Below are 127,470 nucleotides of genomic sequence, written 5' to 3'. Positions count from 1 at the left end.
TGCAACAAACAACCGATTTGTCGGCTGCAAAGTAGGCCGATCCAGCCGACGAAAACCGACTAAATCTGGGGAAAAGTCGGTAGGATGTTTTATGGGGTAACAACTCATGCAACTGACAGCGGTCTATCTGCACACTGTGCCCGGGACATGGTGGCTATTTTTAGGCTAAGGGAGTTAGATAGGGATTTCTATAGCCTGCTTTCGTGATCATTTTCCAAGGCTCTCATAGAATCTGATGTGAAAATTTTCTTCGCAGTACAAATAGCACATTCAACCATTCACCGCCGGAATGCACCACGTGGCGGCCAAATTTCAAAAAATATCGAAGTAGGTTTTTTTTGAGGTATGTTTTACTTACCTCAGAGCAACTAAAGCTACGTTTAGACAAGGCAAGTGAATTGAGCAAGTCGCTCGAATCGAACGCGAACTGAACGTGTAAACACCTTAATTCAATTCACTTGAACGAAAAGAAAGTTGAACATGTTCAACTTTTGGCAAGTCAATTGAATTCAACTGAGTTGCTGAATTCACTTGCCCTGTCAAAACGTACACACCCGTTTCAAATCACTCAGACCCTGAGTGAAATTGTATTGCCGTCTCTTTTTTCCCACGGAAAAGTTACTCAACTTTCGTAAAAAGTGGAACTACTCAAAATTTGAGTAGTTCCACTTTTTACGAAAATTGAGTAACTTTTCCGTGGGAAAAAAAGAGACGGCAATACAATTTCACTCAGTCTCTGAGTGATTTGAAACGGGTGAAACGGGCATGTAGCATAAAATAAAAGCGCTGCGCGAGTGATTAAAATGCTCGCGACCGATAATGATGCTCTAAATTTAAAGTTTATATTTCTGATGGGGTTTTCATTCGCCAATTTCATTCAGTGTATTTTTCAAATTCACCACTCGGTAAACGCACGCAAGCTTTTCTAAAAGCTTTGGCTTTTTCCTTTCTTTTTTGTGTAGTGTTGAAGACGCGACGCAACAAAGCGGTTGTAATTTCATTTTATTGGCATGTGTGATTAGGGATTTCATTTGTTATTAATAAAATAAGAGAATTGGCAAACTGCAGATTTTAAGTGTGTAGAAAAAACTGGTCGCTCACAGATTTCCTACTAAGCGCACAATAATACCCGTGAAACTTCCGGTCAAATAAATAGTCCATCATAAAAATGTCGCATCCTCCATATGATTCGAATCAACCGATTCTGGGACCATCTCCCGGAAACTTGGCTATCATGAGTCAGCAACAGTACCTTTCGGCTCAACAGCCCCGGACCGACGTGGAATATTTCTACGCTTACGTCGCCGAATCCGAGCTGTCAAACGTAGGCCACTGGATTTTATTGGAGCCGGACAAAACATTGAGCCTTAAAAATCTGCGTGAATTTTATTCGACCTGCTTCGGCATCAAGCACAAGGTAGTAAATGGGAGCAATGATCCGGAGGTGCGCTACATCCGGTACCACAATGGTTACTTCCGCTTTCCCCCGGGATTAGATCTCAACAATACGCGCTTCGTTGCCTTTTATTATAATGACGTGGGAGATATTAAAGCATTCATGGAAATGGCCGAAGCAAACGATACTGAGAGGTCCAAAAGAACGTTGCCCGTTGCCTCAGCAAATGCCTGTCAGCTTCCGCCGGATTGCAATAACAACGATATAACACTAATGGGAAGAACATCCGTCTTTGATATGGATAGTATTTTACGGAGCGGGGCACAAAGTACTCCCGTTAAAGGGAGTAGCAGCAGACAAATTCCAACAATGGAAAATGTCTCATCTACATCGGATGTCATCCTGAATGAACCCCCGATAGAGGTTATTACTATTCAGGATTCCCAGGACACTTTCCGACACACGCTACCACCGCCTCCTTCCGGGCCACCGAAATCTTTAATGCCTGTGAATGAACATCCCGTGCAACCTCCAGCATCGACAGCTACTGGCATTAGGGCTAAGTTAGGTCCGAGTGTTTCATCCACATCTGACGAAAAGCAAATAAAAAATGAGCGACCCAAACATGAAAGAATAACAATCAATGATTCCAGTGGTTTCCAGCGGGGTCGCAGTTCCGTCATGGTAAAAGTAAATGTTGCAGCAAAATCCAAGAATATGTTTGATCGTTACCAGCAGTCCCGTCCGCCACCGGAAAATGTGAACGCAAAAACTCCACTGAAGGTTACCTTAAAAAATCGCGGTCGTCAAATTCAACCTAAAAAATTTATGAAAATTGAAGATGCTAGAGGTCGTACCACCGCCCTTCTAACTAAGAAAAAGTGGTCCGAAAATCCTAAAAACAATAATTACAAACGCCGTTCAGATCCGGATGAGGCAGTAGACGATCGACTCCAGAAACGCCGCCGTTATGACAACCAGTACAACAACTATCAGCAACCAGAAACAAAGCATAACCCATCTTACGGTCTAGATAATCGTGGCCTCCATGTACTGCTTGTAGGATTCCACGATCAAGCCCCAGTCGTGCACGAAACGACCAACTACTTTTCAGAATTTGGAACCGTCACCAACTTCCAGCTGTACACACACGCAAACCGCTGGAGCGTGTCAGAATATTATGCGTACATGGAAATCCGTGCGAACGACGCGGTGTCGCTATTTTCCGATCGGCACATCTACAATGGGGCTATTATCTATGCCATCCGCGTTGACGGCGCACGGCTTCCTCCGCGGCTAACTTGCCGAACGTGCGGATACTACGGACTTAATTTGGCCTATCTGGCGTATCACGTCGAGGGCCAATATCATCAGCAGAACTTGCGAAAACGATTGGAAGCCCAGGCCGCTGACCACGGCCAGCATGTGTTTCTCGATAGCTACTACAGAATCACGCAGGATGAGCTCTACGTGCAGCATCCAAGTAAGTTTCTACTGTATTATTGTGAAAAGTTGATTTTCTCTTATCTATTTCTGTCTTTCTGTAGTCACTTCTTATGACACAAGGATTGAACACGTGTGCGGAATGCTTCGTTATTCAAATGTATCCTGACATTTTACTTCATTTATTAGTTACCTACAACTAGAAATGGACCCCACACCGTTTCCCTAATTATTATTATTTATTCAGACTAAGGCCTGAGTGGCCTCTGCAGTGCATAAAAATCTCCATTCAGCTCGGTCAATAGCTATAGACGTCGCCAACCATACCAACCAAGCAGTCTATCACCTGATCGATCCACCTTACTCGCAATGTACCTCGTCTTTTTGGACTAGTTAGATCGCTATAGAACCTTTTTCATCGGGTTATTGTCAAACATCCTTGCTACGTGCCCGGCTTACCACAGTATTCTCCTGTCATAAGACGAGTTTATACAATCCCATTGAATTCCACCACTTAATTGTATCTTGACAGATACGTATTTCGACCTCAAAGGTAAGGCCGTCTTCAGTGTCGTACTTGACTCGACTCGAGTCGAGTCAAGTACGAGACACTGAAGACGGCCTTACCTTTGAGGTCGAAATACGTATCTGTCAAGATACAATTAAGTGGTGGAATTCAATGGGATTGTATAAACTCGTCTTATGACAGGTGAAAACATTCCACTAAAAAGCTCAAAATAATTTTCTTATCACAGTATTCTGTTTTTCGCGGTATGAACTGCTGATGCAAATCGTGATTCATTCGCCTTCTCCATGTACCGCCTTCCATCTGCACACCTTCATAGATAGTATGCAGCACTTTCCTTTTAAGGTGAAGGTGGGTTGAGTACCAAAACAAAGCTTTGAAAGTATTGGTACAATAAAAACTGTCATATACTGTAGTAGTATTGGTGTCGTATTTATAAAAAAAAAAAAATAGTAGGGTGGTTCAAAAAACGTCCCAGCTCCACCACGCTCACTCGATTCTGTTCCATGCTCCGAGTGTCCTCAAAAAAGCGATTTGAACAAAAACTGGTTGAGCGCAAGCCGGTTCAAGTTTGTATGACAACTAGTATGGGAATTAGACTGGCTACGGCGCCTCCCCTCCAAACGCTGGCGAAAAGAGAACCCACATAGCTGAAAGCAACATTCCAGAGACTTCACTGAACGAAAACCGCACCGCAGGAATGATCCATTGATTACGTAACGCAAATATAGCATTTTATACCCCACTCACCCTTATGTCACACTTTTTGTATGAAGCATCTGCCCCTGGTGCGATAGATATCACAGACAAATTCTGGGTATTTTGTTGAATTGCACGTTTCACTGATGCCTTCTGAGAAGCCTAATTATCATGCGAAAGATTCGCAACCTCGATTAAAATCGACTCCCAACTATTGGAACGACCATTCAATATGGATTGTCTATGGAGTTGATGCTCTTGAATATTTCATCCAGTCATATGATCTCCCCCCTCGCTAGCACCCAATGACAGAGTGCCAGAATCAGAATAATGTTGAATTCAACCTAGCCATATCAACTGTCATCCAAACCTGAAACGACTTGTGCACGGTAAGCCTCTATTCAAACCAGCCCAAACCATTGGATGACACCTAAATTATAAATCATAATCGACTGAGGGTGGCGGAGCAAAATTATTTTTTGAACCACCCTACTTATTAGTTTGCTGCTGCCGGTGCCGGTGCATCGCGGTGTTTACATTCGCTCCGTGATCAGTTTTAATTCGTTTTTTCGGGCAAAAATAGCAGTTTATCAGAGGCGTCGCGTCCGCATGTGCAACCTGTGCACTGCACAGGTAGCAATGTTGTCCCGAACAGTGAAACTCTCGAAAGATTGCTTGTCATTCGTATCCAAATATATATTTGGATTATGTGCAGTTGTCATATGTTTTGTACAAATTTGACGATTAGGTATAAATAAATAATCGTAAAATATGCTCGATTTTTTTATAGGCGGCATGTGATCCATGTGATATGCATATGAGGCAACCGAAATGCTGCGATGGGGGCGCGTTATATTTTACTCTACGATACCGAAACGACGCACTGCCACATGTTGTCCATCACGTGCACTTTCAGTCGAGAACGGTTTGCCATGCATCATACACGCATTACTTTGCATGTGTAGGTCATCCGCTCTAACCGCAATCAGCGATGTATAGGTAGTCAAAGCGTTCGTCGCTGGCAGTGCACGGTTTGGTTCCGATGTACAAAAGCATATCGGTTTGGTGCCTACAGCGCATGCGCGATTGGATGAAGAGCGCGCAATCGGAACAAAATAGAAAGAGAAAAGAGGCGGTGATTAAACAAAAAAATCTGCTCTCGCAAAGCGTTTCATGGCGAAAGTTCGGCATTGAATAAGCACATCGGAGCAAAAGCATCTTCAATATTTCATACACCCAATATTTGTTTTAACCGTTTGGTATTCTTTTATTCCTCGGTTAACCTGAACTTTCACAGCTTTTTAAACACCACCTGAATTTTCTTTGATTTTTTGTGAATTTTTTCGTGGGGTTAACTCATAGTTTCATTGACGCTAAAGGACTTAATCGAACTCAACCGTGTAAAAAAAGAACTGGGTGTACTGATTGGGATTTTAGCTTATGAAGAATTTTTCGTCAAATCCAATATCCAAAATATTTAGGAGCTGATATTCGTATACAATGTGAACAACTTAGAAGGTTTATCCATGGTAGCATAGCATAGCATAGCATAGCATATGTGATTGTACAAATCGTGGGTGGCTATACAATGCTCAATTGAGCAATCTACTGTATATTGTCGCAAATTGGTACTTGGGATTAGTACCTTTAACTTGGAAGGTTTATCCATGGTTCACACAAATTAATGAAAAATTGCATGAGCAGATTTGTACGCTGATGGAGGGTGGTACACATCTGAAACTGTTCGACATCTAACCACGTGGTTCGAGAACAGCCCTTCCGGAAGAAAATTATTTATCAAAGGAATAAACTAAAAATGGAATAATTAATAATTGAGGAATGGTTAGATTATAAACTTTATTGTACAGACGCCATTTTTCTGTTATGTATGTAATACCCGTCTAATCATTCTAAACATATTTTAATTTTCTGGTTAACATATAACAATAAAGACTCGTCTCATTTTACGAAATAACTTGAATTAAAACTAAAAGATACCGTTCCATTGAATAGATAGATAGATGTCTTATCTGTCTATTGAAAAGTATTATGATTCTCATGATGGTATTTTTTTAATTTTTAGTTTGGTTTAGTTTGAATTTAAGGCGTTCGATAAATGGGATGTAGCTTAGAAGCAGATAGGCGGAACGGGAAACACGCTTGAAGATGAATCGTTTATATTGGGTGTGTCATTTCAGGTCCTTTTTATATGCGTTTTTCTCGAAATATTTAAATTTAATCAAACGGTGCACAGGTTGAAGAATTGATCACGCGACGCCTCTGCAGTTTATATTAAGTTTTCGGTTTAAACAAGTGACAGATTTCGAAAAGTGATGTTTAATTTTCATTCCATCAACATTTCTGGCTGCTCATGTGCGGAGAAGTGAGTAAAAACTTGATTTTTCCCGTGCCCTTTGAGGAGAAGTGAAGTGCAGTGATAAACCCACAAAATCGCGAACGGCTATTAAATTGGCACGAAACTGCTGATTTATAATAATATTTGAGCCGAAATACATAGGACTCTTTGGATAAACATGTTCATTATCACGGGAAGTGAATAAATATGCTGTGAACAGGTTAGTAATTTCAATATTAGACTTTTGTTCGATGATGTTCAATGCATTCGAATGTTGGTGGGAGAGGAGTGCGGGAGGTGTGGGGTTGACCCGTGGAAGGTCCGGTGCCATATTGACTGCCATCGTGGTACTCTTCCAACTATGTCCTTAAAAACTTCAAGTGCGCGTTGGTCCTCCACGAGCATTGTCCAGGTCTTGTCATTAGAGGACTACCGCGGTCTTATGTGCGTTTTTGAGATATCTAATTTGGTACGAACTCTCTATGATCGCGCCTTGCGGAGTCAAAAAACAGGAGTTTGATGAAATGCAAATAATAATATAACCATGATCAAATCGCGTGTCAGATATGGGCAGTGCTATCGGCAGGTGCCTTGCTACAATAGATGGTAGTTATTCAGGCCTCTAGATGGTAGTATCATCATCATCATCATTATGTGATTCAGCCTTTCGTGGAAGACCCTGCAAGAGGTACCCGAAATGGCATCTCACGACCCAGTTGGTCCTCGATCAGTGATCATTCGTCCTGCACTAAAGTATGTGACTGAAGTGAAACCACTTGTCTACAAAGTCGGAGGCGAACCTAGGTTGGTGACTCCTTCCTATGCCACTTCTACATCAGCTACGAGGCATACCATTTCATATTAACCGATTGCTTTGATTGCTAATAAATTGACTACCAATTGTGGTCGCATTAGGCCTACTTCGATCGTCCCAAATCTATTGAATATCTGCTTTATATTAGTAAACGGCGTGGACTGTTTCACTGTGATTTTTCCTACCAGATCATTCATGTCGCCGAATACGATTTTGACATCCCGCATTCTGATTCCGTCTTATGTCTGCTTCAACTGTGCACAGTACGATTATTTCTCGTCGTCGGGTTGCTCTGCATGTGGGCAGTGAATGTTGATGATCAGCTTACACAACTCTACGTTGATTGGCTGCCACCCAATTACGCGTTGGCGCATCCTTCCAAAAACTATATAGTCGATTCCCAGCTCGTTCGTGGTGTCTTAGCGTTGGTGTAAGGTAGCTTTTCTCCACACTTCATATTATTATTTTTTTATTATGGATCCTGTACACCTCCGGTGGTGCAAAGGGCCGACTTGAAAGATCTCCATCCTGAGCGATGCCCGGCTATCGCTTTAACCTGTTGCCAGGTTAGATTTCGGTCGACTTCTTTTATTTCTTTATTGAGGCTTCTCCGCCATGAGCCTCTGGGTCTGCCTCTGCTGCGATGTCCCGCTGGGTTCCAGTCTAATGCTTGCTTACAGATTTCGTTTCCGCCCCTACGTAGAGTGTGGCCGACCCAGCCCCACTTCCGATCCCGAATTTCTGTTGTTATCGGCCTCTGGTGACAACGACGATGGAGCTCGTTGTTTGAGATCCAGTTGTGAGGCCACCAGGCCCGAATTATATACCGCAGGCATCTGTTAATGAACACCTGCAGCCGTTGAGTGTTCTCCACTGATACACATCATGTTTCGCTAGCGTATAACAGCACAGATTTCACGTTAGAGTTGAAAATTCGTATTTTGGTGCGTTCACTTATCTGCCTGTTTTTCCAGATATTTCTTAAACTCGCAAAGGCAGCCCTTGCTTTCTTGATCCGTGCGCCTATGTCGATCTTGGTACCGCCGTCTGACGCCATTTGGCTACCAAGATATTGGAAGCTTTCAACATTCTCCACTGGTTGCCCGGTTACTGTGAAACTGGAAGGAGTCACCGTGTTTACATCCAACGATTTGGTTTTGTTGACGTTGATGACTAAACCTGCCGAGGAGGAGCGATCGGCAAGGTCGTTGAGCTTACTCTGCATATCAGAGCGCCGTTGCGCGAGTAGTGCAACGTCATCCGCCAATTCGAAGTCGTTTAGGTGCTCCATGGTTATAGGCCGCCATAACAGCCCGCGGTTTGGTTCACGGTCAATCGCATCTACCAGAATCTCATCGATTACGATGAGGAACAGTAACGGTGATAGAATACATCCTTGCCTCACACCAGCTACAACCCGGATAGGGTCGGACAGGACCCCATTGTGCAGCACTCTACACGAAAAGGCCTCGTACTGTGCTTCGATGAGGCCGATGATTTTCTCAGGAACCCCCTTGCGTCTCAGGGCGCCCCACATATTCTCGTGATTGAGACGGTCGAAAGCTTTTTCGTAGTCAATGAATACCAAGTAAAGGAACTCTTGGAATTCGTTGACCTGCTCCAAAATGATGCGGAGCGTGACAATATGGTCCACACAGGATCTTCCGGCACGGAAACCGGCTTGCTGCCGCCGGAGAGTCGCATCGATCTTCTCCTGAACCCGGGCTAGGATAATTTTGCACAGAACTTTGAGAACGGTACACAGCAACATAATGCCTCGCCAGTAATCGCATACAGTCAGGTCACCCTTTTTGGGCACCTTCACTAAGATACCTTGCATCCAGTCGACCGGGAAAGTTGCGGTGTCCCAGATATTACGAAATAAACGATGCAGTAGTTGAGCGGATGTCATGGGGTCAGCTTTGAGCATCTCGGCTGATATGCGGTCGACCCCTGGGGCTTTATTCGATTTCATGCTTTGGATGGCTGTTTGAATCTCTAGCAGTGATGGAGCTTCGGTATTGACGCGTGTTATACGTCGGATCCTAAGCAGGTCATGCCGAGGTGGTGATGGCCTGGCTGGCACTTGAAAAAGTTGTTCGAAGTGCTCGAACCAGCGTTTCAGCTGGTCAGTTGGGTCGGTCAATAACTGATCATTCGCGTCTTTCACAGGCATCGTTGCATTCATCTTCGCCCTGCTTAAGCGTCGTGAGATATCGTAGAGGAGGCGAATGTCCCCGGTTGCGGCGGCTCTCTCTCCTTCGTCGGCCAGAGAGTCTGCCCACGCTCGCTTGTCCCGTCGACATGAGCGTTTTACTTCCTTCTCAAGAGCCGTGTATCGTTGACGGGCTAAGACTTTGGCTCCTCTGGTTTTCGATCGCTCTATCGCGGCTTTGGCTTCTCTTCGCTCCTCTATCTTCCTCCAGGTCTCATCGGTGATCCATTGTTTTCTCTGGGTGCGTAGTTCGCCCAGATTGTTCTCGCTGGTGGCGATGAAGGCATTCTTGATGGCGGTCCATTGGTCTTCCACGCTGCCACCTTCCGGAATATCTGCAGCACGCGTATCCAGTTCTTCAACGAAGGACCGTTTCACCGTGGCATCTTCCAGTCGGCGTGTGTTGAATCGTCGTCCAACTCTTTCCTCCTGCCGACGAATCCGCGCAATGCGCAGGCGTATTTCGCCGATGAGGAGGTGATGATCAGACGCGATATCGGCACTACGTTTATTCCGTACATCAAGAAGGCTCCGTTTCCATTTTCGGCTGATGCAGATGTGGTCCATTTGATTTTCTGTAAAGCCGTCACGGAAGACCCACGTGACCTTGTGAACCGGTCGATGAGGGAAGAGCGATCCCCCGATCACCATGTCGTTATTACCACAAAATTCTGCGAACAGCTCTCCGTTTTCGCTCATTTCTCCGAGACCATGGCGTCCCATAATGCGCTCATGGTTCGAGTTGTCGGATCCGATCTTCGCATTGAAGTCGCCCAAACAGATCTTGATATCACCCTTCGGAATTCTATCTACGACGGCATTGAGTTGACTGTAGAAGTTCTCTTTGTCTTGCAGATCGGCAGCATCGGTTGGCACATAACATTGGATTATAGTAAGGTTTCGGACCCGTGTTCTAAATCTGGCAACGATTATCCTTTCACTTATAGGTTCCCACTTCATAAGCGCAGAGTGTGCCTGAGCGCTTAGTAGGAAGCCAACTCCGCGATGCCGGGGAGCGTGTTCACCTCGTAAACCAGAGTATAGCAGAACTTGTCCCGACAGCGTTCTGTGTTCTCCAAAGTTTGGCCAACGGACTTCACTCAGTCCCAGGATCTCAAGCTTCATGCGGCGTGCCTCATTGGCAAGTTGTGCCAATTCAACCTGCTGGGCTAGGGTTAAAACGTTCCATGTTCCTATTCGTGTCCGTTGTTTCGCGCTAAGAGTCGTCGCCGTAAAATCAGTCCGTATTCTTTCATTATCGGATTCTCGAACAAATTGATGTTTCGGGAACAGTAGGTTGTTGGCCCAAGGTTCCCTATCCACCGGGATGGGGCTGCCATCTTAGGTATAGCTTCCGGGAAATAGCATTTCATACTCAGCCGCTGGATGCCAGAACAGACGCTGTTGGAGCCGCACCTCCTTGGTGGACAGACGCTCGATCAGTCGGGTCAAATTTGTTTAAAGTCCCACCCAACACCAGGACTAGGCTAGTGCGCTTTGAGCGGCACACGGTCGCTTTGATAGGGCCTGCTTGGGGACACATGCAGCTTTTTATAGAAGTTCAACAGAGCCCACTGTCGAACCCCACCACATCCTAGGCAGACCCCACAGTACGCACCCTCTCACTCTAGCTGATGTCAGAAGGACAACAGTGCCCAGGCTGCACTACCAGCTAAGTACGCAACCCTTAGCTGGCGGTCAATTGTCATCGGAAGACCCGTGGAAGCGTGAGTATTGGAACTTGTGAGGACCAGAGCTATGTTAGGCGCCCCTTCCCGGATGTCAACTCACCATTTCGCAGCCCAACTTCATATGCTGTTCAGCAAATGTTTTAAAGCGCCACGACGTCGAAGTTGAGGGGATGCAATGCACCGTACATAATATCCTGTCGCAACCAATCGTGTCCCTTTATTCTTTGCATAGGTCGTTGGCGATTCTAGCAATTCGTGGCCAAGTAAAGATTATTTAAATTGTAAATGTATGTAAATGAATGAACGATGAGAATTTTACGAGTTTTATGTATGTTTGTTCGTGGGGCCCGCATTGTCAAACCCCACGTTATCCTATAGTCCACATAGTCCTTACTGAATTGCACTTCTTTTTTTATTGTACCTATATTCCTTTCCTTTTAAATAACTTAATTAAAAACTGAGATATCTTTGAATTCCTATAGAACTAACTGCCTATTTTTTATTTTCCATTTACAGCCGATCATGTACAGGAGATTGTTAGAAATGAATACTGGAAAAGAAGCTATCAACCAGCAACCTATTCCGAAACTGGCGGCTCCGGTAAGCGTTATTACACTACTGCCGAAAGAGAACGTTTTTACTGAGCTGTTCATTCAGTCTCATCAACATCAATCTGTTATTTTTAAATGTATCTGAGTTGAGCTCTACATTCACGTATTCGAAAATGCGTAAATAGAAGATAAGGATTATTAATTCAATTCGATCGATATGGATCGTTCTGATTTGGAAGAAACGTGCCAACATATAGGCATATGTTTTTACTTCTAAAAAGATTACATAATGATCTAGAAGATAAAACTGAAAATTTCAGTACTCGAAGATGAAAACTACTCGATTTGTATAATAGTTTCGGAACAGCATAATCGAAACATGGAAGTTAATCGATTATTCATTTGGTACAACTCAACTCATACTGGGAAAACAAAATCGAACTATACGGAGTTTGTATCTTCAGAATGTAATTCCTTGATGGAAATTTTAGACGTTTTGAAAACAGTTGAAAATCGAGCGGATCGATACATTCATTTTTCAAATGCTCGGAAGTTCTAAGTTTTATTAATCGAATAGTAAACCGTAAGATTGTTATATTTGAACGCTATCTGTGAATTGCTGAGAATAAAAGCGTTAGTTAAGTTGAAACAATAAATGATAGTGTTACGTCTTTTTGATAAATGTCCGAATCCTGAATGCATATATTAAAGTCCAACAACAACATATTCCAAAATTTCTCTGACATAACGAATAGGCTTGACTACCTATATAATTAATGCAGCGTACATCTGGGGTTTGAGTAAAATGCCTTCAGCGTGTGTTTATAGATTCACAGCTCAGCGTGTCAATCGGCGAGCAGCCTCTTCCAGTCTGACATCCGCGGCATGCTCATGTATTCGCAAAGCAGCAACCGAAGCATTTTCTTAGGGGCGGAGTCAATGTTGATCCAACGTGTTCGAGCGTGTGTACGCTGCATACTTCTTCCACGTGATCGGTGGGCTTATTCTACGAGTCGAGTGACGTGAGGTGAGTCGATTTTAGCAATTCTCACGTGAGGTGAACATGTTATTCGAATGGAGCTATACGACTCTTCTCACGTCATTCGAGCAATCTCACGTCACTCCACTCGTAGAATAAGCCCACGGAATTGAACAAAATGGTGGATGAGGCAAAAATTAAGTTCTCCAAGCTGTACCCCTAATAAAAGCGGTTTTCGAAAAGGACGATCAACAACGTCCCAGATGTTAACTCAACGAACAATCCTGGGTAAATACCGGGAACACAATTGTTAGTGTTAGTAGTTTACTCACTTAGTAAGTAGACTCACTTAAAACGGAACGAGCTGTGACATGTAATGCCAGAACATGGCAAAGTTCCTCAGGCTGATTTGTGCGACGCTGGATGAGAGAAAGAGAGAGAGAGAGAGAGAGAGAGAGAGAGAGAGAGAGAGAGAGAGAGAGAGAGAGAGAGAAACTAAGTCAAACGAGGTACGAATCAGGAGTTTATCTTAGAGGTCTTCCTTCTAAACGAATATGCGCGCTGCGTCCGCTCTACCAGAGAGAGAGAGGGAGAGAGAGAGAGATATTCTTCTTATTAGCATTACATTCCCACACTGGGACAGAGCCTCCTCGCAGCTTAGTGTTCATTAAGTTATTAACTGCGAGATTTCTAAGCCAGGTTACCATTTTTGCATTCGTGTTCGGGCCAGGGTTGTAAATTTTCGGCAGCACTGGATGAAGGTGATGTTTTTTTATATCATGTTTTTATTTTCTTCCTGCTTTGAAATCAACCTCACATTCCCGGAGAGGCAGAAAAGTAAACAACAGAACTTACATCACCCACTGCGCCGCGAAGATGAAATTTACCACAGCAAAATATACACATTCACCAAGCAAATTGAAAAAAATTACCACGCGTTTAAATGGGCCACTCACAGTCATACGGTAAGACGCGAACTGAGCAGCCTGTCAGAGCGACTTGTGAGTGGCTGAATGCGAAATTGAACAATCGGTGTTGGAAATGATTTTTCGGCTGCACCCAGTCGCACTCACCACGGCGGCGATGAAGGCGACTGTAGATTATACTGAGATCAATGTTTTTCACTGCATTGACTGTGAAATATTTCTACCCTGGTTCGGGCCCTCTCATCTTATAATCACGTTTCGAAATTAAAGAAGGTGTGCACGCTTCAGTACTTCAACATATTTTCTTTTATTTTAATATAAAAGGCAAAAACCATCACAGATAACAGAAATAGCTTACTTTAGAAATGTGTTCAAAAATCCACCGAGTCCAACAAAGCTAGTTCAGCGTCCACGTCCACCGGTCCTCCGAGAGTAGCCACGTGACTCAATTCCGGTAACTTCACGTTTCGCTTCCAAGGCTTACCCGAGCTGTGTGCTGAAGACATGGCAGTTTGTTGAGATTCGTAGGCACTATCATCGCGCTGTTTCCTCTCCTTTGGAGTTTCTTCCGAAATATTAGGCCTAGGCGGAGCATCTTCATTAATGCTACGATCAAATGCAAAGCCCCGGATTTTATTCAAGGTTTGTTCAGAGAGCGATGGTTTTTGCTTAGGGGGAGGGACGAAAGCCATTGACGGTGGTTCCTCCCGTAGAGCGAGAGCTTCCGTATCGAATGACGTATCGAAGCTGAGATCGGATGATTGACTGATGAGCATGGGATTAAACATCGTCTTTTGGGGAGGATTTATTCCTTTTAGGTTTGGTCGCTTGAGACGATATCGTGATTCAGAGTCCGTCGAGATTGTAGACTCAGTTTGAGCAGATTTTCTGAATTCAGTTTTAGAATCAGTTGAGGTTGTGGCTTTATTTTGAGACGATTCTTCGATTTTCTTCCGAGGTCTTTTAAATCGGAATCGTGATTCTTCGTCCGCGTTTGAATCTGCGACAATTGGTCTTACCAACAATGCATGTCCTTCACTGAATCCAGGAGAAGAGGATGGTGTTCGGAGAACCTCCGAATTCTGAAATACACTCATACTCGAATTTGTTGTTTTTGCACATGCATGACTATTTTCATCATCTTCTTCCAATAGGCAACTCACGTCCAGCATTGTGTTGAAGGACTCTTCGCGAGATATTTTTGATCTTCCACTAGCCGGCGGAAAATTTGTATTGAATTGGCTACTTCGAGAAGCAGGTTCTTGTGAGCTGCAATTTCCAGATTTCGCCGGTTGAGTGGCCCCACTCAATTCGGACATAAAATTCTGGCGTAAGTTACTGAAGATTCGATCCAATTGGTCATTGTCCAAATTTTCTTTTAGATTTGGGTCTGGTGCAAGGATGGATTTTTTGGTTTTTGGTTGCTTTGACGGTGCTGGTATTTTGTTGTCTGCTGATTTATCTGAGCACTCCTTACCAATTTTTTTAATATTCCTTTTTCGATTCTGCGTGAATGAGTATTTCGAGTAAAGTTCTCTATCTTCTATCGGTTGCCGTTCCTTTTCTACAGCTTCAGGTGTCTCGACTATTTCCTCTCTTCCATTTCCACAGTCTTTTTGGTTTTTGTCCAATGCACTGAGCACATTTTCATCGAATTTAACGATCCTCTGAGTTGACAAAGACTGCCATTTATTTTGGTTAGTAGCTGTTTCCTTCCTCTTTTTGGCCAACTCTTCCTGATATTGAGCTACACGACCTGCGTTGACCTGCTCCAATTTTATATCCTTTATCATGTCGGACAGCAATAGTGGTTCTAGGACTTCTGAAATATCCCGTAGAGTTGGTCCAATAGGAAGCTGCTTACGTATCAAATCAGCCGGTGGTACAATCTTCCCGAAACCCCAGCTTGATTCCATTAAACGGATAATGGTAATTGCGTCTACGGCAGTGACCTCATCTCGAAACACTAGACGGGCGTGTGCCTGTGACAACCGCACCAAGCTATCTAACAATCGTACCGTAGTACGCGACGGGTCACGGGACGGATCCGAACGGCACAATTTGTAATATGCTCCTGTAAAGTAGACAAAAAATGGTTTAAATAAAAATTCCTTGAATCCATAATTACTTTTTTTCTGGGTCTCATTTTTTTCATAAAAAAATCAAAAGGACGTTCAGAAATAACTTACCAAGAATAGTATTAGCATCGTCGGTTATCCGGGGATGAATATCTTTAATGGCTAAAAAATGTGTTTGCAATCGTTCCAAATTCCAATGTCCATCAGGAGTAGTTTCCTCGAACTTATCCCTCGTTCCATCCAAAACCGAAAGCGCCAAAATGTGATTTGCCACCCTCTCATCCCAGTGCTCGTTACGTTCGTCTGTTAAAATCAGCACCAAATCAAAACGACTCAACAGTGGCCCTCCAATGCCAAGATTAGCACTATTGTTGGCCTCCATTTCAACCATAGAGAACAAATTTTTCGGATTGGTTGCTGCCAGTACGACGCACCTTGTACTCAGCTTACATACCAATCCAGCCTTCGCCATACTGATGGTCTGCTGTTCCATCGCCTCATGGATCGAAGCCTTATCCGACTCACGCATCAAATTAAACTCATCAATGCAACAGATTCCTCCATCTGCCAAAACCAAGGCTCCTGCCTCCAAATGCCATTCGCCTTCTTCCTTCACCGCTGCTGCCGTTAAACCGGCAGCCGAGCATCCCATACCAGTGGTAAACACTGCACGTACTGAAACCTCGGACGCAAACTTCAATAATCTTGATTTGGCCAACCCTGGATCGCCAACCAACAGCAAATGAGAATGTCCACGCACACTTGCTCCGTTGCCCAGAAACCTTTCTGTACAACTCGCAAGTGATAGAGCAACAGCCAGCTTCACCGGATACATTCCGTGGATTTCTGGGCAGAACGATTGCACAAGCATGTCCCTTGCAGCCAGCTCTCCTATCTCCTTAATAGTATTCTGCCATTCTCCCCGAATAAACACCAGATGCTCCGGTAAATCCTTTCCCAGATTCATCTTGTTCTCGTCTTTAGAAACACTGTTGGCGTTCATTGTTACTGTTACTTCCGTACGCTTACCCTGAACCAAGGGACTCCAACGTCGCTCTATAACTCCCACGACAGTCACGCAATCCCCGGGCTGGCAATTATCGACCAAGTCGTTCTCCAATGTCACCATCAGCGAAGCCGGGACATTTCTTTCGCTCATAATCTCCTGGATTCGAATTTCCTGATAATCGCGACAATGGTCGGGCTGTGGTTGTGCACTTTTTTGATGTGGCACTCCCTTGCATCCCGTTTCGCTCGCTAGCGGACATGCTCGAGGTGGGTCAAATACGTAACTTTTTTCGTACTTAGCCTCCAGAACGAAATCTTTCTTACATCGGCTGCAAATGTACTCTCTTTTGAACTCCAGAAATCGTGCCTGTGTCATTCGTATGACGCTGCCCTTTACTTGCAAGAACTGCCCTACGTTATCGTTATTGGGAAATGCCACCTTTCTGACAGCTTCTGCTACCGTTTGTGGCATATTAACGAATCGGACATGGCAGTTCTGCTTGATCTGGAATCCTGGCTCGAGAAACATGTTTCCTTCCACGAGGGACTTTTGGGCGTTCAATAGACACGAATCCCATTTAATCAATTCAGAGCGATAATTCCTCAGTAGGGCATTATACAAAGCAGTTTGTTTTCGTTGTAGATGGGTGAGACTAAAAACAAAATTAATATAATCATCTTTACAATATATCATGTAGCTTTTTTTTTTTTCTTTGAGTTTGTCTGTCGACTGGCTAAGACCAAACGTATAGGTCCATCTCGCCCATCACGTAGCTTTCCAAATTACAACTTACTTGACATTTATCGAAACGTTGACCAAATCGTCTGGATTATTCAACAGATTGGTGATTTCTTCATCATAATACTGTTTCAAATATTCCTCCATATTGCGTTGATTAAATTGAATAAGGAATAAAGTTTGTAACTGCAGGATTGCGTTAGCTCAATCAATTTTAAACAAAAATAATTTTGCGGCGAGCAGCTGGTCGGACTGTGACCTGACAGTTCACTTTGTTGATTTTTTTGATTTTCTCCGTTTTCTCGCAGTTTTGTTGGTTTTGTTTTGTTTCGCGCATCGCGTCATGGGATTTGATCCGATCGTCGAATGAAAAAAATGCAGTAAAGGATCCAAACACCAAATTCTTCACTGCAAATCTCGAAGACTTTTTCAAATGGACTTAAGTGAAGGCTCCGTCAGACGTTGCAAGCAAATCACTCACTGCAAATCACACGAAACAGTTTTTTTACTTTAAGCAAAGGTCAGATTTACTCTCATGCAAATATAAACAAAAACGAAAAACTTGTTTTTCGGCCACAAAATCTAATTTCATTCCTATTTTTGCAGTGCCACTCTGCCACCTAAAATGTTATCACTTTTGCGAGCGAAAATTTGCTAGTGCTGCACTAGCAAGCGCAATTTAGTTTCTGCGAGTTGAAATTTTTTAGCGCTTAGCAGTCACACATTGCAAGCGAGCGTTTGCTTACAAGTTGTCATTTGTTTGCACTTTCTGCGAGCAAAATGCTCGTTGCGAGTGATTTGCTTGCAACGTCTGACGGCACCTTAACTTTTTGCTATATTTTGAAAAATCAACTCCAAAGTTCTATTCGCTTCATTTTAAATCCTATTTAAAAACCATGCAGTTTTATTTCAAGTGGATACATATAAACGACGTCTTGGACAATCCTCTTTCTTCACTATTATAACGATTTGCATTATGTTCAACAATTAATTAGATCAGTACATTCAAAGTTAATTGCCTATATGCCGGGTATTAAGCCACCCGGAGTGGAAATTAATTACTATGTCTGAAACTTGATTATGCATATGTACAACATGTGATACATTTAGTTCGGAAAAGGTATTGGAGGGTGACCGCCCCTTCGGTGGGGTTTGATCCCACGACCCCAGTTTGCATGACAGGTGCTTTCCCTACTAAGCTACGAAGGACCTCCGTCGTCCACCAATTACTTAGATATTGTGAAAAATATAAACCGTCTAAGACGAATTAAGTACTGTCCATTTAATTCCACCAGTTAATTTTCGTTATCTTTGCAGATACGTATTTCGACCACAACTGTGTGGTCGTCTTCAGTGTCTTGTACTTGACTCGACTTTCGAGTCGAGTCAAGTACAAGACACTGAAGACGACCACACAGTTGTGGTCTCATGTGGTATATAAAAAAGCTTGAATTCACTTAATAAGCACCTTATTTTATGCCACATTGGTCAGAATGCTCGGAGCGGTGGGTGCAGTTGACCTCCAGAAATGTCAAATCAGAGACTAACCCGCAGGCAAGCTGGCGGCCATTACCGCTCGCGGAAAACTGGATAGTTTTTTTTATGATTAAAACATAGTAATCTATGACTTTATGAAAATTTCTCTGTATATAAATATTTTCAATTGACGTATTCCTTTATTTGTTATCAATTCTATTCCTAATAATTAAATTAAATTTAATTTCTTTTTAGGTTTATATTAAACATATTCATGAGCTTCTCCTTCGTCAATTGGATATTCACCGACTATATCTAAGCTGCGCCATTTCATATTATAAGAAAATATTATATTATAAGAAATTTGAAACGTTGTTGTGGCCTCGGGAGTTATTGTGTAGTCCGAGAAGAGAACCGGCCTAAGTCTGAAGCTGCTGGTCTGACCAACGGCAGCTTCTGGGATGGGCGCTCTTTTATCCCGGGACCAAAGGCGTGTGAATGTGGGGAGTTTACGAATGGTGAAAATCCTATTAAAGACAAATTTACTGGAACTTTACCATTATTATTTATTTTAAGACCGCAAGTGATAGGGTACAGTAGGATGGCCGGGTCCAATAAAGGTACCTCGATGGAGCGCGTAGAAAGGTACCTGGTGGTATGCTACACACCAGGATGTCGATTAGTTCGACGGTAATAGCCTATTCAGATTACGCCATTAATGACATAATAATTGGCGTTTCAGGGTAAATACGCTTTATGATGTCATTATTTACGCAATATTCCATACAATTTGCGCTGTCAATAGATACTCGCTAAAAAGAGTCATAAAGAATTTATTACCAACAATTAATACGAGAGAGCGTTCGTTCTAACTGGGATGCAGGGAGAAATTCAACAAAACAAAACTGACAAGCGTCACGCTCTATTTGCCAGAGAGAAAATTCTCTCTGTTTTCATTTCGTTTCGTATTGCGAGAAAAGAGAAAAATTCTAATTTTGCGGAGCAAAGAAGAAGAAGCAGACTGAGCGTCGGAAACTTCAAAATGGCATGCACTGTACGAAAAGTGTTGATATTTCTTGATATCAAGAAGATTCGAGAAATCTAAAATGTTTCAAAATCATATAAATATATGACAAAATGCCTTTAAAGTACCATTAAACTTGTTTAAAAAATATAGCGGCATGTAACACTCGTTTAACGTAGCATATTCTCGTTGATTTTAATAATCAACATTCACACCGAAAAAATAAACTAAACATTTTTACCGTGCAACAAGTGATTTGACGTTTGCGGAACAGCTTTCCGACAGTCAACCGTCGGACCCCGGTTCGAATTTTTCAATCTTCTCGCAATAGTTGACAGTCATGCTCTTTCTGTCGCAGCAGGGTCGAATGCATGTTAGATGGAAATCTTCTGAGCGCTGAAGAATAACTCGGATTGTGATTGTTTTGTGGAAAGCATTTTATATGATGAAAAATAATGATGATGATGATGATGATGATGATAATTATTTATTCTCCACTTATTCAACATGAATTGTTTAAAAAACAGGCTCTCTAGAATTAACATGAAGTATTTAACTTAAACCTAGATTTAATAGAACAAATCGAATAAATTTTCAAAGTTCAAGGGCCAATGCGGAAGACAATTTAAAACGTAGGAATGGTTGTAAAACGAATATATTTGATGAATAAACATGATTTCATAAATTGTTTCAATTTTGCTCCTTGAATGGCTTAATATACTTTGAATTTCAACATTTTTCATGTGGGACAACTGTACGATTTGAATAGGATGTATATATAAAGTAGAATAACCTTAAATAAAACATGGATTGGTAATGCATTAATTCATCCAAAATCCAGTTTAAATTATATCACATTCACACGATTCGATTTTGTTAGAAGCTGTATCATTGATTGTCGAGTAGAACGCAATGGTTCAGTTTCCATTTTTGAAAAAAAAATAAATTGCTGAGTTGCTCTTCATACATGGAGATACTGGTGGAAATACATTTTAGTTCGATAATATTTCTTGAAAATTAGTCCAATCGACCTTTTTTTATTTATTTGTGAGAATTCCCAAAAGTATCTGAATTTTGCTATCAAATCTCCGTTCGATCATAGTACAGAATCAAAATACTTTTTAAACTTAAAAATAAATTGAGGAATAGTCTGATTCCCCGAAGAACGGCACACCCAACTAATGAATGTAGCTTCGCTCATTATCCTTAATGAGAGCTTCATTTTTTTTAAATTTCTTTATTATAGTGATTTTTCAAAAATGAGAGCTTCAAATATTCTTCGAAAATCCCTTTTCATATTTTTTTTCGTATACGAAACTATAGAAACTTTGTTCAGAAAAAAATGTTCGATTGTCGCCACACAAATGCTTGATTTCGCAAATTAAATTTTAAAACTCTCCTTGAATTCAACCTTGTATTAGCGTGCAAATGAGGAAACATGGAAACGTCAAGATATATTATCTTGCTGCAGTCTGAACACCTCATAATAATTGGATACCCTCTCACTTAACAAAGTCATAAATAGCCCAATCTGAATAGGCTATTGAGGGCGAGGCGAGGGCGAGATAAAGGGTTTCTGTCTGACCGATTTTTCAATTTTCTTTCAACTACTTTTTCACCCATTAATGGGTATAAAAATAAACATTTCTCGCCTAACTTTTCAAAAGGTCCTAAGTAACATTTTTTTCATGAATTAATTTGAGTACTGCAATCAAAAGCTTTCATGTTGTTCTGTTGATTGCGCTATTCAAATTAATTCATGAAAAAAATGTTACTTAGGACCTTTTGAAAAGTTAAGCGAGATTTTTCCTTGATTATTCACTATGAGGTTCCCTCCAATGGGTATTTTTTACCCATTGCGTGATTCGAAAATTCCCCCATTTTATGACAGACAGAAATGTTATTTAAAAATGGGTGTTTTTTCCCCCATCAATGGGTTTTCGCAAACAACCGTGATGAGTAAACGATTTTTACCGGGTAACAAACTGTGCGATATTGAACTTATTCGACCTCCAATGCGGAATCCGCAGTTTTTTTTTGTTTTCGTTCTTTTTTTTATGTCAAATTCTTGTTATGATTTCAACATTTTAAGCAATTTCTACAGTATTGTTTTAAAAAAGGTCAATTTTTATTTTAAATTTATTTCCTTTGGATTAAGGATGGATCGTGAGACTTGCGTAAAAAATACGCAACGAGAATATCCTGAATTCGTTTGCACAGAACGTATCAAATTTCGTAAGTTGCGATCACAAAACATCGTTCATCGGCTGCGTAATCGGGAGATGGGCATCAGAGTGAAGACCCCTCAGCACTCGGTTCGGGAATTCTATCAGAACATCTATCCCAATTTGACTGTTGTCAATGTTGATAAGCCACCGTGCTATTTGAGGAAATTCAGCCCCGATGGGCGGTATTTAATCGCGTTCTCGTCGGATCAGGCTTCGCTAGAAATTTACCAATACCAGGGTTGTGCGGCTGCTGCGAATCTTTTCCGAGACTGGGAAACACCGGAGGTGATCCTCAACGATGGAACCGGAGGCCGAAGCTACGAGATTCGGAGTCAAATATTTGACAAGCTGTTCAAGGTGAGATTTTGCGAGGCTGGTAAAGACAGACCAATGACCAATGTTGCTTATTTTAGCTAAGGCACACAGTTAACATGGAAAGCCATCAAAATCAACTGAACCGCGAATGCAGCCTGTTTACCAACGATGGGAAATACGTGATTATTGGAGCTGCATCATTCATCCCGGAAGATAATCATCCTCGGTTTTACGAATTGTACACAAACAATGAAGCTATAAAGCCCACTGCCAGCTGTCCGTTGGAAGATTACACACTCTACATTATAGATTTGCACAATGGACGTATTTCCGACTCGAAGGACTTTAATGTCGACAAAATAATACTGTCACATAATCAGGGCGTTTACCTTTACAACGACACGCTAGCCATTCTGTCGATTCAACACCAAACGGTTCATATCTTTTCGATAGCTGAAGGCACATTCATACTTGAACGAACGATAGGTAGGTTTTGTTGCCCAGATGAAGGAATGCTGTACAGTATGGGAACGTCCGGAGGTAGAACAACGGGGAACAATTCAAACTTGCGAGCGTTTCGTGAGCCAACGATCAATAGTCTTAAGCATCGTATGTTGGTTTTTCTATTCAGACAAGCGCATATTCAGCAGTCGATTGGTGAGGATAGATTTGCGCTGAGGAAATTCTATCGTCGCTTCGATGAGTATCGAAACCTCCGAATGTGGAAAATGCAATTACTGGATGATGATCATCTGTTGATCAAATATTCTAGCGAGGACGTAGTTACGCTGAAAATCCAAGAACCAAATATTCACAACAGCCTGTTTGTGATTTACAACATCTGGAAGAATACGATAATAGGAATTTACGGCAATCAATCCCCGGAGCTTCTGTATCTGTATGAGAACTTCTGTGACAGTTTCAGGAATGCCAACCTGGCACATCAAACGCAATTTACCTGCTCGCTAGCGAACAACATCTACAGCAATCTGCTTCATCAGCGTTTTAAGCAAACGATAATCGGGGCCCGTGGCGGAGGAGTTCAAGAGGCCACCAAACGGATCCTGGCCGCCCTACCAATCAGTGCACAAAGCTACAGCAGCTCTCCATACCTGGACCTAAGTTTGTTCAGCTACGACGACAAATGGGTTTCGGCAATGGAGCGACCGAAAGCGTGCGCCGAGTTTCCCATCCGATTCTTCGCCCGAGACTCTGGCTTGCTCAAGTTCCGAATCTACGCTGGGGTGCAAAATCAACTGCCGAGCTCTGGATCGAGACGGCTGGTGGCGTTCACGTTCCACCCCACGGAACCGTTTGCAATCAGCGTCCAGCGGATCAATACGGAATACATTGCCAACTTCCACATACGACATCCGGGGGCACGGATGATAAGGTGATGAGAGGAAAGCAAAATTTTATCGGTAGAGAGTTATTTGTTGACTGATAGTATTTAGTATTAAAGATGATGATAAGAGTTTTTTATACCTAGCAATAATGAGTGACAAGAGTATAAAATCAAACTTTGGATAACTATTTTTTGAATTGTGGCTTGAGAAGTCCATTTGATTTAGAACTATTCGTTTTGTAAGATGTCTGCACTGTTTTTTTTTTCTATCTAAGGTACGAGATAGGTCTGTGTCCACGGTGTCCACTCCAAACAAAGTTTCTTATTGGAAGTTGGCCCTTTTCGAAAATACTTTAGGGGCGATCCAAATATGACGTCCACTACATTTTGAGATTTCTAGACCCCCCCCCTTCCCCCTCTGTCACGCTTTTTTGTATACCTAATATATGTAGTGTCACAAAATCTTAGACCCCTCCCTCCCCTAAAACATGTGACATCATTGTTGAATGACCCCTTACGCCATAACTATACGGTGGAGCGAACTAGAATTTCATTTTATGTGTACCCTACTTCTCTTTGCATCTAGAAAGTACAATATCCCACTAAATTCCTATTTAAAGGTTGTTTGAATTGTGTAAAATAATTGTGGAATTTGCTTCCATTTAGGTTTGTGGTTAGTTCTGGTATTGGATGTTTGAAGCTACTTAGATGGCCTCATATGCCCAATCTATAAGAAAGGGCATAGACTGGAGTGTGGTAATTACATAGGGATAAAGAGGGAGTACAACTTGCACAATCATCAACTGTTTGTTGATTTCAAAGCTGCTGCTACGAATAGGGCCCTCTACGGATTATGTAACTATGTAGTTAGGTCCCGCAACATGCACTCTGATTCTACTAGTGGCCCTTTCCGGACATGAACCGTGGACGTTAGAAGAGGGGTGCTGCGTACAATAATCGGAGGTAAACTAGAAAATGGTGTTTGGCGCATTTACATTTTATCCGGTAAAATTTCGTGCACTGAGCAGTCGAGCACACTGAGACAGTTTCACAAATAATATAAGACGAAATTAAGTTTTTTTTTATTCTTCACCCGCAGACTGTTTGTTTGCTGCTGCGTGAGTCTCGTGCCATCCATCCACACTTTCTTGTGCGCAGTGCAAATAGAACAGAATCGAGTTGAATTAGGCTGTGGCACACAGCCTTGAAAGAGTGCTAGCCACAGATTCTGATTTATTAGTTCTAATCTGTAAAATGAGTAAGGAATAACGAAATGTATATTTGCCACCAAAACCGGCTATACGTTGAGAAATTATTCTACGAAAACATTGATTGTGGGGGGAGAAAATAGTAAAAGTATGTGCTGTCGTCTGTTTGGTCGTGGCTGCTGCTGTGGCTGCTGTAGTTTTGTTTTTTTTTACTGCATGGTAGGATGAATGGTACGGTAAAATTAAATGTCAACCATTATCCACCCTGCCAACAGAAGCTTGCATAATCTTTTCTTTTTTCTGGTTGATTTGATTAATTCGACAAACCGCAGTAATTATTTGATCAAATAAATCTGGCAACGATGAAATGATGATTCTTTTCTTGTAGGGTAAACTGCCCAATAGTGGACACCCAACCAATAGTGGACCCTCCAGCCATTTTTGCATTATTACAGCACAATGTAAACATTTTGCTATGAAATTCCATCGGGAGAACCTACCTTACAGTCCTATGATTTGATTACATGCATTGGAAATGCTATGGAAAGTAAAATTAGATGATTTTTTACAATTCTATAAAAAATAAACACAAGAGTGTCCATTATAGGAATATTTTGGGGGGTCCATAATAGGGAAGAAGAACGTCCCGAAACGAAACGTGAAAATCAAATGAAGTGTCGACTATAGGGAAGCAATTTCCTATTATGGTCCCCCAGGGGGTCTACTATAGGGCGAATTCAGTCAGACTTTAAAATGTTAATTTCAACGAATAACGTCGAGTATTTGAGTGTTTTATGTATGTATCGTGAAGAGGAGATGCAGAGCTTGATATAAGATTTAAATTTATATTTTGAAAATTTCCACTCCTTATGCCAGGAAGAGCAAAATTGCGCTACTAGGGGGTCCACTATTGGGCATTTTACCCTATATGCATAAAGTTGTTTGCGTGTCGACTAGCATATTTGATGTATTGTTTTGATATTTCTAAGTTGCTTTGCCGAGATTTTGAACGCACTGTTTCACCTAATGCGGTAGTGAATTTGGGTGTTCCGAATTTTGCAACATGCACAATACGGCCGTCAAATTTGTCTCTCACTTCAAATTTTTTAAAGCAGTTTTCGTTGGTTTTTCGACATGAAGTGAAGAAATTGGTGTTCAACATCAAAGACAAAAGTGAAAGTTAGGTAGTGAATTATGTTTAGTTGTGATAAAATCAAGAAAACGGCGAGAAAAGAACAAGTGAAAAACTGAGTGCATGTGTATGTGTGTGTCTCGATCGTTCGGAGTTGGTGTGTGTATAATTAGCATACGAAAATTTGTCTAGGAAAAAAGCAGTTTTAAGCGCTTTTTAGTCAGTTAATTGATAATTAATTAGCTAGGTGAGTGAAAAATTCATATGAAAATACCATGAATATACGTTGACAGAGGTAAGTTGGTGAATAGCAGTGAAATATTGAATTTTGGCTAAAATTGCATTAGTATTAGTGCGAATGAGAACAAAATCATCTTCTTCATCAAATTGATTACGGTTTATAGAGCCTTAAATCCATTGATGGATTTTTTTATTGGCAACCAGGGCAGCAAGAAGGCTGGTCTCGGTTTTCAGCGGACTGTATACAATTTCTCTCGGACTCGCAGAAAATTAAAACGCGTCCTTTCGCTTTAACGTCGTGACTAACAATCACCTTTTATTAAAAATAATTTTACACACAGGAGGTGCGCAGCAAAAAAAAGAAGTTTAAAATTACCAAGGTAGTTTAACAATATACAGGTTGTATAACATCCTCCCCACGTTGAAATTCCAGATTTCAATTATCCATCCTCTCTTCCTGATCCAGTGGCAGGAGTGATATCTCCGTTAAACCCCGCTCACATTCGCCCCTGGCGGTTCTCAGAGTTACAACCCTGATGGCATTGTCGTCTCCTGGATGCGTCTTGATTATTCTACCGAGTTGCCACTGCATCGGCGGAACATTGGGATCGTTGATGAGTACCAAGGCTCCTTCTTTAATTTTTGTTTTCTTAAACCACTTCTGACGATTCTGCATCTCCGTACTCGACCAACCACCGTTTCCAAAAATGTTGCTGGATGACTTGCACCAATTGCCACCGTGACAGTGTTGAAAGCTTCATGTTGGTGTACGACGGCTCAGGAATCGACTGCATTTGGCGTCCAACTAGGAAATGTGCAGGAGTAATGGCAGTCAAATCGGTTGAGTCATCCGAACAGGGAGTCAGCGGTCTTTAGTTAAGACTCAATCGGAACCAGTACAGTACTCATTGCTTCAAACGTCAGCTTCTGATTGCCAATAACGCTCTTCAGGTGGTGTTTAACCGACCCAAATTCCACCAAAATGTGGACTTCTCGGTGGAATGAAACTCCACGTAATAGACCGGCCTCCGCAAAATTCTGTCAGCTGCTTGATATGATGTTCGGTAGCAAACAATTTGTACAACTGCTCCAAATCAGCCTCAGCTCCAACAAAGTTGGTAGCATTGTCGGAGTAGATTTTGCTAACAGGTCCTCGTCGTCCAGTAAAACGCCTCAAAGTAGCAAGGAAGGCGTCGGTGGTAAGGCTTGATATTACAAGTTCTAGATGAATGGCACGTGTACAAATAGACAGATGTAGCCCTTCGTTATCATCGGCTTGCGTGCCTGATTGAGTGATTAATCAAAAAAGCGTAATCGACACCAGTGTGGAAAAAAACAACGGATGGCTGCACTCGATAGGACGGGATATCTCAAAAGATATTTTAGTTATTGTAGGGTACCGTCAATACGATACACCACTCGGCTTTTATAATGTTTCCAAAAGCGCATTTGCACAAGATTCAACGCGGCATTTTTCATTCGAAAGGAACAACCGCACCCTAGGAAACGCCGCAATGTTATCTCCCCATAAGAATCGAGTATACGGGCAGCAAAAAGTGCGGTGCGTCGTTTCCTCTGGGGAGCGCCGCGTGTACTTTTGGGCAAATGCGTTAATACAAGATAAAGATTGTCGCTGTCGTCGCTGTCCGGAACATCTTTTGCTGGCGAGGATAGGGTGCTAAATGTCAACGAAGGAAAAATACATACGATTTGACAGTTTTGACAGGTACCCAACATGTTTCGGATAGCGGAACAAAGGAAACCGAAGCGACAATCTTCATCTTGTAACTAAAATATCTTTTGATATCACCCATCAATTGTGTCGTTTGCATCGGATTTGCCCTGTAGCACGGAATACACTGTTTAAGTGTTTAATCACCTTTCGAATAGTGTTCTTAGCCTGCAGTGGCCAAACCGTTGACGCACGATTGCCAGCAAGGCCCTCTGTCCTACACGTAGGTTGTTTAGATGTTCATGACGAATCAGTAGTTCGGTTACAGGATATCCATAACATTGTTTCGCTGGTAATAGACGAATCCAAGTAAAAATAAGAAGAAGACACACGACGGTGTTAACATTGACAGATCCTACAGCACAGCATAGGAAGATCATTTTAAAATGCTTATAATAAATTATAGACAAATTGTAATTAAAATCTGATTTATGCACGGTACGGAAAAAGTTCTGAATTACGTATCTGAAAGCTTATCTCAATTTTTTGAATATTTTCCATAAATGTATCTATCATACAGTTCGGAATTTTTTCCGTATCATACATCAATCAGATTTTAATTACATTTTATCTAGAATTTATAATAAGCATTTTAAAATGATCTTCCTATGCTGTGCTGTAGGATCTGTCAAAGTTAACACCGTCGTGTGTCTTCTTCTTATTTTTACTTGGATTCGTCTATAGCGTTTGGTGGCGACTATCATACGGAATGAACGCCTTCTTCACCAAGGATGTTATCAATCATTTAGTAATCTGCCTTCGATCATTTAGCAGTTTGTCAATAAGTCATTCCAGAGGCTAAATTTCAAAATGTGTTGTATGGTGGACTTCTAGTGCAAAGGTTTATCTACAACTCTGCATAACAGTTCGTTGTTTGAATTCCACTAATAGTATATCGCTAGTAGCAGTAACTTAGACTAAATGATTGCATATTTCGTTATCATTTAGTATAAGTATAGCAACTAGCACGTAACTCCATTAGTAGTGGAATTCGAACATCGACCTTTTAAGCAGAGTTGTAGAAAAACCTTCGCACTAAAAGTCCACCATACAATATGTTTTGAAATTAGGCCTCTGTGATGAGTTATTTTCAAACTACTAAATGATCGAACGCAGATTACTAAATGATCGATAACATCCTTGTTCTTCACACGACCACTAACTCGGAGAATTCCGTCGACTGAATCAACAAACGGTTGTAAACTTCGTAGACGATGCGTACCACCATTCTTCAATGCGTGCAGCTTGGGCTGAAGAACTCCGTTTTGTACAAGACACACTATTAACTTCAAGTTCTTTGGCTGTTGGTGAAGCCTTCTGCAACATATCCCGACCGCAAAGTATATAGTTGGCGAATCGAACTACTAAACTCATACATCGTTGCAATCGAGTGAAGGAACCAATTCGATCAAATACCGCCAACCTTATTATGGCGGTACAACAAGGCTCATGCATGTTCGCATTTCAGGTAGCTGGTCATCTTGTAAATAAGGCGGCTGCACCACGTTCACGTCATTCTGATTCAACGCAGCCGGCCCATTCCACCAAATGTGTCGGTACATAAGGTTCTGTGGCATCTCGCCCCTCGATATTACGTCGGCAGGGTTGTCGTTGTAAGTCTCTGGATCTCGATGACTCTATTCGAGACGTACAATTGCAGATCACCAGCAGATTTTCTAATCCAGCAGAGAACGATTTGCGAATCGCTCCATAGCGTAACTCGTTCGAAGCTGATGTTGACTGACTCGATTAACTTCACCACTTCTCGTGAAAGAAGAAGCTCAGCTCGCGGCGTCGTTATATGCTTCGTGGTTCCGGACTTCTTTGGTAGAATCCTGGACTTACTGCAAATAAGTTTCATCGTAACGGCGCCATTTGGATGAACAAGACGTGTGTATAAACATGTCCCGTAAGCTTGATCTGACGCATCTGCAAAACCGTGGAGTTCCACGAGATTCAGTACCACACTAAGTATCCATCTAGGTACTTTCAGATTGTTCAATGTTGACAGTTGGTTGCGGAAAGCACGCCACCTTTTCGCAATGGCATCATCCCAACCTAAGTTCAGAAGACTGACCTCCCTAATAATCAGTTTCGCAGTTGTCACCACTTGTCCACCTAGACCCAGCGGGTCGAAAAACTTCGCAATTTCACTTAGCACTTTCTTGTGGGTTATTGGACGGCTTTGTTCCTCAGGTGGTTGAATGCAGAACGAGAACCAATCTTCTGTAGTGTTCCATATTACACCAAGAGTTTTCACGACCACCTTATCAGCAGCAACTACTACGTCGAAAGAAGTATCCCAGAGGGTCTTTGGGATTTCCTCGAGAATGGCGGTCTCGTTCGCATACCACTTGTGTGCATCGAAACCACCACTGCGCAGCAATTCCAGCATTTGATGACATAATGACTGTGCTTCTTCAATAGTGCGCGCCCCACAGAGGGCGTCGTCAATGTAGAATGATTTTTTTCAAAACAGGAGCAGCTAAGCTCCATGCTGTCATCAGCCAGTTGCCATAGGTTACCATAAGTAGTTCGAAAATCTCCAATCGCTGTGAACAATCATCCCTCCATAGAATGCGCTGAAATGGAGTATCTTCTGCATCCACCATCACTTGCCGAAACATCTTCGGTATCTCAGCAATAAACACGAATTGGTAGCACCCAGGTAGCACCGAAAGTTCAGTAGGAATGACATCAAATTGTTTTGGACAATTGAACCTACCTTCAGTGTATCATTGATAGAGACTCCGGTTGACGTTTTTTGCGGAGCCGTCAAAGACAACGCGCAATTGTCGTACTGCTGGACCGAAGAACCTTGCCTTTCATTCGGGCTTACTTCGATTTCCTTCATTATATTATTATATACCTATATGCCTGAGTTGCTCGTATTCGTGGATGATGCATAATCGGCCTTCAACTCGGGTTTCAGATTTAATCGTCTTTCGAGCTAGAAATCGTCGGGTTGTCATCTGGAGCGATTCACCTAGTTCTTCCTTTTGTTCATTGAATGGGAGTCGGACTAGGAACTTTCCATCAGACATGCGTCGGTAGGTGCTTTGGAAGTGTTGAATGCACTCATCGGTCGTTAGTGTGGTATTTCGATGTAGTTCTCCATCACCCTCGATTCCCCAGAAACGCTTCAGTAGATCGGTTAAATCATCACGATGGACAGTGTTATATAATGTTCGAGCAATCACAGGTGTACTTTCGGAAATGACACCTCCGATCACCTAGCTCCGCCTAGCCTAGCTCCGTGTTTCTAAGCGAAGGAAGGTTTTTAGTAAGCGTGATCGAGATCCCAGAAGATTTCTGCTCCTAGCAGCATGTCAATCCGACCACGCTGGAAAAAGTTGGGATCGGCGAGCTCAAGGTGTGTTGGGATGTTCCAGTTAATTGATCTTTCTGGCATATCATTCGTGATCCTGGGAGCAATTGGCAGTTCAAGCTCGGTCGAGAAATTGTTGACGCGAGACTTGATCTTAGTACGCACTACGTTACGGATTCGTGGAATGCCTCCATTCAGACCGTTCACTTAATAATTGGAACGGTGCCTTTCGAGTGCTAGTTGTGCGGCCAATCGCTCGGCTATGAAATGATTCTGGGAGCATGAGTCGATGAGCGTTCTGCACGGGTGGAGAATGCTATCATAGCCGTAAACCCAATACTACAGCGGTCGAGAGAATGGTTTGCCTGTTCGGATGATTCGATGACACACAAAGAGCGACGTTTTGACCCACCTTATACGTTGATTCACAGGAGCGATGTTGTTTGTAGTCATTTCAGTTCGAGAACCGCTGCTTACTGCTGGCAGCTACGTTGCTGGTGAAGGATTTGCGACCTCTTCTGTCTTGACCTCTTCCGGATGCAATAACGTATGGTGTTTCCTGCTGCACCTACTACACGTCAGTAGTACGATGCAGTAGCAGTCAGTAGTACGATGCCCCTTGCCAAGGCAGTTGAAACAAGAGCCAGACTTACGAAGCACACTGTATTTATCACTAATAACTTTCTTCTAAAATTCTTCGCACTTATAGAGATCGTGGTCATTACACACTGCTGTTATTTTGCTGCCACTAGAACCTTCGATTTGTTTACCGGCCTGGTTCGGGTTTTCCATTTTAACATTACTGTTTGTTTCCACTTTTTCCATAATTCTGCACCGCTGCTTCAAGAACTCGATGGTGTCCACATATGACGGCTCCCCTGGATCCTGTTTTGTTTCTCACGCTTCACGTGTATCTCGATCCATATTTGATGCTAGTTGGTTGATGAGCATTTGTTCCCCCAAACCATCCACCGCGAGTTCTAGGTTTTCCAGGGCCTGGACATGTGATGTACTAGTGAATTTGAACCACTGTGATCATTGTACAAACTCACGCATACATAGCGTGTTCATTATTGCCAATGAGCTTCTATCCAAAAGCTAAAATAAATGTAGTTCGTCTACTCTGAAACCTAGCTTGAATCAGTTCATTCGCCTACTAAAGAAATCCAGTTTTCAAGATGCAACATGTGTGAGATGTGCACGTAAGTTTATGCACCTAATCAAACATTGCTTGCTATGTTTGAACTTGCACATATCAATCTGAACCAGGCATTGAAAGCGTGAGTGAAGCGGACGAGCATTGAACTAATTCAATCATAGCATCCTATGCCAGTGAGTGAACAGCCTTGCTCAGATGGATACCAAACAACGATTATGAGCAATCGTTGCTGCGTAAACAACGAGCAACAGAGTTCGCCAAGCCATACTTGGTATGGTATCCAGGGAAGCTACGACTGGAGCATCTGTGTTACGCTTGCTCTACTAGAATAAAACCAAAACACATCAGATGTTCTGCTTTATTCACTCTGTTTTCAAGTTACTGGGATGGAGGAGAGAAAGTATCAAAGCCTCACATGCAGTGTACCAGAGTTCCATTCTCATAGCGGACTTAATTTTCCAAATGTCTGAAAAGATTTTTCTAGCAGCGTGTGGAAATAACACTCATTGTTAGGTTACCAAGTGATTTGCCTCGCTCAGTTGTCTCCCATTGGTGAACGATGAAGATCTTTAAACATTGAATCAACGAACGCCAATTTTCAACGATCTAGAGAGCATCAGCGATTAGGCCCCAGTAGAGCATCAAGTTGCCATGAACTTAGCCGATTTTTACTCATGAACTGATTTTTTTCAATGCCTGATCTGAACACGAGCCTGAACTCCGATACACCCAGGCGCAATGTACAATGTTCAAACATCGAGTTCAAACTTGGGTTCATACATGTACGGTTGCACACGAGAATGCACTATGCTTGGCAAATAAACGGGTTACTAGGGAAAATATTGTAATTCTTTACGTTTCCTAGCCTTGTTATTATACCTATCTCGAATAAGAAGAATTTAACCAAACTTCAATTAAGGTCTGATTGAAAATCTTAAACATGCTGTGCACATTTTTTGCACATTGCATAACGAAGCGTTTACAGAGGTGCCGCCTTGATTCAGGCCTTTCATTCACGACGTCGTAGGTACGAATCTGGTCTGAACGGAGCTTTTTGTTCCATTTTGGAGGTTCCGAAAGCAATTCTTCTTAGAATTTCGGGATTCTGCAACCACCAAAAAACTGATTAGTTCATATTTCTAAAATTTTGGGACAAGATTTTTCTGACACGTTTATAAGGGGATAATTTATTCTACTTACTTCGCGGTGGTACTTGATAAACATACCGAGAATCTGAAGCGAAGCTCTGGATTGCATAGAGATTTCTTTATTCCAGGGAGAGAGGGGTTTCGTCCTTTTTGAAGAGCCTTATGATCAACGGGGCTTCAATTCCAGTTTCGTATTTTTTTAGAATGTAACAATTGAAGATTTTATCTTTTATGAGAGCCATGTGGTTTATAGGACTTTTATGTTTAAGGATATGTGGGCTCATTTATGACCTGGAGTTCCATCGTTTGTGAATTTTCTTTGTATTGTATAATGTCATCGGCGTATTATTTATACAAATCAATGTAAAATACATTATGAACAGACCCCTACTATCTTTTTAAATTTCTATCAATTTGAATTTTTGGTTAACAACCAATTTGTAAACTCCAACACTAAAAGTGTGTCTTTGAACTTTTTCGAATTAGCATCTATATTTTATTCACGACATGTAAATCCCATCGTATCTAACAAAACAAAGTGCATGCTTGCATATGTAATTTACCTCGTTTAGAACCTAAACGCAAGGATACTTTAAATAATCATTACATTTGAGGCTGCCGGGTGTCTAACCGGGCAAATACACATAATATTCAGTTGTTATGAACATTAAGAATAATATCTGAAGATTTTATGCAAAATGTTGAATAAAACAATTGTTGTGATTTTGAGATATCGGACCAAGCGCATACTGTGGGTACCCGAGCAAAGTCTGAAAACATAATGAGAGCATATAGAAAACACATTTTGATTTCGACATCAAATTGAAATCATAATTTGTTTTCAAATATGAATCATCATGATTGATTACTTATCTTGATCTCATTTTGCTGTAGTTTTCTAAATTGAATTGAATGATCTGACATCAAACTGTGTACCACCATCGGGGGTGACTGGGTCTGAGGTGTGAGAATGGGTCATCGCTCTCACCTGCAGTCTGGAGGTCGTAGAGCAAAATCGTTCAAAAAGGTCTCTTATATTTTGGTCTTCTTGCCCTCAGATACAATCAATCTATTCTACGAGCATTCTAAGTAGTTGAAACAGTGACCCATTCTCACCCCCATTTGACCTATTGTCACTCCCGACGACGGTACTTTATTTGTTATCGGAACCAATATCAAATTTAGTTTTCGATTTGCTCTCATTGATAGCAGGAATAGTTTTCGATTTGATGTCACAGTAAGACTTTTCTGCTATAAATTTTGTTATTTTAACCGTTAAAACGACCAAAAATATATCAAATTAAGTAATCATATTCGACGAGATCACAGCATCAAAACAAGTTATCGTTTTGCTCTAAAGCTTTGCTCGGGTAGGCGGTTAAGTATCTTATTCAGCTTTTCCATCACCCGACAAGGGCTGAAAAGTGCCATTTATAAAACTGAAACTATTCATGTGCCATTTCTAAAAAAAATCCAAAGACAAGAATTCAAACACTAGGGTCCTGAGCAGGGCCGGATTTAGCCGGAAGGGGGCCCCGGGGCCGACAGTATGTGGTGGCCCCGGGGCCGACAGTATGTGGGGGCCCCATAATGTACAAAATAGGTTGGTTTTGGTACATAAGATTTGTGGGGGCCTGGGGCCACGGACCCCCGCCCCCCCCCCTGAATCAGGCCCTGGTCCTGAGTGAAGGCCAAACGAGTTACACTCCAAATAATCTAAACGTTGTTTCCACCTGAATTTTCAGGTACATTTTACGTGCACACGTAACTGCAAATGCTTCAGAAAATTCAGGTGAAACTTACGTGTCCGGTGAATTCGATCCAAAACTCCGGTAGAACTTACCTGATTTTCACGTAGAATGAAAATTCTATCGACAAATCAGGTAGAGGTTACGTGAATTTCAGGTGGAAAAAATCTACGTACTTTTTCAGGTGGAAACAACGTGCAGATTTTTTTGGGTGTACCACTAGGCCATCACCGCTACTCAAGAAGAGAAACCACTTTACCAATATGAACAGATGAACAGCATGCTGTGTGTAAACTGATGTTTAAACTTCCATGTTCAAACCCGTGTGTTTGAACTTGGGCGCACACTCGTGTTCAAACTGGGTGCGATTTTGGCTCGGTTTATGATGAACTCGGTTTGGATCTAGTATGCATGTTTGAGTGCGAACTTGCACACGGGAAAACTGCACTTGTTTAAGGTCACTCTTTACAGAAGCCAAGTTTCAAGGTGCTCGCGTTTTCGGGGGCACACCACTCGATACGGAGGCGGCGGACAACTGTCATTTTTGTTGATTCAGCTTTGCTGCGTCGCAGCATGCGTGAAAAAATAAAAATGACAGTAGTGCGTTGTTTCCGTATCGAGTGGTGTGCCCCCGAAAACGCGAGCACTTTGAAACTTGGATTCTGTCAGGAGTGACCTTAAACGCGGTTCATGTTTTCGTGAAGACTGAAGAAACCCCTTTTTATCTTCTCTTGAATTCCCTTGGGTTGAGTCCTTCCTCTACTTCTTCCTAAGATAAGATTCGACACATTTAACAGACATTCTTGACACAAGCGTCAACCAACTTCCGTAGTTCAATCGAACTATCTTTGGAGATTTTCGGAAGGGAAAAGATTGCTTCGATGTGTTTATCGATGATTAGACGCTTGTCTTCGAATCGGTCGGTTAGAATCGTCCACACAGCTTTGTAATCTCCGTTATTAATTATATCCTGGTCAATCATTCCCGCTGCCTTACCGATAAGGGCGTTTCGGAGATGGTAGAGTTTGATAGCGGGTGATTCCGTGACATATCGTGCCATTACGTTTTGAAACATGGACTTGAATGAATACCATGCTTCGTATAGGTTCCATCGAAGGTAGGAAGCAGAACGCTTAGCGGGGCAATGAACTTCACAGGAGCGATAGGCGCAATCAAATTTCCAATCGAAGGTGCAGACGGGGCGGTAACTGCTGTTTCGGCAGCAATTCGTCCAACAGGGTGTTTTTATTACAAAGTACAGTTTCAAAATCCCTACCTATCGTTCCCTTGGGAGGCCATGTTTGCCTAAAAAACACTCATATGGACATTCAGATATTGTAACTTAGATTAGATTATCGTAATAACTTAGTATTTTAAGTTATCTGAAACATGCAAGTGATTTCAACGCCGTTAAAGAGATGATAACTTTCCTACTTTGTGACCAAAAAATCTCGGATTTTTTTTCAATCAAACAACAAACGCCAGTAACGAGTCGATTTTACAGGTCGAGAACTACAAATGCAAGACATGAGCATTGGGAATACAAATTTACTGTCGACCAGTGTAATTATTGAGCATTCTTTGACCGCAGTAAATCATCTTCACTTATATGGCTTCCAGCTTTTTGATGTTTTGCCGCAAAGATCTGTTCAATATTATCGAAAGGACTGTGATAAATATAAAAACAACAAACACGTTTGCCTTAACTTATAAATAATTCCATTTGATTTTTACTATTTTTATCATCTAGGTGTCTACGCGTAGCCGTTTTTTTAATCCTAGCTGGCTACTACAAAAAGATTTTGCTGCTTCAGATTTAAAACGAACAAAACTATCTTGTGGGGTAAAATAGAGATGAAGTAGGTAATATTACCATGTGTATGTTTTCTCGAAAATAAGCATTCTTATGTGTGTCCGTCGTTCCTATCCATATTTTCCAGTACTCTAACAGTAACCCGCGTGGATCGAGAATCCTTCTAGCACTGCACTTATTCGCCCTGGCTATAAGGCTAGATAGACTAAGGTCGCCTTTTCTCTCGTCCTGGTACATTGAAATGCCCAACCCAAATTCAGCTGTCAGTTAATAAAGTTACTGGATCATTTGGATCACCCAAACAAGCATCCATGAGCGTTCGTGGAAAGCCGGATAGATGTTCATTTGCGCGACTTAAACTCATTATTTCTCAAAATTTATGCCACAACGTCGACACAATATACAGTCACTCTCAAAATTGAGCGTACACAAGGATTAGATGAATATATTCTAAAATTCCAAAGGAAATTTAATTGTTGGCTCGGTTGTTTTTAATGCATTTCAATATTCATCCCTTCCTTTAATGTATGCGTACATAAAATGGTTGAAATTTTTACTCTAAAGTTCATTTATTTGAAAATAGTTTCAAAATACGCCTATTAGATGTGACAAAATTGAGCGTACAGTGATTTTTTTTCTATAAAATTTCTTATTATAAACATGATTAATGTATTTTAATATTGTTTTTTCATGATTATATTTATAATAATAAACATCCGCTATTTAAACATTCAATGTTTTGAAATTAAACCATGTTTTGGTCAAAATGACGAACAAGTGAGAGGTAAAAACATTGCTATTTAACAATTCAATACTGCTGGGCAAAATAGATGCTTTAATTTGTATGTTTCAACGGCATCGTATCTTATATATGATAGAAAATCGAAATCGAGCAAGACATACGTTTACTTTGGGAAAATTCAGTCGGTAAATGATAAAAACAGATGTAAACATACAGAGAAAACGATAAATGTTAGGAATGACATATTTCAAATTTAGTATGTCTTTAACTTAAATTTGTTTTAAAGCTCGATTATTGTCTCAGGTCTATCATTAAGAGTAGTATTATTGAATCCAATCATTCACAGTCGAATTCTAAAAGTACAAGGTGCATGTTAAGGTACCGAACATAAAATCAGCTTTTCAACCCCATAGAGCACTTCTGATTGAATATTGAAAATATAGCTTAAAATCGTAATTTCATAAATAATTTTGGATTAAACTCCACGATCTGTTACCATAAGGGATACAATGGGATGATTTCCATGTGGCGAGTAAAAATAAGCTTTCTTAAGAGTTCGGCAGCTTATTTAATGATATCTTGGTGAATTTAAATGATTCGACCAAATTTGTCCCTACTATTACTGAGTCTTCAAATATAAAATGACATCTTATAATGTATCCGTGTGCTGCTCTTCTATTATTATTATTAATAATGAGTGTCCTGAGCTTATAAGCTACCTATACATCGACTTTTAAATAAAGTTATACTTAATTTGAAATATGCCATTCTCAACATTTGTCGTTTTCTCTGTATGTTTACATCTGTTTTCATCATTTACCGACTGATTTTTCCTAAATTTATCATATGTCTCGCTCGATTTCGATTATCTATCATATATAAGACACGATGCCGGTGAAATCCATATCTTAAAGCATCTATTTTGCCCAGCAGCATTGAATTGTTAAATAGCATTGTTTATACATCTTAATTGTTCGCCATTTTGACCAAAATATGGTTTAATTCAAAAACATTGAATGTTTAAGTAGCGGATATTTATTATTATAAATATAATCATGAAAAAATAACATTAAATGACATTAATCGCTTTTATAATAAGAAATTTTATAGAAAAACATTCGCTGTACGCTCAATTTTGTCACATATAATAGGCGTCTTTTGAGATTATTTTCAAATAAATGAACTTTAGAGAAAAAATTTCAACCATTTTAGGTGCGCATACATTGAAGGAAGGGATGAATATTGAAATGCATTAAAAACAACCGAGGCAACAATTAAATTTCCTTTGGAATTTTCGAATATATTCATCTAATCCTTGCTGTACGCTCAATTTTGAGAGTGACTGTAAGATCGAATCAAACAAACCAAAAGGTCAAAACACGGACGTAACAGCTAAAACATTTTCTTGAAAAATCTATCGCCCAGTTACTTTGTAATCATCGGTCAACCAGAAGTATTAAATATGCATCTACTGTTTCATTAGAAAGAATTCTGCAGAATTCTGTCGATAGAAGGCGCGAAAATAAAAATGTCAACCAGTATGTACACCTTTGGAATTCATCTTCATATGCCACCATTTGTTTAATTCGAATAGTGCGTCAGAACGTTTTCGAATTTAATTACCTTTACCTATCGGACGAAATAAAGCGTCATGCACTGCATATTATGAGTTGTGCAGAAGAACATTTTAATTTATGCATATATAATAGTTATACATTAAAAAGGGAGGAAATTTATTGAAAATTTGCTCCAATCGGATTTATTCTATCTGCATGAAATATGTTTAAGATTGAAATTCCCTCACTACAATAGACCAAATCAATGGTAACAAATAAATAAATTATTCAAACCAATTCAAAGCAATGCAAAAACAGCGGAATTCAAAAACGTAAACTGAAGAAAATAGAAGAACTTACTTGTGCTACTTTTGACCTTTCTGACGAGCTTTATAATTAGGAAATTATTGTAGCGCACAAGATATTTCTCTGAAGTTCTAATCGTCATGAATGCAAAATTTTCACTCAAATCAACTTTTGTTTAACGGATCATTCTGAACGGATCATTTGAAAACAAATTCATGGTTGCATATTCCTTGTTCTGGCCTAAGCTGTGTCACGTGATAACTCGTGAGCGATAGATTTTTCCGGATTAGTTTTCTTACATCGAGCCTGGTCTGGTTCTCACATGTCCACGAGTGTGTAGTACGTTCGCCCAGGCTTCGTAGCTGGTGCTTATAATTACGTTTGCCTATTGGTAAATCCTATCTATAAATGTACTACTCTTTCGTACGTCATACTTTCCACAGTGCAAAGTAATCCTAATTTTTTTTATTTTTTTGTTTCTTTCGCTTAATTGATAACACGAATGTCGCTCGACCGCATTGTAATAGGTTCAGGGTGGTAAAATTCTTTTAAAATATATTTTCAGTAGATTTTTTACACAATTGTTAGTCCTAATTTCCCAAAAACTCATCGCGACTATGCCTTGCGGAAACACCCATATAAAACATTTCGCATACCTCGTTCCGAACTTCTCTCATCATGATATTATTTTCCATATATTAAACTAAAAAATTACGGTATGATACAACTTGTACGTTCTGAGAGTTATTTCAATTATGTAGGTTTGTGAGTTTGTGTGCAACTGATTGTTCCATTCTCTCGCCTCGGTTAGAAGCTTCCGATCGCATCCCAACTGATATAACATTTATCAACAGATAAAATTCCAATATTTGATAAATTAAAACTTCAACAAAAAAATCTTCGATTCAATCTGAAAACATTGCTTACTGCACAATTGCCAATTGTTAGTTTAGCTTAATTTGTTCTACTCCTAGGCGACAGCCCCAGAATATGCTCTTTATCCAGGTGTTTTGCCCCGGATGCGACGACCTAGCTTTTTGCGCTGGAACCGAACAACCAGGAAGGGGATTACATAATTCAGGCTACTGCGACTGGGCTTGGGAAAAGAAGTACTGGTGTGATTTGCATGGCTTGCTCACCTGTTATTCAGGAAATCGTACAGCTGCTCTTCTCGCCTGTGTTGCCGTTGTCGCGCTCGATCTGCTGTAACAGCAGATGGAAGATATCCGCTACAGACTGAAAGATACAAACATACGATAGAATTAGCTGTAACACGATCAAGTAGTAGATCAAGAAAAAAAAACAAATTTTGATAAGAAAATTATGTTGAGCTTTTAGTGGAATGTCGTCACTTGTCATAAGAAGAGTTCGGACTATCCCATTTAATTCCACCACTTGATTGTAACTTTAACAGATACGTACCACGGAGTTGGATAATGAGGAAGGTATTCGTTGGGTCAGGATTTGCCTGTAGCTGGCAATGTAACCGTGGTAGATCTTACTCCGTAATACACCATGTAAAGGTGTCAACTCCGCTAGCAATGATGGTTCGCTGTAGTTGCATGTCCGAAAGATTGTGAAACTATTGAGAACTTGAGCTACAGGTCCTAAGCCCTGGTAAAGGAGGAAGGTTGCGATGGCTGTTATTCATGGCCATCGTGTAAAGCAAAAATGGATAAACCCCAATGCCAAGGTCTCATGCGACCCGTGCCGAGGGCTGAATGGTTGAGGGGGTTCTAAACATGCTCAACCGCGAACGGAGCCTGGGGTGCACCAGGGCGAACACCCCAGTAAGCAGCCCTTACTGCACTACGGCGGGGCACCGGTGCAGCGGACATTTATTTCCCTAGCTACTCGTGGGACCAAAAATGAGTACAAATTCTACAAACAACCCTCAAGGTGACGACTGCCTCTCTCAGTCGTGTGAGAGCGAAGTGGAGAATACTCTGAGTCAGCTTGGCCTTACCGAAGACCAGCTACTCAGTAGTTCGCAGGAGAAGATGGAAATATCCTGCCCTCAACGCCTATCTCCCGGAGCAGCACATGTTTCGACAAAGCTGATCCAGATCTACAACCCCCCTCATCGACCGACTCCAACCTGTTGGACATGGAAGATAACGAAGATGATGGTATAAGGATCATCATCAACCCCCAAAAATCTTTAGCAAGTAGCAAAGGATCCGAAGATAGCAAGGGTTCTACGGAAGCCAAGGGTGCTCCGAGAAAGAAAATCCCCACACTCACACGCTCGCAGAGGAAGCAGCTTAGAACTCTCCGGGAGAAGGGAAAAGACCGGAATGAGGCCTTGTCCATAATTCTGAATAAGGAGAGCGAGCCCACTTCCTCAAAACGCTCGAGAAACGACCTAGACAAATCCGCCACAGAGGACCCCAAACAAAAAAGGGTGAAGCACCATCTGGATCCGAGAGAGCGCGCAACAGTCCTCAAACCGCGCGCCTCAGAAAACGTGTCTGGACAACAAAACCCACCCATGAGGAAAACAGCTGGTATCAGCTACAGTGATATATGGCCAAAAGCGTGAAGGTCGGGATAATACCCAAAGACTTTCCCACCGTCCAACTCACTACAGCCCAGCTAGACCTTCTACAAGAAGCACTCCTGCTCAGAGTAGTTCAACAGCGAAACGAGCCAATAAAACCCAAATTCAACAACCTCATCTACAAGTCCGGTTACATGGTTCTAATCTGTAAGGATCAAGAGACTGCTGAGTGGTTAAAGAGAATATCCCCATCCATGAAACCCTGGGAAGGTGCAGAGCTGATGGCAATGGACGAAGTGGCGATTCCACGTCCAGAGATGGTCCGAGCATTCTTCCCACAAAGCTCCAGCTATGATGACGACCGAATAAAGGCTCTCATAGAAAGCCAAAATGACATCACAACAACTAATTGGCGTATTGTGAAACGATCCATTCTGAAAGATATTCATGTTGAATGGATCTTCACAGTAGAGGGTGCGTCGATGGAAAAGTTGAAGAAGTCCAAATACACCCTCAACTACCGATTTGGTGAAATCCAACTAAGGAAGATTACAGGTCAACCGACTGCCGCTACCGCCAATCCGACTGGAAGGCCGACCCAAGAGCAATCTGAGGAGGCCTCCTGTTCAAGCGAGGTTCGGCTAACTGGAAGGCCGACCCAAGAGAAATCTGAGGAAGCCTCCGGTTCGGGCGAGGTTAGTAAATCTCACCCCAAAAGCACCATAAAGGCTAGTCTGTCCGCCTCTAAAGGAAAAGCTCGAAGCTTACATGCGACCCCTGCTCTAGTGGTACCAAACCAAAGGTATCTAAACAGGGCAAAGGGGTGCAAAAGCGACAGTTTGACCACAGAGGCGAAACTGGCGGGCCAGGTTGCTACAGGAAGAGAGAAACCCAGACTGTAATACCAAATGACATCCTGATGATCCGCAACATCCAAAGCCGGACAGTCGTCGTCCGGAAAAAGCGGGAACCCCGGAAATGGCGACTAAAGTTCTGCAAGTGAACCTCCACCATGCTGAGAGCGCCACGGGTGTGCTCTGTCGGAGGTTCACCAAAGAGAATTTAACCGTGGCCCTCATTCAAGAGCCATGGGTCAATAAATCCAGAATACAAGGTATTCCACAACACTCATGTAAGTTGGTATATGATGACAGCCAGCTTTCTCCTAGAGCGGCTATTTTATTACATAACAACTGTAAATACTTTCCAATCTCAGAATTCATAAAAAGAGACATCGTAGCGGTCAGGATGGAGGTACCTTCCGCCAGAGGGAGTAGAGAGATCTTGGTGGTCTCGGCATACTTCCCAGGTGACGTGGACGAAATCCTCCTCCAGAAATAGCTGCGCTCGTAGCCTACAGCCACCGACACAACATCCCCTTCGTCATAGGGTGCGACGCAAATGCACATCACACCGTATGGGGAAGTACCAATATAAACACCAGAGGTGAGTACCTGTTACAGTTTCTCTCTTCCAAGAACATTGACATTTGTAATGTTGGTGACAAGCCCACGTTTGAAAACTCCATTCGTCAGGAAGTTTTGGACTTGACTCTATGTAGTCGGTCTATCTCTGATAAAATAAAAACTGGCATGTTTCTGAAGAAATATCAATGTCAGACCATAAACACATCATCTTCGAATGGGAAGGGGTCTAACGATGGAAAAAACGTTTAAAGATCCTAAGAAAACTGATTGGGAATCCTACTCAGCTATCCTACGATCCGAAGAGTACATCATAGAAAGTCACATCAAGTCCATAACACAATTGGAAGATGCGTCCAAATCCATTAAAAACAAAATCCTTAACGCCTACCAAGAGAGCTGTCCAACTAAATCAACTAGTTCGAGTAGAGACGTTCCATGGTGGAATAAAACTCTTGAGAAGCTTAGGAAAACTGCGCGTAGGGAGTTCAATCGTGCTAAGCGAACCGGCGATTGGAGCCTATACAGAAAGGCCCTGACGAACTACAACAAAGAAATAAGGTCAGCCAAACGGAAATCGTGGATTCTAATGTGTGAAAGCATAGAGAATACACCCGTAGTGGCCAGACTCCAAAAACTCTTTCAAAAGACCACTCCAATGGTGTGGGTAGCCTCCGAAAGATGGATGGTTCGCTCACTGTAGAGCCTAGCGATACACTGAGCGAATTGTTAAAGATCCACTTCCCTGATTCAATCCCTGAGTCGAGCATCGGCGACCAAGGCACTGGAATTGCTGTCTCAGATCCACAAGAGATCCAATCATGGGTTTCTGGGTCTAAAAAGACGCAATAAAGGTTGCAAAGGAAGCTTTCACTCGGGCCAGGGTTGAGAGGGCTGTGAGATCTTTCGAGCCATTTAAGTCTCCTGGCATGGATGGAATATTTCCAGCGTTGATCCAAAAAGAGGAGAAAACACTGGTTCCACCCTTGGTTGAGATTTTTAAGGCGAGTCTGATTTTGGGGCACATACCTAACGATTGGCGTCAAATCCGGGCTGTCTTCATTCCGAAGGCAGGCAAGAGAGATAAAGCCAACCCCAAAGCATTCAGGCCGATAAGTTTATCCTCTGTAATGCTCAAAATTATGGAAAAGGTACTATGCGAGTACATAAATCACAAATTTATGAAAGCAATGCCTTTGTCAAAAACCAATTCGCTTATCAAAGTGGAAAATCTACGATCTCGGCACTACATACGGTAGTTCAAAAATCGAAAAACACTTAATGCAAAAGAAATTGCTCTTGTAGCATTTCTTGATATTGAGGGCGCATTCGATAACGCTTCTTATTCGTCTATAGGGTCAGCAATGTTGAGGAGAAAATTCGACCCATGCATTGTTACCTGGGTACATGCTATGCTAGCTAATCGGAAAATCTCCTCTGAGCTTAGCGGTTCATACATCACTGTTAAAGCAACAAGGGGTGTCCGCAAGGCGGAGTGCTTTCTCCTTTGTTGTGGTCACTGGTGGTGGATGAGCTTCTAGACAGCTTAGAGAGAAGAGGCTTCGAAGTGGTTGGATATGCTGATGACGTTGTCATTATTGTACGAGGCAAATTCGAAAGTGTTATCGTGGAAAGAATGCAATCTGCCCTAAATCACACTTTTCCTGGTGTCAAAAGTATCAACTAGGCATAAATCCTACAAAAACTTCCATTATCCCTTTCACCAAACGGAGAAAGGTACAACTGAAACCCTTTTCTTGAATCAAACACAATTAGTTTATTCAAGTGAAGTAAAATATCTAGGTGTCATACTCGACGCAAAGCTTAATTGGAACTCTCATCTCCAATCAGTTGTGCAGAAAGGTCTCAATACACTTTGGGTTTGTTCAAAAACCCTTGGTAAAAGATGGGGCCTAAAACCAAGTATGATCATGTGGATATATAAAACCATTGTCCGTCCCAGGACAACTTACGCTTCCCTTGTCTGGTGGCCTAAAACTAATGAGGCTGCTGCAAGGGCTAAGCTCAACAAAATCCAACGCACCGCTTGCATAGCCATCACTGGTGCAGTTCGTAGTACACCCACTTTGGCCCTAGACGCAATGCTTCACCTGCCCCGGTTAGATCAATTCATAAAGCTGGAAGCGGAAAAAAGTGCTCTAAGGTTAAAGAGAACAAAACACTGCTGTCGGGAGACCTTACGGGTCACCTCAGCATATTAAATGAATTTGCCATAAATCCCGCAATAGGAATTTGTAGTGACTGGATGGAAACGGTAGTCAATTATGACTTACCTTACGATGTGTTCATTCCTTCCCGCCAGGAGTGGGAAGGAGGTGGACCCAGCGTTCCAACAGGCTCTATAAATTTCTTCACAGATGGTTCGAAAATGAATAATCTGACAGGATCCGGAATCTATGGCCCTACAACAAAAATTTCTGTCCACTTAGGACAGTGGCCCTGATATTTCAGGCGGAAATATATGCAATATTAGAATGCGTGTTATTATGCCTGAGGAGAAAGTATAGATTTGCAAAATATGTATTTTCTCTGACAGCCAAGCCACTTAAGTCGCTTAATAACTACACTTGTAACTCAAAGCTAGTGTGGGAATGCATTCTGGCTTTGAAAAACTTATCCATACGCAATCGAGTCTACCTATATTGGATCCCAGGACATACGGGTCTAGAGGGAAACGAGATTGCTGATGAGCTAGCCAGGAATGGATCTAATGAAAGGTTCAGTGGCCATGAGCCCTTCTGCGGGATCTCAGACTGCCTTTGAAAAATGGAACTGAATAAAGATATTGTCAGTCAAATCACATCAATCTGGAATTCACTTTCCCATACGAGCCAATCCAAAAGGCTCGTAACGATTAACCCCAAGAAAACTCAACAACTATTAGGTCTCAACAAAGGGATCTCAACATCTACACCGGTCTAATAACTGGACACTGCCCTGCAGATACCATCTACAAAAGATCGGAGCAATCCAAACCTCAAATTGCCGCTTCTGTGACGAGGAGAGAGAAACATCAGAACACATCCTCTGCTATTGCAGTGCACTCACCCAACGTAGGTTAAAGTTCTCAGCAAGCCCTTTTTAGGGCCTGCTGACATATGGATCTTATCCCCCAAGGACGTGGTTGGCTTCATAAAGCTAGTCTCGCCAGAATGGGGGAGTCACATACTGTAACTCAGGATCTCTATTCATCAATAATAGATGGTCTAGAGTTCAGTCGATACCAAGGTATCTCAGTGACAAACATGTTACTGAGATAACTTGCGTATTTCACAGTAAAAGGGTATATCACAATAGTCCTAAAATCTGGACGCAGTGATCTTCACCCGACAAACGAGGATAAAAAAAAAATGTAAAGGTGTCTACCCAGCGTTACGGGTTTACGACAGGATTAGACGCCTTTCACGAATTTCAAGAGTCTCGGAAGCCACCTTTCAAAAGACTCGAAAGCCTCCATTCAAGAGGCTCGGAAGCCTCCTTTCAAGAGGCTCGGAAGCCTCCTTTCAAGAGGCTCGGAAGCCTCCTTTCAAGAGGCTCGGAAGCCTCCTTTCAAGAGGCTCGGAAGCCTCCTTTCAAGAGGCTCAGCCTCCTTTCAAGAGGCCTCGAGAGCCTCCTTTCAAGAGGCCCGGAAGCCTCCTTTCAAGAGGCCTGGAAGCCTCCTTTCAAGAGGCCTGGAAGCCTTCTTTCAAGAGGCTCGGCCTCCTTTCAAGAGGCTCAGCCTCCTTTCAAGAGGCTCGGAAGCCTCCTTTCAAGAGGCCTGGAAGTCTCCTTCAAGAGGCTCAAGCCTCCTTCCAAGAGGCTCAAGCCTCCTTCCAAGAGGCTCGGAAGCCTCCTTCCAAGAGGCCTCGAAGCCTCCTTCCAAGAGGCTCGGAAGCCTCCTTCCAAGAGGCTCGGAAGCCTCCTTCCAAGAGGCTCGGAAGCCTCCTTCCAAGAGGCTCGGAAGCCTCCTTCCAAGAGGCTCGGAAGCCTCCTTCCAAGAGGCTCGGAAGCCTCCTTTCAAGAGGCTCGGAAGCCTCCTTTCAAAAGGCTCGGAAGCCTTCTTTTAAAAGGATTGGAAGCCTACTTAAAAAGCTCGAAGGCTTGAAAAGTCGTCAAAGTCTTGTAGGAAGCTTGATGTATAAACTTTATTTGAATTGAAAAGTTTCACGGAATAACGAAAATTTTATACAACTTTTTGGAGAGTCTAATATCCCGTTTTAGATTCGATTTTCATATATTTTATGAATTACGCTTATTTTCATTTACAGCAAAAAAAATCAATTAATCAAAAAAAGGTTGAGAACCGCTGATCTATAACTTCCACTTTGGTGCCTGGATTATTCCTGCCTCGCTAGATTCCACTGTGTAATAGTGAGACATTGAAAGAATAGTATCTTTCATTTAGATTGGCAACGGTTTTACGTGGTTTTACAGTTGTGTAGCTCTTCAATGTGAACCTTTTTGCCTTTCTCGTACAGCAAAGTTGTACCGAAAGGCTATAGGATTACTCCAAAAATGAACTTTTGATAGAAGATCCGGAGACCCATAGTGTTATATCACGTAATATGTTATACATGGGCAGACCAATCGAGGTAGCTATAGAGAATAATAAAATAAAATTAAGTTCACTTTATACTGCACGTGGGAAAATAAATTAGGATTTCCATAAGTCACAATTTATGAATGAGCATTAATTTGGTTTCATTACAGACTTATGCGGTTTATTAAAATGGTTTGTGAATTCCATAACCGTAATTTATGATTGACATAAAAGTTGATATTGAGGAAAAATATTGAGTTTACGATGGATGGAGATGATGGAGAAGTGAGCATTCGTTGATTTCTGCTCGGACCTTTTGAATAATGCTAACCAGGGTTCGAATCCAAAGGAGAATGAGAAAATTTCTCACTTATCATGTCTGTAAACCCTCTCGATAGGTAGTGTTCGGACGGTCGGATTTTAAACGAAACCGTTTTTGGGAATCAACCTTTAAAAGGATGATTCCCAAAAACGGTTTCGTTTAAAATCCGACCGTCCAAACAAAACCAAAAATTTTATATCGGATTACTTCGGAATGGCTTCCTCTTCTTCTAAAAATGAGCAATGTTTGTTCTGCTCAATGTCAGAGTCGATGTCGGAGGATGTGGATTGGGTTCAATGTGGGAAATGTAGGCGATGGGTTCATTTCTCCTGCGCTGGCGTAGACTAGGAGGTTGTGAAAGCCGATTGGCGCTGTCAAGTGTGTGTTTCCGCTAGTGCGCAGCAGCTGAAGGTTCCGGACACGAGAAGCAAGACGCGAGGTGACAAGAAGACCGGCCAAAAAGGCGATGGAGGGTCCGATCAGGGAGTTGGTTCCGATGCAGATCCGACTGAGAAGCTGTTGGAAGAGGAACAACTCGCCAAGGAGAAGGCCTTTGCAAAGCAGACGGAGGAGCGGAAGAAGCTACTCGCCAGGCAGAAAGCGTGGGAGCAGGAACAACTGAGGCAAGAACGAGAAATGCGGGAACTGGAGCTCCAAGTACAACGCGAGATAGAAGAGCAGCAGTTGCAGCAAGAACAGGAAATGTTGGACGCTCAACTGGCTGCGGAGAAGGATTTTTTGGAGAAGCGAGACGCGATCCGGAAGAAATTCGACAACAGCGTCAAGAGGGTGAATGCGTCCAAGGACGAAGACGGCGCTGTCGGTGGGAGGTCGAAAAGTGAACCGGACCAGGCGTTAGAGGAGTGGCTGCAACAGTCAAGGAAGACAAGCACGCAGCATTCGATCTTGGATGTCAGGGGAGCTTTTCCGAAAGGTGGAGTTCCGCTGGGAGCAGGAGTGGTTATCAAGGCGAACAAAACGAAGTTGATGAAACCGGTAAAGGAAGTGCCTGAAATCGTCGAGAACGAGCCAGAGTTCAGCGAAGACGAAAGCAGCGAGTCGTTGGATTATCCAGCGGAAAGCCGTCACAGTGAGAGCCGATGTGGCAGCATGCAGAGCAGTCATGATTCCGACGGGCCGGGGCGTGATATTGGCCATATCTCGAAACAGCAGCTAGCCGCTCGGAAAGCGGTGTCCTTCCGAAGTTTCGTGGAGAGCCGGAAGTCTTGCCGCTGTTTATCAGTAGCTTCGAGCACACGACGGCGGCGTGCGGGTTCACAAACTTGGAGAACTTGAAGCGTCTGCAGGACTGTCTACAGGGAGACGCACTCGAGGCAGTCAGGAGTCGGCTAGTGCTGCCGGATTCGGTTCCGGATGTTATTTGCGATCTGAAGAATCTTTTCAGAAGGCCGAAAAAGTTGCTGAAGACGCTGCTGACAAAAGTGAGGAATGCTCCTGGTGGTGCGAGGTTGTCAAGGAAACCATCATCCTCAGTTACATCGCGAGGAAAGATCTGTGCAATTGCAGAAAGCGATATCTGACTGCACAGTGATTTTCCGTATGATGCCGGTAACGCTACACGTCGGCAAGCGTCAATATGACACCGTCGCGTTCCTGAACGAAGGATCATCTGCGACTTTGGTCGATGATGTGGTTGGTAGCCAAACGATTGAAAGCTGAAGGTTCACTGGAGCCGTTGATAGTAACGTGGACCGGGAACATCAACCGGTTCGAAAACGAGTCCCGCTGCGTAGAGATGATGGTGTCAGCAAAGGGCTCGAAGGAGAAGTTTCCGCTGTTCAACACTCGGACAGTATCGGAGTTGCAGTTACCCAAACAGAATGTTCGATGCGCAGAGGTAGTGAAGCGGTACACACATCTTGTGGACGTGACAGTGAAAGATTTTCCATCCGGGGTGCCGACCATCCTCATCGGTTTGGATAACCTGCACCTGTTTGCGCCGCTGGAGTCACGTGTTGGTAGACCGAACGAACCGATCGCCGTGCGATCGAAGATGGGTTGGACAATATATGGGTCCGAAAAACGGAGAGCCAGCGTTCATACATACCTGAATCTTCATTCTATCGCGACGGTGAGCAATCAGGAGCTCCATGATTTGATGCGGGAGCAGTATGTGCTGGAAGAAACAGCGGTTGCATCGTTCGCTGTGCCAGAACCGTTGGAAGAGAAGCGTGCTAGGGAGATCCTGGAGGCGACAACACAGCGAGTGGGCCATCGGTTCGAAACTGGACTGTTGTGGCGCAGCGATGTCCGGAATTTCCCCGATAGCTACTCAATCGCTATGCGGAGAATGCATGCACTCGATCGGAAATTAGAAAGGAGTCCAGCGCTGAACGAGAATTTGTGTCGGCAGATCGAGGAGTACCAGCAGAAAGGATACGCGCACAAAGTAACCGACGCAGAGTTGATGGAGACAGCTCAATCTGCTGTGTGGTACCAGCCCCTCAACGTCGTGGTGAACCCACGAAAGCCAGGCAAAGTGCGCCTGGTATGGGATGCAGCAGCATCAGTGAATGGCATTTCCCTGAATTCCGAGCTGCTCAAAGGTTCGGATATGTTAGTTCCCCTTCCGCGAGTGATCTGCCATTTCCGAGAACGCCCGATCGCCTTTGGAGGCGACATCCAGGAAATGTATCACCAAATCCGCAACAGGACAAGCAGGCGCAGCGATTCCTGTTTAGGTCAGGTAGCGAAGAGGCTCCACGGATATTTGTGATGGACGTGGCGACTTTCGGATCCACGTGTTCGCCCAGTTTAGCGCAGTACGTGAAGAACGTCAATGCGAAGCAATTTGCGGAGAGGTACCCGGAAGCAGCAGATGCAATAGTCAAACGTCATTACGTGGACGATTACTACGACAGTGTGGACACCGTGGAAGAAGCGATCCAGAGAGCCAACGAAGTTAGATACGTTCATTCGTGTGGCGGTTTTCAAATTAGGAACTGGGTGTCTAACTCCAATGCGTTCCTGCAGGCGGTTGGCGAGCAAAGCGGTGAGTCGGCAGTACACTTTAGCGAAGATAAGGCTGCAGAGTATGAACGTGTGCTGGGCGTAGTATGGGATACGATAGAAGACGTCTTCTGTTTTGAGACCGCTTCGAAGTTCGAGTGTTCCAAAGTCCTCCGAGGGGAAGAACGTCCCACCAAGCGGATGGTACTCAGCATAGTCATGTTTGATCCGGCCGGATTCCTAGCTCCGGTTACCATCCTGGGTAAAATGCTGGTGCAAGATCTGTGGAGAACAGGATGCCAGTGGGATGATGCGGCAGATGACCTACCATACAAAAAGTGGACGCGGTGGACGAGCATGTTGGCGAATGTCCAGGCATTTAAGTTGTCGCGCAGCTACTTCGGCACTGCGAGGTCCGATGAAATCCGGGACGTACAGCTGCATATTTTTGCGGACGCGGGTGAGACGGGGTATGGATGTGTGGCATATTTTCGTGCCATGGTGCGTGGAGAGGTGAAGTGCACGCTAGTGATGAGCCGGGCCGGGCTCCCTTGAAACAAGTGTCTATTCCGCGTCTGGAGCTTCTGGCGGCGGTACTGAGTGCACGGATGTCACATACGGTGCGCGAAAACCACAGCATATTCATTAGCAAAGTGGTATTTTGGATAGATCCAGAGGTGGTACTATCGTGGATTAGATCCGACCAGCGCCGCTATAAACAGTTCGTTGGTTTCCGCATCGGAGAGATCCTAAGCTTGACGAGACTAGCAGACTGGCGGTGGGTTCCGACAAGGCTAAACATTGCAGACCTGCTGACGAAGTGGGGAAAGGATCCAGATCTACATTCGAGTGGTCCGTGGGCACGAGGCCCACAGTTTCTGTACGACCGGGAGGAAAATTGGCCGATGAAGAGTTTGCCGCCGGCTAATACGACTGAGGAGCTTCGGATTCATCTGTTGCTACACGACGTTAAGGTACCGCGGTTCTTGTAGACGCGAACCGCTTCTCGAAGTAGACGATCCTGGTCCGAACGATAGCGTGCGTGTTTCGATTTGTGACGAACTGTAGACGGAAAAAAGGGAAACTGCCAATAGAAACGCTGCGAGCAACGAAAGGTCAGCTGAAGTCACATATTTCGTATGCGGTTGCGTCGGTTCGACTACCACTACAGCAGAAGGAGTACGAGCAAGCAGAGCGATGCTTGCTGAAGGTAGCGCAGTCGGAGAGTTTTATCGATGAGCTGAAGGTGTTGTCGAGGAACAAAGATCGTCCGGCGAGCCAGTGGATGGCACTCGAGAAGTCTAGTCCGCTATACAAGTTGACCCCGCTGGTAGATGAGTATGGCTTGATTAGAATGGAGGGCCGCGTGGAGTAGGCGGAGTTTCTACCGTTCGACTTGCGGTTCCCAGTAATTCTTCCGAACGACCACATAATTACGAAGCTGATAGTCCAGCATTACCATGAGAGGAGTGGCCATGGATACCACCAGGCGGCTAAAAACGAGTTGCGGCAGCTGTACTACATTCCGCATGTAGATGCAGTGGTGAGAAAAGTGTCGGCGGCCTGCGTCTGGTGTAAAGTACATCGCTGTCGTCCCCATGTTCCACGGATGGCTTTACTACCAGTGCAGCGCATTACGCCGAATCTTCGACCATTTAGCTACGTGGGCGTCGATTATCTGGGGCCGTTTGACGTGACTGTAGGGCGTCGAACAGAGAAACGTTGGATAGCGCTGTTCACCTGCATGGTGATACGAGCGGTACACTGTTTGATGGCGATTCACCGGTTTATCGGTCGCCGGGGCTGGCCGATTGAATTCTTCTCCGACAATGGGACGAATCTGCGAGGAGCAAGCAAGGAAGTAGTAGAGGTTGTACAGGGCATCAGAGATGACTGTGCAGACCAGCTGACGAATGCAACGACGAGGAGGACGTTCAATCCTCCCGCTGCGTCTCATATGGGGGGCGTCTGGGAGCGGTTGGTGCGTTCCGTGAAGGAGGCGTTAACAGCGTTGAACGATGGAAGGCGACTGACAGACGAGATTTTGAAGACGGTAATCGTTGAGGCTGAGGACATCGTCAATTCTCATCCCCTCACCTACGTGTCGCAACAGAACAACGAGGCATAAGCACTAACCCCAAACCACTTCTTGAGGGGTGGGTCACCGAATCAGCTAAGCGGTACACCGCCGCCATACAATCCGGCAGTGGCTCTCCGGGACGCCTTCCAGCGGTCCCAGCAAATAGCCAGAGTGATGTGGGATAGATGGATCAAGGAGTACGTGCCTTTGCTGAACCGGAGGTCCAAGTGGTTCGGCGAATCGAGACCGTTGCAAGCAGGAGATTTGGTGTATATCAGTATAGAAGATACAATCCTGGTGGGTGCCCCGTGGAATTCGACAACATTTTTTCCCTATACTTAGCTGGGCCTAGTGTATTCTAGTGTAGTTGAATGTATTTAGTTACTGTCATTAAAAGAATTTATGTCGCTTCGTGGTCGAATTTAGGTTTTTTGTTGTTGTTGTTTTTACTGGGTAGTCAGCCTGATTTGACTTTTGATAATTTTCCAGTCTTTGACGGGGTGGAACGGGTAACTATTTTGGGTTGGTCCGATAAGGAAAGCCCCCGCCTGAATGACTTTATTTCCAGGCCGGAAATCGGAAAAATTTATCTAAGAGATCTCTTGGGATCAGTTGTGTCCGCTCGGAAACGAGGAGTACGACGGACGTATTCGGGTTAGCCTATCAGCTTCCTTTCTATGAAAAGTGACCCCTTACCTAAGAAGATCTCAAGCAGGACAACCAAAACTCATTGTGTGGTCTCCTTTCAGGAGTGGCGCATAAGCCGCCCAATTCTCAACCGGAAACGGGACTGGGCGACCCGTTATATAGTTAAACGCATTGAGCCAATTATTCCAATTAGGCAAGATGAAAAAAAAATTCTATTATTGAGAATAAGATGTTACAATCATTGACAAAAAAAAGGCATATGAAAAATAGTCCCAAAACATACAATAATTATTGTATTCGGTTAGGGCCGTACACATATTACGCACTTAGTGGGAGGGAGTCTATCGTTTTCTTACGCACCATATAAATGAAAAATCAGTTGTATAAAAGAAATCTTACATGGGGGGAGGGTGATCGGAAAACCAAGAAAAAATGCTTACGTAATAAGTTGTACGACCCCTCTATAGGTTTCCACGGATTGACTTTCCACAATTCGTCGTACAATCGAAGCAGCACTTACCTCGTTTTGTTTAGCAGAGGTTTCCAGAAACTGTGCTTTCCAGCATTCCGCTAGCTTTCTACCTTCTTCGGTTGAGACGGCTCGCTCCTGGTGCAAATCGGTTTTATTTCCAACCAGTACCACCGGGACGCTGCAAATATGCGAGAGAAAGACGGTTATATTTTTAAGAATTGATCAACGTTCAAATAATCATACTAGGCCTTTCCCATAACGTCTAGCAGCTTTTCGTAAATAATCTGAATAACCTCGAACGACTTCTGGCTGGTGATTGAGTAAACCAGCACGTACCCATGGAAATCCATGCTGTACTGGGCGGGGAATATGCTGTACTCATCTTGACCGGCGGTATCAACCAGTTTCACTTCGTAGTCGGTCGAATTAACGCGCGTGATTTTGGTGAACGCTGTTGAGAGAGAATATGCCAGATTTAATTTTAATTCATTCACATATTACTTTTAGTCATTTTTACTGCTACTTACTGTTTTCAATGGTTGGATCATACGAGTCAACAAATTGTCCCTCGACGAACTGAATACTGAGTGAAGATTTTCCTACCGGGGAGAAAATATAGTTTAATATATAATATTGTTCAGTAAATAAAAATATCCTTCGACCAACTTGTGGAAAAGTAATATGGAGAAAAATAAAAGATTTAATAACTGGCAAAACACTGAAAAGTGTATTGGATAGTATGCGAATTATTAGTAAAAGCGTTGAACTACGTAATCTAAAAAACAGGACATTATTGTTAATCGGTTCTCTGTCGTTAAAGGTTTTTTCAATAATTACATATTTTGAATAGAATATAACGTGTTTGTTTAGCTCATCTGAAATAAAGCTTATTTATAAGTCTTATTGTCGTTGCTTCCAACACATGCAGCTTAAATAATTTGAAATTTGGAACCACCCTATGGAATGCAGTGCGACTGCGAACGACAGTAACTGATTTCTGTTCAGGTGCCCAATATTTGAACGCTGTTTATTATTGCTATCACTTAGCGCCTTCATTTCTCGCTCAATTGAATGTGTAACAGTTACAATACCTACGTAGGTATATCTTTACTTTTCAAAAATGTAGTTCGACAGATTGTGGAGGGTTCATGTAATTGTGCTTTATTACCAATGCAACCCAAACAAATAAATTCGCTTTGCCAAATGTTTTTTTTCACTTCAGAATTATTGTCTTATCAATTGCACTGTTAGTCAATTAATACCACCACATAATCAGAGGGTTCGCGCTGATAACGAGCAAATTCCGCGCTGTCCTTGGTCAACACGCGAAAATTAACCGAGCGGAGATGCCTACCTACCTCACCTCAAGTGGGCGGCCCACAAGACCCATCTTCACAAGAGCAACGCAATAAAAACTTGTCATGCAATTTTCCCCTCGTAATCGTTCGAAGGTAAAACCAAAACGCACATGAGAGCAGGTCCAAGAAGTTCTTAAGCTGATGCTGATTCGGATGATCGTTCTTTCTTACCTACAGATCGGTAGCCCATCATGGCAATGTTTCGCTCTTTGGCAGGCATCTTCCCACGAATATTTTTGGAACAAGCAAACCTTTCGAACTATTGTATTGAATGCGATACTTTTATCTAATTTCTTTCTTCTACCTTTTTGGATAAATAGCAACTATTAACGATTCACACGTGAAAAAGATAAATCGGAATGCAAACTTCGCACAAAGTTTTTGTGATTTTTTGATGGACAGTTCGATCCCGATGATGGATGATTCGTTGCTGACCCATCAATTGACATTGAAACAGTCAGTTTGAAGCCCAGGTGGTAAATAATAGTGCTGTCCAATGAGAGATCGAAGTACAGTATCCCCCCGCTTATCCGGACCTCGCTATATAGTCCGACGACTCGTATATTGCGCTTTTTGCACTTTATAAGAGTATTGCGAGATTTTTTTTCTCACAGTCATCTTTTTCTCACACTCAATACACTCAAAAAAGTTTGATTTTTCGTGTATAATATTTGTGTGTGAGTGCTCAATCTGAAAACAAATAGACGTCAAATCATGGCGGGAATCGATTTAGTGTACACGCTTACATGTGACTAACAAGTAATGGGTTATAATTGGGTAAATTTCAGTAACAAAAATCGATCAACCCGAAATGAGAGTGAGTGTGAGAAAAAGAAGCGGGCAAATCACAATCTACACACAACTCTTCAAATAGGTGAAATCGGCAATATATACATACATATCATACATATCATACATACTATCTATGTGGGTCATCGTATCCATGTGTGAATTTGTATGCAATTTGGTATGTGCCGACACATGATATACATATTTCAAAATACATGGATTTTTGCCATAAAGTACACTCAGCGAACTGGACTATCGAAATTCATAACTGGCGCCTTATGAATCTTCGGCCAATTATTCCACCATCAGTGCTTCTTATACGCAGTTACCCGAGGGGCGATTTACTGCTATGGATTGCTGAATCGATAATACGCGAAAAAAAATAATGCATAAAAATACAAATATTGCATGAAATTGCAAATAATTAAAAAAAATGCATTATTGCACGGAAAATTCGAAAATAAGTTTCAATGCAAAAAATACACTGAAGTACACAAAAATTCGAAAACAAGGCAAAAAAAGAAGAAAGCAAAAAAAAATAAATATTCGGAGAAAAAATACGACATTTCGTATTTTATTTCAAAAACTACTTGGTATTCTAGAAAATGAAGCAAATTATATGCCGCGATGATAAGGAATCGAATTCGTCTGCCAATGTCATTCATCTAGCAAAAAAATGAAGCTGATTTAACAATTTTATTTCATTTTCCATAAAATCGAACTGCAGATGATCTGCTAATAGGAAATGTTATTACCGTTCAGAAGCTAAAATTCGAAAAGTTTTAAGGATTTTCTGTGCTCTAAATCAAGAGGAACGCAAACGACTAGTTTTTCCAAATTGAAAAATCCCGATAAAGATTACATATCCTGCAAAAAGACTAAATACGGGTTGTACGGGTTTTGTCGTGTTTTTTGCGGGATGTGAAGTCAGTTCCACGATTTTTTTACTTGGATAATCTTGTGCCGTTCTTCATGTTCTAAATGTTGTCCACTTACAGTCATAACAGCTAGCCGAGGAAAGTGACTGACACTATCGGCTTTAACTTCGTCCTGTTAACTGACGCAATACCCGAATCCGTAGCCAGCCGGCCATTGGCACCATTATAGGACGACTGCCAATGATCGTGATTGATTTCCAGCCCAACTTGCGCATCGGCTTTGCCTTGATTCATACATTCTGTACTTTGCACTTACCATAGCACTGACCGAGCTGCCACGGATTCGGGAAAGACGTTACCGACAATAATGGGCTGTGGGGTATTCGCATGATTGCTCAGCAAATAGTGAAGTTGCTCGAATTAACGCGTACTGCGCATTGTAAACATCCCATGTATTCTTTTAATTCTATAAGAAATTCACAAATTCATCCCATCTTGGAACTGGAATCAAAACCGAATAATTGTCTTGGGACGCTTTTTAGGCATGAAATCAAACGTGAACATTGAAACGTCAAAAAATAATTCGAAATATACGATCATTCGATTTCAATACCTTTATTCGAAAAAAAAATGCTTTTGAACATTAAAATACACGGAGAAATACAATAATTTATAAAAATACATTATTGCACACAATGCGTTTAAATACACAAAAAATACATCAATACGTGATCAAATACGTTGGCCTGAATCGAAAATACATAAGTGAATCGCCCCTCGCAGTTACCTTCCTGAGTATTCAAGCGTCGATGGGCGTGTGGTCTACATACCGGCCTCCCGACCCCGACGCCCATGGTTCGAATCCAGTCTGCCGCACTTCACTTTTTTAAAATGAAAATCATCATTCATAAGGCAACATATTGAAATTCATACCGATTCCTTGTGGCAAATTTTCATAAGGCGTTTGATTGAAAATCATACGTCCATTTTCCTCAGTGTATGTGTCGATTTTCCTGAGTGTAGTCCGGATCTCACTAATTAGGTTCTGCAGCATGACGTCACGAATGAATTCGGTTCTCGTCGAATGAACTTTTTTGACAGTTCAGTAGTACTTTCCACTGACTCCGACAAGGATCGAGTTCGTGATTGGTTGGCTGCCCCCGAGTCCAACGCGAAGTACTACTAATCAGTCATCAGTTTGAGGTTAGATACAGGCGCTGCAGAACCTAATTCGGAATTTTCCGGATTAAAAAGTATCGAAACCCATTTAAACACATTATGCTGTCAGTTTTCAAATTTGTGCTGTGATTTTGTTTTGGTTCGTTTGTATGGATTTGACAGTCGGATTAACGAGAGAAACCCCGATAGTCCGGCCACACATTTGTCGGATCAGCGGGGGTATACTGTAGCTCGAAGTTTCTCCCTGTACTGCTCATGCCCATTTGTTGATAAAAAAGAACGAGCAGGACGGGAAAAACTTCGAGCTACTCATTGGACAGCACTAATTTATAATTTTAAACACAATTTATAATTTTGAACACGCACATGTCGGTGGCACGACGGCATGTTTTGACGTAGGACTACGTCTTTCTTTTCTATATTGGGGCAGTGTTGGGAAATGTACGTTAAAACACTCTGATTATGTGAATATTCACATTTTATCTGTTTATTTGCTGCTCACTGAGGAAAATGGACGTATGATTTTCAATCAAACGCCTTATGAAAATTTGCCACAAGGAATCGGTATGAATTTCAATATGTTGCCTTATGAATGATGATTTTCATTTAAAAAAAAAGTGAAGTGCGGCAGACTGGATTCGAACCATGGGCGTCGGGATCGGGAGGCCGGTATGTGGACCATACGCCCATCGACGCTTGAATACTCAGGAAGGTAACTGCGTATAAGAAGCACTGCTGGTGGAATAATCGGCCGAAGATTCATAAGGCGCCAGTTATGAATTTCGATAGTCCAGTTTGCTGAGTGTACGTTAGAGTCGTGCCGGCGTGCGGTCAGCATTAGCATGAGATTTTTTGTTTCGGCTCGTGCGCATCGCAAACAGCACAGAATCGAGTTGAATTACCTGTGGCGCAAAGCCTACACTGAAAAAAACTCTGTAGTGACCACAACTACTCAGTTGCGTTCAAATCTACCATGAGCGTGTATGACAACATAATGGTAAAATAAACTATAAGTGTTTTCATAACACCTGATTCATAGTAGTGTGAACTGCACACGTGATGTGAGATCCATAGTAAGACTAACCATCAATTGCAGTAGACACAGTCAGTTCTGCCAAACAGCCAGCCAAAGAAAAATTGCAAACCCAAAAAACATTTTTTCGTTTGAATTAGATGGTACGATTACTCGCGATTACTCTCAATAAGGGATTTGAAACAAATCAACTAATTCATCATTTATCGATTCAAATTTGGTAAGTTTCCACCTATTATTCATTGACCAACATAGATTAATTTCTAGTTTAAATTCCATACATAGGTAATACTTATCGACGAATTCAGCAACACCGAATTAAACTTGGAATTAAATCAAGGTTATCGAGTGCATAATATTATGTGTAAGAACGAAATCCTTCATTTGGGTGATGAAACGACGATGAGAGAAACAATGTTGGTAAGTTTCTTCAACCAGCAATTCCATTTCAAGCTCCAACAATAATGATTATCAATTCAATTGATTCCAGAAAAAAAGTATACGCAGAATATCAACCGAAAATATTATCATAGAAGTGCACTCCACCGTGTCAATGGAAAAGATGCTCAGTCCAGTTTCAGCCGAAGTTCCTGCTTATTGTCCACTGGCGTTCAAATAATCCATCTCCCAGTTCCTGAATTCACACGAGACGGCACAAGATTAGTTTTATACCAACAAATTTCCTCCTAGATGTGGGAATTTGAGTGATACAACATGTATACTGTATAAATATATAATGAAGTGTTATCAAAATTATGTTTTCTTTCTTTCGCATAATTGAAATCGGAAATTATCAAACATTATTAAACAAACGCATAGTATTTTCTCACCATATTATAGTAAAATGAACCCTCATTCCGTGGTGAATTCCACTTTGTGTATGTGCTATGGTTTATAGTACACATGACGTAAGCATAGTAAAACCTACTGTATTCTAAACCAGTAAACAACATAGTAAAATCCACTGCTTATCTGGCCGATTCAAATACATTTCGTGTTCTACCGAAATCAATTGGTAGAATGTTTTCAGCATTACCCTTGATATATAGTAGGCATTACCACACTGTGCCACCAAAGTACTCTTTAATGGGTAAAAAAGTACCCATTATGAAGTTAAATAGTTCAACTCATTAAAAGAGTAAACGTCGTTTACTCATTAATGAGTAAGCCGTTCGTACGTCAGATTGACGAGTGATTTTTACCCACTATTGAACAACAGCTTTCCTGGAAAATGTGTAGAATTTACCCCTTATTGTTTTTAGGAACAGCTACAAGAATTAAATACGAGTTAAATATTCCATCAGTCGAATAGTAAAAGCAATTATTTTTGGGGAATATAATCGTAATGTTTATTAAAAGTATAAACGGCATTATAATATACATGAACTATAACATGTGTACACACATGTATTGTTTTTGCACTGATGGATTGGGATCTCACTCATCTTTCCCAACTGTATATGATCACTAAGGCGGTTCCAAAAATTATACCAAACAGGCTTCTGTTTCATCACCGGATCCAACGGTTTACGGGTGTGCGGTATAGATACGGACTTTATTATTCATCGCGGAACCAATCCTGTGTGACCCCAACATTTGGAATCCGGAGGCGGAATCCCATCCTGTCCGGTGATGATTTGTTTTTGTTCCCCGGTGACCATCGCCGTTAGCTGCAATACCAAATGATTTAATTCCCTTAAATAACGTAAAAAACTGAATTGAGCAAAAATAAAACTTACATTTAATCCACACGAAATCTCGTACAGCTCGCTCAGCTTCTCCGCTTTTCCTCTCGATTGTTTTTCACAAAAATACTCAAGTAGATTTTCACCCATTAATGGGTAAAATCTTTTTATTCCCAAATGAGGTAAAAGTACACATTATCAAAAATTTCAAAGTACTCATTATTTTGACAGCTCCATATCTCATGAAAAAATGGGTCTTTTCAACTCTTTAATGGGTATTGCCGAGTTTACAGTGCATGTCGCTTTTCTCAGTGTACCGATTTTTCTTCAATCATGCTACGATGTTTATCAAAATAAAATCTGGCAACCCTGGTTCAGTCGGTGCACGTCCTCATACGGTGACACATGCCGTCAAATGACAGCAACTCTTTTACTTCACGGCCCTTCACGGCGATTTTGTCTTTGTTTGTGATCGCGCACAAGACCTGTGTGCCAAACTGCCAAGGTGCGGGTGTATTCATTCCTCCAAAGTCTCTGCCTAAAAGTAAAATACAGTGTTCATCCGCTTGCGTGTGCTGCGTGAGGTCGATTTTCCACGAGTGATATTTTCTTCTAAAGGCAAAATTTCTTGAACTATTAAAAATGTTTGCCCGTACTCTGAAATCTGTGGCCACTCAGGGAGCTAAGAACTTCTCTACATCTAGCCAGGTAAATATTAAGCGAATAACTAATGGGAGGATTGCTTGTAATTTTTTTCCGCATTTACGTAACCTCTCGATGACAAGATTAAAGATTTCGTTTTTTTTCCGTAGAACAATGTCAAAGTGGCCGTGTGCGGTGCTTCCGGTGGTATTGGCCAGCCGTTGTCGTTGCTGCTAAAGCAGAGCTCACTAGTGACGGAACTGTCCCTTTACGACATTGTCCACACGCCCGGAGTGGCTGCCGATTTGTCTCACATTGAAACCCACTCGAAGGTCACGGGCTACAATGGCGCGGAAAATCTGGAGAAGGCTCTGGCTAACGCCGACATCGTTATCATTCCGGCCGGAGTTCCCCGCAAGCCCGGCATGACACGTGATGACCTGTTCAACACCAATGCGTCGATCGTGCGCGATTTGGCTGCCGGATGTGCCAAGGCATGCCCCAAGGCTCTGATCGGTATTATTTCCAACCCGGTCAACTCGACGGTGCCGATTGCCTGCGAGACCCTCGCTAAGGTAAGTGCGTTTGCGGGAAATGATTTGGTGTTGGGATGTTATTGTAGAGCACTTCATCTCTACAATTGTATTGACCGGAATTGAATTGATTTATTGTTCTATTTATAACCAAGGCAATCGTCTGTATTGTATGAAAAAAGAGATGGATGCTGCTTTCGTGGGACGGAAGCTGGTTATATAAAATTTATTTCGTTATTGAAAATGAAATATTCGTAAGATGTTGATTAAGTTGAAAATCGACTTATCTTATAATTTCACGATCACTTCATTGAAGGTTTTATATGTAAAATTATTTGTTTTATTGAGATGTTTTAGATACACCAATGCTTATGTACATAACATAATAATCTACTCACACTAATAATTCGATGAAATTTAAAGTCATTATACGCATTATACACAAATTTTTTTTCGCTGGAAACCAGCAATTTTTTGCTGATTTTTTTTGTGCTGTTCAACCAGCAATAAAATCAGCAAAATATTTTGCTGTATTTACAGCAATCAAGACAGCAATGCGTTTTGACAGAACTATTGCTGGTTTTCAGCAATTTTATCACGGCTAAAATTTTACTGGTTTTTCAGCAAAAACTTAAGTTTGTGTTTGCCATTAGTACTCATTGAAAATATGGTAAAAACGTGAGCCGCGCCCAGTCATGAATAAATATGTAGGCTGCAAACTGCTGTTGTCATCTCCAAACCACAAATTATCAATTTATTCCTCGGTTCCGCTTTTGCCTTGGCTTTCATCGTCTGTCGCAACATGGCGAATGGAATGAACGAATAAAAATATAAGTGTTTGACATATACATTGCTGGATGTTCAGCAATGTCGAAGAATTGCTGGATTTTCAGCTAACAAAACCAACTTAGCTGAAGTTTCAGTAACAGGAAATTTACTGAAGCAATTCCAGCAATTCAGTTTGCTGGACGACGATAAATAAATTTGGTGTGGTGTACTATCTATCAGTGGCGTAGCCAGAAAAGCCAAGGGGGAAGGGGGGATTTTTTTTTATAAATTTCGGTCGATGAAATAATTTTAGATAATATTTCTGAAATAATACATTTTAAACTGTCTAAGACAAGTTTAGTACTTTCCATTTATTTTCCACCACGTTTGGAATTAAATGAAAAGTACTAAACTCGTCTTAGACAGTTTAAGACATTCCACTAAAAGAGCTTAAATAATTTCTACAAAATATTTTGTTTTTGTCAAATTTTGCGTCGCGCATCGTTCAAATATAGTGAGCTAGCATCTTTACTGAAGGCAATGGATAGTACTCAAATTTTCACGAATATGTATTTAGGAAAAACTTGTCCCAACCCATACAATGCAAGGCAATTTTGTTTTGTTTACGTTTGAATTTTATAAATGAATCATTTAATGAAATGTCGTTTTTTTAATTTAATACAATTATTTATTTGAGAAACTGCAGTTGCCATTTTTTTTTTTCTCTGTAAACTGTTTTAAACAAAATGGCATAAATTCTGTTGATTTCATCGTTACAATCCAACATTTCTCGCTTAACTTTTCAAAAGGACCTAAGTAACATTTTTTTCATGATTTAATTTGAATAGCGCAATCAACAGAATAACATGAAAGCTATTGATTGCAGTATTCAAATTAAATCATGAAAAAAATGTTACTTAGGTCCTTTTGAAAAGTTAAGCGAGATTTAACAGTACTTGGAACATTAAATTAAAGTTAGGGCCATGCGTACAGTGATCTTTTAATTAAAAGTAAATTACTTCATAACGGTTACTAAGCATAACATCATCGAAAAAACAAACACGTTTGTCGTACACACCAAGCATATTAACAAATTTTGCTCCCTGAATGTTGGGGTTGTTATCAGGGCCGAATTTAGCCGAAAGGGGGCCCCGGGGCCGACGGTATGTGGGGGCCCCAAAATGTACAAAAAAGGTTGGTTTTGGTTCATAAGATTTGTGGGGGTCCGGTGCCTCGGCCCCCCAGGCCCTCCCATAAATCCAGCCCTGGTTGTCATGATTATTATTCGCAACTCCGGCACCTGATACGCCTGTATGCTTATCAATTTGCATTAGAAACGCTAGAGAAATGAAGATGCATATATGTTTGGCCTTTAAATTGTGAATTGCATGCACCTACCAATGTTTTCGAGGTGTGATTAGAAGGCCACTTGAATTCTGAATAAGGAAGAATTGTGTAGGGGAACTGTTCCGTTTACCACCTCACTAAACATATATTCATCTCATCGCAAAACAAAGAGATACAGCACCAATCTCGTCGCTTCTTTTTGCTACCACGCGTGCTCACTGGTGAAAATAAAATTACAAAAATAAGATACAAAATTTAATGATGGGATGGAAATAGGAGCTATCGAACCGTTTCCCTTCTTCTTCTTCTTATTGGCATTACACATTGACCGGAAGATTAGATAAGTATTTCCCCCCAACTTCAATTTTCCCGGTTGCGTATATGACTAGATAAATTTGTCTTCCATCAGTACTCCCGTATTCGCAATTGTCCAATATTATATTCCAGCAAAATTATTTTCGGTTATTTTCGCACGAATCTTCCTGGTCCCATAACCTGATGAGCTGAACCGTAGAACTAAAACCGATGGTTTATTAGTTGGAAAGTTTATTTATTTTAACGTCTTCTCATGACAACGGTATGAACTAAAATATTAATGAAAAAAAAAACAACGATGGTTGCCATGGGCCATCGCCCATGACTTCCAAATCGCATTGCTAGGAGCAATTATAAGATGATTGGTTGTTCCGATTTTATCATTAGAGACATTTCAAGACAAAATTTTCAAAACGACTTATCTGCTTTTGTAAACAAAGATTCTAACGACGATTTGACGAATCTGATAGCTCTCCCACGCAAACCAATACCATCAATAGGTAGGTGAAGGCTTCCGCTACTTGTTCATGGTTTGCGTGGGAGAGCTATCAGATTCGTCAAATCTTCGTTTGAATCTTTGTTTACAAAAGCTGATAAGTCGTTTTGAAAATTTTGTCTTGATTTTAAAATATGGACAAATGAAATATCATGGATTTGATGGGCCTGAATGTATACTTTCAGAATGCGATTGAAATTTTTGCTAATATTTGCTACTATAGCAATAACTTTTTCATGAAAAAAAAAACGCTTATAAACAATTTTTGAAAATATTTTGAATTGATGAAAGTGGAAGCCAAAAACTATTTTTTTCGCCATCCTATCTAAATTTAGCAATTATATCATAAAACATTACCTATATAAGATAAAATGAACGTTTATTAAGCAAAAATGGAAAAATATATTAGCTCTTTTAGTGGAATGTATTCAAACGTCTGAGACGAATTAAGTACTCTCCATTTAATTCCACCAGTTAATTTTCGTTATCTTTGCAGATACGTATTTCGACCACAAGTGTGTGTTCGTCTTCAGTGTCTCGTACTTGACTCGACTTGCTTAGAATTCTAAGCAAAAATGCTTAGAATTAAATTCTCTACAACTTTGTAGAATAATATGAACTCCTAACTCAAAATGTTAAAAAAATACTTTTCTAAAAAAATACAAAATACACTTACACCAAAAATAGATCTCTTCATGTAGAGTATTTTTTCTGAAGACGTCAAAACTCTAATACTGATGGTGTTCGAGTTATCGATTTATGTCGTGAAATTTGACGATTCCGACCATTGTGCCGCAGTGAGAAACATTATCAACATGATAATCTCACTGGTTAAACCCTTATTGAAGCAACTGATATCAAAATGGCCTGTTCTTGATTCAATATTATCCCTCGATGGCTAACTTAACCAACGAGGTCGGGGATAAGATCGTAGTTCTGCAGTGGAACTGTAGGAGTATTTTTAAAAACCTCGATTCGTTTAAGTTTTTAGTTCACAGCTCATGCTGCAATGCATTTGCTCTGAGTGAAACATGGCTTCTCCAGGCAAAGTTCTCTCTTGCCACGATTTCAACATTATTCGCCTAGATCGAGCAGACGGATATGGAGAAGTGCTCTTCCCTTGATGGCAGGCACTGAGGTACTCGCATGTCATGTCACCATACGAGGGAAAAGCCTCTGTCGCCGAATGTCGCCGAATGCTTCTGTGCGACGCAGAGATCTTACTGCTCTGCTATGCCTGAGCCACGGTTGGTTCTAGGAGACTTTAACTCAGACGGTACGGCCTGGGGGGAACTTACCGATGACAACCGTTCTTCGTCGACACGTGTAACACCTTCAGGACTCGAAAGTAGAATTGTCCTCTCAATCTGTTCGATTTCACTAACATTAGATTGTACGTGGAAAGTAATTCAAGATCCCCATGGTAGTGATCACTTGTCTATCGAAATCTCAATCACCTATGGATCGTGTCAGTCTCGCCCGACATTGCGTACGACCTCACGAAACACATTGACTGGGGATGCGATGTGCTTTACTACTGAAGCACATCGCTGGGGAAGATACACTGAGGCGAACATCGTCGGCGAGCATTCGGTCGACATTTTTCCTCCGATGGAAGAATAAGGTAGATGTACATACTATATTTCGCCACCTTCGTAAAACAAATAGATTTTTTAATGATTTAGTGCAGCGGTTCTCAACCTTTTTAGTGGTACCTCTTCGAACTTTTTCATTTATTGAGGTACCCCCTATATTTTTTTTTGTAAATAAAAATAAGCGTAACTCTCAAGATATATGCAAAACGGACCTGAAAACTAATGGGATATAACGGGATATATGGTTCTCCAAAAAGTAGTCTGAAAGGCTCGTTATTTCGTGAAACTTTTCAATTCAAATAACGTTTATACATCTGTAGTGTTAGCCCGAGAGTGTGTAGAATAAATTGACAGCATATAATATAAATTCAAGTCATATGAATAATTCGGTAAAAAAAAACAAGCTGGTTTGAAAAAGTGACATACAGTGTATATTACACCTCTTCATGTTTTCAAAAAGTATCAAACATTCAATCGGTCAGCCAGGCATCACAATTCTTATGCTAAAATAAGTCTTCTGTCAAATTTTCAGCTAATTCGGATAAAATTTCGAGGTGGCTCAAGTCGATTTAGTGTTTTTGGGCTATTTTCTATTTTGGAAAAAATCTAACAAGAGATATAAACGTCGAAAACTATCGCAACAACCTCTATACGAAAGCTTTTGGTGTGCTCTACAAGTCTTGTGAACATTGCGATTCGTTTCGTTCACGTTTTGTCCATGTTAAAGTGATTTTCAAGCTTTTAAGTGCATAAAAATACTGTTTCACCCAAAAGTTGTTGTTCTACAAAATTCTTGAGTTTATGGCAAATGATTGTTAATTTATTATATTATTATCCCTCTGTTTTTCCTGTAAATTTGAGTAATATTATTGCCCATGTGCGATTTACCGTTAAATTCTTAAAAATCAGAAGCTGAACCTTTGTCATAAATTTGCACGTTAGGATTTCTTCAAGCAAGTTGTTCGAACAAAATATAAATTAAATCATATGATATTTGATGCTAACAACAAACGACTTCCAAATTTTGTTAATTTCATCATATGTCTGCATGCTTTTAACATTGAGTGCATCTTAGTAACAAGTGAAATCGAAGCTGCTTTGCTTGAACAACTTGTTTGAAGAATTCTCAGCGTGCAAATTTATGACAAATGTTCAGCTTCTGATTTTTAGAAATTTAACGGTAAATCGCACATGGGCAATAATATTACTCAAATTTCCAGGGAAAACAGAGGAATAATAATATAATAAATTAACAATCATTTGTCATAAACTCAAGAATTTTGTAGAACAACGACTTTTTGGTGAAACAGTATTTTTATGCACTTAAAAGCTTGAAAATCACTTTAACATGGACCAAACGTGAACGGAACGAATCGCAATGTTCACAAGACTTGTAGAGCACACCAAAAGCTTTCGTATAGAGGTTGTTGCGATAGTTTTCGACGTTTATATCTCCTGTTAGATTTTTTTTCAAAATTGAAAATAGCCCAAAAACACTAAATCGACTTGAGCCACCTCGAAATTTTATCCGAATTAGCTAAAAATTTGACAGGAGACTTATTTTAGCATAAGAATTGGGATGCTGGGCTGACCGGTTGAATTTTTGATACTTTTTGAAAACATGAAGAGGTCTACTGTATATGCGTAACACCCTAAAAAGCTCGATATTCATGGCTATACACTTTAAAGGAAGCAAATGGTTGCACGTAACGCTTACGATTCTATGGTTTGAAATTTGATAATGAAATACGGCAACAATGTATAAACTTCGGGCATAAGCGTACCCATCCATCACTACCGGAACATGTATCATATACCTTTAGATATGAATATTGCGAAAAATTCGAACGAGGGTCCGACGGTCGACCGTCGGAAAGCTGTTCCGCAAATGTCAAATCACTTGTTGCACGGAAAATAATGTTGGTTGATTTTTTCGGTGTGAATGTTGATTATTGAAATCAAAGAAAATATATAACTTTAAACGAGTGTTACTTGCCGCTATATATTTGAAATAAGTTTTATGGTACTTTCAAGGCGTTTTCGAAACATTTTAGACTTCGAATATTCTTGATACATCAAGAATATCAACACTTTTCGCACAGTGCATGTCATTTGAAGTTTCCGACACTCAGTCTTCTTCTTCTTCTTTGCTCCGCAAAATTTGAAGTTTTCTCTGTTCTCGCAATAAATGCACTAAGCAACTTCGAGTATTTTTGGCGAATGTGTCAGGACACATCGTAGCGGCATCCGGGATCACCAACTGGTATCAGAACCTACAGGAGTAGGTTCGATCAACGGAGCAGCGGTTCCCGGTGACATGGCCAGTGAGTAAGCGGGTGGCACCGCCCTCTGCTGGTCAAATATGTCACCGGAGGAAGCAGAGGTTCCCGATGGCTTCGATGGCGAGCGAGCGGATAGCACCGCATTTTGCAAGTAGCGTGCTACATCGCTCACTGCTAATCGTAGCTTCAATGGTTCGGTCGCGACAACATCAAGCTTCCTACAATACTTTGAAGACTTTTGGAGCTTTTCGAGCCTTTAAAAAAAGGCTGAGGACGCTCCTCAGCCCCTTGAAAGGAGAGTTTCAAGACACTCGAAAGAATAACTTCGAAACTCTTGAAAGAACGCTTCCGAACCGTTTGAAAGTAGGCTTTCGAGCCTTCTTAAAAGAGGCTTCCGAACTTCATAAAATGAGGCTTCTGAGTTTCTTGGAACAAGGCTTTTAAGACTCTTTAAAGAAGGTCTTCGAGCCTTTTGAAAAGAACTCTCCAAGCATCTTGAAAGCAGACTTTCGAGCCTCATGAAAGAAGACTTTCGTGCCACTTAAAAGGTGGCGTCTGAGCATTTTTAAAAGAGGCTTCCAAGTCTCTTGCAGGGAGACTCCCAAGCCTCTTGAAAGTAGGCTTCCGAGCTTTTTGAAAGGAGGCTTACGAGCCTCTTGAAGATAGGTTTACGAGCCTCTTGAAAGAAGGCTTCCGAGCCTCTTGAAAGAAGGTTTCCGAGCCTCTTGAAAGGAGCTCTCCGAGCCTTGAAAGCTAATTTCCGAGCGTTTTGAAAGAAGACTTCCGAGCCTCTTAAAAGATGGCTTCCGAGCTTTTTGAAAAGAGGCTTGCGAGCCTCTTTAAAGGAAAATTCTAAGCATTTTGAAGCGAGACTTCCGAGCCCATTGCAAGTAGGCTTGCGAACCTTTTGAAACTAGGTTTACGAAAGGAGGTTCGGAACCTCTTGAAAGGCGTTATTTAATCCTCTTGAAAGAAAAATTCTAAGCCTCTTAAAATAAGGCTTCTGAACATGTTTAAAGGAGGCACCCAAGTCTATTGAAGGCAAGCTTTCAAGCCTCTTGAATAGAGCCTCTTGAAAGTAGGCTTCCTTGGTTTCAAGCCTCTTAAAAGGAGGCTTCCGAGCCGTTTGAAAGGACATCTCCAAGCCTCTTGAAAGAAGAATTCTGAGCCTCTTGAAAAGTGGCTTCTGAGCATCTTGAAAGGAGACTTCAGAGCATCTTGTAAGGAGGCTTTCGAACCTCTTGAATGTAGGCATCAGAGCCTTGATTGTAGGCATTCAAGCAAGGAGGCTTCCGAGCCCTTTGAAAATAGGCTTCCTAGCCTTTCGAAAAGAGGCTTCCGAGCCTCTTGAAAGGAAGATCCCAACCCTTTTGAAAGGAGCGTGAAAGGAGGCTCCCAAGCCTCTTGAGAAAAGGCTTCCAACTCTCTTAAAAGAAGTCTTCCAAACCTCTTGCAGCGAAGCTACTGAGCTTTCAAGAAAAAAAAGCCTTCATGTCTCACAAATGGAGGCTTTTGTCTTTAGATTCATGATTTTAGTTCAGAAGCATATTCTTAACATATTATTAAACATTTTGTCTCGATCAGGTAGATTGCATTGAAGATTTTTTAAATTTGTTTATTCGACGTTTTGTGCCTTTGATATTTTGTCCCACAGCTCTTTATACACTGTGCCGCTTGGGAAAAGCAGGATTCGAAAGTTTTTGATTCACTGAACGCCATGCATGTTATGTACAATACAAAGTCTTAGAATGAAAAATTATCAGAACATTATGAAAAAGTTTTTATTGAAATTTTTACACATCCGCCATTATGCATTTTGGTCCGAGGTACCCCCTAGCGCCAGTGAAGGTACCCCCAGGGGTACATGTACCCCAGGTTGAGAACCGCTGATTTAGTGCAATATTTTACCTCTTTATATTTAACAATCATACAGACTCAGTAAGCATCCATACGATTACTAAAAATGCTCTTATTATAAATCATTGATTTCTGATGAAAAATGCAACTGAAAATAGTAGTCTCGATGCCAAGCCATTTTTTGTCCGATTGAAGAACAGGGCAAAATAAACAAATGCCGGAAAACTGATCAAACCCTCAAACTTAGGACCAATAAACGTACACAATCTTAAGCACTATTAACAAAATTCAATTACTAATGTTTTTATATAAAATATTTTATGTTTTTATCTTAAGGTGATTATAGAATGAAGCCCGTGGTGAATTTAAAATTCACCACACCGTTATTTACATACATTTCCAAAAGCCCAAATCTGGCGTAATAGTTTTCGTACAGTGCCAAAACTCAAATTATGGTTGTTTAGCATAACTAAGCAAACGATCTACCATTATTTCAGCCCCATACGCGTTATGGTTCTTTCATCTCGAGCTCTTGAAAAAAATATTATAAAAGCACGTGGTTTACAAAATGGCCGATTTCTGGCTTTATTGTATAATCACTTTAAATTAGTTAAATAGAAGATGGCGAAATATAGCCCAGTAAATTTGACGATTTCAGGTGGTTATACAACAAAGCCACAAATCGGCCATCTTGGAAACCACGTGCTTTTTCTAGTGATTTTTCAAATGCACGAATTGAAAGAATCACAACGCCCATGGGGATGAAACATCCGTAGATGCTTACTTATGCTAAACAATCGACTTTAATTTCAGCATTGTACGAAAATTATTACGCTAGATTTGAACTTTCGATAATAGGAAACCGTGTAATGAATTTAAAATTCATCACATGGCTTGATTGTATAATCAACTTCAATTATCGCCACTGGCGAAATTCCTTTGATTGTTTTGAGAACTAAGCATGTATTAATTTTTGCCACCGCTGCAATAATGCGTCATACATGCTAAGCTAAGCTAAGTTAAGCCAAAAAATGTGAGCGCGCAACTAGCGTTGCCTAAGCTCCGGGCGTTAATGGATTCAATATCCGTTTGAAACATTCATTTCAACGGAGCAACAACGGGGTGGCGAAAATTTAAAACGTTTGACGATTATTAAATCCAAATGCCTTTAACTTAAACGGATTTTTCTATAAAATAGTAATAATTTATCCTTATAAATAAATCAGCAATACCGGGAAAAGTCCGACGCGTTTAAGGACTATCGAAAACGTGGTACGCGAGATAATTACGATCGATATCTCTTTCTTGGACGTAAGTTTAAGAGTCTCGCGAATGCTAAGTAACGCGGTTATTGGCGCCATTTCGTTGATGGTATTTCGCGCGAAACGTCGATGACAACACTTTGGGCCGTCGGGAGAAGAATGCGTAACGCGTCATCGATTAACCAAGATAGGGAAAGTTCTCCACAATGGATCTTCGTTTTCGCCAAAAAAAAGTGTGTCCGGATTCCGTCCCAATTCAATGGTTCGCTCGCGAAACAACCTCCGGTCGACACGAGATGGACGCCCCCTTTTCGATGGTTGATTTCTCACTTGCTCTCCTTTCATGTAATAATACCGCTCCAGGAATGGATAGAATTAAATTCAACCTACTTAAAAACATCCCAGACGTCGCGAAGAGGCGCATGTTGAATTTATTTAATCCATTCGTGGACAGCAACATTGTTCCGGATGAATGGAGACAAGTGAGGATGATCGCTATCAAAAAACCCGATAACCCTGCTTCGGATCATAACTCAAACGGCTCGACAGATGGGTTGAATCAAACGGCTTTCTGTCAGATACTCAATTTGGATTCCGCAGAAGCAAGGGAACGAACGACTGTCTTGCATTGCTTACTACAGAAATCAAACTGGCCTGTTCTTAAAAAGAGCAAATGGGTTCAGTTTTATTGGAACTTAAGGGGGCTTTTGACTCAGTTTGCGATGACGTCCTGTCAGACAAACTCCACTCCACTTGGGCTTTCACCAATACTAAATAACTATTTGTACAACTTGTTGTCTGACAAACATATGAGCTTTTCTCATGGAAACTCAACAACTTCAAGAATTAGTTACATGGGTCTCCCCCAGGGCTCATGTTTAAGTCCCCTTCTTTACATTTTTTATGTAAGATGCATCGATGGATGTTTTGTGGAAAATTGCTCGTTAAGACAGCTTGTGGATGACGTTGTTGTCTCCTTTATAGGACCAGGGGCGGGCGATCTGCGAGGACTATTGCAAAATACTCTGGATAATTTGTCTACCAGGGCTTTGAAGCTGGGTATCGAATTCTCGCGAAGCTCGAACGCATTCAATATCGTCAGGCTGTATGAACTCGACTCGTACAATGAGTTTGGAGGTACTTGCGGGAGTACTTCCTTTATCAGATCGCTTCGCGGAATTGTCTTTCAGGTTCCTCATTTGGTGTGAGGTTTTAAATCCATTGATAATTGAGAATTTCGAGAAGCTAATCGAACGAAACTTCCAATCAAAATTGATGACACTGTACTACTGGTACATGAGCCTGGAGATTGGCCCTTCTTCGCATGTTCCCAATCGTGGTAATAGTTTTTTATCTGACCATGAGAGAAGAGATCCGTGGAATTCCAGATCCTCTCCGAATGGAGTGTATACCACTAATTTTCACAAGTAAATACAGCCACGTGAGTTGCCAAATATAAATAAAATAAATTAATCCACTGGATTAAGGTCCGATTTATATGCATCCCTCCGGGCCCAGGAGAAACCAGATAATGAGGACATCAGAGATGTGTTGGGAAATCTTGATCTAGACTACATGGCCCTTGTTCATATTTTTTTGAAGCGCATCAGCGTCATTGCGAGGCGGCTCTGTCCCAGTGTGGGGATGTAATGCCAATAAGAAGAATCGGCTCCGTTATGCCTACTGGCACTTGAGCCTTCAAATTAAATCTAATTGAAAAAAATAATACATATAATAGAAATTATGGTGAATAGTATATCTATGAGATATTTTTTAATTTGTCATGCAAAAAATAAGGAATAAGTTCTAAAACTTTGAAAATTCTAGTATTTTAATATTGAATAGAAACATTCAAACTTGTTTATAATAAATTAAAAATTTTGATTTCATTTAAATGGATAGAAAGTTAAAAAAAAATAAAACAACATTCTAGAATTTTAAAATGTAAAACTGATTAAATTACGGTTAATTAGGATAATATACTGCCGTGAATCGCATATCTGTCCCATCTTTGCTGGGTTTCATATGGGACAAATATGCGATTCACGGCAGTATAGGTAGTTTAATGGAACATTTTTTTTAAATCAACCAACATGGTTTTAATATTGGTCTTTTGGTCGATTTCGAGAAATGTTTAATCGCCACTGAATATTTGAAGAAAATGTAACCAAAATTTCAGTTTCTAATTCAGAAATTTAGCACCGCTGTAGTATCTGAATCTGATTAGCAGTTTGAAATGTGACACATTAGCATCGAAGAGGTTACGCTCGTCTTGAAGTGTTGACAAATTAGCAAACAATTGTAACGTGATTCAGCAACTTTATGAAAAATCAAAATACTCGAAATTAATAATCAATAGAAATATTTTAAACTTTATTGATTTAGTAATTCAGTCTAGTTCTAGTAATTATAAAGTTCCCACATTTATCTCATTACAGGCTGGTGTGCTCGACGTGAAGCGCGTGTTTGGTGTGTCCACTTTGGACATTGTTCGCGCCAATACATTCATCGGTGAAGCGTCCGGAGTCGATCCGCAGAAGGTCAACATTCCGGTCATTGGAGGTCACTCCGGAGTAACAATCATTCCGGTTCTGTCGCAGGCCACTCCCTCGGTTAGCTTCCCCCAGGACAAGATTTCCGCGCTGACCGAACGTATCCAGGAGGCCGGTACTGAAGTTGTGAAGGCTAAGGCCGGAGCCGGCTCGGCCACTCTGTCGATGGCCTATGCCGGAGCCCGCTTCGCTCTGGCCTTGGCCCGTGCCATCAAGGGCGAACAGAACGTAGTGGAATGCGCTTATGTCCGCTCGGACGTAACTGAAGCCAAATACTTCTCCACTCCGCTGTTGCTGGGCAAGAACGGACTCGAGAAGAACCTGGGACTACCCAAGCTCAATGCTTTCGAACAGGACCTGCTCAAGAAGGCCTTACCAGAGCTGAAGAAAAACATTCAGAAGGGTGAAGACTTCGTCAACAAGAAGTAAAGCAATTCAAAGTCAATCGAAAAGGTGGCACTCTAAACAATCGATAAATATTTATTAAGTACAACAACTACAGTGCATTTGGCGAGCTACCTTAAAAATCTATCATTTCTTGATAAATTTACTACCGATTATAAGTATAAGTCCTTCTCTAGAGGAGACAAAAATTCATTACTCAATAATCGATATTGTCCTATCTAATAGAAAAAAAGATCACTTCCAAAGAAAAGCAAATCGTAGTCAAACCGAAAACAAAATCTAGAATGAAATTCACAAATAAAGTAGGACGATTGTATGATGGAAAATTAACGAACTATTGGATTTTTATTCAGTTGAAAGAAGAAAGTAATACCATTGTGCAAACACCAAACTGTAACTTTATTCAAGTCGTTTTACCGAGGACATAGAATATGTTTCCCCCCATCAATGCAGAGGCACGTTCCCGTGATGAAACTGGCCGTATCTGCTGCTAGAAAGGCGATAGCTGCGGCTACTTCCGATGCCTTTCCCACCCGTCCCAGGGGATGGAACTGTTCACTGTGTTTTATGTATGCAGCATACTCAGCGGGAGTCATCCCTAGCGGGCCTTGGAAATTCGTTACGATAACGGCTAGAATTGTCATAATAATTAGTGTCTTTAATATAATTTATTTTGATTAACGCAATAGTACCAGGATTGACGGAATTAACTCGGACTTGTTTCGAAGCCAGTTCGAGCGCCACACACCGGGTAAACTGATCCAGAGCAGCTTTCGAAACACAATAGGATATAGAGTTAGCAAACGCTCTCGTCCCAGCGACACTGGAAACGTTGACAATGTTTCCTCTGCTTTTGATCAGATGCGGAACCGCTAACTTTGTCAGGTGATAAACGCTTCTTAAGTTAGTTTGCATGATGTCGTCAAACTGTTCGAGACTGGTGGTTTCTATGGTTCCATTTTGTCCCTTGCCTGCGTTGTTCACCAACACGTCCAATTTGCCAAACTTCTGGATCGTTTCATCAATCACACGCTTATTGTCCTCAGTTTTCGTCACGTCAGCCGCAATGAGGTGAGGTTTTTTCTTTCCGAGAGCCACACATTCGGAACCTATTCTGTTCAGATTGTCAACGTTTCTTCCGGTTAGGACAACCGTGGCTCCCAACTGGGTTAGGTGTGTTGCCGTAGCAGCACCGATTCCACTACTAGCTCCTGTTATGAGAATGATTTTGTCGGAGAGATCCATCACTAGTAACTAAACGTAGTACCCATTTATGGCATGCATTTTATTCTGCAATATCTAATCAAGAAGCGCCGAGTTGTATTTGTTTAACTCAAAAGATTCGTCGTTATCAATATTTATTTACAAAACACACAGATAGTCGAGCACATTGTTTTCTTATTGTTTTTAGTTGCAAATAGTGTATGCTATAGTAGCACGAAGAGGTGTCTTCTTAATGAAACTACCGTGATTATCAGTTTTGATGATTGTTCAAAAGCAGAGTAAACGATGACTTTCCTTTTGGTATATTATTGAAGCAATAGGGAAAGGAACATTACAAAAGTCAATAGACATCGAGTGGTAAAATATATTGGGCTGATTAATTGTTTAAAAAAATTCTTAATTTATTTTTTTCTCTATTTTTCTTTATTCCATCTCATTATTTTTTGTCATTCTTCCTTGTTCTATCTTTTTTTCTTACGTTTTATCTGCCACAAACGATAATGAGTATCCACCTTTGTACGGGAAATTATTTGCTAAGAAGCTGTAAAATTTGCTTTAATGTTATTTTCATGATTCGCACATTAAAAACGGTACAATTGTTTAACATATTCAGTAACTAAAACACAACATCAAGTTGACCAAAATAAAATAAATAAAATCAATGATCAAAATTTTGCAACATGCAATTATCACTAGACTGTAGTCATTGATCACGGCCACGCTGCAATCACCATTCACATTCCGGCGTTGTACTCGGCCACTTTGCCCAGGATCAACTCGATGTCCCGCTTGCAATCAATGCCGATGTCATGCAGGTCCTTCTCAGATAGCGTGAGGAACACCTCGAAGTTGATTTCCTCATCGTTGAAGATGCCAACGTACTTGGCCAGGTTGAGATCACGCAGAATGTTGGTCACCGAGATGCGATGCTCTAACTCACGTTTGGCCAGAGGTGTTCCAATCATGTACGGTACCCTGCGCTTCTCCGGAACGGGCAGACTTTTGTTGAATATACTGTAAGAAAAAAAAAACATAGTTTATGATGAAGGAAATTAAAAACATCCGCATGGTTGGACACGGAAGGAAAAGAAAAAGACACGAAACAAACATTGAAAACCAACAAGATGGTCGGTACTATCTTTGTTGAAATGCCTTCACCTTCCACTTGATCATTTGAGCAAATAACACAAACCTTTTCACCGGACGTCGACTCTGTTCATCCTTTCGCCATTTGTTCTGCGCATTTTTTTCCTCGGGAGTATTGGCATTCGACGCTAATCGAAATGTAGTGCCCACCTCAATCAGCGCGATCGGCGATATATCCGGCGATCTGAAGTTCACGATGGGGGAAAAGCTACGTTTTCGGGAGTTTGTTCCTTTGGGCTGCTTGTATGCCTCGAATGACATGTCCCCTGCCGATTCTTGGAGGAAGACATGTATCTGAGGTGAAGGAGCGCATGGCGAAACCGATGTGGAAGCTGTAAATGGTTTAGATAGATAAATTAACGTATTTCTAATTAGGGAGACACCAAACTTACCACGAGGCTGAGACATTCTATTAAAATTCATACACTTGCGAAGGTTTTCGGGGCTATTAAATTTTCTGTGCCAGCACTTTACACATCTAGTTCATTGATATACGATATAAGCTGAGATCGCTGAGATACAGATATGTGAATATGGAACAATAGAGCGAGGATAGCCAACTGAACAGTTGCAATCATTATATGGATTTTATACAACTGTGAACAAGGGGAAAATGGTATTGAACAAACCGAGCTGCGTTGCAAATTTGCATTTGAGCTGTTGAATATCATTTAAAACGTACGTATTCCTCCAGTTTCCCCGAACGTTCAGGGTCCCCAGTTCCGATTCCACCGCGTGCAGCCGTGGCCTTCCACGAAGTCGCCGGCCCCTATCTGGTTCTCTGTTGAATATTATTGTTCTTATTTTTTTTGTTAAAATTCAGTTTTATTTAGTCATTATATGTGCAGTTACTTACAATTGTAGTTCAGCGTTTTCAAATCAATTTAAATCTAATTGGAACATTAAACATCACACTCGTTAACAAAGCCGATGTACTTCACAAACAAGCGGAGAATTTCCACTCGCGCAGCTCTTCCAATTCCTGGCAAAACAGGTCTCGTGAGGTCCTCGAACGACAGTCGCCTCCAACCATTCGTGAAGCCGGTTAGCCTCTGCTGTTGGACCGTCCAGGCCGGGCCAACACGAGTACAGCTACAGAACTTGTGCTGGAGCGTTTCAGGTACCTGTATGTCACAGTGTTGACAGTTCTCGTACGCCACCCGTTGCATCACGTGCAGAAGCTTCCGATGTTCGATTTTCCCATTCACCAGCAGGTAAAGTTGGGATCGCTGCGATGAGGAAAGCTCCTTCATCCCAATATTTCGCCACGCGCGGCCAGTCAAGCGCTGGACTGTTTCGTTCCACCTTTGGCAGTTCGGTTTGCTGAACGAAGTGCCGGTGGATCAGATCAGCGGAGGGGTTTTGTTGGATAAATTTGATAGGATTGATTTTAGGTCAGGATTGTCTATTGAAATTGCGGGGCGAGTAATTGCGTGGAAAATAATGGATTTATAGTAGGGAATGGATTCGATCTCTTGCAGATGTCGATTGGTAGCCAGGCTGCGACTTTTCAGCGCCAACACGTGCAAATTCAAGCCGCCGTTTTCTTTCTTCCGAACTAGCTGCATGATCGGAACGCGCGCAAGCATTCCTCTCCACAGAAACGTCCCCATCGTAGCTGTGATTTTCGCCGTGTGAACACCAAGCGGAGGCAGCACAGATGAAAGGTACCACAGCTTCGACGTACCGAATGTATTTAGCATTATCACCCGCTGGTGCAGATTCAGCCTGCGCAAGGACTGCAGCCACATTTGCTGTGAGAACTTGCTCGCCAGCGCATCCCAGTTGAGTGTGGTCATCAGCCTTATCGAGTTGGCGAAGGTAACACCCAGAATCTTGACTACGTTGGCTGTTCGTAGCCACTGGGTACCAATTTCATTACCCTCGAAAAAGCCAACATTCACTGCAACCGTTTTTCGCAAATTCAACTTTGCGCCGGCGGCAAGCCCAAAGCGACGAAATATTTCATTCATCGCTTCTATTTGCCACGATGACGTCACAACCACGCTGATGTCGTCGGCGTAGGCAACGAGCAGATCATCCCCACATACTTGCTCAAGCCTACACACCAGTGGGTGATGATAAAGCACGAACAGGTGCATGGACAGGGGGTCGCCTTGCCGCATCGACCGTGTGATCTCGGATGTGGACCGACTGGCTATATGCGAGAGAAGAGAGATGAGTTCCTCGTTGAACCCGAGCGACCGCATGGTTTCAAAGAGGAACGAGTGCCGCACCCGATCGAAGGCGTTCTCCAGATCGAAGCTGATGAGCTTACCGGCGCGACGGTGGTGACGGAGATTGGCGATCCGATCTTTCAGAGCGAGAGTGGCCTGGAAGATATTTCGCTCTACGTTTGAACGTTTCTGTCCGTTGCTTAGAACGCGGTGGGCCTCCATAATGCGTTCCCTCCTGTTTTCTTTAGGATGCGCGAGAGCAATTTATAATCGCTGTTGAGCAGCGATATGGGCCGGTACGCTGGGGCTGTGTTTTCACCGTTTTCACTCCCCTTCTTCTTAACTAAGGCTGATGATATACTGGGAGCGAAGAGAAGCGAAGCGAAGAGGTTGGTGATAAGCAAAGCGAAGTGAAGCGGCGATCAAAGCGAGCTATGACATACTGAAAGCGTTTTTCGGAGTGTTGATCTCGCATCAAATACAAGTGTAAAAAGATGGATTTCCTCAGATGTAGAATATTTTGCTTCTCCAAGCATATTTAGCACAAAGAGAAGAGTGTTGGGGAGATTTATAGAATGTCGCAATTGAAAACCGATTTTATGATGTGAGCGATAGATTATCACCACATACAAACAGACGTAAAGCGTAGCTATGGTAAAACTTTTTGGGCCATGTTTTATTCCTATTTTACGTTTGCTCCTATGGAAGATCCATTAATTACGTAACGGGAAATTTTCAACACGACCCCCCCCCCTACGTTACACTTTTTGTATGAAACATCTGAAAATTTTGTTTGAAAATTGAAAATCATCACACTTCGCCGACAACACCTCTCCCCCTTCAAGCGTTACGTAATTTATGGATGTTCTTCTTACAACATTTCTCTCCACTGAAGTTGATTTCTCGGGAGATACGCACATCATGAAAACAACTTACTCAAAAATCGTTTTGTCTCGGCAACCTTTTTGAAAAACGGCGTAAACAAACGCAAATCCCAAAAATCCGCAGAAAAAAGGGAAACCATTTCCCACCAATGGCCGGCAAAAAATTGGGACAACAATTTCCTTATCTATCGGATTGTTCCCGAAGTTTTAATATGCGGACATAAGCAAAAATTGCGCAAACCCGATTTTCGTTGAAGTTGAAGGGCTTTTCAAAATACACGGTACGTATCTCCCGCGTAAAAACCGACTCCAGTGTAAAATCAAATATCAAAGCGATTGAACACAACTATTTCATTCGGTTCAAACGCGCATCACAGATGCGTGAAAAATCTATCATTTGAAACTAATCCTAAATACGAGAACGATATTAAAATAACAAGTTCAACATCCATTTGTCTGTGGTAACAGCAAAATACGTGTTTTTTGTTTCAAAGTGTTTCTTAATATATGGACTGCACCAGAATATTCCCAATATTAATGAGTACCGCTACTATGAAATACATCATATACATGTAGCTAAAATCATACATATTTTAATGTTTTCAACCTTAACCAAATTAACAAAATAAACAATGTTGCTTTCGTCTCCCGCAATACTATTCACCCACAGCCATTTTACACAACTGCGAACGAGGGTAAACTCAAATCAACAAACATACAGAAGTGATCCTTTGCGATCTCGCGCGGCAAAGCACTCTACGAACTGCTTCGCCTCTTTGGCTACCGCTTCTCGCCTCTTCTCATCGCTTCCACTATGACAGGTACCCGCACGGAAGGATGTCTAAAAGCGAACAGGAATCTACCTCGTTAGGACACAAACCACCGTAGTCAAGTTTCAAAATAAGTTTGGGTTCGAACCAAGTGTATTTTGCCCTCGGGTTTTTGCGAGTGTGTTTGTTTACCTCTACACCTTCATCACTGCTAATCAGTTGAATCGGTTTAGACCACTTTCTTCCGCGCTTTTTGTTGTCGCCATCTTTTTTTCACAGGTTACAGTCGCCGGGAAGTGGTTGAATTGCTGCTCACCAACGGTGCATCGATCCAGGCCAGAGACGATGGAGGACTCCACCCGCTGCATAATGCGTGTTCGTTCGGTCATGCCGATGTCGTTCGCTTGTTCCTGGAAGCCGGCGCCAATCCAAATACCCGGGACAACTGGAACTATACCGAGGCCGCCAGCAAGGGTAAGAAATCTGATTAAAGTGATCGTTGGAATCTGGTCAAACTTCCCGAAAGAATCTGCTCAGATTCATCGAAGAAATCAGCCCAATATTTCCAAAGGAGCTTGCCAAGATTTCCCAATTGAAACCGCCCAAAATTTCTGTAGGAATCAACATTCCCGAAGGAAGCCGCTCAGGATTCTTGAGGAAACCACCCAAAATTTTTAAAAGATTCCGTCTACGTAAGATTCCTGAAGTAATCCGCTCATAATTCTCGAAGGAATTCAACTAAAATTCTCTATTTAGTTAATAATGTTTTCTCTAGAATTCACCAAAGAAATCTTCTCGTGATTTTCGAATGAAACACCCAAAATTCCTAAAAGAATCTGCCTACGATTCTTGAAGGAACCCGCCCAGGATTCACAAAGTAATCCGCTCATACTTCTTGAGGAATTTCCTTATTCAATCCATACAGAACTCTTTGAGAAATCACTCAGAATTTCACGGAGGAATCTGCTTTATTTTTTCAAATGAATGTGCCAATGATTTCCGAATGAATCGCCCAGAATTCCCAAAGGAAACCGCTTAGCATTATTCCAGGAATCTGAATTTTCGGAAAGCCAATCTTCGATGGACTCTGCCCATAATTCTCGAAAGAATCTGCCTGAATTTCCCGAAGGAATTCGATCATATTTCTCGAATGAATATATCCAAAATCACCAAAGGAATCGACATAGAGTTCCCGAATGAAACCGCCCACAATTTCCGCATGAAACCGCTTTAAAGAATCCGCTCTGCATTTCCTCAGACAGGTTTTCAGACTAAAATTCGCTATTATTGATTTCCAGATGGAATCCCGTATGGATTAAAAAAAATCCCAACGGGTTTTAAGAAATATTTTGCACTGGATTCCGAAAGGTGCCTTGATCGAATTCCAGGAGGAATTCCAATTAGATTCCGGAAGGAATCAGAACTAGAGGAATGTTTCCGGGATACTTGTTATCTACGATTTCATTTGAACATTTATTGGGATTCCTTCGGAGAATTAGTTCAGGAATTTCTAGAAGTCTTCCCAGAATTCCGAAAATTGTTTCATCCATTCTAATAAATCCATATATTGCTAAAACTATTACAGGATACCTTCCTTTCTTCCGAACTCCATTAAAATGAATCGTTTTTTTGTCCTTTTCTTCTCAGCAGAGCCGGGAATAAGGAACCGTTTTATAGGAGGATTTCGTCGAGATATTCGTCCGTCACTGTCCACAACAGGGGGTTCCAGTGCTCGTCGAATTAAACAAACTTCGGCTGTCAATGAAGCAGATGGTAAATTCCATTATTTTATTATTGAAATGTATAATAGAAATGTACAAATATTATATAGAAATTAAAATTAAACTAAAATAAATATGTTTGAAAAAAAGTTTGTTATCAAATCGAAAATTAAAAAAATTATAAAAAGAATACTAAGAAGAAGAATCGAGGTACCCATTGCTCAACCATATCTAGTAAAAATCTAGTAGAGCTGTAGTACCCATGTCTAGGAGATATCTCTGCGTCATCTAAGAGAACCGATATGTCAAATCCTTTCCGGTTCAAACGGTTTACTCGTCTAAAATTTGAGGTAGACACCGGTTGAAACGGTTGTTGCATTTGAGGCGGATTTGAGGTCTGACAGGTTCTAGACATCGTAGAAAAAAGTCTAGGAGACTCATTTTTTTGTCTCAGAGATATCACGGGAGACTTCTAGAAGATCTTTCCGAGCGGGTATAAGCGATTTCCATATATCGCTCATTGACATTCCAGTTCGAGACAGCAACACGTACGGACGTGTTTTTTTTTTGCTCGCGCATTTTTTCGAAGTGTTTTTTTTTCTCGTTCTTTCGCTGTTTACGTTTTCGCTTGTCGCGTTGGCGTTATTTTCTCCCGGACCCGTCATGGGAGACTCGGTGGCCGATTCGGTCGCTGGAAAAGTGCCTAAGCGCACTGCTCTTGGAGGCGCGGGTAACCCCTCCAAGCAGCTTTTGCAAAGCAACGTGTTCTCGCCGTTGCCGCTTGATGACGCCGGCAATCCGCCGAAAAAGAGGAAGAAGCAGCAATCGCAGCTGCCGCAGGTGCAACCGGAGCGGAAGGAGAAGTGCCCGCCCGTGTTTGTGAAGGGCGATCCGCCGGATTTACGCCCAAAAATTCGCCAGCTGATCGCTAAGGGGCTGAATTGTACTTTTCGGCTCTGCAGCGAGGGCGTGAAAGTGATGCCGGCCAACAGGGACCATCATCAATCCGTCGTGGAGTTCCTCGAGGTCCACAAGTATGAGTACTACACTCATGACCACCCCGGTACGAAGCCGCTCAAGGCTTTGCTGCGAGGACTTCACGACATGAAGGAGGAAGAGCTCCAAGCAGAGCTTGAAAGTTGCGGACTGAAGCCAGTAGCCGTCCACAAGATCGCTCGTCACGACAAGGCGAGGAAATATCGCGACCAGCTTTACCTGATCCATCTGGAGCACGGCTCCACTACCTGGAAGGACCTGAAGCTGGTTGGCGTTATAAATTACACCGTCGTTGACTGGGAGCGATATCGGCCAGTGCACCGCGATGTCACGCAATGCACCAATTGCTTCAATTTCGGACACAGCACCAGAAAATCCCGCATGAAGCTGCGTTGCAACAAGTAAGGCGAACCCCATCCGACTGACGAGTGCAACAAGATGGAGGTGGCCAATCCCAACTGCACCAAATATGGCGACAAATATCGGGCCACCACAAAGGGCTGCCCAAAGCGAGCCGAGTTCCTGGAAATCCGGAAGAAGGCTTCCACCAGGACCATTCCGAAGAAGAACCGTGTTCCTGTAATCAACGAGGTGAACTTTCCAGCTATCCCGGCTCCCCGTCGTGAGATTCCAATACTCCCACCGCTACAGCCGCACAAGCGACTGGCAGCGGCAGCTGCATCGGTCCAAGCTCCAGCATCGTCGGCACCATCCACCAGCGAATGGCCCCCGCTTCCTCCTCCTGGGTTCCGTCGGCAGTCGGAGAACGAAGCCGTCCCACCGGAAGAATCTGCCCCGCTGTACACTCCGGAGCAACTGATGCCGATCTTCGCGCAGCTCGCCACTCGACTGCGCGGCTGCAAAACCCGATTCGACCAGGTCTTCACACTTGGCATGTTCATCATTGCAAATGGCTGCTAGGGTGGGCCTGGTCAACTGGAACGCTTGCTCGCTAAAGAGCAAATCAATCGAGCTGAAGGATTTCCTTGAGGAGAAGGAAATAGACGTGGCATTCATCACCGAAACGCACCTAAAACCGGAGGTGAACGTCAACATCCCGGACTTCCGCATCGTGCGACTCGATCGGCCGACCAGGGGAGGTGGTGTGGCCATCGCTCTTCGCTACAACATCAACTGTCGTCTGCTTCCAAGCTTCCAGCTCAGTGTCATCGAGGCCATCGGTGTCGAAATCACCACTTCGGTCGGCACAATCGCGCTCATCGCGGCGTACTGTCCAACGCAAGCCAAAGCCGGCGATGGATCATCGGCTGCCCTTCGGAGGGACATCGTCAAGCTGACGCGGAGGCAAGGCCAGTATATCATTGCCGGCGACTTGAATGCCAAACATCAAGCCTGGGGCAACAGTCGCGGCAATCGAAACGGCACCATCTGGAGCAACGACATGGAGGAAGGCCACTACACGATCCTGAGCCCGGATTCCCCACTCGGCTGAGTCGGTCCGGTGCCCACGCAACGCTCGACCTCTACGTAACAAACCTGAGTGACCACGTCTCGCAGCCGGTTGTATACCAGGAGCTCAGTTCGGATCACTATCCGGTGGTGGCGGAACTGGGCTCCTCGGTCAATCGGCACCAGCAGTTACGGCGGAACTACCACCGAGTGAACTGGCAGCGTTTCCAGCAGTGCGTCGATAACACCGTCGACTACGAGGTGCGTCCGGAGACGCCGGAAAGTATCGACCGCCAGCTGTGCGCTATCGAGGAGGCGATCACGGCGGCCCGAGAGCAACACGTACCGACGGCTCGGCAGGTAAGCAACTCCTTAAACATCGATACACTCACCAAAGATTTGATTCGATTGCGGAATGTCACTCGCAGGCAGTTTCAGCGTACTGGACTGCCTGAGCTTAAGGCACGCTGCAATCGAATCACAAAATTATCCAGACCAGAATGGTGGACCTCAAAATAACGATTTCTCGAATAAGATCCGCACTCTCCCAGATTATGCTAAGCCGTTCTGGAAAATGACCAAAATTCTAAAATCCAAGCCTCGGCCCATTCCACCTTTGATCCCACTAGACAATAATGGCTCTAAGGATCGCTTGATAACTCCTGCAGAGAAGGTCGCTGAAATAGGTCGTCACTTCGTCAGCTCACACAATCTTGGGCAGAACATCGTCAGTCCACACGAAGCAGCCGTCAACGAGCATGCTAACAACATCCATTTGATTCCCAACGACTTCTCGGAGGAGTTGGAGATCTCAGCTGACGAATTGACGGCCTATATCAAATCGTCGAAGAACATGAAGGCCCCAGGCTTCGACAGCATCCTGAATCTCGAGCTCAAACACATGAGTGCTCCGTTCTTTGAGCACCTCTCGCTGATCTTTAATCAGTGTCTCCGGCTTAGCTACTTCCCATCGTCCTGGAAGTCAGCGAAAGTCATCCCCATCCGGAAGCCTGGGAAGGATCCTTCCTCCCCAAAAGTTATCGACCCATCAGCCTTCTCTCAGGGTTATCCAAGCTATTCGAAAAAGCTCTTTATCATCGGTTACTTGAGTCTGCCGAAAATCTCAACATCTTGCTCGAGGAACAGTTTGGTTTCCGACGAGGTCGGTCAACTGTACATCAACTGACTTGAGTTACCAACGTCCTCAGACGGAACAAGTTTGTCTCAAAAACATCCGCCATGGCCTTACTCGATGTCGAGAAGGCATTTGACAATGTATGGCATGATGGCCTGGTGTACAAACTACAACGCTACAATCTTCCCAGCTACCTGGTGAAAATCATCAACAATTACCTGTCGGCAAGGACATTCCGGGTCTCAATCAGCGGAGCGAGTTCCAATGCGCACAACATCGTCGCAGGCGTTCCCCAGGGCAGTATCCTCGGGCCCCTGCTTTTCAATCTGTTCACCTCCGACATGCCAGAACCTCCAGAAGGCGGCATTCTGTTTCTGTTCGCAGATGACACATCCATCGTCTACAACGGTAGAGTGATCAGAGCGCTAGTGGCAAAACTCCAACGAGGCCTGGATGCCCTGACAGAGTACCTCACCAGCTGGAAGATCTGTATCAACGCGGCGAAGACCCAGGTCATAATTTTCCCCACTCCAAATCCCCTAAACTTGTTCCGCCTGGGGACTGTAAACTCATCCTCAATTGCACGACTGTGGAATGGGCCAATGAGGCCGACTACCTTGGCTTGACCCTCGACAGCAAGCTTATTTTCAGGTAACAGGTTGACGGTGACAGAGGTGACAAAGTGTAACGTCTTGTTGAAACTACTGTACCCTTGGATCAACCGCCGGTCGTCATTGTCCCTGAAAAATAAGCTTGCTGTCTACAAGCAAATCATCCTCCCTGTGATCGAATATGGCATGCCGGTCTGGGAGAGCTGCGCTAAAACCCACCACCTCAAACTTCAACGGGTCCAAAACAAATTCCTGAGGATGATCCTCAACACCCTCCCAGGACAAGAACATCCGAGGTCCACCGTCTGGCCGGAATAAAACCTTACATGAACGCTTTGGTGAGTGTAAAGAAAAGTTTAGGGTCCGTTGCTTGCATTCGGATCAGGCTCCAATTAGGGCGCTAGTTCCAATCTAGGTTATCAAATTTCTTATTGTAAATATTAGTGTACATAGTAGTTAGGTTATCAAATTTAAAAAAACACACCAGCGCCTCCTAAAGGCCGTCATGATATATCATATTAACACTTAAATAACAATGTAAACATAAAAATTTAAAATTGAAGTTGGAGGGCCAAGCCGGCCGAGCACTGTACATGTAAAAAAATAATTGTAGAACAGAAAATGAAACAATAAAGAAGAATTTTACTACTACTACTCGCTCATTGAGGTAGCTTTCACGCGGACGCTTCGCTTCCCTCTCAACTCTTCTAATCGCTTCTCTTCTCTCCCAGTATGTCATCAGCCTAACACGATGACGCCCTCCACGAAGGCATGGGTGAGATTTCCGTTGAGTGCTTCATTCATACACGCTAAAAATGAACTACTCAAAATTGAGTCGAATCCGACTCATTTTCATTAAAAACGGGACAACTCAAAATTTGAGTAAAAGATACTACTTCAATAAAATGATGATTGCACTTAAACTAGGAGTCTGTTTGTCCTAAAATGCACTTAGATAGAGAGATAAACTTGATTCGCATCTGTCGTATTAAAAATTGATGGAAGGCCAAGCTTAACTTTCGCGAAATCATCATTTTATTGAAGTAGTATCTTTTACTCATATTTTGAGTTGTCCCGTTTTTAATGAAAATGAGTCGGATTCGACTCAATTTTGAGTAGTTCATTTTTAGCGTGTAAGCGTGTTCAACTCACGGTGGATGACATCGAACATGCGGAGAAAAAAATCTCGTGGGATCCCGTCTTCACCGGGGGATCGTTTGGATGCGCTGGCCCTGATAGCAGACAGAATTTCTGCTGTTTGCATCTCCTCCATGCACGCTTCGTTCAGTGGGTCGTTCGGTGGGATAACACGTTCGCAAGCAAAATCGTAGAGTAGTGACTCGAGAAACAATCAAACAGATTTGCCTCGATTTCTTGAGGCTCGACGATGATTTCGTCTTCTCCCGTCTGTAACTGCGTTATCGTTGTTTTCTTGCGTCGTCTTTCCCCCAGCTGGAAGATCGGCATTGGTTCACCGGCCACGTGCATCTCGTTAATGCGCATAAACATGTGGGAGAAATTACGCTGCAGTGCCAACATTTCCCCTTTCAGCCAGTTGATGGTGGTGATCATTTGTGGCTGCTGATAATAGCCGTCGTACGCTAGCCGTAGTTTGATTTTTGGCTTAGCGTACGACAGCCACCATTGCATACACTACGCGTAGTTTCTGTGCTGACGAGTCCAATATTGCCACTTATACTGGAACTCGGCAACGTTTTCTTCGGTTAGAAGATGCGCTCGAAGGGCCCAGAAGCCGCGCCCGGGCTCGTATCCCAGTGGGGAAGACAGAGTCTGAGTGTTAGCGCTTTGTGATCTGTAAAACAACAGACGTGCGTAGGCCGACTGCAGTTTGTCGCGAAGACCACGGCTCACATAGATTCGATCGAGTCGAGATCGTGCATTTCGACAGACATAGGTAAAACCGGCATCACGTGGACACAACTTCTCAATTTCTCCCACACATCATGTAGCTGCAGCTGCTGTACCGCTGTTTTGAAGGACGGACTGGTGTTCGGGCTGGACGAATCGCACGCACGCAACACACAATTGAAATCGCCAGCTACGATGACGTTCTCGGTGTGGTGGCGGAGATAATAGGCAAGCGTGCCATTGAAGAACGCCTCTCGTGCAGTGCCGGAGGGAGCGTAGACGTTGCAGATCGTTCTGTCGTGCACTCGCAGCGCGATTAGTCGGCTGTCCAGGCTCTTCTCCACGTGAGTGACATGGATGTGCTCCTTCACCGCAACAGCTGTGCCTCTCCTCGTGTGGTCCACATTCGCGAAAACGACAAAGCTAGGCAAAGAAAGCTGTTCGTTCTCGACGGCGTTCAGTTTTGTTGGGTTCGTGATCGTGCCGATGTTGATGGATGCGAGGTTGTAAGACGTGAGAGCCATTTATGGAAGAAAGTCCACATCCTGCTCGTCGTCACCATCGTTGCATCGCTGTTTCTTGCCGGGCGGGCGTCCTCGACTTCAGCTGCTTCTCGTCGATGTGGACGAATCGTCCGTATCGTTGCCGGCGGTTCGGTCTTTCGATCGCAAAGCGTTTGCTGGCTTTTTGGATATGGCAACCAGCGGTCTGTGGTTGTGTGCGCAACGACGACGATGTGCTGCGCGCGATTTGTGTTTGCAACGGATTGTTCGTGCAATGGGCGCAGTTGGCTGACTTGCAGTTGGGTTTATTGAGCCAGACGGTTCGGTCTGACTCGACGGCTGTGCCAACTCGGGGAAAGCCTCCAGCGATGCTGGTGGTGGAGCGACAGAACGCTAACCGACCGGTTGTGTGCCAACTCGGGGAAAGCCTCCAGCGATGCTGGTGGTGGAGCGACAGAACGCTAACCGACCGGTTTGGCGCTCGGGGGTTTTGCACTGTTCGCCTTCTTCAGTGGTTGTCGTGGCCCAGTTTGCTTCGCCACGTTCGCATAGCTCTTCTGGACTAGCAGCTTTTTGTTCTGGACACACGATATGCCAGTATGCGCTTGCTGTTTGCAGTATTTACAAGAGACGATCTGTCCCTTGTAAACAATATAGACTTGCTTTCCATCAATCGTTACCCACGAATCGATGTTTCGATGGACTAGCATTCGGGCCGACCAAATGCCGAGCGGTATCCCACCGAACTCGAACCCTTCTCCCCATGTTAGCTTTTGCACCGAAAACACTTCACCGAATGCATCCAAAAATTCCACGATTTTTTCTTCGGGGACGTTTTCTGGCAGGTCGTGTACGTTAACCTCTACACATCCATCTTCCATGGTGATGCGAAGCTTGTACTTTTTCTTTTTTTTTGGTGAAATGTCAAACATTACTGACAAGATCTGTAAAAACTACTGAGCGCTCAGTAAAAATAAACTGAAGAATCTGTAAAAAGAATACAGACCTCGGTTATGAATATTACCGAAAAAATGTATTTTAATATTTGTAAAAGAAGTCGAGCAGTTTACCTGTCGTGTCGATCAGGCAAGTTGATCTGTACGCCGATGGGTCGCCCGGATGCTTCCCGGCCTTCGGCAGCAATACCAACTTCTGCCTTTTCCATCTCTCAGGGAAACTATACTCATCGAGGCATCTTTGCATAGCTTGCCTGAACATGTTCGGGTTCGCAATGATTGCTGCCGTGAGTGCGCTGTTTGGGACTCCATCAGGTCCTGGAGTTTTGTTCGTCGCAAGCCACTGCGAGTAACTCTTCGTTCGTCATCAGTGCCACCATTTCGACCAAACTCCCAACACCTTGCAGCGTAAAAAGCCAGGGAGTTGTGGCTCGGGACAGGAAGAGTACTTCAATAATCCTCGCCAACCGGTCCGGTGACCGTTCGGGGGGTGTAGAACCCCCTTTGGTCTTGGCCATAATGATCCTGTAGACGTCACAGCTACAACACCATTGATCTTGGCTATCGCGACACCCTTTGCAGAGGAGTGTAAACTGTACAACCTCTTGAACCGGGTACCTTCCCGTTGTGCAGATTGCCACCGACCTAGACCAATCCGCCACCCAGTAGCCATTGTCGACAGGGACGTTGTACGGGTCGGACAGGAGGGCGACATCGATCCTCGACTCCGAGACCGACTGCCCCAGCAGTTGCTGGGCAGATGCACGGCACAGCTTGCTTCGGTCTGTGTCCTTGCAGTAATAAGACTTGTGCCCGGAATCAAGGAACCGGTAGCATCAGTCCACTGAAGGCGGCTGGAGCACGCTTTTTAGGCACACTGACCATCCGATCTTCAGCTTCCCTTTCTCAGTGACCCTTTCGGCTTCCGCCACTGGTAGTATGAGATAGGCTACCTGCGTGCTGAGTCCCCGCCTTAGGCGTACAGAGGACCGCTCAATCTCTGTGCCGCACTGTCTTCCGCACCCAACGACCTGACCTGATCGCCGTCACCCAAGACCTCCTGGGTCAGCTTTTTGTACGCCGCCCCGCTTCAGTACCAGATCATTTCATCGTTCTTGATACGTCTCACGCTGCGCACATCCTGACCCAGAGCCGAAAGGCTATCGGCCGCTTGAGGACATCGGCGTACTTGTCCTTGTCGGTTTTCACCAACAAGTCCTCGACTCTGTCCTTCACCTTCTTTGCAGGTCGAGGTGTGTTCGCCTTCCGCTCCCTACTGACCAGTTGCCAGGGATCTTCATCCCCTTGTGCGGGTACCAATGGCCGGCTGGGCCCTCTTGTGGCCCAGCGACTTGCGCCTGTTTGGTGCCTTTTACCTTCTTGGGCCGACGCCCTTCGGGATCCGGTGCACCATCCAGACGACGTTTGGCCTTTATGGTTGCACGTCTGGGTCGCTTCGGGTTGGGCGTTTTCTTGCCCTCGCTGGCCGTAAGGGCGGAGTCGGTCGCCTCTTGGGCCGTAGTACCACCAGTAGGGGAGGAGAAGACCTTAGTTTGGGTGCTTTTTGCGAGCTTCTACGCCTACGCTACACGCTACACGCCTAATGAAAGCATCCTGTTCTTGCACCAGGGTTCGACGACGAATGACGCAGATTCTGGAGTAGAAGAACGCAGCGCAGGTAGTCATGCTGCAGTAAGGGATCCAGGACATCGAATGCTATATATAGACGGAAACGGAAACCGCATATCCGCCTCTTTCAGGGGAAGAAGCGGAGTGCCAGACTGCCAGGAGATAGAACATTCTCAGGAAAGACACACACGATTTATCAGAAGCTCAGTAGATATATATCCCGCAAAGGCTATAAGTAAGGAGAACCTCGTTGAGTACATATTCAGGATGTAGTTAACCCAACAGCCCGACAGATTATGTCAAAACTGCAATGCTGGTGGCGTATTGAACAAAAACAGCAGCAGCAGAAGAAACTAATGTGAAGGAGCGTGCATTGAGCTCGTTTCAGCAACACGCGTATGCCGCATAATACTAACGCATAACAAATTATTATTCGTTTGGTAAGAAATTAGCTGAGCATGCTTTACCCAAAGTATTTTGCATAATAATGTTTGCTATTATTTTCTGGTATTTTACACATTAGTAACGCACATCAAGTTCATACCAACTGCTGTTATCGAGGTTGTCGCTTCTGCTCGAGTTGGGCGCTTTTCTCCTAAAAGAGTTAGCGACAGAGTTAGGTCGTTGCGGCTTATGGGTTTTCTTTGACATTACTAAAAAAAATGTGTTTCTGAATAGCCTCGTGGGATGGCATAAGAGCCATAAAATGGATCAATTATTGATAGTCCCAAGTATTGCTTGATTGCAGGCCGAGAGGATCAAGACTAGTGCAGAGGGCTTAGTGGGTGGGGAAGAAACTGTTTTGACTAGTCTACTCAATCTCACACTAAGGTGAGGGATGTATTCTGGACCACCGTACCAGAACTCATATTTTGAACCACTAAGCTGCATTTGCACTCGGTGGTCCAAAATATAAGCCATGGAACTGATGGTCCAAAATACATCCCTTACCCTATCTGAGTTATCTTCCCAGATGTCTGGTTGCATATGTATTTTTATTTGCCTTTGCAAAAAGAATCAGCTAGTCTATGCGTGTCCCACATCACCGATTTATTTGTATTTTTGCCTTCCTCGCTCAGTAAGTGCAAAAGCTATGTGTTCGCTTCGAAAAAAAACTTGTTATAGGATGCCCCGAGACCCATACTGTTGTGTACCAATCGTTGAAAACGGGCCAGAAATGTGCGAGAAAGCCACCTTTGCTGCGCTAGGTGGATTAATCAGGTTTCCATACACATAGCTAACAACATATTTGAACAATCAACATTATCTCTCTTTATCTTTCGCAATACAATCAGATACTATAAATAATTACGTACGGCACATACCGGCAGTAAACGAGCCGTTCACAATTCAGTCGCATCACTCAACTTTTTCACGATGGATTTCACCGGTAAAGTTGTTCTCATCACGGGAGCCAGCAGTGGCATCGGTGCTGCAACGGCTAAATACTTTACCGATCTGGGAGCCAGCGTTGTCCTAACCGGGAGAAACGCGGATAATCTCAATAAAGTCGGGGCTGAGTGTGAAGCCGTGGGCAAACAGAAGCCGTTTCTGCTGGTGGCCGATGTCACGAACAGTGACGATAACACCCGGGTGATTAACGAAACCCTCAAGAAGTTCGGCAAATTGGATGTTTTGGTGAACAATGCTGGCAAAGGGCTTGCCGGGAGCATCGAAAACACCAGCGTGGAGCAGTTTGACGATATCATGAACACCAACGTGAGGGGCGTGTATCACCTGACGATGCTGGCGGTGCCTCATCTTATCAAGAGCAAAGGCAACATCGTGAATGTATCGAGCGTTGCCGGGACACGATCTTTTCCGAACGCATTGGCATACTGCATTTCGAAGGCCGCTCTGGATCAATTTACAAGATGCGTCGCTCTTGAACTAGCACCAAAGCAAGTTAGAGTGAATTCAGTTAATCCAGGTAGATAGTTATACAAAATTTGTATTAGATACTGTATTAATGTGCAATGTCAAAATCGAATACTTTGTTTTAATTAGAGATTGTTTTGTTAACACATTATGTAAGGCATTATTCCCATTCCAAAATCATAAGATGATATTTATACGTTTGGTTGGAACAGAATGACAGAACTATTTTTAGAACTTAACATATTTTAAGTTTTTACCACAGACAGTCTGTGTTTTTACTGTGGAAAAGTAGTATCTATGTGAACGCTAGTTCAATCGGTTTGTTCATATGTCATTCAAAATTTCATCTTTCTAACTCTATGACCCATTTGAACATAGAATGAAGTAATATGAATGTCTATTTCTATTATTTGTAATAGTAGTAAACTAAATCTGTTCAGTACTTGCTTCATAATGCCTTGCAATATAAAAAATATTTTAAATAATTTTACAAGGCTTCTAAAAATTATTAAAAAAATATTCGTTGTACAAATAGGGAGCTGGACCATTTGGGCAGCACCCCCTATTCCCGTCCACAATGTTAATAACTCGACCGCGTTCCAACCAAATGGCTTGATGTTTTGTACATTACTAGATATCGACAAAAACTAACTATGTATTAAAAAAACATGTAATTTGGTTGTAATGCGCTCGAGTAATGAGCGTTGCGGACGGAAATAGGGGGTGCTGCCTAAATGGTTCTCACCCTAGCATGTACCAAAGTTGTCAATTTTTTAGTTTATCTTCAGACGACTAGACATGGCCGAAATTTTAATGCTCCTTAAAATAAGCAGTTTTCAATACAATTTTTTTCATCTTAACAGCGGTCATCGTAACGGATTTCCATAACCGGGTCGGCATGAGTGCTGAGGCGTATGCCGCCTATCTGAAGAGCTGTGAGCAAACCCATGCTCTGGGCCGTGTGGGACAAGCAGCGGAAGTCGCAGCGGCCATCGCTTTCCTGGCGGGGGACACTGCTAGCTTCATCACGGGAACGTGCCTATGCGTGGATGGAGGAAAGAACGTGATGTGTCCTCGATAATTTAGATGGAATATGGATGGAAAACAAATTCTTATTGTACCGTTTTGTTGAAAATTGTAAAATTTAATGAAAGGTAAATAAAGATAATTTATTGGGTAATCGAAATGTAGCATGATGACCGTGCATTTCGTAGTTTCTACTATGTTGTATGTCAGCTAAGGGAATTTATTAGCCATGGAACATTGTTTTCCCATAAGGATTCATGGAATTGTTGAATTCTCCACTTGAGTGAATGTAAACTTAGCGCACCTGACTTGCGCGTGAGAACATTTTGAAATTGAGGTACATGTTTGCTCTGTTGGAAGACGCCAAGATCTCTAATTTATGATCTTTGAAGATGAAATGAATATTTAGTATGCTAAAATTACTTGCACTCACTAATTCAGTTTAAAACCACTCCCACTCCCTAAATTAATTTCACTCGCTAAACTATACTTTCGCTCACTAAATCACTTACATTCTCACTCACTAAATAACTCTCACTCTTACTCACTAAACCACTCCCACTCACTAAATCAATTTCGCTCACTAATCTGCTCTTCTACGCGTAATTGTCCCAAGTTAGTTTTTGAAGATTTTGACTTTTTCCCCGAAAACACTCAAAAATATCGAACTTTGTTAGAAAAATCTGTGAAAACAACATCAAGTCGATTTGTCTCATTGTTGAATTTCTACGCATATTTATCTCGTGGGAAATAAATTCATCATTATGGCAGAATCTGTTATTTTATAGAGTGTTGCTTATAAAAAAGGTATTCAATGCTTCGTTCTCGCAAGCTTTGCCACTTGTAGTGGTGAACAAGGCCGGATCTTTATTCTAAGTGATAGCACTGTGATCTAACAACATCAACCACGTGGGCAGTACAAATTAATATATTAAGCATCGAAAGCGATGTGTTGATCCTAGTAGTCATTAACGAAATCATACACTCAGCGGGACTAATATGCGTAGAAATCCGCAAACAAGTGTTGTATTTCTCGGCATAAATGTACCGCTAAACTATTTTCATGAATGAGGTCGCAAATTATATTTCTGAACTAAAAACTTGAATGAAGTCATTAAAATTGAACTCCCCTAATAGTCTAGTGATGAAATCTTTTTAAATTATTATTTAACTTTTTAAATTATTATTATTTAAAAATTTAAATTATTATTTAATTTTTTTTAATTTTGGCAGATGCATGCGTAAAACGGCAGTAAACCACTTCCACTATCTAAATCACTTTCACTCACTAAATAACTTTTACTCACCAAACCACTCCCACTCACTAAATCACTTTCACTTACTAAATCACTCCTACTCACTAAACAACTCCTACTGACTAAATCACTTTCACCCACTAAGCCATTCCCACTCACTAAATCACTTTCACTCACTCAGCCACTCCCTCTCAATAAATCACTTTCACTCACTGCTGTGAAATCTCCATGAGTAGATATTGAACAGACCATCGACCCATCGAAATATCGATATGTGGAATAGAAAATCCTTGATAAGCTATTTGAAGGGACCATCACAGTAACGAAGAGATTTTTAAAATTAATATTCGGGTCATAGAGTCATAGAACACCAACTCATGGAGGTTTGATTATGAATCACTTTCTCTCGTTAAACAACTATTACTCACTAAATCACTTTTACTCACGAAATCACTCCCACTCACAATTAAGTGGTGGTATTAAATGGGATTTACAAACTCGTAGGGTCATGGGTTCGAGTCCCATCGAAGGGAAAGTGGTTACCTCAATACATTTTCCAAATCAATATCTTCCACATAATGTACATATTCACATATGAGTATTCACAACATTGTCTTATGATAAACATGTCTTATGACAAGTGCACTCCCGCTCGCTAAAACATTTTCACTCTCATTCTCATTCATTACATCACTCTCATTCTCTTTCACTAAACCACTCCCACTCAGTAAATCACTCTTACTCTTACTCACTCAATTATTCTCATACGCTAAATCACTTTCACTCACTAAACCACTCCCGCTCACTAAATCACTTTCCCTGTCATTCACTAAATCACTCTCATTCCTACTAACTAAATCACTTTCATTCACTTAATCAATCTCACTCAATAAATCACTTCCACTCTCACTTATTAAATCATTCTCATTCGCCAAAGCACTTTTACTCTCACTCACTAAATCAATCTCGCTCTCTTTCACTAAATCAAGCTCAATCTCACTCACTAAATCGCTCTCACTTTTACTCACTAAATCATTCTCACTCTAGAATCACTCTCACTTTCACATCACTCTCACTCTCACATAACTCTTACTCATTAAATAACTCTCATTCACTCTCACTTTCACATCACTCTCACTCTCACATAACTCTTGCTCATTAAATAGCTCTCATTCTCATTCACTAAATCACTTTTACTTCCACTCACTAAATCACTTCCACTCACTAAATCACTTTCACTCACTAAATCACTTTCACTCACTAAATCGCTTTCACTCAATAAACCACTCTAACTTACTAAAACACTTTTACTCACTAAATCATTCCCACTCACTAAATCACTTTCACTCACTAAGCCACTCCCACTCACTAAATCACTTTCACTCACTAAACCGCTCCCACTTACTGAAATACTTTCACTCACTAAATCTCAATTTTCATTAATTAACTTTCATTTTTATTCACCAAATTGCTCTCACTTTCGCTCATTAAACCACTCTCACTCTTACTCACTAAATCACTCTCACTCACTCAATTACTCTAACACGCTATATCACTCTCACTCACTTAATCAATCACTCACTAAATCACTCTCTCGCACTAAATCTCTCTCATTCACTAAATCATTCGCACTCTCACTCACTTAAAGCAATTTCTCTCTCACTCGCTAGATCACTCTAACTCTCACTCATTGAGTCATTTATTCTCATTCACTAAATCAATTTCACTCTCACTAACTAAATCAATCTCACTCTCACTCACTAAATGACTCTCATTATTACTCATTAAAATACTCTCACTCTCACTTACTAAATCTTCTTCTTCTTATTGGCATTACATCCCCACACTGGGACAGAGCCGCCTCGCAGCTTAGTGTTCATTAAGCACTTCCACAGTTATTAACTGCGAGGTTTCTAAGCCAGGTTACCATTTTTGCATTCGTATATCATGAGGCTAACACGATGATACTTTTATGCCCAGGAAAGTCGAGACAATTTCCAATCCGAAAATTGCCTAGACCGGCACCGGGAATCGAACCCAGCCACCCTCAGCATGGTCTTGCTTTGTAGCCGCGCGTCTTACCGCACGGCTAAGGAGGGCCCCTAGGGCCCCTTACTAAGTCACTCTCAGTGAATCACTCTGGCTCACTAAGTTACTCTCACTCACTGAATCACTCTCATTCACTAAATCACTTTCACTCACTTAATCATTCTAACTCACTAAATCACTTTCACTCTCACGCACTAGATCACTTTCACTCTCATTCTTACTCACTAAATCACTCTCATTCTTACTAACCAAATCACTCTCCCTCTCACTCACTAAATCACTCTCACTCTTACTCACTAAATCACTCTCAGTCACTAAATCACTCTCAAACGATAAATCACTCTCCCTCACTGAATAACTCTCATTCATTAAATCACTTTCATTCACTTAATCAATCGCACTCAGAAAATCGCTTTCAATCTCATTTATTAAATCACTCTCGTTCATCAAGGCATTTTCATTCTCACTCACAAAATCAATCTCACTCTCACTCACTAAATCAATCTCACTCTCACTCACTAAATAGTTCTCACTCAATAAATCACTCTCACTCACTATAATACGCTCACTCTACTGCTCCACTTCCACCTATCTCGAAGAATCCTTCTTCGGCAGAAAATGTCGACTATATTTGTACCGGATAAACAGTATGAAAATGTTCGATAATTTTCATGTAAACTTTAAAAAAATATAATTGAAGTTAAGCCTAATTCCGACTGCTCTCTCACTGTGTGAAATAAACTCGTCGAAACACTAAAATGTGTAACATCACTTATCAATAATACATTAAAATGGATAATGTGGCAATGGCAACTACATATAAAATGTGTTGTCTCAGAAAAGCCCAATTTTTGTGACTGGAACTCAAAAATGTATTTATTATTTTGTTTTACTTGTCATAAGACGAGTTTGTACAATCCCATTTAATTCCACCACTTTATTGTACCTTGACAGATACGTATTTCGACCTCAACAGTAAGGTCATCTTCAGTGTCTCGTACTCGACAGTAAGTAAGAGTGAGAGTGATTTAGAGAGTAAGTATTTTAGTGAGTGAGTAATTTAGTGAGTGAGAATGAAAGTGCTTTGATGAACGAGAGTAATTTATTAAGTGAGATTGAAAGCGATTTAGTGAGTGAGATTGATTGAGTGAATGAAAGTGATTTAGTAAATGAGAGTTATTCAGTGAGGGAGAATGATTTAGTGAGTGAGAATGATTTAGCATGTGAGAGTGATTTAGTGACTGAGAGTGATTTAGTGAGTAAGAGTGAGAGTGATTTAGTGAGTGTGAGTGGGAGTGATTTACTAAGTGAGAGTGATTTAGTTAGTAAGAATGAGAGTGATTTAGTGAGTAAGAATGAGAGTGATTAGTGAATGAGAGTGAAAATGATTTAGTGCGTGAGAGTGAAAGTGCTATAGTGAGTTAGAGTGATTAAGTGAGTGAAAGTGATTTAGTAAATGAGAGTGATTCACTGAGAGAGAGTGACTTAGTAAGTGAGAATGAGAGTCTTTTAGTGAGTAATAATGAGAGTCATTTAGTGAATGAGAGTTATTTAAGAGTGAGATTTAGAGAGTGAAAGTTTTTCAGTAAGTGGGAGTGGTTTAGTGAGTGAAACTGATACAGTGAGTGGGAGTGGTTTAGTGAGTGAACGTGATTTAGTGAGTGGCAGTGGCTTAGTGAGTGAAAGTGGTTTAGGGAGTGGGAATGATTTAGTGAGTTAGAGTGGTTTATTGAGTGAAAGTGATTTAGTGAGTGAGAGTGAAAGTTATTTAGTGAATGTGAATGAGAGTTATTTAATGAGTAAGAGTGATGTGAAAGAGAGAGTAATTCTAGAGTGATAATGATTTAGTGAGTAAGAGTGAGAGTGATTTATATGTGATTTAGTGAGTTTGATTTACTGAGTTAGAGTGAAAGTGATCTAATGAGTGAGAGTTAGAGTGATTTAGTTAGTAAGAATGAGAGTGATTTAGTGAATCACAGTGAAAGTGATTTAGTGCGTGGGAGTGAAAGTGATAAAGTGAGTGAGAGTGATTAAGTGCGTGAAAATGATTATTCACTAAATAACAAAATCAATCAGAGTGATTCAGTGAGGGAAAGGGATTTAGTGAGTGAGAGTGATTAAGTGAGCCAGAGTGATTCACTGAAAGAGAGTGTTTAAGTGTGTGAGAGTGATTTAGTTAGTAATATTAAATGAGGGTCATTTAGTGGGTGAGACCGAAAAGAACTGAGTGAGAGAGAGTGAGCTTAATTTAGTTAATAAGAGTGAAAGTGATTTAGTGAATGAGAATGAATGATTCAATGAGTGAGAGTGAGATTGATCTAGCGAGTGAGAGTGAAAGTGCTTAAGTGAATTATAGTGATTAAGTGAGTGTGTGTGACTAAGTGAGTTTGTGTAAGAGTGAGAGTGATTTAGTGCATGAGAGTGATTCAGTGAGTGAGTGATTAAGTAAGTAAGAGTGAGAGTGATTTAATGTGTGAAAGTCAGAGTGATTTACTGAGTGAGAATGATTTAGTGAATGAGAATGAGAGTCACTCATTTTTTAGAGATTGTGCTAACGTAAGAACTATATCACATGCATAAAACGCGACGCGAGACTGGACACACACATGGTCCAACCACGTCCTGTAGATGGGCAGCATCGAGCCCGAAACCGGTCGACGAAAAGGTAATTTAAAATAAAAATCCTTTTTTCGTTTGTAAGAGCCATAAGTGTTGTGTCCAGTCTCGCGTCGCGAGAATGAGAGTCAATTAATGAAAATTGAGATTTAGTGAGCAGGGAATCAATTTTTCTATAATGCGCGTGCGAAACAAGCGACAAAACCGAACCAACGACAAAGCTTTGTTTTTGTCGGAGATAATAATGACAAAGATCCGAAAAATTTTGTCAGCAACAAAAAAGAAGACAATCTTGTTGCTTACTTTTCAACCCGTTATTTTGCATTATTTCAAGAGCAAATTTCGGTTTTATGCTATCATAGTTTCTGCTTTTATGGAAATATTCGAGAATCGAACAATGATTACAAAATTAGCATCGTATTTTCGGAAATATAAGAGCATGCAAGGCAAATGATTCTTGTCATATTGTGTTCGGGTTCGGATAAAGGTTTGTCGCTAGGTGCGTTTGTCAGTAACAAACTCTGTTGATGACAAAGAGTATATTGTTAGGCGTTGCCCGAATATTGATTCCCTGTTAGTGAGTGAAAGTATTTCAGTAAGTGGGAGTGGTTTTGTGAGTGAAAGTGATTCAGTGAGTGGGAGTGGTTTAGTGAATGAAAGTGATTTAGTGAGTAGGAGAGGTTTATTGAGTGAAAGTGATTTAGTGAGTTGGAGTGGTTTAGTAAGTGAAATTGATTGAGTGAGTGGGTGTGGTTCAGTGAGTGAAAGTTGTTTAGTGAGTGGGAGTGATTTATTGAATGGAAGTGGTTTAATGAGCGAAATAGATTTAGTGAGTGGGAGTGAGATTGATTTACAGTGAAAGTGATTCAGTGAATGTGAATGAGAGTGATGTGAAAGTGAGAGTGATGCTAGAGTGAGAATGATTTAGTGAGTAGAGTAAGAGTGATTTAGTGAATGATAGTGATTTGGTAAGTGAGTAATTTAGTGAGTGAGACTGAGATTGATTTAGTGAGTGAGAGTGAATGTGCTTTGGTGAATGAGTGATTTAATGAGTGAGAGTGAAAGTGATTTATTGAGTGAGATTGATTAAGTGAATGAAAGTGATTTAGTGAATGAGAGTGATTCAGTGAGGGAGAGTGATTGAGTGAGTGAGAGTGATTTAGTGACTAAGAGTGAGAGTGAGAGTCATTTAGTGAGTAAGAGTAAGACTGACAGTGAGTGAGAAGACATTCCACTAAAAAGCTCAAAATAATTTTCTCAACATATTTTCAATTGACCTTTCCCGTCAAAAATTGTATCTCATTTCATTTTCATTGTCATTGTAGAAACACGCGTATGAGAAAACTAAATACATAGTTTATAATAACTATGATTCCCATAACCAGTACATGAGTAATGTTTGAGGGAATGTAATTTTGAACATCGTGCTTCATTTTAAATTGGTGTTAATTGGTATTTTGAACTAACATATTTTTAACATCACCTAATCGCTTCAATTGTTTTTGACAAATGTTGGAAACGTTTATACAAACTGGTTTGCTTTGAACTGGGAATAAAACAATTCTGCTCTAGTTCTGAATGGATTTTTATTGAATTCCCTCAAATTATATTCTGCTTAATATGTATACTTGTTTGCGGAAAATCTTTACCTTCGAACGAATCCTATTCGTTCGTATCATTTTCTCACTTAATTTAGCTGGCGTAAACCAAAATGCACATTCGTTGAGTCAGGATTAGCCTGGAGATGACAATGTGACTATGGCAGTGATCTCCACCAACGCGGGCCGCACTAATATTTTGCTTTGATCGACTCGCGCGGGATCATTTAAAGACCAATGTGCGTTTAACACCCCTAGCAACTAGATATATTTGTAAGCTTCGCCCAAGTACTTGTATGAGAAAAGCTTAATTTTATTGTGTGAGGAGTAAATTAAGGGAAAATGCCTAAAATGCTGATGATCGGTGGACTATGGTATATTAGAGTTATTCAAATTTTGCCTTTTTTGCCCCCCGATTGCATTTGCCATTTTAATAATCCTAATATTTTTTTAGCGAATTTGGATCAAATTTGAGTGAGCACGCGCCGTTTGAAGTTTGTATGAAAACTACTATGAAAACAGTAACTTTTATGCAAAACCGTGCCCAAGCACTAAAAGCATATGAGTACATCGGCAGCATAAAATTGTTTACAAGGAAACAGGTCGGCGTAACGGCACATTCGAGTCGAATGTCTTTTATTCGACATTTGAAGAGAGACCAGAGTAGTCGAATATCTTGTACTATGACACAATCTTATTTCTCCGTCCGCAGCTACAATACTCAATACATAGTTGGAATTTATTATCTAAAACACACTTGAATGTAATAAACGTAGATCATATCTAACTTTAATCAAAAAAACATTTTAACAGGGAAAGCAGCCCGAAACACATCTTCACGAATTCTAGAGCGAATCATGCCAAATATTTGACTTGGTTGTAGGGTATCTGTTCCATTATTAATAACATGGTCCTATATCAATAACATTCGCAAAACAGGAAATTTAGGCTCAATTTGTGTCGTGTTTTGTTGTTTTCCGGCGTGCTCACTGCTGGAAAAATTCACAAAAATGAGAAATAAAACAATTAACGCACCAATTCTTTGTTTTTTAATGGTATTGATTTGGGTACATGGTATGAATTCAAGGAGCAGTTCCCCTACATGATCAATTATTTTCATAAATTTTAAAACAATGAATAGGAATTGAACCGTTTGTTTGAGAAACTGCATATGTAACATTTTTGGCCAAAATAAGATTTTTATATATTCTGAATCCTTGTCCAAAAATACGTATTCTGGCAAAAAAATAAGAAAAATAAATTTTTGTTCAGGAATGTATAAAAAAATTCGTTTGTTTGAGAAACTACAAAGTCCACGCACTTTGAAGAGCAATTGTGGAGTACTGTTTATAGTTTTTGCACTGGAAGTGCCCCAGGGTGTTGAGTTTTGCCAAAAACTATTGATCTGCATCGAAGAAATCGAAAGATTCGGTGCCAATTAGTTCAAAAACAGTTTTTTGTTGTTTTCTCGAAATTGTGTAAAATTGATTTATGCAGTTTCTCAAACAAATGATTCAATTGGGAAATGCTTCCTCTGCATGATTGATATTAGTGTTAGTAAATTCAGATAATTATTTCTTCAACTATACAATAATTAATACCCCAACTGGAACCATATTAAATTTGTTATATTTATTGAATATAAAAATTCTGCAATTAATTACAGAAAGAAATAGTTTTGCATTATCAATGTGGACATTCAATAACATTAACGTGGACACATCACATTCTTTCCTCCATCCACGCAAAGACACGTTCCGGTGATGAAGCTAGCCGAGTCCCCCGCAAGGAAAGCGATGGCCGCTGCTACTTCCGACGGTTGTCCCACACGGCCCAGAGCATGGGTTTGCTCACAGCTCTTCAGATAGGCAGCGTAGGCTTCCGCACTCATACCGAGTCGATTATGGAAATCCGTTATGATGACCGCTGTAAATATTTAATGAAAAGCTAGATTGGAGTAATTACGTAATAACAACCATTAGAATGTGAATGTATCGTATTGTGGAAAATCACCTGCTTCTCTTTAATGATGTCTGAATAAAAATAATCATTTGGTTGGAATAAAGAGTGCAGCCGATGTAGTTCAAATACTTGTCTATAATATAAGCACATATAAGTGTGTACTTATATGATAAACGCTTATGTCATTGGAAAACAAAGCCTTCATTCGTTCATTCCAATCGCAATATTCATGCAGGGTATGAGCAATACTTATTTTCTATAATACCGATACATTGGATACAACTGTAGTTTAATAAGCTAATGATGGTATTTTGGGCATCTGAATATATTTTGAACTTTAGGATATGTTTTTTTATGCACTGAATATCTTGGATACAATACACGCAAAATATAGCCAAACGTCCAACATATAAAACTCGCATTTTTGTTCATTTTGTCAAAAGCCTGTAAATCGTACAGATAACTCAATTTATTGCATCTAACCCCACAACAGTAAAATAGGCTTTACTATCTTGCTTATCTGTGGTAAGCTGGGAATGATTGAGCTTGTGGGGATGGTTGACAAACGATTTACAAAATCACCCAAAATGCAAATGTTACAAATATGCGATCATGGAGAGTATACCTGAATACCATACCTGGATTAACAGAATTCACTCTAACTTGTTTCGGCCCCAATTCAAGCGCAACGCATCTCGTAAATTGATCCAAAGCGGCCTTCGATACACTGTAGGCTAAAAAGTTTGGGAAAGATCTTGTACCGGCGACGCTCGATACATTGACAATATTCCCTTTGCTCTCGATAAGATGAGGCACCGCCAGCATCGTCAGGTGATATACAGCCCTCACATTCGTATTCATGATATCGTCATACTGCTCCACGCTGGTGTTTTCAATGCCTCCTGATAGCCCTTTGCCGGCATTGTTCACCAAAACATCCAATTTACCGAACTTTTTAATGATCTTTTCGATCACCCGGATGTTGTCATCAGTACTTGTAACATCGGCCACCAGCAACAATGGCTTTTCCTTACCCAGAGCCTCACATTCTGAACCTGTTTTATTGAGATTTTCTGCGTTTCTGCCGGTTAGAACAACGCTAGCTCCCAACGCGGTAAAGTACTTCGCCGTTGCGGCGCCGATGCCACTACTGGCTCCCGTGATGAGAACAACTTTACCGGTGAAATCCATCACGAAAGAGCTGAAAAACGAGACTGAATTCTGAGCGATTCGCTCACAAGCATTTATCTATCTTTGATAGCGTAGGACGTAAGTAGATGTTTGGTGATAACTTATTCATGTGTTTTACAGTGGTTCAGTTTCGAGTAGAAATGGCTTCAATGAATGTTCTAAAATCTAAATATTGAAATGAAAATGAAAATATGAAAAGTAGGAATCTTTGAGATTGAATTTGTTTAACCATGCTTTTATCGTACATGATGTTTTGACGTAAACTACGTCTAAGGGGAAGACTCAGATACAGGGTGTAAAACCGAAATTTTCAAATTCGAGACCGTCACGAAATTAGGATAGATTTCAAACGCTAATAGCGTCTTTATCTTTCGATGGATTTTCGACATTTGCTTATCAATCGATTCAGAAACTCTCCAGCAATTTGCCAATTATATTGATACTATTGATTATCAACGTTAAACTATTGAAAATGTTGTTTCTTTCCAAACCGGGTGAAAAATTCAATTCCGCTCATAAATCCCCAACACGGACATCAGATTGCAGTAAGGTACGAGTCTTTTGATCCACTGCTTCGTTTTCCCTGTGTATAAAAAGCCCCGTGTTTCGCGTGCGCGCGTCATTTTCATTCTGGATGTCACGGCGAGCGGACCAGGGCGACCAGAAGCGGTCCTAGTGACAACGGCTATCTCAGCGGTTGTGGTGCGGATGAAATTTTTTCGCTCGGTGGTGGTGGCGGTCGTGGCAGCAGCAGCACATCATTTGCATCCGTGTTCCATCTTCGGCGGATCTGGCAATCGACGGCGTTCATTGAACCGAATCATCGGATGGCGCTCGCGTAGCCCAGTGGCTGCTGTTGATAAGGCACATAAGTGGAAATTAATCGGTTCTTTTCAGGACCATCATTATATTTGGGAGGAAGTTTAAGTTGAAATAATTTTTCTAAAGTGCAACCGCTAGGAACTGGAAAATTCTTCGGTGAAATTTTCTAGCGTGATTCGGAGTTAAATGATTTTAGTGATTGAGAAGTTCGTCTAATAACTTTCTTCATAGAACAAAGCATAATTGTTTGGCATCGGTAGCGGAATCATAGCATTTGTGCCGGTCCGAGCATAGGCTGTCATCGGAAGATTGCTACAGCAATTTATTCACTAATGTGGCGTTTGCAACGATTTGGATGTTGTCGGCACAACATGAAATTTTCCCGCGAGACTCTAATTTTTTATTTTTCCTGTTGATGATTGAAAAAGAAATCGGTTCCGAGATGAACTTTATTCAAAGCGCAACGCTAACGTCGGTAGTTGAATCCCAAGTAAGTATCGGAAGGAGACCATGCAAACAATTGATTCGCATTATGACTGAAGAAAATTGTATGGCGTCAGTATTGATGTTTGCTACAGATTTTTTGACGTAAACTTCGTCTAAGGACTCAGACTCAGATACAGGGTTTAAAACGGAAATTTCCAAATTCGAGACTGCAATTTGCCAATTCTATTGATACTATAGATTATTATTATGCTTAATTTTATTTTCTTTCAACAAATATGATTTTGAAAAAGTATCACCGGCGCGTGCTTACTCGAAATCTACATGCTGATACATTTACAGTTACATCAAACAACTGAAAACCGAAATACGCCACTCCAAAATTATGAGGTGACAATGTCAGAAAAAGACAAAAGATAGGAAAAATAACACGGTGTGTAGTGCTTCCCCGAGTCACCTTAAGGGAAGATCCTTTAATTATGGAACGCAAAAATTAGGCATTTTCAACCCTCCCTCCCCCCTATGTCACACTTTTTGTATGAAGCATCTAAAAATTATGTATGGGTCGTCACACTTCGCCCAAGCCCCCTTCCCCCTCTAAGCGTTACGTAATTTGTGGACGCTCCCAAGAGCCACTTTCATTGATGGTAGCCGATCGTTAGTACTTCATATCAAATATCATATCATATCATAGCATATCAAAGAATATTGTGGCCAAATTTCATAAAATTTGATCAACAAAAACCCCCCTGACAATAATAGAACAAAACCTGCCAAAGCCGTCATTCCCCCTATTTCAGACAAAATTTAATCTGAGCGCTGGTAATGTTGATGACGACGACCGCGCGACCCACACCATCACCGGGAATAAAATTTCCGGTAGGAGCTCCGCCGATGCCGAAGGTGGTACCACGGTCTACTCTCCGCGACATCTCGAACGAAATGGCTCGCGCGCGCGGAAGAGCTGCTTTCTTGTGATCAATAAAGTTGAACCTGTAGCCACGCCCCTTTGGGGGGGGGGGGGGGGGGGGGGCGGTTACACAATATTTGCAGTCAAACCGAAGAACAAAGAGGGGGGGCTAATGAGCCATCTTTATTGATTAGAAGAAAACTGCTCTTTCGCGCGCGCGTGGCATTTCAGCACCTAAAAGCTCATGGATGAGTTGAATCATCGTATGTTTTCTGTATGTATGTAGAATCACGAGCGCGCGTCAAACGGAGAAGCTGCAAAAATGTTTTCGCATGGATGACTATCTACCAGAATTATAAGTCTTTCTCTGAATCGTGCTCTCGTGTTTCTACTACCGACGGAAAACAATCTGCAATCACCAAGCAATTAAGTTTTACTTTGATCAAAATTCATCTCGCCTCAAGTTGTGACTTAAGAGCTACTTTCATTGATGGTAGCCAATCGTTAATAGGGGAAATTACGGCTTTGGCAGGTTTTGTTCTATTATTGTCAGGGGGTTTTCTGTAACTAATTATGCTCAAATTTGGCCTAAACATTCTTTGCATATCAAAGAACATTGTGGCAAAATTTCATAAAATTTGGTCAACAAAAACCGCCCCCGACAATAATAGAACAAAACCTGCCAAAGCCGTCATTCCTCCTACTTCATACAAGAAAATTTAATCTGAGCGCTGCTCATGTTAATGGCGACGACCGCGCGACCCACACCATCGCCGGGAATAAAAATTCCGGTAGGAGCTCCGCCGATGCCGAAGGTGGTATCACGGCGGTGTGCTCTCCGCGATATCTCGAACGAAATGCCTCGCGCGCGCGGAAGAGCTGCTTTCTTGTAATCAATAAAGTTGAACCTGTAGCCACGCCCCTTTGGTGAGTGTGTGACGGTTACACAATATTTGCAGTCATACCGGACAACAAAGAGGCGGGACTAATGAACCATCTTTATTGATTATAAGAAAACTGCTCTTCCGCGCGCGCGTTGCATTTCATTTGAAATGTCGTGGAGAGCGGTTCCAGCATCGCTCCCAGAGTTGAATTCCAGCTTAGCGATTTCCAGCTCGTGTCGTGGATCATGTGGTCGTCGTTGACAATCGGTTCTTCTCAGGACCACCATTCTACACAAAGGAAGATTGAGGTGAGGCGAATTTTATTCAAAGTGAAAATAAACCGCTTGGCGACGCCATAAAGTTGCCTGCCGTCCGTAGCAGAATCACGAGCGCGCATCGGAGGGAGATGGCTTCAGTGGCAGTGAAATTCTGATTCGATTTTGTTATTCCAGCAGCACAATTACGGGCGCGCGTCTTAGGTGCTGCAAATATGTATTCGTATGGATGGCGTCAGTTGTTCCCAAGTGAAATTTTCTATCAAGATAATGATTTTTCAGAATCACCATTTTACACAAAAGAATTAATTTGCCAGCATTTTGTTTTTGATGTAAACTACGTAAAGACTCAGATACAGGGTGTAAAACGGAAATTTCCAAATTCGAGACCGTCACGAAATTAGGATAGATTTCAAACGCTAATAGCGTCTTTATCTTTCGATGGATTTTCGACAGTTGCTTATCAATCGATTCAGAAACTCTCCAGAAATTTGCCAATTATATTGATACTATTGATTATCAACCTTAAACTATTGAAAATGTTGTTTCTTTCCAAACCGGTTGAAAAATTCAGAAATAATCAATCCCGTTCATAAATCCCCAACACGGACATCAGATTACAGTCAGGTACGGGCTTTTTGATCCACTGCGTCGTTTTCCCTGCGTATAAAAAGCCCCGTGTATCGCGTGCGCGCGTCATTTTCATTTTGGATGTCACGGCGAGCGGACCAGGGCGACCAGAAGCGGTCCTAGTGACAACGGCTATCTCAGCGGTTGTGGTGCGGATGAAATTTTTTCGCTCGGTGGTGGTGGCGGTCGTGGCAGCAGCAGCACATCATTTGCATTCGTGTTCCATCTTCGGCGGATCTGGCAATCGACGGCTTTCATTGAACCGAATCATCGGATGGCGCTCGCGCAGGTCAGTGGCTGCTGTTGATAAGGCACATAAGTGGAAATTAATCGGTTCTTTTTAGGACCATCATTATATTTGGGAGGAAGTTTAAGTTGAAATAATTTTTCTAAAGTGCAACCGCTAGGAACTGGAAAATTCTTCGGTGAAATTTTCTAGCGTAATTCGGAGTTATATGATTTTAGTAATTGAGAAAGTTGAGACGAACTTTCTTTATAGAACAAAGCATAATTGTTTGGCATCGGTAGCGGAATCATAGCTTTAGTGCCGGTCCGACCATAGGCTGTCAGCGGAAGATTGCTACAGCAATTTATTCACTAATGTGACGTTTGCAACGATTTAGATGTTGTCGGCACAACATGAAATTTTCCCGCGAGACTCTAACTTTGTATTTTTCCTGTTGATGATTGAAAAAGAAATCGATTCCTAAATGAACTTTATTCAAAGCGCAACGCTAACGTCGGTAGTTGAATCCCAAGCAAGTATCGGTAGGAGACCATGCAAACAATTGATTCGCATTATGACTGAAGAAAATTGTATGGCGTCAGTATTGATGTTTGCTACAGATTTTTGACGTAAACTACGTCTAAGGGGAAGACTCAGATACAGGGTGTAAAACGGAAATTTCCAAATTCGAGACCGTCACGAAATAAGGATAGATTTCAAACGCTAATAGCGTCTTTATCTTTCGATGGATTTTTAATCACTAACTCTGCAGAAGTCAAATGATGGATTGAATCTTATGAATTTTTGCGTTACTGCTGCCGATTTAACGCAAAAATCTCATAAATTTACTCTCAGTCAAACCAAATTCCTCCAATGAAAAATTTAGTGCCCTGAAAAGGACAGATTTCAGATCATGCGGGACTTTTTTTTTTTATTGGCATCACTGCTTGTTTACTACCGTGATTGAAATCGATGCGATTTTTATTTATGTTATTTATGTTTCAACTCATTGTATTAATTCGTGATTTGTAGCTATTGTTACTATTGAGTGTTAATTGAACGTCGTGTGTGTTGAAGTTTTGTGAACTATCTAGTCAAAGTTCTACATTAGTGCAGTGGAAATCTGCTTGAAGTGACTGCAAAACCTAAAACATCACCCCGCGCATTTTTTTCGACTGCAGCGACATCTGGCTGTGAAAATTAAAAACCTGTGTTTAGTACAGTCTCAATCAACGCACAAAGCTTAAAGCTTCATCTTGCGTGGAAGATAATCCACGATAGCATTACCTAGCTGGCTGCCTAACGAAAGGCGATACGACAATATGGAAACCAACTGCTCAAAATGCAATCAGCTCATTACTGGGATTAATTCTGTTACTTGCCGCGGTTACTGTGGCTGCTTTTTCCATATGGGGTGTTCTGGTGTTTCACGTGCTCTAATGAATTACTTCACGTCTCACCGAAAGTACCTATATTGGATGGGCAGCAAAATAAAATTTCCATTTAAAATTAGAAACTTTCCATAAATAATTAGGAAATTGCCAATAAAGAAATCAGGGTATGAGCAATAAATAATTATAAAATTTCCACAAATAAAACAAAATTTTCATAAACAATTAAGAATTTTCCACAAAACAAAAATAAATAAGCACTTTTAAAAACAAAAATAGCAATTATAAAAGAAGAAATTTCCATAAAGAAATGAAAATGTTCCACGAAAAAAATACAAAATTTCCATAAATAAATTAATATTAGCAATAAACAATTACAAAATTTTCCACAAAATAAATATTTTTTTTCCACAAAAAATTAAAAATTTTCCACAAAATAATCAATGAAGAGCAATAAAAAAATAAGAAAATTTCCATAAAAAAATACAAGAAAGCAATAAAGCTGATGAAATTTTACATGGACTTTAAACGCTTTTAAAGAAGGGGTCATCTATGGAAAAAAGCACAGTTTGATTGCTTTTTTATATTTCTTTATGGAAATTTTCTTATTTTTTTATTGCTCTTTATTGATTTTTTTGTGGAAATTTTTTATTTTTTTATGGAAAAAATATATTTATTTTGTGGAAAATTTTGTAATTTTTTATTGCTAATATTGATTTATTTATGGAAATTTTGTATTTTTTTATCGTGGAACATTTATTTTTTTTATGGAAAATTCTTCTTTTATAATTGCATTTTTTGCTTTTAAAAGTGCTTATTTATTTTTGTTTTGTGGAAAATTTTTAATTGTTTATGGAAATTTTGTTTTATTTGTGGAAATTTTTTATTTATTTATTGCTCATACCCTGATTTCTTTATTGGCAATTTTCTATTTTTTTATGGGAATTTTCTAATTGTTTAGGGGGAGTATTTATTTTAGTCATATTGGATGTGCGATAAATGTGCGGAACTATTTGAAAATTCTCATTTACGTTCCATTACAAATCCTTTTGCAGATGAAAATCCCCTTGCATCTCTTACCGATGCCATCAATAGTCTCCAAACGGAAATCAAGAAAATCACTTCTAAACCAGCCTCCACTCTGGCTCCGAATCGTTGGCCGGTGATCAGTGAAACACGCGCTACCAAACGACCTCGAGCATATGATTCCTCTGCGCAAAGCTCTTCTGAATGCCAATCTGGAACGAAACAACGAGATCAAACTGTAGTATCTGTTCCTGTAAGCGAGAAACCCGCTAGTATGTTCTGGCTCTACCTGTCTCGTATCAAACCCGATGTTTCAAATGAGGCGATATGCGCAATGGTGAAAGCGAATATGGGACTGGAAACTGATCCTGAGGTTGTGAAATTGGTTGCCAAAGGAACCGATACTAGCAACATGACCTTCATTTCGTTCAAGGTGGGCTTAGACCCCACATTGAAAAGCACTGCCCTCGATCCTACGACGTGGCCAGAAGGGATCCTGTTCCGACAGTTTGACGACTACAGCACTCAAAAATTTCGAAACCCAGATTTGCGTCTCCCGGACTATTCCCGACAACACCAGTTACTCCAGCAACGAGCTAACTATCCGTCAACACGCTCCAGGACGCTCCTGCGAAAGCCGTAAGGAAGGTCCTAACCCACCCGAAACAGTCGAGTCATCGGAAGCTATCAGCTTCGAACTATCAGATCATCAATCTTCGGTTTCCTGTCATCTAAGTCGTCCTGGTCCTGTTTCTGTGGAAAGGGGAAGGACCTTCCGAACTCCCATCGCAGGCAAGTACTCAGTCGATCATCTTCTTTTCGTACCTGATGTACTTTCGGTTTCTAGTGACCTCACCTTCGAAGCTTCCAATTCATCAAATAATTATGAAACAAAAACATCGTTTGTAAACCTTTGTCATGCATCTGTCAATCGACCGGGATGCAAGCCTGCTAGCCGTATGGAAGCCCCTAAGCCCCCCATCACAGTCGTGCATTCCCAGCCAGCGACCAACAGTCATTCCGGCCCTGTGTATGGGTGTGGTGGAGGGGTCTTCCAAAACCCAAATGCAGGCAAGTACACACATGCTTTCAATAATGACCATTCACTACCTGATGAAGTCATACTTCCTAGTCAACTTTCATCGGTTCATTCATTCGACCACCGATCGCCTCCGGGATGCACGCCAGCCAGTCAAAAGGAAGCCCCAAAGCCCCCCATCACAGTCGCGTATTCCCTGCCAGCGGCCGACAGCCATCCCGGACCTGTGTATGGGTGTGGTAGAGGGGTCTTCCAAAATCCGAATGCAGGCAAGTATATATCCGCAACAAGCAAGTCTTCCCCTCACCCATCCTCCGTTCACAGTACATCGCTCAACTCACCATCACGAGGACTGCGCGTTTTTTATCAAAACACCCGAGGACTTTTGACCAAACTTGACGATGTTTTCCTCGCCGTACTCGATGGTGAATATGATGTTTATGTGCTTACCGAGACCTGGCTCGACGAGAGGATTTATTCAGCTCAAGTGTTTGGGGATTCCTTCAACGTGTACCGAGTTGACCGAAGTTCTGCCAACAGTAATCGCTCACGCGGCGGCGGTGTCTTAATTGCTGTTTCAAATGTACTTACTACCTGTCAAATTGCTATTGGGCAATTCACCTCAATAGAAGCTGTTTGGGTGAAAGTGAGTCTTACTACACAAAACGTTTTCATTGGTGCACTGTATATCCCTCCTGACAGACGTCACGATTGTAACATAATGGAACAGCACTTAGGAGCAATTGAATACGCATCTTCTTTGACTGACCTGATGGATGTACTTCTTCTACTTGGAGATTTCAATCAACCTGGTCTTATTTGGTCACCCTCTGGCCACCGGTTTGCGTTTCTTGATTCAGAAAATTCGACGACTACTCCTGCCAGCCGCCTTCTCATCGATGGAACTGCTTTTCTTAAGCCAGATTAAGCCAGATTAATTTGATACCAAATGTCCAATCACACTTCCGTGATTTGGTGTTTGTGAGCGAAAATTTAATTCCTGACTGTACGGTCATCGAGGCATCGCATCGGATCCCATCGTTCCTCTTGATAATCATCATCCTGCTCTAGACATTACTATTGCAAATAGCTGTCATGTTAGCTTTGACGATAGCTCAGATATCGATGGCTTGAATTTCCGCAAGACTGATTTCCAATCACTCCGACGCAGTTTGTCCCGATTCGACTGGAGCGCATTGAAAGACTTGGACATCGACTCAGCAGTTAACCGTTTCAACTGTTTTCTACGGGACTGTTTATCTGCATCCGTACCGAAGCGCCAACCTCCAAGAAAACCACCATGGACGAACGCTACTCTACGCAATCTAAAACGGGCACGCGCTAGAGCTCTTCGCGCTCTTGCTAATCGTCGTTGTACTATAACTAAAAGGAACTTCTCAATTGCCAGCAATTGTTATCGCCGCTATAACATGCAACTTTACAAGCAGTATGTGTGTCGTATGCAGCAGAATCTTCGGCGCAATCCCAAGAGGTTTTGGTCGTTTGTTAATACTAAGAGGAATGAAATCGGTCTACCGTCAAGATTATTCCTTGACGACAACGTTGCATTGAATGCTGAGGACAAATGCAACCTTTTTGCTAAGCACTTCTCGTCCGTCTTCGCAGTAGCTTCGCCGTCTCAAGCTGACATTTTGGGTGCATTAAGTGATGTACCTGACGGCGCTTTCGGCATCGACTTTTTTTTACGTTGAGACTCATATGGTTGTTTCGGCTATTAATAGAATCAAATCATCATTCTCTGCTGGTCCTAGCGTAATTCCTTCGGCAGTGTTAAAAAAATGCTCCGATATTTTGGCCACCCCTCTGCGCATACTATTCAACCTATCACTTCGTCAGCAGAATTTTACTCAATGGAAATGCTCTACCATGTTTCCCGTATTTAAAAAAGGAAACAAAAGTGACGTAAGAAACTATCGGGGCATTACATCACTCGGAGTTGAATCGAAAGTGTTCGAGTCGCTGATCTATGAGAGATTGTTCGCTGCATGCAAGAATTATATCAGCCCATGCCAACACGGATTCTTTCCTGGTCGATCTGTGGAAACGAACCTTGTAAGCTTCACTTCGTTTTGCATGGACAACATGTGCAAAAAGTTTCAAGTTGATGCCGTGTATACAGATCTCAAATCAGCGTTTGATAAAGTCAATCACGACATACTGCTAGCAAAATTAGAAAAACTTGGATGCTATGCAACATTCTGCAACTGGCTACGTTCCTACCTAGTGCAACGCCAAGTAACCGTAAACATAGGAAACCACTCATCTCGTTGTTTTTCGAATGGCTCCGGAGTCCCCCAAGGAAGCACGCTTGGTCCATTGCTGTTTTCGCTTTTCGTGAATGATGTTACCTTCATCCTGCAGCGTGGAGGACTGCTGTTGTTTGCGGACGATCTTAAAATTTACCTCGTTGTTCGAAACCTGGCGGACTGCCTAGAATTGCAAAAACGTTTAGATATCTTCAATGATTGGTGTGATCGAAACATGATGGTTCTTGCCATCGCTAAATGCAACGTGATAAGCTTTCGTCGCACTGTAGATACCATGATCTTCGATTATAATATTGCAGGTACTACTCTACAACGTGTCGACCATATCAAAGACCTCGGTGTCGTATTGGATGATAGGTTAACCTACAATCGTCACTTATCTACTACTATTGACAAAGCGAATCGCCAGCTCGGATTCATGTTCAAAATTTCCAGTGAATTTCGAGATCCTTTGTGTTTCAAAGCACTCTACTGCTCATTAGTGCGGTCTCATTTGGAATTTGCTTCAGTTGTTTGGAATCCTTATCAAGCCGTATGGACGGCTCGTTTGGAGGCTGTCCAGCATAAGTTCGTCCGCTACGCACTACGCCATCTCCCTTGGAGGACTCGCTCAATCTTCCACCATACGCTGATCGTTGTCGCTTACTAGGACTGGATACTCTTGGCAAGCGGAGGAATGTGGCTCAAGCAGTTTTTATCGCTAAATTATTGCTCTCTGAATACGATGTGCCAGATTTGTTGACAAAGATACAACTTTACGCACCCTCTCGTACACTCCGGCCTAGAGATTTATTGTATGAAGCAGTTCAAAGCACGAACTATGCCGCCAACAGCTGCTTCGTCGCTATGATTCGTCGCTTCAACGAAGGAGCCATTTATTTCGACTTCAACATCAACGCATCTAGATTTCGGTATTGTTTGACAAGATATTTTAATGACTGACAATGTTCCAAATAGTAATTAAGTTTTCATGTAGACCATACAGTCAGATGAAATATAAATAAATAAATAAATAAATAAATATCACAAGAGTATTTCACTCAAATGCAGATGCTGGCTCTATGGTTTTACGGCTACTCTGCAACAGATTGCCATCGTTGGATTCTCTGTAGCAACGATCCTGTTACGAGCGCTACCTACGCCATCGGTGGGAACGAAGAGCGTGCGTCAGAAGGAGAAGCTGCAAAAATGTATTCGCATGGATAGAAATTAAACCTGAAACAAGTAGCAGTCTATCTACTAAAATTATAATCTTGAGGGGAATTTTCACTGGTATTGATGCTATCCATGCAAATAAATTTTTGTAGCGTCCCTGACGCACGGTCGTGATTCCGCAACCGATGGAAACTATCAGCCATCACCAAGCGATTAATATGAACTTTGATCAAAAATCGTCTCGCCTCAAATTATGGCTTAAGAGCTGCTTTCACTGATGACAGCTAATCAATGGTACTTCAGACGCAACCGTTGCAGAAATATACACCACCATCGTAGAGAAACACGCAAGAAAATTCCATCTGAGTGCTATTGATGCTGACGACGACGACCGCGCGACTTACACCATCGCCGGGAATAAAATTTCCGGTGGGAGCTCCGCCGATGCCGAAGGTGGTACCATGGTCTGGTCTCCGCGACATCTCGAACGAAATGGCTCGCGCGCGCGGAAGAGCTGCTTTCTTGTAATCAATAAAGTTGAATCTGTAGCCACGCCCCTTTGGTGAGTGTTTGACGGTTACACAATATTTGCAGTCATACCGGACAACAAAGAGGCGGGACTAATGAGCCATCTTTATTGATTATAAGAAAACTGCTCTTCACCGCGCGCGTGGCATTTAATTTGAAATGTCGCGGAGAGCGGTCCCAGCATCGGCGGAGCTGCTGAGCAAATTAATCGGTTCTTCTCAGGGCCACCATTCTATATAAAGGAAGAGACGAGGCGAATATTATTCAAAGTGCCAATTAACCACTTGGTGACGCCATAATGTTGCCGTCCGTAGCAGAATCACGAGTGCGCCCCGATAAATTTTCGAGATTTTATTATCAATGATTCGGAAATTTTCTACCAATTCGTTAATTGTTTTAAAATTATTGATTATCAACGAAAAACTATTGAAAATTTTAGTTCTTTCACGTCTGGTAAAAGATTCAGAACTAACCAACTTCTTTCATGCTTGCTGTAACGCACGCACCTTTTGGCCCACCGCTTCATTTTTCCTGTGCATAGTCGTGTCTTGCGGCCATTGGCGGCCGTCGACGGGTAGTTGTTGCAGCAATTTTCTCCTCATTTTAACTCGCTGTCGACAAACCTGTTCTATAAAAAATTTAAACAAATTCTATTGAATGCTGCTGATGCTTATGACAACCGCACGATGATTTCAAGCAAAACCGCAAACGCGCGCGTGAGAGCAGCTTTTTGAATTGACTTGAGACGATGGCTGCGCCGGTAGCGGTCCAAGTAACATCTGTATGGTCATCGGTGGTGATTGAGAAAAATGTGTGTTCTGAAAACAGTTTAAGATAATTTTTTGTTGAAATTCGCTATTGTATCATGTATACAACCTAATTTTCATATGATATTACGATTCTTATTGCACTAAGCGGTTTTACGTAGTTTACGTCGAGCGGTCGTGTCTTGTACACAACCCTCCTGATTTTTTTTTTTGCCTTTCTTGTATACAAAGTAAGGTACACTGGGGGAAGTGGAAAAAGGGGGTAAGTGTAAAAATCGACTCGAAAAATTGAAATTGTACATACTTTACTGTTTTTACCACATCATAACATTATGCAAGAATATATTTTGATGCTCACACTAAAACTATGTTGACATTTGTATAATACATGCACTAACACGGTTAACGCTTGAACTGTAATTTTAGGTTTCGCGAAAAGTTGATTTTTGCATTCATAAAATCAATTCTTATTTGCACCCATTGTCCCTTTTTCAAGTGAATTTATATCACAGGTTACTATTACAACACAATTAAACTAATCCCATTCAATTGGCAGTGGTTTGTACCAAGAAGGCAAATAATTCAAAGATTTTACACTTACCCCAGGTATCGAACACTGCGGGGGAAGTGGATAATCTTCTAATTGCGCAATTTTTTTCTTCCCTCCAGGGTTTATTTCGATAGTTGTGAATCTTGATATGTTCCTTCTTTGTTATCATTGTGATTCCAGTGGTTATTGGACTCATATAAATAAGAAAATGCCTGATTAATCCACCTATCGGTACTGATGCCTTTCACACGTTTTACATATGGAAAAAAATATATAAGAAAGTTAAAAATAGCACTGATAGTTAAATTTATTGTATAATTCACATTAATTTTTATTCATAACAAGTTTCGCCGTTGAATGTAATTTTTTTGCGAACAACTTGGTTAAGGACAAGTGCTTAAGAATAGCTGATAATTTTGTACGTGCTTTGCGCACACACATACATACAAATACGCACATACAGACATCATCTCAATTCGTTAAACTAAGTTGATTAGTTTATAACCCTGTAAATCCTATTTTTCCTTTAAAAAGTTCATCTTTGGGGCGAACATATAGATTTTACGTACACTTAGTGTTCGAGAAGTCAAAACCAGCCCTCCCCAAGCTATTACGAGAATTCCTTGAGGACCTATTCCGCTAAGCCAATGAAGTTATTCAACAATAGATACTCAGAGCAATTATCCTTTGGATTTTAGTTAGATGTAACTACTAATCACAATTGAAGGTCAATGTAGCATGGGTTTTCCACTTACCCCATCCCACTGGGTTAAGTGGAAAAACAACTCCTTATTTTTAAATCTCTTTCCACAATTTTCAAGCGACCAAAATGGTATGAATCACCACACAGTTGGTGCAAAATTGGCTGTTTTTGATAGCCCATTTTGATTGAACGCATTTAGATCATTTAAACTGGTTTTACACTAATTCAAACATGAACTATCGATTTTTCCTTTTCCACTTCCCCCAGTGTACCTTATATATAAAGCTCAATGTTTGTATGTTTGTATGTATGTTCCAGCATAACTTCTGAACCCATTGATCGATTTCAACCAAATTTGGAACATACATTCTTCATTTTAAGGAGACGACGATAGGGGGGTTAGGAATGCTTTGTGTAAAAGGGGGAGGGTGTGGGGGGAGGGGTATCGCTAAATTTTTGATCAACTCAGTGAACCTTTTGAACCCCTTGGCCGATTTTTACCAAATTTGGAACATACATTCTTTATCTTAAGGAGACGAAAATGGGAGGGCAAAGCATGCTGCTTAGAAAAGGGGGAGGGTGTGGAGGAGGTGTATCGCTTAGTTATTGATCAACTCAGTGTAACTTTTGAACCCCTTGGACGATTTCAACCAAATTTGGAACACACATTCTTCATGTTAGGGATGCTCTTTGGAAAAGGGGGAGGGTGTGGGGGGAGGGGATTTGCTAAGTTATCGATCAACTCAGTGTATCTTCTGAACCCCTTGGCCGATTTCAACCAAATTTGGAACACACATTCTTTATCTTAAGGAGACGACGACTGCATGCTCTTCGGAAAAAGGGGGAGGGTGTGCGGGAGGGGTATTGCTTAGTTATCTATCAACTCAGTATAACTTCTGAACCCCTTGGCCGATTTCAACCAAATTTGGTACACACATTCTTTATCTCAAGGAGACGACAATGTGGGGTTAGGCATGCTCTTTGTAAAAGGGGAAGGGTGTGCGGGGAGGAGTATTGCTTAGTTTTCGATCAACTCAGTATAACTTCTAAACCCCTTGGCCGATTTCAACCAAATTTGGAACACATATTCTTCATGTTAAGGAGGCGACGATAGTGTGGTCGGGAATGCTTTTTGAAAAAGAAGGAGGATATGGGAGGAGGGGTATTGCTTAGCAATCGATCAACTCAATGTAAGTCTTGAACCCCATGACCGATTTGAACCAAATTTGTTTCAAATATTGTCTGTACTAAGGAAACAATTTGAGTGGATAGCGGTAGGTCATTTTATTTTCATTTGTAAACACGTATTCTCTACCCACAGGAAACTATTATAGACAGGCTGGGAGGGACTTTTGGAATGCGGGAGGTTATTGGGGTTGCTATTGTTTAGAAAACGTCTTAAATTAAAATCCGTCTTATTTAGTTCATCCGAGGTTCTTTGACATTTTACAATGTTCCGAAAACAAATTGCCCGAATTCCTCAAAAATACCAAGACCTCGACAATAACATTTTCCCGATAATAACATTCTCCGAAAAATGACTTTAATGAAAATGATATTTGCCGAAAACGATACTTCCCGATATACATATCCAAGAATATGACATTTCCCTGAATGAAGCTGGCCATTAACATAACACAATTTGGCCTAAGGTCATTCGACATGAAGGCATTTGGGATAATTATGAACAGCATCAGTAAAATCTTTCATAGAAATCATGCATTTGGGTATAAAGCAATGGTAATTGTTACTCTTCATCGGAATCATGGTTTGCCCAGTGAAAAGCAATGAATAATGTGTTTCCTTCTGAATGGTGAATGTGACTGCTTCTTTAAATGTAGGCATTTGCCCGGAATAAGGCAATGGTAGGTGTGATCCCTTCTTTAAAAATATGCATTTGCCCGGAATAATGCATCGGTTGAGGTTTTTCTTTCTTTAGAAATATACGTTCGCTCGGAATATGGCTATTCAAACCCACGATCCCTTTTTTCAGTCAGTGTTTCTAAAAGCCTTCTTTTAATCAAATGATGAAGTATCAATAAGTAAATACAATTACTCTGTTGACCAATTGGTTTTATCATTTTCCGATTGTAAAAAAAACTGCGAACCAAACTGGCAATTCCGAGCAAGGCCGGGTACATAAAGCTAGTCTATCAATAAATCCGAAGTAAACTTTAGTATAGTGTTGTAGTAATCGAAAGAGAAAGGAAGCAAAGAGATGCTTTCTTTTGCAAATGATACGACCTATTCTCAAAACACTCTAGATATGAGCTAAATTGCTCTGCAAAAAAAAAAACGAATGTTCGCGGATATTGTAATTTCTGGAGAACTTTTGATTTGAAGAAATTTTGATAATAATTTATTGAGAATACTATCGGGAACTTCTCCAGAAATTTTTTTCAGGAGTTCGGAATTTTCGAAAAAAACTCGTGAACAAAGGATTTCCAAAGATATTTTTATAGAAATTTCCAAAGAAATTCCTATAATAATTTCCAAAGGAGTTTCTGATTCCCGTATGAATTATAAAAGGAATTACCGAATTTATTGCTAAAGAAATTTTTGGAGAAGTTCCTAAAGAAATTGTTGAAAGAATTTCCAAAGGAATTCCCGATGTCCCTAAATTAATTTGCAAAAGGATAATACTGCTGGAATACTGGAATACTACTAATCAGGAGTTTCATCGTAAATCCCTTCATGAATTCCTCCTTCAATTATTCTAATAATTCGTTCGGAAATTTCTAAGAAAGAATTTCTGAAAAAAAAATGTTGAAGGAATCCCCCATAGAAGTGCGTAAATGTCAATCCACGATTTTCGCGATAGAATTCTAAGGAACCGTGAAGAGACCGACTTGAAGAGATATTTAATGCGCGACATAAGCGCGAAATTCGCGAAAAACGCGAGAATCGCGAATTCCGCGACTGTTGTACCAGCCCTGCACTTTCTGAATCTGACGGATTAAAAAAAAGGTCTTACTTTTATCAGCATGAACATCGAGCTGGTGAGCACCAATCACGCAATTTCTATGAAAATCATGACTTTGTTTCAACGTGTTGAGGTCCCGTAAGGCCATAATCGGAAGTCTCAACGTCTCAGACAAATCTTGGAGGGCGAGAAAATTTACGAGTTCCAAAATTGTTCAAATCGGTTCACTAACGGCTTAGATATAGCGATTGGAAAATAGCGTTCCGACTTTTTTTCGAGGTTTGGTCGTGTATAAGTAAAACCTATCTCGTTCAGAGAAATGTTTTAATGAATGTTCAAGTGTGTAACGAATGTCATTGAATATCTTGGAAAATTGTGTAAGCATAGAATGTAAACGTGATTTTTATTTTCACAATATTTTGCTATTAGAAATAAGTTCCATGCAGATAAAACATAAAACTTAATTAGCATTAGATCCAGCATTTTATTTCATAAATTTCCACTTAAAACTAAATTCGCGCGAAATCATAAAACCGATATGTAAATCCGCCCCTAATCGCGAAATCCGCGTAGTCGTAACAACCCTGTATATGCAAAGCAGGAGAATAAATGAAGTCCTCTAGTTATGTCAAATAATTTTTTTGAATCAATTGGCCCTTTCCGTCAAAAATTGTATATCGTTTTATTGTCTCAGGCGATTATTTGGCTTGTTTAAGATCAACTTTCCCAAAGAACCCATATTTTTTAAGACTCTAACTATTCCTAAAATCGAAAACAAAAACCGTAAAATTGCTGCACTGTGAACCGTCCTGAAAAATTCACCCGATGTTCGTTCAAAAAGGGACCAATCTTAAAAAAGCACTTTTTCGATTTATGTTTTAAATTTTAAAAATTTGACCTTAAATAAGCCAAAGAACCGATTGAGCGAATAAAAAAAATGACGGGAAAGGTTAATTGATATGAAATTGCGCAAAATTAAGGCTTCTACGGTACCATATTTTATGTCTATTTTCGTCATTTTCGTAGACACTAATTACAATAAAATTTGACAAATATACAAAAATGCATTTCGAATTTTAATAAAATGGAACAAGATTGTAATTAATATGAATGAGTATATTTTTAGCTATGTGCTAGGAAAAAGTGATAATTATTGAACAAATATTATATTTGACCAACTTCTTAGTTTTTGGAATACGATTGGAAATAAAAATATGTGTCACTGCATAACCATTTTTTCTCTAGAAGTTCCATTGTGAAAGATATAATTATAGGCAAATTAACATAGTGTAGCTTGTCATAAGACGAGTTAGTACAATCCCATTGAATTCCACCACTTAATTGTATCTTGACAGATACGTATTTCGACCTCAAATGTAAGGCCGTCTTCAGTGTCTCATTGACTCGACTTAGTCGAGTCATGACACTGAAGACGGCCTTACATTTGAGGTCGAAATACGTATCTGTCAAGATACAATTAAGTGGTGGAATTCAATGGGATTGTACTAACTCGTCTTATGACAAGTGAAGACATTCCACTAAAAAGCTCAAAATAATTTTCTTATCATAGTGTAGCTGTTTAGGTTCTTCATCGTATAACTCAGTTTCAGGCGATAACAAAAACAAACTTATCAGAAACAGCCTTATAGATAAGTAAAGTTCATCACACTCCAAGTACATGGATAGAAAACAAAATACCAAACAGAATTAAAATTCAGAGTTGCTAAATCAACAAGAACATTGTTGAGCTGATTTACATATCATTTTGTTAATTTTTCACATTACGTTTTTATTTCAATTCGCCGCTGGGTAACATGCATTGGTTACCGTTGCGATGTCACTCCATGCACGTTATACAAGACAATGCATAATGTGAAGAAAAAACGCTACACGTTTTGATCGTCAGTTCTAGAGGATCAGAAAGGTTAAACATGGCTTCATGGTTTCTGCGTTCCACAATTACATATGCAAAGAACTGTACGCTGGTAACACATGCAACCCGATCGTGAATAATATTTTGAACAATTTCACTGGAATATACTTTTGCCTCAGTAATATACGACCGTCGTCATACTAAAAATTTCAAGGGCCATTCAAAACCTACGTAAGAACGCCACGAGAAACGCATTGACGCAGGAAGTCCGTCCCTCAGTAGTGTCGCACGTTCACCGGTCAAAGCTTAATGAAAGTAAAGCGTAGCTAATCAGATGCATGGAATCGTTAATCGAAAGTCGATGCAAGAACCGGACTCGCACCATAGCCCGTATTGGTCAAACGGGTCAACCCTATAAAACAGCTCCCTGCCGTGATGCCTCGTTCACAAGCGTACTGGTCGTTGCGCCGCAGAGTTCTTACGGCTTCTTCGTCGAGCGGTCTACGGATTGTGTGCAAATTTTTGTTCCAGAATACCTTGGCTGTTTGCAAGTTCAGTGTCAATGTCTGACTGGTGGATTATTCTCTAGCTGAGACCGGATACGGACGCAGGACTCGGGCAGGCGCTTCAGGAAATATTCTTACGGATTCGGGAACCGACGCTTCGTGAAGATTTAGTGAAGTGATTTAGCAAACCTATTAGGAAGAAGGTTCAACGTGTATAGTGAAACGGAAGTGGTGCTTAGTGAAATTTTACGTTGGGAATTTGGGTATACTATTTAGGTGTTTTAAAGTGATCTTACAAACAGTACAAACTAGAAAAAATGGGTACAAGGATTGAAAACCCTGCGATTGAACACCGTGCCAAGCCTCCCGTGCCCGGCGAAGAGATCGTGATTGCTGGAATTTCTGGGCGTTTCCCCAATTCGGACAATGTTCGCGAATACGCTCACAACCTGTACAACAAGATCGACATGGTGGACGAACTGGAAACTCGTTGGCGTCACAGCAATGTGGAAATTCCTCGCCGTATGGGAAAGGTTAACAATTTGGAAAAGTTCGACGCTACGTTCTTCGGTGTGCATTTCAAGCAGGTAAGGACAAGCTTTTTCAGAAATCTACGAAACGAGGACCTTACAAATGTTTTGTTTTATTATTAGGCCCACACCATGGATCCGCAATGCCGTATTTTAGTGGAGCACGCGTACGAAGCAGTTATCGATGCCGGTGTGAATCCTAAGAGTCTTCGAGGATCGCGTACAGGCGTGTTCGTCGGTGCATGTTTCGCCGAATCGGAGAAGACTTGGTTCTACGAAAAGATTTCCTCTGGTGGATTCGGTATCACTGGATGCTCCCGTGCTATGATGGCCAACCGTATATCATACACAATGGGTCTGAATGGGCCTTCCTTCCTCTTGGACACCGCTTGTAGTAGTTCGATGTATGCTTTGGATTGTGCATTCAACGCTATTCGTAATGGAGAATGCGATGCAGCTATCGTTGGAGGATCGAACTTGTTGCTGCATCCTTACGTAACTCTGCAGTTCGCTCGTCTTGGAGTTTTGGCTGCCGATGGATACTGTCGCCCGTTCGACAAGGACGCTTCCGGATATACCCGTTCGGAAGCCATTTGTGTTGTTTTCCTACAGAAGGCCAAAGATGCCAAGCGAATCTACGCAGATGTTGTTTACTCGAAGACTAACTGCGATGGGTTCAAAGAGGAGGGTATCACATATCCTTCTGGTCCGATGCAATGTAAATTGCTTTCGGAATTCTATCAAGAAATCAACATGGACCCATCGACTGTCGACTACGTAGAAGCTCACAGTACCGGCACTGTAGTTGGAGATCCAGAGGAATGCAATGGCTTGGACAAGGTCTTCTGCCAGGGTCGCAAGAAACCACTGCCTGTCGGATCGGTTAAGTCCAACATAGGCCATTCCGAATCCAGTTCCGGAATTTGTTCTATCATCAAGTCAGTTTTGGCGTTTGAAAATCAGATTATTCCACCAAATATCAACTTTACTGCAGTTAGAGAAGATATTCCTGCGTTGGTTGAAGGCCGCTTGTCGGTTATTTCGGAGCCAACTCCTCTGGATGGCCCATTGATTGCAGTAAACTCTTTCGGTTTCGGTGGTGCCAATGCACATGCTTTGCTCAAAGGTAACCCGAAGTTGAAAATCAACCACGGAATTCCAGAGGATAATTTACCACGTTTAGTCACATGGTCCGGTAGGACAGAGGAGGCCATCGACGTCATACTGACTGAACTGAGCAACAAACATTTGGATGCCGAATATGTTTCTCTGTTGCACAGCGTTCAGAGCGAGTCTATTCCTGGAAACGTATTCCGTGGCTATGGAGTATATGCTAAGAATGGAACCGAGAATGCTCTTTGTCTAGGTCGTGATTGTCAGCATTATACAGGTATGAAGCGCCCGCTAGTTTGGGTGTTCAGCGGTATGGGATCCCAATGGACGGAGATGGGTACTTCGCTATTGGAAATCCCAATCTTCCGAGACTCGGTGGAGAAATCATGTCGTGTTCTAGAGAAAAAGGGATTGGATCTTATGGAAA

The 127,470-nt window shown here is 41.7% G+C and overlaps 10 protein-coding genes and 2 long non-coding RNA genes across 12 annotated transcripts in view; 7 read left to right on the top strand and 5 right to left on the bottom strand.

Annotated features, from left to right (window-relative positions):
- The first annotated feature begins 964 nt into the window (after nucleotides 1-964).
- LOC134225320 (uncharacterized) lies at nucleotides 965-12,347 on the top strand. The gene is made up of 2 exons (XM_062705283.1): nucleotides 965-2,879; nucleotides 11,657-12,347. Exons 1-2 carry the CDS (start codon nucleotides 1,169-1,171, stop codon nucleotides 11,782-11,784), a joined length of 1,839 nt encoding a protein of 612 aa, XP_062561267.1. The 5' UTR covers nucleotides 965-1,168; the 3' UTR covers nucleotides 11,785-12,347.
- A 1,537-nt stretch (nucleotides 12,348-13,884) lies between these two features.
- LOC134227879 (DNA helicase MCM9-like) lies at nucleotides 13,885-17,724 on the bottom strand. Its single transcript, XM_062709576.1, has 3 exons — nucleotides 17,477-17,724; nucleotides 15,786-17,335; nucleotides 13,885-15,670 (listed from the first exon to the last, which is right to left on the bottom strand). Exons 1-3 carry the CDS (start codon nucleotides 17,566-17,568, stop codon nucleotides 13,968-13,970), a joined length of 3,345 nt encoding a protein of 1,114 aa, XP_062565560.1. The 5' UTR covers nucleotides 17,569-17,724; the 3' UTR covers nucleotides 13,885-13,967.
- Nucleotides 17,725-21,985: 4,261 nt separating this feature from the next.
- Nucleotides 21,986-23,994, top strand: LOC134225869 (DET1 homolog). The gene is made up of 2 exons (XM_062706289.1): nucleotides 21,986-22,506; nucleotides 22,563-23,994. Exons 1-2 carry the CDS (start codon nucleotides 22,081-22,083, stop codon nucleotides 23,859-23,861), a joined length of 1,725 nt encoding a protein of 574 aa, XP_062562273.1. The 5' UTR covers nucleotides 21,986-22,080; the 3' UTR covers nucleotides 23,862-23,994.
- Nucleotides 23,995-37,206: 13,212 nt separating this feature from the next.
- Nucleotides 37,207-56,669, bottom strand: LOC134225962 (GTP-binding protein Rheb homolog). Its single transcript, XM_062706432.1, has 5 exons — nucleotides 56,407-56,669; nucleotides 55,405-55,476; nucleotides 55,121-55,328; nucleotides 54,926-55,055; nucleotides 37,207-41,157 (listed from the first exon to the last, which is right to left on the bottom strand). Exons 1-5 carry the CDS (start codon nucleotides 56,453-56,455, stop codon nucleotides 41,068-41,070), a joined length of 549 nt encoding a protein of 182 aa, XP_062562416.1. The 5' UTR covers nucleotides 56,456-56,669; the 3' UTR covers nucleotides 37,207-41,067.
- Nucleotides 56,670-60,011: 3,342 nt separating this feature from the next.
- LOC134224590 (uncharacterized) lies at nucleotides 60,012-61,067 on the top strand. The gene is made up of 3 exons (XR_009982990.1): nucleotides 60,012-60,334; nucleotides 60,400-60,534; nucleotides 60,605-61,067. It is a non-coding gene; the product is annotated as an uncharacterized LOC134224590 (long non-coding RNA).
- Nucleotides 61,068-62,292: 1,225 nt separating this feature from the next.
- Nucleotides 62,293-76,183, top strand: LOC134224729 (malate dehydrogenase, mitochondrial). Its single transcript, XM_062704259.1, has 3 exons — nucleotides 62,293-62,507; nucleotides 62,612-63,016; nucleotides 75,335-76,183. Exons 1-3 carry the CDS (start codon nucleotides 62,442-62,444, stop codon nucleotides 75,875-75,877), a joined length of 1,014 nt encoding a protein of 337 aa, XP_062560243.1. The 5' UTR covers nucleotides 62,293-62,441; the 3' UTR covers nucleotides 75,878-76,183.
- On the bottom strand, nucleotides 76,027-77,337 carry LOC134224730 (3-oxoacyl-[acyl-carrier-protein] reductase FabG-like). The gene is made up of 2 exons (XM_062704260.1): nucleotides 76,546-77,337; nucleotides 76,027-76,484 (listed from the first exon to the last, which is right to left on the bottom strand). Exons 1-2 carry the CDS (start codon nucleotides 77,096-77,098, stop codon nucleotides 76,267-76,269), a joined length of 771 nt encoding a protein of 256 aa, XP_062560244.1. The 5' UTR covers nucleotides 77,099-77,337; the 3' UTR covers nucleotides 76,027-76,266.
- Nucleotides 77,338-77,470: 133 nt separating this feature from the next.
- LOC134224731 (uncharacterized) lies at nucleotides 77,471-78,776 on the bottom strand. Its single transcript, XM_062704262.1, has 3 exons — nucleotides 78,616-78,776; nucleotides 78,270-78,555; nucleotides 77,471-78,091 (listed from the first exon to the last, which is right to left on the bottom strand). Exons 1-3 carry the CDS (start codon nucleotides 78,644-78,646, stop codon nucleotides 77,812-77,814), a joined length of 597 nt encoding a protein of 198 aa, XP_062560246.1. The 5' UTR covers nucleotides 78,647-78,776; the 3' UTR covers nucleotides 77,471-77,811.
- A 3,336-nt stretch (nucleotides 78,777-82,112) lies between these two features.
- Nucleotides 82,113-83,923, top strand: LOC134220257 (uncharacterized). The gene is made up of 2 exons (XR_009981819.1): nucleotides 82,113-82,528; nucleotides 83,705-83,923. It is a non-coding gene; the product is annotated as an uncharacterized LOC134220257 (long non-coding RNA).
- Nucleotides 83,924-94,155: 10,232 nt separating this feature from the next.
- Nucleotides 94,156-95,942, top strand: LOC134226796 (3-oxoacyl-[acyl-carrier-protein] reductase FabG-like). The gene is made up of 2 exons (XM_062707785.1): nucleotides 94,156-94,814; nucleotides 95,626-95,942. The coding sequence occupies exons 1-2, from the start codon at nucleotides 94,262-94,264 to the stop codon at nucleotides 95,841-95,843; spliced, it is 771 nt and encodes a 256-aa protein (XP_062563769.1). The 5' UTR covers nucleotides 94,156-94,261; the 3' UTR covers nucleotides 95,844-95,942.
- An 8,972-nt stretch (nucleotides 95,943-104,914) lies between these two features.
- LOC134227272 (3-oxoacyl-[acyl-carrier-protein] reductase FabG-like) lies at nucleotides 104,915-106,498 on the bottom strand. Its single transcript, XM_062708644.1, has 2 exons — nucleotides 105,908-106,498; nucleotides 104,915-105,233 (listed from the first exon to the last, which is right to left on the bottom strand). The coding sequence occupies exons 1-2, from the start codon at nucleotides 106,458-106,460 to the stop codon at nucleotides 105,016-105,018; spliced, it is 771 nt and encodes a 256-aa protein (XP_062564628.1). The 5' UTR covers nucleotides 106,461-106,498; the 3' UTR covers nucleotides 104,915-105,015.
- An 18,838-nt stretch (nucleotides 106,499-125,336) lies between these two features.
- Nucleotides 125,337-127,470, top strand: part of LOC134224198 (fatty acid synthase) — a 7,937-nt gene continuing 5,803 nt past the window's right edge. Inside the window, exons 1-2 of the mRNA XM_062703486.1 lie at nucleotides 125,337-125,987; nucleotides 126,054-127,470. The exon at nucleotides 126,054-127,470 is cut by the window's right edge and continues 790 nt beyond it. Of these exons, the coding sequence (XP_062559470.1) occupies nucleotides 125,718-125,987; nucleotides 126,054-127,470 (1,687 nt within the window). The 5' untranslated portion in view covers nucleotides 125,337-125,717. The remainder of the gene's footprint in view (nucleotides 125,988-126,053) is intronic.

Source organism: Armigeres subalbatus, chromosome 3 (assembly GCF_024139115.2).
Source record: "Armigeres subalbatus isolate Guangzhou_Male chromosome 3, GZ_Asu_2, whole genome shotgun sequence".
NCBI classification, from domain to species: Eukaryota; Metazoa; Arthropoda; class Insecta; order Diptera; family Culicidae; genus Armigeres; species Armigeres subalbatus.
This window is presented reverse-complemented; position numbering and strand designations above follow the sequence as displayed.

Bases quoted from the DNA above. Each gene is read 5' to 3' on its own strand.
- LOC134225320 (XM_062705283.1), top strand. From the start codon at position 1,169: ATGTCGCATCCTCCATATGATTCGAATCAACCGATTCTGGGACCATCT. The intron at 2,880-11,656 runs GTAAGTTTCTAC...TTCCATTTACAG, and splicing joins GCTCTACGTGCAGCATCCAA to CCGATCATGTACAGGAGATT.
- LOC134227879 (XM_062709576.1), bottom strand. From the start codon at position 17,568: ATGGAGGAATATTTGAAACAGTATTATGATGAAGAAATCACCAATCTG. The intron at 17,336-17,476 runs GTAAGTTGTAAT...TTTTGTTTTTAG, and splicing joins AACGTTTCGATAAATGTCAA to TCTCACCCATCTACAACGAA. The intron at 15,671-15,785 runs GTAAGTTATTTC...TCTACTTTACAG, and splicing joins CGATGCTAATACTATTCTTG to GAGCATATTACAAATTGTGC.
- LOC134225869 (XM_062706289.1), top strand. From the start codon at position 22,081: ATGGATCGTGAGACTTGCGTAAAAAATACGCAACGAGAATATCCTGAA. The intron at 22,507-22,562 runs GTGAGATTTTGC...TGCTTATTTTAG, and splicing joins TATTTGACAAGCTGTTCAAG to CTAAGGCACACAGTTAACAT.
- LOC134225962 (XM_062706432.1), bottom strand. From the start codon at position 56,455: ATGCCTGCCAAAGAGCGAAACATTGCCATGATGGGCTACCGATCTGTA. The intron at 55,477-56,406 runs GTAAGAAAGAAC...TCTCCCCGGTAG, and splicing joins GATGGGCTACCGATCTGTAG to GAAAATCTTCACTCAGTATT. The intron at 55,329-55,404 runs GTAAGTAGCAGT...CTCTCTCAACAG, and splicing joins TGATCCAACCATTGAAAACA to CGTTCACCAAAATCACGCGC.
- LOC134224729 (XM_062704259.1), top strand. From the start codon at position 62,442: ATGTTTGCCCGTACTCTGAAATCTGTGGCCACTCAGGGAGCTAAGAAC. The intron at 62,508-62,611 runs GTAAATATTAAG...TTTTTTCCGTAG, and splicing joins ACTTCTCTACATCTAGCCAG to AACAATGTCAAAGTGGCCGT. The intron at 63,017-75,334 runs GTAAGTGCGTTT...ATCTCATTACAG, and splicing joins CCTGCGAGACCCTCGCTAAG to GCTGGTGTGCTCGACGTGAA.
- LOC134224730 (XM_062704260.1), bottom strand. From the start codon at position 77,098: ATGGATCTCTCCGACAAAATCATTCTCATAACAGGAGCTAGTAGTGGA. The intron at 76,485-76,545 runs GTACTATTGCGT...TGACAATTCTAG, and splicing joins AGTTAATTCCGTCAATCCTG to CCGTTATCGTAACGAATTTC.
- LOC134224731 (XM_062704262.1), bottom strand. From the start codon at position 78,646: ATGAATTTTAATAGAATGTCTCAGCCTCGTG. The intron at 78,556-78,615 runs GTAAGTTTGGTG...AACCATTTACAG, and splicing joins TAGAATGTCTCAGCCTCGTG to CTTCCACATCGGTTTCGCCA. The intron at 78,092-78,269 runs GTTTGTGTTATT...TTTTTCTTACAG, and splicing joins AGTCGACGTCCGGTGAAAAG to TATATTCAACAAAAGTCTGC.
- LOC134226796 (XM_062707785.1), top strand. From the start codon at position 94,262: ATGGATTTCACCGGTAAAGTTGTTCTCATCACGGGAGCCAGCAGTGGC. The intron at 94,815-95,625 runs GTAGATAGTTAT...TCATCTTAACAG, and splicing joins AGTGAATTCAGTTAATCCAG to CGGTCATCGTAACGGATTTC.
- LOC134227272 (XM_062708644.1), bottom strand. From the start codon at position 106,460: ATGGATTTCACCGGTAAAGTTGTTCTCATCACGGGAGCCAGTAGTGGC. The intron at 105,234-105,907 runs GTATGGTATTCA...AAATATTTACAG, and splicing joins AGTGAATTCTGTTAATCCAG to CGGTCATCATAACGGATTTC.